This window comes from Amblyomma mixtum, chromosome 1 (assembly GCF_055824585.1).
Source record: "Amblyomma mixtum isolate Tamu chromosome 1, ASM5582458v1, whole genome shotgun sequence".
Taxonomy (NCBI): Eukaryota; Metazoa; Arthropoda; class Arachnida; order Ixodida; family Ixodidae; genus Amblyomma; species Amblyomma mixtum.
Genome location: NC_143012.1, coordinates 317762988 through 317896886, shown reverse-complemented (window position 1 = coordinate 317896886; position 133899 = coordinate 317762988). Strand labels below are relative to the sequence as shown.

Genomic DNA, 133899 nt, shown 5'->3' with positions numbered 1-133899 from the left:
TCAACCGTAACTACAAATTTCAAGAATATAGAGGCGTCTTTTGCTGCGAAAAAAACGTCAACTAATCCACTAAAGGACGTAATTTCGGATTTTGTAAAAAGCAAAAGCCAGACTGAGTTGCTTTCATTGCTCCTTTATGACGGCCCCTTCTGCTCTAGACCTACCCGTCTTCTACCCCATCTTTGTGTCGCTTCGGTGGTACCCAGAATGATTCAAAGCACGCCTCCGGTGGGGTGCTTATTAATAACATTATGAATTGAGCTTCTATCGACAGATTACTGCGTTCTAACGTCAAAGACGTCACTTTCACTGAAGGGTGAGTTTTTGCACGGTCCGTGCGCTGAAAGAAAGATAAATTCACACGATGGTTACGAGTCGGGGAGAAGTAGGGAGACTCTGCACAAACTTGAACTACCTAAGCCATTGGCAGTGCCTCCGGCTCACAGCCTCCCATCTGTGTCGAGGAGTTCATAAGTGTTCGGCTAACGTCCGGTGGTTATTACGTAGTTTTTGTGAGCCATATATTGGAAGGATAAATTTGGAGAGCTTCCAGAAGAGGGGGAGAGACGCTCTGTATACCTGGCGTAAGGCCCATGGACAACTAACGCTGTAAAAAACTGGATACGACTGATGGGCACATGGGATACAAGTGGTCTAGTTGTCTCAGAAAATGCCTGACTAGAAGCGGACCTGTTGTTTTTAGCGGCAGGCCATAGTAACTCGAATTAAACAGAGCTTCTTCCAATAAGACCGTGATATTTGGAGCAGTGCACTGCATAAATGAATTGTTCCACTGAATGATCTTAAGGACACAATAATGACTATTTCACCAAGCAAAGTAACCTCTAGGTCAAGGTATAAAGTCTTAAGGGTATACTTGCATACATTTGCGAAATACATCACCTACAAGGAATTAGAATCGATCAGTTCATAAAATTGTCCCAGGTTTTGTAGTGTTGAAAATTATATTTTTTTAAAAGTAACGCATGCAGCAGTTTAGGTCCCTCTCTTTCGCGAAGCCAATTGTCACGACTGTGTAACTGCTCTGCAAATGTTTTGTTGAAATCACTGAATGTGTATCAGTTTATTAAAATTAATAAATACATCATACAAGAATATTAATTCGAAGCAATTACCTATGCACGATGATCCGTCTCTATCAAGTTTGAACCCATCAGGGCAGCCGCAGCGGAAGTTTCCCGGTGTGTTGATGCAGAATTTTTGGCATCTGTTCACCTTAGTTTGACATTCGTCGACATCTGCGGGTGAAGAGGAAGAAGAAATTTGAAAGAAAAATAATAGAAAGCAGGAAGTATGCATGAAGCACGATTTTTTTACGCAGTGTCACACTCCACACACCGAGCATGCGCCGTGCAGCATTTGATTCCCTAGCATTCTGCTAGCGTCTTTTCAAATATTAGCACGATAGAGTTTTGTCGTTCTGTTAATTCTTTTTAGGGGGCAGGGATGTGGTTAATATATGACTTGTTTGCTTCAATTTTATGGGTTTGTTGTGTTGGGTGCTCGTCTTACATTATTTCGCTTGCTGTCGTTAACGTACTGTACATTACACTGTGAAGCAGCAGTGACGTGTTCGATCTTACCTATGCACTTTGTTCCATTGGACGTGTAGCCCCTCGTGCAGCCACAAAACTTGCGTTGTCCGCCGAAGTAGCAGAGCTGGTCGCACCCGCCAAAATCATCTTCGCAAGGATTCGCCGCCTGTGCCAGTTGTGGAGTGATGACAGCTGGCTTCCCTGGAATAAACATTGCGAGGGACATGCTGGTCATTTGCTCAGTCACACAAAATCTCAAGGCGCTTGTTCGCGGTAACAGTTGTCATCTGTAGCCCGTTCAAAGTCGATACACTTGATTAGGAAGTATTTTGATCCGAGAAATAAAAACATTTTTAGTGTCATCGAATTTGGTGTCTTGCGCTAACACTCAACGAAGAGTAGGCTCTTGAAGACGTGGATAGGCAATTGCCAGATAAGATATTCGTGACAGCCATGGAGAGTGCCCCACTGATTCAAGCGTCCCATTCAGATTGCAGAATTCGCTATCGCAAACTCACGTATAGTAAAAACACGGGTATAATACAGTGAAACTGCGCTCCCATCTCGCCTTCCATTAACGTCTATATAGTAAATTCGTGTTTTCGTTCGTAGTAAAACATCTTTAATAAAGAAATGCTCCGGTGTAGCGGTGGTCCTGGGTTCGAACCCCGGACCAGGACGAATTTTTCTTTAACTACGAAGTTTCTGAGAAAGCTGTACAGCTTTCCTTTGTAGCCGTATGGCTGCGCTCTGGTGGATGCCAATGAGTAATTACTCCCTTATTAATAAAGAAATGCTTGTAGTAAATAGCGGTTGGCGATGGCGATGTGCTTCCCGCGAAATGATGACACCGTGGCATGTGGGCATTCTGGGACATCTCAGTGCAACAGAAACATTACGGTGTAATCTCAAGGCCTACATGTCGCGGGAGAATGGATATCGAAAACGAAAAACTGCGTTCTTTGAGATGTCTTATACACTAGGTTGCTAGTTTTGATTCGAAGCCAACTATTGGAAGGCCTTGGGGTATAAGACAAAGCACGTGGCGCGCATGAAAAAAAAAGGATGAAAATCTGCTTATGAGAGTGGAAATAATATGGCGTGGTTTGATGAGAAGCAGAAGGCAGTAAATGTGCTGTGAGGAGCAGGGAAGGGAACAAAGGGCGAACGGTCTCAATACTGAGCAGCGCGAGAGAGAGAGAAAGGAATTTTAATGAGGGAAAGGTGGAGAGATGCACGAAACAGAGGCGCGGTGGCACTGCATAGGGTGTTTTGTCGCGCTGGATTGTGTCGCGCGCTTTTCTTTACCATTTTAAATGACACCGATACAGCAGAAGACGACACCGTGTTCATGCGACGCTGTCCTTTTCATGCGGAGTGACACTTCCCGCCCGCCTTACATCCGTAGCCGTGTCATAATTGGTAGTGGGCCTCTATTATCACCCTCGATAGCTGGCATTTTCCTTGTTCATAATCTGGTAGTCTCAGTATTTTCCGTCTTGAATTTTTTAAATAAACACATGAGTTGATAGTCACCGCAGTGTACGTCCGGATCTCGAGTTGGTGCTGTCCTTTTCGTGCTATGACCAACCTTAAAGGGCAACTGCACCACTTTTTGCGAATTCCGCGCTACACAAGGGTTGTTAAGATGGTTACGGTTTTCTCGCCCTCTCCTACACTCTCTCTCTCTCCAAAGAAAAGAAAAAAATATTTGAACCGACACTAGAACGTGAAAGTCTTTAAACCCAAGGATGAGGTAGAACTAGTGATCCGGACTGGACAAATGATCAAGAAGCGAAAGGTAAGAGGCATCCGAAGCGCATCGTGGAGACTGAGGAACGACTGAAACAACGAGGGGACATGGCAATAGAAGAAAAATTATATCCCGCATAAACCAGATGTGCATATTAGAAGGCGGAAGAGGCAATGTCCTTATCAGTTTTGATAGAATTATTCTTTTGGGGGCAAAATTTTTACTGAACCGTACCGCGCAGCCAGGTCAGCAAAAGAGCTGTTTATATAAAAACTGGGAGTGAAGAAACAGAAGAATTATTCGTCCGGATGTGAGAAATAAGGTGTCGAAAACCTTTATTGCTGTACAACCGTGACTTACATGTAAATAATGTATAATGGTGCCTTTTCAAATCTATTTTAGACTGCAGCATACTTGCTGTTTGTTTTGTAGAAAGGGGCTGGAACCCCGTCAAGTGGATGAATTTCTATTTTTTTTCGAGCCTCCACCGCCGCCACTGAAAAGACAGCTACAAAACTTGCAAACGGAGCTCTTTATTTGGGCGGACTTGTGCCCGCAAAAGAACTGAATCAGTCGGCGCCGAGGTAAGCAACAAACGTGTTCGTCAGTCGTCGAACTACGAATGCCCGCCGCTAGCGGCATCGCTCAATTTAAAGCCGAAGAGGAAACTTCAACGTAACAGGTCAAGATCATCTACAGTAATCTGGAAAAACTTCGATACAGCTCTTCATGGCTGTGATCAATCGAGATTAGTACGGTCGCTTCTCGCGTCACGAACAAAAATGATAACAGCCCTGTCCTGTGGCCTTGAGCGCGAACGAACAGAATTTACATTAATACGTGGCAATATGTAAGAATTATAACGTGACTCAAATTCCAGAAAAAAAAAATTGAAAGCCAGCCTCTTGAAAACAGAAATACACAGCTATTACTTCACCGTTCATCGTCTACAAGACATCAGCTCAGGTAATTCTGATTATATCTAGGACAGCGTTTGATTTAATGAACACAGGGTTAGTGTGGTCATGCTATTGAATTCCATAAGTAACCGCATAATATAAAACCTGTATATATATTATGAAAAAGAGTGCATTCGCGAATATGCTACAAGACATTGCAACGACTGCGCAGGGAACGTTACATTTCATGAGAGGTGCAAGAAAATTCAAATTGGAAGCCAGCTAAGGCAGGAAGACACATTTTCTCTGCTCCTAATCAGTGCAGAACTACATGAAATGTTCAGAGCGTTAAACTGGGAAGAATACCAATTACGAAGTAACGATAAATGCTTTGGAAACCTACAATTCGTGCAGGGTACTTCGATTCTGATTAACTCAGGGAATGGAATTGTCACTGAAGAATTGAAAATGCGAATTACCATGTAATGTTTAAAATTTCTCACGTAATTTAATCTCTATCATTATAACGCAAAGCGAGAATAAAATTTATTTCAGAACATAAATAAAAAATTTTGGACGACTGTACTGTGGTTAATGAGACCACGATGATGTTAAGGACGAATCGCTCAGCAGGTGGTTAAAACAGGAGTGCACAAAAGACTCATGATCAATGAAAGCGATGTCAGTTTCAGAACGTATTCGAGCTTAGCGAAATAAATGTTGCGCCATAACTAGAGGCTGCTAGGTTTAAACTGCAGGAGACTAAAATTTGCGTCGGCAAAGAAATGGTGCAGGTGATCGTGGAGGACTGGTTCGGGGCATGATACCTCACTCTGACCCCTTCTGCTTGCCCTCCTTCAACCTCACATTACCACCGGAGCTTTCCCTCGGCTTCGTTCTCACCGGCTTTTTGACATCAATCATCCTTCTCCCACACCTCACTGTGTGCGCCTGAAGAAAGGCGGGGGTCCGGAATCCCTCATGAAGGCCAGTCCTTGAGAGGAAAGGCTCGTCTGGTCAGGGGTTCCGCGGTCAGGTCCGCGGACGGTTCGAACTGACAGTTGCGTACGCGCATGCGCCAGAGTTAGAGAGTTTCTCTGAGATATCTGCAGTTTGGATGGTTCCAGTTAAGCGAGTTTGATTCGACGGGAGTCCTTTGTACTGTAAGCAGGTACTGTACTGTAAGCAGCTAAATAGACCGCCTACCTCTGTTGAATATAGTCTCAGGCGATCTGAACTGAGAAAAAGTAATGAGCAGAAGAATAAGAACTAATGAACAGCAGCTCAACGATGTTTCTTAAATAGGAAGCATAATGACGATGTAACTGACCAGCAGTCACTAATGTTGCCGGAAAAAAGAAAGCGAAAAATACACGTATATATACGATAAGAAGCGGGGGTTGGCTACACTCAAGTTGAAATTCCGACTAGGAAATGGCTCCCGCTGGGCACGTAATGCGCAGAAGAGGTAACAGGTGTTCCATTAGAGTGACAGTCCACATCAAAGGCGGAGAAACATTACTGAAGACCGCAAGGAGCTGAGCCGAAGGATCATGGAAACTACCCCTCCGTGAGGGGCAAGAAAGCGGTAATCTAATCACTGACAGGAACCTCAACTCGTGCAGGGGGCTCAACTCTGCAGATGACGATAATAATGACGCATGTGGAGAGTTTAGCCCACTGCGGCTCTCTACACTCGCGTATAAGATATGCAGCCAGCAGAAACTGATGGACGAGCAAGACGACTGACCGTGGGCGTCCAGGCAATGAGGGTGTTGCTTGCTCCACTTTCCTCTTTGGCAGTGCATTGTGACGTGTTTGGAGAAGCCGCGGCCATGTTTGCACGCGTACGCCACTTGGTCCGGATGTTGCCTCCATACGGCCATGTAAGATTCGCCTATCAACGGTGGAAGTCGACAGCTTCGGTCGGCGTAAGAACCTCGGGTCTGGCTCCGTGGCACTGATCTCCTTTGGACTTCGACGACGCCGTCACTGGCTTTGTTGTGGAAGGGACGAGGCGTGGTAGCCACTGCAGCAGGCAGTTCTGCTGGATGAGGCTGAAGCTGGGCGGCAGCTTCGGGCTCGCCTGCTTCAGGAAACCGAAAGAGAGGGAGAGAGAACAAATTGAGGTAGTCGTCTTTAGAAACAAGACGAAGGAAGATTATTTTGAGGATGTTATACTGGTTGAATTTTAAAGTATTACTTTAAATTACATAACATGCGCTGAAATGTATTCTGTCCTGTCGAAATAAAAAAAAAGCAAACGTATAGGCGTTGTCATGATCTAGTGACAATGCCGGAGACAACAGATGATCAGTGCGGGGTATCGTCGAAATAAACCCTTTTTTGGACTGCCTTATGCCCACAAAGAACCGAACAACTCGGTGGTGGCGATAGCGAAAAACGCCTCGGTGGTCGTTGAAGAACGGATGCACCGCGTCTCTCTTCCGCGCTGGACTGAAAGTGGACTGTATATGTTTTGATATTTGCAACTTTCACATAATTGTTTCGCAACCATGCGGCTGCTGGAACCACTCTACAGATTCCGCCGCCGCCTGCTGCCGTCCGTTCACGTGGCATGTTCGTGTTGTCTTTTCGCCCTTTCGTGACGTTGGAGCTTCTAATGATTGCTGAATGCGTCGACGATTGCAGGTTTGGGAGATGCAAAAAGAGACACCTAATGTGAGCAGAATGAACAAACATAAAAAGAAACCGCATTTGATGCGTGCCTCAGTACATAAATTATGCGGGGGATGACGTCAGCCTGTATTCGTTCCCGTCGCATGCGTCTTTGAAGAATCAATGGACAATTGAGCTGCGGGTCGACAAAGCTGTCACAGAAGCGATAAAGGTGTGCAATGTGCACTTCGCGCCGGAGGGCTTTTTCCGCGATACAATAGTTAAGTATGGACTTCGAACAACTGAAATCGCACAACCATAGACGCAGTCTGACCGCTAGAATGATGTGCTCGGGAACAAATAAAGCTAAACCTTAGCTCAGCAGTCGGGTCGGGGGATTGCTGCTCGTGCTTTTCTCACTCGTGTGTCTTTGCGGCTGCGCTCGAGAGCAAGCATTCTTTGAGAAACACAGGGCCTGCTTCAAAATTTTCCCTTGTACGTGCGCTCCGGACATACATCTGCTCGCTACATTTCCACGCTGCCTTGACAATCGTATCCGTACCTAACAAAGATGAATCCTTCATATCATCGATGTCTTGAGAGATTTGTTGCGGCCAGATACTGTGCATTTAAATCTAGATGTTAGCACGAATGAGAGACGGCCGAACATGGAGGGGACCAAAGCAAGGAAGGGAAAAAAAATGCAATTTCGGCACAAAAGTTGATTATGTGTCCTTTCATAGTAGTGTTTAGACCACTCTTCTCGCGGTCACAGATGTCTTGCGGTAGTCTGGAGAGTTAACGACTATACATCAAACACCGAAGCTCATTTTCACATCGCCGTTCAGGTCTTCAATTCTTCACGGACAAACGCGAATTTCCTCTGAGCTTCCGTTTTGCAATGGGATCGAAATGGACAAAACATCTCATGTCACTTCTGCAGGCATATTTTTTCATATTTTTTTATATTGAATTCTGTGGCCTTCTGTTAAGTTTTTGTTAACGGACTGATTGGCTTTCAAAAAAAAAAATACTGGACAGAACAACTGCAGCCGAGCACCTAATGCGTCTCTGTCAACTGATATTGATTGTCTATGCTTGCTCTTCTTTTTTTCGAAGGCTCAGCTGTCAGGACACCGCGTTGGAAGCGCGTAAAGAAGACAGCAACCGCGTCTAGACGTGTTCTTATCCGAAGCTTTGACACTGTGAATGAAGTTTCGCAGCTTGTATCCCCAGAGAGGGCTTTGCGGGAATCCTTTCCTCTCTCGTTCTCTTTCTTTTCAAGCTTCAACAGCCAAGTGATGGCTGTGACATCATGGCTAAGTATGAGAGAAGTAAAGTATAAAAAGAGTGCAATAAAGCTGCTGCTTTGTCCTTTGAATTTACTGCTACACTAAAGCTAACATGCCTTAGGAACCGGGACGAGAGAGAGTGAAGACGATTTATTATATTGCAGTTTTTGGCATGTTCACTCACACGACCTATACTGGACTTTGCCATCACAGCCACCATTCGGTTGTTCAAACCGAAATCGAAAAAGCATGCGAAAAATCCAATTCTAAATTATTTAGTGCTCACTAGCAAATGCCATGCGGTGATGTATGTTAAAAGATTTAATCGCATTTTCGAAATCTTAAACACTGACGTGGCTCTTACTAACAGTCGGCTACAGATCTTTAATTGCAACCAGGTGCCTATTTATTATAGTTAAAAAGTTAACTACTGTAATTTATTCAATCCCTTCACTAGTTAACATGATTCGCCCCGCCAACACTGGTATTGCTATGCAGCAAAAAGCTTCTCTTTAGCTCAAAAACTCTTTTTTCAAAAATTATTCGCGAGCTTCCCTGAAACACCCGGTGTAATGCGTAAAGTGCACTGGCTTTGAATACTCCTCAAACTTGTACTAATTATGGGAAACCAATGCTGTCGTGTTTACTTTCATAAGTTCTTAACTCTACCATTAACGTGTCTACGTTGTGTGCTTTCCAGTTCATGTGTAGTTACCAATCTGTTGACTACATGTGCAGTTGTTAACTTCGTAATCATTGACGCTTTGTACCTCAAAGCATTTTGAAAGTGCTATACATGTTTTAATTTGTCTAATGAGGCTTGTGTTTAGGCGTTCTTTTTCCCGTTTCCTGCTTGCCCTGTGAACGAGGTACCGGCCATTGTCAAGCCGTTAACGGCTTTTTTGTGAAGCATCCTGAAACATCAGATGAATTGTTTGGGGCTAAAATAAATAGAGCTGAATTCAAGCAGCAATACAATTCCTCGAACTTGGGCTCATAGGCTGAACCCCACTGCCACTGAGCCATCGTGGCGGGTGAACATGCTATAAGCGAGACGCTTAGCAAAAAGATCACCCCTGCAACCCTGCAAAAAAGAAAAAAAAAATGCTGAAAACTTTCTTGGGCACAAAGCGGAGACTCCAAGGAATAAGTCTCTGCTCCCCCTCCTCCTCCTTTTCACTTTCGTTTTAATGTCTCGATTCCTCCTGTCATGTTGAAAGAGGCTTAGAATTGTTGCACCAGCGCTACGAGACGAAGAGACAAAGAAAACACATACCACAGGACGGGCGGTGTCCTCTGGTATGTACCCTATACAGGTATTTCCTGCAGTGTCCTGTGGTATACCAGAGGACAGCCGCCCGTTCTGTCTCTTTCCCTCGTAGCGCTGGTTAAACATTTCTAAGCGATGAACCAACTAGCCCAGACAAGAATCCTCATTCAAAGAGGCTTTGGGTGAAATCTTTGTGATGATCTCCAGCTGGGCATGCAATGAACAAAGGAATGAGAGAGAGAGAGAGAGAGAGAGAAACAAAAACAAGAACGAGTAAACTGTGCAGTGTCGGAGGATTAGTCTTAGTTTTAGATAATTTTGGCGTTGGCTTTAAGCTGGCACGCGGTATATACCGCGAAACTTTCCTCTGACAGGAAAATGCGCGCATTGAAACAATAATTAAGCCGTTTCATGACGAAATTTCCCTATATCTCAATACGTGGATGGTTATGATTCTAAAAACCAAGCGCCAGAGGATGGCATGATGACTGCTGCGCGAAATGCTGCGCACTGTAAAGAACCATATAATGCAGCGTACTTCACGACAAGGTCAGAAAGAGAATTACAAGGTAGCACTAACCATGGAGTAGTAATGCGAGAAGCAAGGCTGATCGTGCGAAGAACGTTGTCAGATCCGTCGGCTTCATCACTTGACTGTTGATTATTCGGTGCTACGCAAAGGTATAGTTCTCTTGCCTCGAGTACTCGCAACCAAATCTACTAGAAAATAGTTAGCGCAGTAATTACAATTTTGTCCACTTGCATTCTGAATCTGCTGCTGCGACTGCTCTTGCGCGGCTACTTGCGACGCGAGCTTTGCCGCTAGTGCAGAGTGCAGTCAGCGAGGCAAATGGACGCGGGCAACGGTTATCCTCGTAGGGAACCTAACCCGTTTCTGACACTCATTATCAGACTTACTGAATCATCAAGAAATATATAAAGAGCAGACGCTCGGTGAAATCTGGCCTCAAGAACTGCGTAAGAGATTAGTTGGTAACCCCTCTTTTTAGTGGAGCCACTAGTGCGCATGCGCATGCGTGGTCGCGCAGACGACCTGCGACGGAGCAGACGGGGAAGAACGAAACCAGGAGACAGTCGTCTGCGCGGCTGCGCCTGCGAGCGTGCGGCGTCTTTGTTAACGCGCAGATTCCGTGTGTTTTAATGCGACACAAAAATAACTTTCTAGATACGCTTTGTGCCTCTTCGCAAATAATCCTTAACATGACAGAAAAAAAAAAAGGCTGTGTGATCGTCATGTTCTGCGATTGAAATGACATATGCGCAATTGCGTGCATTAAGGCGTACAGCGTGACCGAAACAAAATCATAGCCAGGCATTGAGACAGTAACGATGACGATTAGAAAAGGCAGCTAACCCATGGTACAGGTGCGAGTTAAAAAGGTTCGCACAAGTGACGTCACCGCAGCGGCGAAATCACACTACGCGGCGATTTTGTGAACAAACCGATCGGAACGTTTCCATGTTTGCAGCGGTAAGTCTCGGCGTCGCAGTGACGTTAACGCGCCTCCCGCGTTGGCCAGCCGGTCATCACTGTGCAAATGGCCTTCTTGACCACTGGTATGCGAGAGCAAGCCTAGGTAAAGAAAAAAAAGGGAACAGCGAGAAATCGTTGCAAGCGCGATGTCTGCTGAACCCCCTAATATGGAATAATGAAAACTGCCCGACACTTTTGTTATCGGCATGTTCGTCGACCGCAGCGCCACGCGTTGTCATCTGCCTCTCTGGTGGAGCGTCATTGTGATAAACATTGTTACTCGCACCTGTACCATTCAGAGTTTCTATCAGCAACGAATGAAACGCGAACAAGAGAACTGAGGTGGCAACAAAAAACACCAACTTATTAGCTCCTGGAGTTGAAACACAAGCGACGTTGATTGACACTTCTGGAGAAGAGTCTTCGCGCTTTTGAAGGTGAAATAACCTGAACTAGTATTGAGCTTCCTTTGGCTAAGAGCTTGTTATTTTCTTGTTCGTGTCTAAGTCGTCTTGTTCATGTTTCCTTTCTTGCTGGTAGTACGTATAGTCAAAGGGCTAGCAGGGTGTCATATGAGTACTACAGCCAAGGAATTAGCGCATCGGAGAAAATTCTTTTGTCGCTTAAGTTACAATTTTTTTAGATGCGTTTTTCACATTTGTTGCGAGAAAGTGGATTTAAAAATTACAAGAAAATCCAGAGTAAATTCAGTTAAAAAAAATTAGATCGTTTACTAGTGGAGACCGAACAAAGGCTCAACAAGTCGCGCGAAGTGGTCTTGTACGGGTTCCGGAAAAAGCGTCCCCGGAAGATACGCCACCAGAAAAAAGGTCCCTGAAAAAAAACGTCCCGATTTGTTAAGCTAGGAAAAAATGGCCACAAAGGGATGCCATCGAACGTCTCGCAAGCAACAGTGATTTGAGCATCCGGTCGCCTCGCACGCATGTACATGAGGCGAATTTAAGTTGTCTGACGGGGGAACCAATCACTAGGCCGTAAACGCAACGGTATGGTCAACGCAACGCAAGTGTGGCGGTGGTTGTTCTCTCAGGGCTCGGCAGATTTGCGACATAACACTAGACGAGAAGGAAATCTTGGTAAACATTTAAACTAGATGGGTAAACAGGCGGGTAAACAAAGCTAACATGGTAACCTTGCCGTGAACGCCTCACACTTATCCCCCTGCAGTGTGGAGCGTTCACACGGCAACTCTTGATGGAGGATACAGGACGCATTCTACCAACATTACTTCACCCTTTAGCCGTTTTTTTTTTGTTGGTATGCATTGGCATTTATTTTCATACCTTCAAATTGTTATTTCGTTACTCGATCTTATTTCACCCAGAAGCTTATTTTATTTTGCTGTCGTCACATTTAACTGATTTTAGCTTATATAATCTTTTATGGCTTTATCCTCGACGTTTTGTTCTTTTTGGTGTATTTCTTTGTTTCCCGCTGTATTTCTTCCCTGTGGTATCGAGGCTTAGATCGCGTTTCTTCTTAGCAGGCTGCAACAGTGTAAGCTACAGCTATTGCACCTGCCCGTGTGGAAACGACTAAACAACGAACAGATGCGGGGTGTGCTGTCCCGAGTCAAGTTCGAATTTCCCGCCGGGCGCCGGCTTCATCTGCGAACAGTGAACTTCTCTACTCCCCGCTCTTTCTCTTCCTGCTCTCCCTGCGCATTCACTCTCGCCCGCGAGCTGTCTGAATGTTTGCTTGCACATCCCTCCGGGGTTTCATCTTACGCAATTGCTATCTCTCTCTTTCCTTCTACCGCGCTGCACGACTGTGGCAGCACCGCGTTTTTACGAGTTGTAAATGCCTGGATAAAGTTCAATTTTCCTTGTGTTTCCGACCTGTCATCTATCTGAGGAGTGGCCGCAGCCCCAACGTGTGCCACGGAATCAGAATACGGGACGTCCATAAAGAAAATGACGGCGAAAAGCACTTCAACGAATTCACCAGCGGAAGGGTGTTTTCTTGATATGGCCTCAACGGCTTGGCCATGGTGCGATCTGGTACTGCACAATACTTCATGTTTGCATCTATTCTCAAATTAAAGGAGGAGTCTGATAAAGAGGGCGATTTTTTCGCATGTTGGTTCCGGATGCTTCCTCATGGGACATTTTTCTCACGCACCTTTTTCCAGGAACTTTTTTTCCGGGGACTTTTTTTCCTACACCCGTCTTGTGCTATTCACACTGAGCACAGTTCTAAGTCAAAATCAACCCCATGACTCTGAGCATGTTGATGTCTGTCCGGTAGCAAAATCCGGATTTATTGCTGCGAAATTTCCGGTGAGATTTGTGAAATTTGCCCGCCACTGGATTCATGCTTGGGATGTCTACAGCCTAAAGCGCTGCATGACCGACGTTTTGGAGTGAATGCCGATGTAGCATAACCTCTGGTATACGCGCCAAAAAAGCTGTACCGACGCATGCAGTTTACTTGCGAAATCGGAGGCCAATTTCAGTTTGTCACCAGTGTCCCTATGCGACTGTCGAACACTTCGAACTAAAGTAGTTGCAGACGCAGGTCATGGAATGTGGTGGAATGTGACAGGCAGCAAGCGCGCAAAACTCTTTCGAACAAAGAGGACCAAAGTTGGCAAAGTAGGAAACTTGCTCTAGATTACAAAAGTTCCGCAACCCTTGAGGGTTTGTCCGGCGAAAATGTTCCGCTTACACCAAGGACGGGATATGAAGCAAGCAGAGTGCAACAGGCAGTGTGAGATTGCAGCCTTTTCTGTCACCTGATAATGAGTGTCGGATGCTGGTAAGGCTCGCGGCCTCGACCTTACGCGTCCATTAGCTGCGCCGACAGCAGCCAAAGCACTGCCCGCGCTACAATGCAAGTACATGCCTGAAGATAAACATCTTCCGCTGAGCAGTGATTTCAATTTAACGAGTAATTTTTTTTTTTCACATTGCACACATTGAAGTCTACTCGAAGGATGACGACGCAGCTATGGCACAGCGAAATCAACAAGCAGGTGATGAAATGCATGAAGCTTGCAACTTTCTTTGCAAGATAAGGCTTGCTGCTTGCTCTGCTGCTCCACGGTTAGTGATGTCTTCTTCCTTCAAGTTTTCGTGAACCATGCTTTAAAGATATTGTTACGTTGTGGCCAGCCGAAGAATGGAACGCGATGAACGAGAGTTGGTTTAATGGCCGCTGGCCCAGCGCGAGCGCTCCGTCCCGCGCCACTGTCAGCTTCGTCCTCTTCGTCACAATATCATTGGCTGTGGTTCAGGACACTTCACGTTCTAACAACGATGTCACCCTTTAATGGTAGCTTTTTCTCATTGTGACTGTCGAGATAAATCGATATTGCTAAAGTCTATTACATAATAGTGTAATTAGACTTCCTCCTCCACTTTTCTTTCAGATGATATTGGCACAGTATTTAGCATGGCCCGGAACAATCTCGACGTCATATAACTTGTAAGTTGTGGAGCTTAACGTCCCGAAGCGAGACATGAGTTCTGGGGACGTCCTAGTAAATGGCTCCAGATAAATTTGGACAACCCTGGGTTCTCCAACGTGCGCTGATATCGCGCAATGCACGGTGGGTTTTGGTATTTCGAGCCTAATCTAAGCCCTACAGCCGCGGCTGAGATCGAACTCGCGAGTTTTTTAATACTACTTGTGGTGCTAAACCCCGGCACACGGCTTGCAGACAGCTTTTATTGTATATTTTTCTCAAAGCCACAGAAAGAATTCTTGGAGTCATAAGCTGGAGGCGTAGAAGTGCTATGATATTACCTATACAGCGTGGTAGGTGTCGAAATACTTATTACATGAAATCTTTCTGTTACCGTGCTGGAATTTTGTGAGGGTCACACCTATAATAATACTTCTCTGGAAGCTATAAGTGACAAGAGATACTTGCACCTGATGCACAGAATGTGGGCAGACTTTTCTTTTTAAAGCACAGGAATAATAATTCCAAGAACATTTGTGTGCGCAGTGGTCGATTCGTGTGCTGTTAAATATTACACAGGACAAGCACGCAAACTGCTGGTTCTTTCCGTCCTTTCACAAACTCCAGCATTGGCGCCCGCCTAGAAAGGCTCGTGGAGCATCACTAAGCCCCTGAGATGCACCATGGTCAGCTTTGAACCAGCATTCAGACTATGACGTACGCTTGAATAGCAACGTTGTCCTCACCTATAGCCTGTACAGTTACCAGCCGCACACCCTTCCAGGTTCTCATTAGAGCACACTTAAGCGTCGGGCGAATACAGACGGGGCTGAAACATAGAGTTTCTTACTATTACCTAGAGGGAAAGCTGGCAGCCCGTCTATGGGAGTTTGCATGGCGACCCCTCGAGACCACTTCAGCCACCATGGGCGCTCAAAGCATCATGGGGCGGTGAGCTACTTGTTGCGGAACTGCAACTTTTGGCCAAAAAATAATAGAAAAATAAAGCTGTTTGATAACTACAAACGTCCTAACATTCAATATCTTGTCTAATGATTGCAACAAACGAGCAGAAAAGCATTTAAGTGCAAAGTTTGCCCAAAATTAGAGACGACTCGCTCTCCTATTGGCCAAGTAAAGAACACTATAAAAACTAATATTGCGTAATTAAAAGTAGCACTTTTAAAAGTAAATATGTTTTCAAAAAGATTTTGTTGCTTAAATACTATAAAAGGTTTTTTAATGGCATTTCGGAAAAGTGAGACCTTTTATTGGCGTCGTGTGTCGTCGCGTTTTCACTACTATGGGTTTTGCCCACTGCGTTCGCGCGAAAGTCGTCTGCGCACACACGGACAGCGTTTTCGAAATGAAACGTCTTAGTAGTGCCACTCCGGGTTCCCGAAAAATTACGACTGTGCCGCAACAAGTAGCTCACCGTCCCATGATGCTTTGGGCGTCCATTATGGCTGAAGTGCAGCGCCGCCAGCTTTCCCTCTAGGTAATAGTAAGAAACTCTATGGGCTGAAAGGCCTGAGCAGCGGAATAGGAATGAGAAAAATCATAGGGTAGAGACAATGTTCTTAGATACGCTTCAGTTGGCAAACTGGCTGCGGCGAGGCGCACGCCCTTCTCTCACCGCTCCAAAATGGGTGCTCTTGTTTCTTCGAGATCAAACTCGAGATCTAAGGAACCGCCGTAGGCACGTTGGGCAGCGCGTGGCTTGTTTGTAAGTTGGTACGCGGTTTTCTTTGTCTGCGGCTATGTTTGCGGAGCAACTATCGCACAAATGCGTAGAACAGCGTGCATGTGTCGTGCGTGCGTTGTCAACTAGATGTTGTGAAGAGACAGTGGCGATTTTGAATATGACAACGTATATATCGCTCTGGGCTGCATGCGGGCTATGCTTTGGAGGGAAGATGCTCGGTGCGGCGCCATATTATAATTTGTAGCGTGGATAAATGTATTTCCGTCCAAGCTGCTAAGACCCACAAATCAAACCGCTAAGACCTACCTTTATTTAAGTGCACTTCATTATGAGTTTCAGGCCATAAATACTGCTACGCTGTGGGATACACGCGTGCCCCATTTCTTCCACCAGGCAGAGGCCAGCGTGCGAATCTTGCGTGCCACCCGGAAGTGGAAGGGGTCACACCTGCTTCACCTCCCGATTCTGGATGCCACCGCGCGCTGGCAGCTCAATCAAGCGAAAAGGGGACATACGCTGCCCAGAGGAGAGCGAACGATTGCCACCCCGAGCAGCAATCGGGAGGCATTAAATAGCGTCAGTTGCGCTGGGAGGGGCTGTCTCGCCACGGGCCACCGAGGCACACGTTTCGCTTGGCCCTGGTGCCCACCCCCATTCTGTGATTCGCGGGACGACAGGCAGCCACAGTACGTGTAGTGCGTTTTCTTTTATTTCTTTTATGCTGAGACTAATAAATAGTTTCTCACGAACACTGCCTTTGCCTGTTTCGTCCGAACCTTCTGCAACTTGTTGCTCCACGGGTTGGGTACACGCGGGTTGCGTACAAGTGACGCCTGTGTGTGGCGGACGCGGAAAATTTCGCTCCCCGCCGGCCACGAACAGTGCAAGCCCCATATCTTGGCGCCCAACGTGGGGGTCAGATGGCCGGGAGGACGGGTGTAAAATTGGGGGAGGAATATATTGTCACAGAACAAAGACACGAGGCAGGCTTCACAAGTCGCGTTCAGCTCCCAGATCACCTGAACCCTCAACTTCCTTGCCTTCAGGCGTAACCCGGGGACAACAGGTGGCATTACTCCGCCTCTAACTGGGAGGAGAAAAAAAAACAAACAACAAATGGAGGAGCCAAATGGCAGAAGGCAGAACGGCTCCGAGCTATAGGAATGCGGAAGCGCTGTCCACTACTGCTTGAAGTAGGGCTTCATATGGAATGCGTGCACTACTTCAGGCGGAGGTCGAAGGCGTGTACTGATCACAGTACCGTCGGGTAGTCCGCCACAGTCGAGACTGAAAAAAAAAAAAAAAACTCTGGCACTCTAGCGGGATAAAATAATCTCGGAGGAGAATCAAAGGACGAAGCTGCGTTGGCGATTGTGAGGAATGTCACCGGCTTCCTGTGCAGCTCTGTAGACAATTTAACTGTGCACTGCCGGAGATCGGTAATGGCCCCATTCGCACGGAGGAAGTCAGCAACAATAATCAGGCCACGAGAACGGTCATGCAGAACCAGGCAGCTGATAATGAACGTGGAGTTATGGATCCGGACCCTAGCTCTGCACTGGCCAAGTGGAGTGATGGTATGCCCTCTAGCCATGCGGATATGCGTGCCAGACCATGGTGTGATAACTTGTTTTGAAAGCGCCGAAAATTTGCCGTGCAAAATATAAAAATAGGACAGGTGTCAGCCATTGAGCGGATGCCGTTAACGTCGATAAGCACAGGTATGTACGGAGAACTGTCGACTAGAGGCTGCTGAACATAGCTAAATTTGGCTTCCCAAGATATACGGTTGGCACCTTCCCTCCAGTAGAAGTGAATTTGGAAACACACATCAAGCTCCGCTCCTTGCCATCTACTTCAGAGCAACTTGCTTACAAAAGCGTACAAATGTTTACCATTTTAATGTCAACCAAACTAATGAGCTTATGGCCTCAATGGCATCTAACAATAGTTTCTTGTTTTTTTTTCTTCTATGTGCATAAAATTTTATTAACGGTAAGAGAGCGACGGAGAATAATGTTTAATTTTCATATTTTGCATATATGCAGTTATATATCTTGACTGCAGCCGTTCATCCTTCATAATGTGGGCTCATCTTTCTCGTTATTTCAGATCAGTGTCAAGCTTAGTTTTAAGCACATTCTTTTAGAAAAATGAACTCTAATAGTTCCTGAGCTTCAGAGTATTTAAAAATATCACTGAAACCAGTCGTAGATGGTAAATTAATCTACGCCACATTTTCTGAATAACAAAAAAAGGAACATCTAAGGAAGTTCTTAAAACAGAAGTTTTTCAAGTCATCTACAACCGTAGTGTTAGCACAGCTGCTGGAGAGTTCGAAATCGCCTGTGATAAAAAGCAGCTGAATTGAAACTTCTGACGCCGAGGTCTTTTTTCTTAGACGCACTTTAGACGTCGCCCAAAATCTTTCTCTGTTTTGTGGGCAGTTATCCTGAACGACGAAAGGGTAGGCTAAAAAATGTTTGCCCGTTGGAGTTTGAATCTGTGCTGATGTTACTATTCACTTTGTGCTGATGTTACTATTCACTCTCATCTGGTTACAAGTACATGCTACAGAGTAAGTAAGTGGAACTAGATATAAACATACCAAAAGGAGCTTTCAAGAATGACAGTCTCGACGCACTCTCTTTTTTGCGTGCGTTTTTTAAGCGAAAAAGCCCTTCGTAAGGCGTGCGAAGTTTTATCCACTCCTGCGGCAACAGTGCATTCGCGCGTCTCTTCACTTGTTAACCTCCGAGTTCAGATTTGCCTCAGTCATATCATTATTTGTTTGCTGAACATAAATACCAGCGAAGTGTGTACCAGGATTGGCGTCTCCGGCCTCGCTAGGGAATTGCACGTTTGAACTATTCATGCAATTCTTGTCGATGTTCACATAAGTTTTGCTTGGTTTCCACACGCAACGATAACGGGCGCTGAGACACTCCTCACGCGTCCACACTTTAGATTGCCCAAGAAATAGACGCTTTGCTTGACGCAGGCTATGAGTTCTTACTAAAAAAAATGTAGAAAACGTCGTTTAAGCGAATCTTCAAGTCCCACAGTATGAGATTTTTCCTCCCGTACCGATGTTTGTAATTAATTCTGCGAAAGTTCCACAAAACCATCATGATGGGAATGTGTCTTATCAGCTCCCCGAGAACATACTTCAACGCAATATAAAATGAACAGAGGCTGGAGGGAAGTGTCAGTCCTGGTTGTTAAGAATTGCAATTTTCTTTCTCTTTATGCTGTGGATACTTCAAGGCGAGAAATATTTGGAAGCGAAAGTCACTGCAGTGCCCTTGTCGTTACATGGCCTCTGAAACGCTCCGAATTTTACATTTAAGTGCTGTCGCGATGGACCCGAGATGTGGCAAATACCCGAATAGCAAATCCGTTTAATGAACCAGTGCGTTTGACTAAGCAGTTAAATGACGAGATTTCTCACCGCTGTTATCTACATTAGTAGCCAAGATTGGCAAATGCAATCAAGCAAAGTACACCTAAATTACTGGTATGGCATGGGGGACTTAAGGTGACAACGCTGCACATGGATGCGTGATACGCAAAGACCTAAATTAATGGCACTTCACAAAATCTGATGAATCTTGATCAGCCTCCCATGCTTTATGAACACGTCAAAGAGATGCTTCAAGAAGAGCACTAACCGTGGAGCAGTAGCGTGAGAAACAAAGCTGATATTGCGAAGAAATTTCTCAACGGTGCAGGCTTCACGCTTGGCTGTTGACCCTTCCGTTTTGCGGTAACAAAGCAGTTTACTTTTTTTTTTTTCAGTATACTTCGACAAATGGGCAAAAAAGGAAATCTACGCGCTGCTCACAAATTAATACTGGCTTCGTTGCAGGACCGTAGCTCAGCGCGACCATTTTTTATTCTACTTGCTGCCAGGGCTGCGCTTTGGATGCAGCCAGCTTAGTAAATGGACGCTGGCAATGGTCGTCTGTGCAGCGAATCTAAGCCGCGTCTAACATTCGTTATCAGCTAGACAGACACCTCTAATCTTAACGCCGTTGGTCTTTTCTTGCATTGAGTTCCACATTGCCTCAGCGCATGCGCGGCCATTACCGGGGTGTGAACTCTTTAGAGGATCTCTTTTAGCGTTGCGGAGAGCTAGTGCTAGCCCGCAAACTGCCAGGAGACGATCTGCCTGACATGACTTCGCGCTGCTCGCGTGCTTCGAGCTAAATGCAGCATCGCCGTCGCAATCTTCGATTCGGAAGGTCGCTCTAAAGGCAGCCTTCTTAATTTCCATACTCTCACTCATATTTCAACGCATCAGTCATAAATATCTATGTTTCCCAGATAATTTTACTATTTTAGAGCTCTTATAACCAACCATATGTACATTGTCGTCCCAGCTTTGTGCCAACTTTAAAATTTTCCACGACTTTCATAGTTTTCTAACCTGAAAAAACAAAGCCTGGTGGTTCACTCACCACCATTATAGTAACCGCAGAAAAGAAGTTTCTTCAGACGAGAGTTGAAGTGCATTGGCTTATTGTCGTTAATTGGCGCCATCGTCTGTACGTCCCCACAAACCACACTGCGGTCAGAGCACTCTGATATTTCCAGCTGCGAAGCTTCCCACAAGGTCCATGTATCAAAAACGGCGGACCACAGGAGGCAAAATCCGGTTGTTTACGGACTGTCGCACCGCTCGCGGTCAATAACGTAAACTGTGTTTAAGTTGCAAACTTCTGTATTATTGATAAAGCACAATAAACTTTTCAGAAGACAATAGCGACTCATGACAGCAGGTTCCGTTGGCCGCTTCCAGATGGCGCCACCATCCGCAAACACCCGCTAAGTGGCTACTGGGACTTACAGTGGGAGGTCCGACTGACCAGCGCCTCTATTGTACTCCTTATCTCTACCAAGGGAAACAAGGCCCTTGAGGTCATCCTTCGCAAAATTGTTAAATGTGCCCTCGACCTCCCCATCACAACTTCCAACAACCGGCACCCTTAGGGTGGTGAATACTTTTTCCCGGGGTAGCTTCGGGAGGCGCACCTTACAAACCAGTTCACGCGCTTGTCGCTAACGGAGTCGAGTCGCCCCCTTCTTGCTGGACTCCATATCCAGCACGCCACTCGCATGGAAGACAGGTTTCACATCCCAGAACTGTGGAGACGCGCCCTCCATGTGCGGCCTCTTCCAGTCAACATGTCACACGAAGACCGTAATGGTCGGCGCATGGCACGAGCGGAAGCCCTAGCCCCACATTATGGCAACAAAACAGGTGTATTCTACGTGGACGCCTCCGGCCCTCACCTCGGGGGATGGTACAAGGTCGCGGTAGTTCACAACAGCAACACAGTCAACGGCCTCACCTTCAGAGCCCGCAGTGCAACACAAGCAGAAGAGGTCGCGATTGCTCTCGCGGCCTCACATTCCGATTCAAAATACATAATCACCGACTCGCGAGGGGCCTGTCGGAACGTCGAGCAAGGCTGCACTCCCTTCCTAGCCTATCGAATCTACCAAAATTGCATACGGGATACGAACCCCGCACACCGTTACCTTATATGGGCCCATGCTCATCAGGGGTTGGCAGGGAACGAGGCAGCAGACGCAGCCGCCCGCGCGCTCTCTCACCGGGCTGTTTTCTCCTCCCCACCCGATCAGAAACCGGATACTAATCCGGTCTATACCTTCAAAGATATTACAACCTACTACCAAGATAGTCATTGCCTTTGCCCTTGCCCATGTAAAGGCCTCAAGAAGGCGGATGAGCGGCTCCTTCTCCGCCTTCTCACCAGTTCATTACTATGCCCGGCAGCACTATAACATTTTGACCTCTCCTTTAGCGGCAGCTGCCCGCACTGTACTGCGGTGTCTTCGGACACCTATCACATGGTATGGGCCTGCCCCTCCAACCCGGCCATTCTCCCCATCCACAACCCAACCCGGGAGGACTGGTAGGCGACCCTGCTCGGCTGCCACGACTTACAGGCCCAACAAGCCTCAGTCGGGCGCGCCCGGGCGGCGGCCACCGCCACTGGGGTCCCAAACTAGGGACCTCCACCTAGCGCTTGTAATGATCGGTCCCTTACAAGCTGATCCAAACATACCTCCTGTTCTTCCAAATAAATGTTTTCACCACTACCGGCCTGGAAGAGCAGGGGGCGCTCATCGCCACCTCCATGGCGTCAGCCGGAGCCACTGGGGTCTTGGACTGAAGATTTCAACTGCTTTGCTTCAACCACCTTCTTCGCTCTGAATAAATGTCTATTCCTTCCCTCCTTCTCAGAGCTCCGAAGCAGGGCAAACTTAATTAGTGAGGGGTTTCCAAGGAGTCTGGAGCGTCGAAATGCGCTTGCGTAGAACAAAAGGCACGCCTTGCTCCTTAGGTTAACGTTAGCGGCGAACGCTATATATTTTTCGAAATAGCGCAACCTGCTCTCCAAGCCGTCTTGCGTTGCGGAAACATGACGTCGTCTGGCGAAGAAGCGGGGGTCGGTCGCCTCAGCACCAATCCATCTTTGCCTCTGCACTGTGTCTGACGTTCGCTACGAAAGAAAAGCGTACGAAGCTTTTAACGCAATAGAGTTAAGGCTCCCGTTGTGCACAAAATCCAGCGTAGCCGTCGACGGCGCTGCGAGCGAAAGTTAGCAAAAAGCGATTGGAGGATTGGTGGCTGAAAAGCAGAGATGTGGCATAAGGTTAGTATTGTAGGAAACCGTAGGTAAAGATGATGGCGAATCTTAATGAGAATTGCCAAGACAGTAAACAAAAAAATAATAAAGAAAGAAAAGCTGAGCACGGTGGCAATTGCCACCACCCCGTTTCAAAGGGGGCGCTCCTATCCATCCATACATCCATCCTCCAGAAAAGCAACCTATAGGTGGCAGGTGGGCCATATAGGTCACGTGAGCTTGTGACGTCATCACAACCTGCCTGTCGGATTGTGAACAAACTACCCATCATGGCATGCGGTAGTTAAATTAATGATTGGTCGCGAGAGGTTGCTCGGGAATAGCAACTGCACCACTGCGCCATGTGTGGTATGAGGACTCCCAGGGATCTTGGAATGTAAAGTAGAGAATAACCAGTACCGCATATATAGGCCTTAAACCATTAACGCTATCCCATCACACTCTTAAGGAGGAGCTTAAGTGTACCTTCCAGTTTTTGCTTTGTCTGAGGATGATTGCACCCCAAAATTTTAGGAACGCGCAAATTTTTCTTTTGCGAATATACCGTGACATACATCTTTATTGTGCGGCTTTTAAAAATCCCCCCTCCTCAACCGTTGGATAGTTTACGATGGAACTGCGCACAGAGCTTGAAGACTTGGTAACGTTTCTCTCGTACTAAGTTTGACAAGTTTGACTGGTTCGGCTGCCCGCGATCCAAGCCCGGAATTGTGTCTGCACCTCTGCAGACGACGTATGACGCCACCGCCGCCCTTCGGTGGAAACTGGAGGTTTGCGGCTTTCGGTCTCTCGATCTCGGCATGTAAACTTCTGTTGGATCTAACTTAACCTAACCTTGAGTGTTAAGCAGGTAAGGCAAGGGAAATGAACGGCTCGTGATGACGTACAGCCCCTGTCAAAAGTATACAACCCAAGGGGTTTGCTTACGGGGTCTGCAGCGCACCTAGTTGTGAATCCTAAACGACCGTAATCTCTCGAACCATAAATAGCTTCGCGTCCTCAAACCTCCCAAGCTTTGGACTGCTAGATGTGCTAGGGAGCCGCGCTAAACAGTTTAGAAGGAAACGCCTTGGGCTGTATACTTTTGACGGGGACTGTACATTTGAAGGAAGGCAACAGTCACCGAAACCAAGAAGTATAGATGAATGTTTGTATTTTTTTGTTTATGGTGTTGATCAGAGGGAAATAGTAGTATGATTTATCGCTGAAAGATAATTGATTAGAAAGTAAAAGAAAGAACAACCACATGCCGTCGGTGGCATCCGAACCGATGGCTTTCGTAATTCGCATTCGGTGCTCTACCAACTGACGGCGGCTAGCACTTCTTTATACTTCCAGGGATATTTATGTTGCCTGTAACCTAACCTTGAGAGTGTTGACCAGCGCCACCCTTGTTCATAGCGGCGGACATGGTGCGTCCTGAATTACCTCGAGTATAACGAGGAGCGTCATCTAACGGCGAGGGCGGAAGCTGTGCGAGAAATCTTGATGCTACGTATGGCATCAAGATTACCAGAACGAGACCCTTCTTAAGCTATTCGTCTGACAAAGGCAGAGAAATGAGGGACTCGTTATGACACACATGAAGAAAGCCAGAACTCAGCGAAGCCAAGAAAAACGTAGGGAATCCTTTTTTATTTTGTTTTGTTTATCGATGGAAAATTAGCAGTGCAATCATATTTTACTTGAAACACAATTGGCTAAAAAGTTGACAAGACGATTACCCCTCGTTAACGCGAGATTCAGCGACAGCTGTTAAGGTATTTGTACTTTACGTTATGTTGTGGCAGAGAATAGAGCGACCTCACATCTGTGTAGTTCAAGGGCGCTCTTTTTTATTTTCCACGCATAGTCGTTTTTCGTCTAGGCCTACTGTTCACTGCATCGCTCCAGAACCACAGCGCCGCCGATGATCCTCTCCTCGGGCGGCGCGTTTAGCAACAGTTGTCGCAGATTCCTCCGCTCTCGCCACACCCTTCCTCCTCCTTCCACGGTAACCACGTTACCGCGCATGGTTACCGCGCATGGTACGCCTTCCTACACTCTCGCCATTACCTCCTCCTCTCACCGTACCCTCCTTCCCGGGCAACCCTTTCTCCTTCTAGGGTAACTACCCTCCGGTTGGTTCCCATGGCAACCACGTACCAGGTGTGTCTTCTCCCCCTCTCACCGTACCCTTCTCCTCCCACGGTAACCACCTTTCGGACTTTTACCATTGTAACCATCCTCTGGGGCCGAATTCTGCAAGCTGTAAGTGGAGAGTTCCGGACAATTTCGGTCACATGGGGTTCTTTAATGGACACTCACATCGCACAGTACACAGGCCTCAATCATTTCACCTCCATCGAAATGCGACGCCGCGGCCGGGATCGAACCCGCTTCTTTCGGGTCAGCAGCCGAGCCCCATAACCACTGAGCCAGCGCGGCGGCTCTGCTTTAATTTGTAGTAAATATATTTCGATTATTACTTTGCGGTGGGTAGTATGTTGGAGGCGTAGCGTTCAGAAGCCGCACGTTATTGGCTATGAGACAAGCCGTAGTGGAGGGCTCCGGCGCCATTTCTACTCCCTCGGGGGTTCTCTTTACGCGTACTAACATCGCACAGCACAAGGGCAGCTCTTGAATTTCGCTCCATAAGTTGGCAAGGAGTGGGTACCAATCGCACAGCCTATGCATGTTGCGTGTGATGCGCCCTCTCATACAGCGGTTGCCTACCCTCTACGTTCCACTGCGCTGCACACTTGCCTTCGCATGCAAGTGCAACTCTGGCTAGCGCCGCTACGGTGAGAAACGACGCCAGCGCTGCTTCCCACCATAGTGGCGGATGCCGTGATCCTGTCAGACTGAAGGTGCCTTGCGGAACGGGGCTGAAGGTGGCAGCAGGCAAGCGTACACAACCTCTGTGCGGGGCTATCGCACAGTTGCCCCCACCTTCGTCCACAGTTGTACACTATACGCGTGTCGCGTTGCGATGATGGCTGAAGTCACGTGGTAAGCAAAAATTTTGTGTGTGTGTGTGGGGGGGGGGTACCTATAAAAAGCTGTACCCATACTTGGCGGTCGTAGGGAGAAGAATATAGGCGGCTGTGCGCCGCTCTCTGTTCGAATATTACGAAGAACTTTCCGGATGTCCCGTGTGCTCACCCTTCGAAAAATAACTAGTGGCGTTGATTAGCGCACACCAGATAAATAACCCTGTTTACGGAATGAAAAATTAAAGCTATGAGCTGGTGGCGCGAAGAAAGAACAGAGTTTTGAAAAAAGAAGTAGCACAGCTTCTCGACAAGACCTCCCAGATTGCCGAAATCGGAACGCTTCATTCGGCTTCAAATGCTGACACGAGAAAATTGCGAATTACATTTTAAAATACGAAGGCGACCGTATCATTCTGTGAAACCTTCGACCAACGAACTTCACTGAAAGGGGCCTGTTTAAACATCGGCGGCATTTGTCTTCGTGTTTTAAAGCATCCGCTTGTCACAATTTTGTCTCCACTTTCGACATAAATAGCAGCGTATCGATCTTAGCATATGAGCACACGGGGTCGCCTCACGCGACCAAATTCCACTCCCACCACGAAGCTTTTAAGCAACGTGCCTCGGCGACCAGTCCTGCCTCTGCGAACAAAACCTTAAAGCAGGGCAGTTTTGGATCAGTACAAATCGACGCACACCATGCAGCCCCTGACGTCTCGAGCTGGGCGTGAAATTCCCGAGACCGCAAGGCGGAACTTGAAGCAAGTAAAAAGCAGCAGGCGCCGAGATTGCAGCCTTCAGCGGGCCTGATAATGAGTGTCAGATGCGGTTTAGGTCCTCCACGCGGAGAGCCACTGCCCGCGTCCATTTGCCGCGCCGACAGCACCCGAGGCGCGGCCCGCGCCGCAAGCAGCCAGATAAAAAACGGTCGCTCTGAGCAACGCACTTGTGATGCACCAGCACTAATTTGTAGAGATCAAGTTAATTTTTTTCCTAGTGCGTTTAACGAAGTGCACTAGAGTAACTGAGACTACATCACTGCAGTAGCACCGAAAAAACGACAGCCAAGGAATGAAGCCCACGGCGTTTGCAACTTTCTTCACAGGATCAGCACTGATGCTCCTTTTGCTGCTACACGGTAAGTGCTTCTAGCCTATCTTTGACGTCGTCGTAAAGAATATTACGTAGGTGCGGTTGTTTACGATTCGAAACATTTTACATCGCACTCGTGATGTCATCGCGCTATGGAGCTTGGTTTTGCGAATCGTAAATGTTCAAGTAAGGATGTATAGTAATAGTTCTTAATAACAATGTTTAGTCACTGCTTCATTCTGCGCATTTCGAGGTAAGATGAGTTTCGCGGTATATGGCATGCCCGGCTTTATCGGAATGCCAAACTTATTAAACCGTCGCTGACTTCGAACAGGACGCGCACGACATTTTTTTAAAATTTCTTGATGCATTTCTATGTTCAAAGCTGGTCCAGGAGCTGATCAGAAAAAAAAAAATTATGTTGTCGCCTTTTGGAGTATACGATGAGTAATTGGAGCTTATCACGAGAGGGCTGGTGGAGAGGGGCGTGCAGAGACCTCTGCGGCGGGAATTTTTCTTTGGTTGCGGCAACGTTTTCTGCAAATTTTTGAGGAGGCTTGCATATAACTTACCTCCTTCCGAAGGGCCTCACTATTCTGCCCGATAGGGCAGCTTAGTGGCAACAGGGTGCGGCTGCTGAGCTTTAGGTCGCCGGACCGAATCTCCACAGCGGTGGCGGCATTTAGTTGGAGGCGAAAAGCAAAAAGGTGATTGCGTGCTGTGCAGTGACAGAGCGCGTAAAAAAGCTCCCGGCGTTTGTAATTATCCGGAAGTCCTCCATCCCCTATGGTGTCCTTTAGAGCCCACGTCGACATCCAAGTCTTATCGCATGCCATATCATACCTCGCATACTCTAGAATGCCATGAAGCTGTTTCTATGTAAATACACCCTACGTATTCTTTATGGTTGATGAAGCAACTGAGCAGATGAACAGGATGTAATAGGGCTGGGGACATTCTAGTGACTTCAATCTCTGTTTTATGCTATTCCTGTAAAGCATGCGAAAGCGAACGCGTGCCGCCGTAGTTCCAGCCTGCGCGTGGCTATATTTCGCAAAAACGTAAGGGCTCCATTATGCAGAAAAGCCGGCGTTGCTGTCGGCGTTAATCCTGATTGGTTGAAAAAATGGCTGTTACAAAAGGCTCCAATAGACGGCACCCGCCGCACCAGCGACGCATCGGATCTTGAGGGATGTGAGCAACCGCGAGCCACACGAAAAGCGCACGAGCCGTCGGCCGCCGTCTTTCTCCTCAACCGCACGTGAACACGCAGTAGACGACGACTCGCGTTACCAGCATTGCCTCTCAAGTTGCTAAGCATCAGGCCCATCGCTGAATCCCCTGACACTTGGGTTGCGAGGTTGCGAGCAACGCACGCTGCCGCTAGGCCACGCAAGCACGTTTGTATGGGTTGATTAAAGCGGGGTTTTGCATGTACGTATGTCGTGAAGTCTTTCACAAATGATTGTGGTTGTTAAAGCGGAAAGAGTGACTGTGTCCGCGTACAAGAGGAACCGCTGTCGCGTCATGCCCTTCAAGGCGGATCTTTAGTCTCCCCCCTATCCCCCTTCCGCAATTTTTTTTTTTCATGACTGGTCCGCTAAGGCTGCGTTTAGCAGTATAAATGTGTGTCAAAAGCTCGCTTATTTGTTATGTTATTCTGCTTCTATGCCACAGAATCTTTGTCTTGAGACGATTTTGAATTTTTGGCGCAGGTGCGCCAAACGCTTATTGCGCGAGTTTATAAGTCGGCGATGGGTGGCGCCACAAGTGCCATTTTTGTGAGCTCCTGAAAACGACGCGCGATATTTGAATATGAAATGCGGGTGGATGTGACACTAGTCGCGCAATTATTTCCTCCAAAATTTACGGTACACACGATTAGTGAACGACATCGATGAGCAATATAGTCGAGCCCAAATATTTCGAATTATTGGCTATATAAAAAGCAAAGATTATGCCCCGGAAAATCCTGTGTGAAAGTACAGATAAGTCGTGCTACACTGTATCGAACTCTAATTTCGAAGGTAGTTGGATGTACCAACAGCTAGCAGTGCTAGTGAAGTGGTGCTTCTCCCAGAAGCGTTCGTCGATAATCGTTTGCGCGTAAAGACAGGTCGGCTGCGCAAACCTGGGCAACTTCTGGCAGCGCCAGCGCCGTGAAGCCATGTCATAGGGTGAACGCGAGGGGTTCTTGAGGGTGGAGTTCGGTTCCGTGGACTCGTTTTTCGTGCCACATCGCTCTCTTGCGGGGAAGACAACCTAACTAAAGCCTAGCGGCTGCCCTTGCGCCGAGTGCTTCGCTGCCAAAAACGTTTCGAACACCAACTATACCGTAATTTTAAGAAGCTGTTATTCTATTTATATTGCACTCGTAACAGAATTAGACACCTTATGATAAACAGTGACAAGTTCCAAAGCACCAACCGTTCCGACTTCGAATGGGAAGCAAGGGTGCACAACTAGTACGCCAGATGGGGAAATTTCGCTGTAAGAAGACCGGACCCGGGTCAAAACGCCGACAATAAATGTACCTTTGAGAAATGCCTACTTTATTCAACCTTTCCGCAGCGAAACCCAACGGAACATACTTTAGTAACTGAATATGTATAGAACTCTTTCGCCTTCCTCTTCGATTTCGATATACTCGTATAATGTTCGACTGTACAAGCAAAGCGGTGTTAGTTTGTGCTGAGGGGTTTGTGTTGCATTAAGTGAACAATTCACTTTATGGGGGCAAGGCGAGGCATGTCTAACAATATAGCAGATGCGTGCTGCTACTCGGACGGATCGCACTTTAAAGGAGTCTCCCATCAGGCTTCTGACTTCACCCACATAATGAGTGCCGAAGGCTATGCTTACGCCTGTAGTGCCGTCTATATAGGCGCGGCTTCTTCGATACAGTTAGTGGCGGTAGAATAGGCTGCTGAGAAGGACGCACAGTTAGCACAAATGTAAGAAAATACTGTCGCATTTTGGTCTCATTAAGACCCCGCTAAGTGTAACCTGTATTTTTTTGTTTCACTGCTTCTTAACCCTTCGTGGGACAATGGGACAGTTACGCCCCATTTTTCTCTCCATACTATAGAGCTTGTAATAGGCAGTGGGACGCAGCAGTCCGATTTAAGCTGTGCTGCCACCTATCTTTAAGGTTTCAATGATTTGTTTAAAAACGTCCCCTAGATGAGGTAACGAGTGAAGACCTTGAAACTTCGTTCTTTTTTCGGGCGCGTTGCATCTTTTTGGATATATTTGATCTGGCAAAAAAAAAAAACGAGATTAAAATGCCCCATGAGTAATTCCCTTTTTCCGCATAGAGAGGAAGAACTCTACATCACAACATGTACTTCTTACGAAGATTTGAGATGACAAGTAATAAGAGGAAAGCACATTTTTCTCACCAAGCTTAAAATAATTGGACATTTATCGACTGAAAATTGATGGGTAATTTTCAAACATCATACATTTCCCCGAAATGTCCAAACTGCCACCTTAGTGGGCATAATAAGTAGAGTTTTTTCGTGGGTGCCAAATCAACAATAACCAAGCATTCAGAACTTCCAGCAGCAAGAAGCCCGTCCGAATGAACATGGAGGGTAAAAAAATAGCCAAAAATAGTTGGCGTCTCAGGTGAAGTTCGCCTCATCGGCAAAGAACACAACCCTGTAAAATTCGAACAAAGGCGTAGATGCTGTTGACGTTGCAGGACGGATGGAGTAGTGCAAAGAGGTTCATCAACAAGCCAACAAGTGCGAACAACTTCATAAAGTAGAAGAAACTCAGTGAGGAAACCCATTTAGTATGTGCCATATTTTAAGAGGAAGAAGAAGAAACCTATGTAGCTCAATGGGAGAAATACGTCCCATTTTTTTTTTATTCTCGTTTGGTGTCAAATATATGTCCTACCTTTTCCCACTTAACTGTTTGTACTAAAATTGTAAAATTTGTTGAGAACCATTTCTGTGCACCTCATCTGCTCGTGCAATGAAAATTTTTTCAAGGATTTTGCAAAAAAACATATGCTGGCCTATAGAGAGTTTAGGCTTCACTGGAATAAGAGAAAATAATTTTATGGTGATGCCTAGCCCGCATAACCACCGAATCAGGGCTTCTGGTAGAGACAGCTCCGTCACGCAGTAGAAATAGGAGCGTACAGGTCATTTAAGGAGCTCATTCTCTCGAGAAAATTATTATCGCAAATGAGGCGCCATAAGTTCAAATGTCTGATGCCTCTGTTACTCGCAGGCTGCCGATGTCGGATGAGCAGGTGCCCGGCACCGAGGCCTCCCAAGAATGGTCACGTGGTGTACCACAACGGCGAGTCAAGCTACGTGATGTACAAGTGCGATGCGGGGTACAAGATGCGGGGCTACCGCTCCTCGCTGTGCATGCTGGGAAGGTGGAACCCCGAGCCCCCCGAGTGTGTCCCCGTCAAGGAGTACGACGAAGGCAATGACGTCAGAGGTTTGTTTGCAAGTGCACCAACAGCAGTTCTTGCTGGGACGGCCTGTTACGTAGTTGGACGTGCAGCAAGTTGGCTGGAGATTCTATTTTCTGTTCAGATATTAGAACACGACATGTTGCTTCAGTTATGTTTTCAGATAGAACAGAATATACGTTCGTGCATCTTATGTGAGTTGAAGTAATGCTCCAAATTCAATCTTTACACCATTATCATCGGAATCGTTCCTCGACTGTTCTCAGAATACAACGACCTTACTTTGCGCGCTTTCTCTCTATCTCTTTCGGTTTCCTGAAGCAAACGAGCTCGAAGTTGCCACTCAGCTTGCGCCGCCTCCAACCGAACTGCCTGCTCCAGTGGCTACCACGCCTTGTCCCTTCCACAACAAAGCCAGTGACAGCGTCGTCGAAGTCCAAAGGAGGTCAGTGCCACGGAACCGGAAACGAGCCCCCTCCGCCGACCGAAGCTGTCGACTTCCACCGATGACAGGCGAAGCTTACATTGCCGTATGGAGGCAACATCCTGACCAACTGGCGTACGCGTGCAAACATGGCCGTGGCTCCTCCAGACACACCCCAATGTATTGCCGAAACGGAAAGTGGGACAAGCCAACCCCGCTCTGTCCGCACGCTGGCGGTGAGTCGTATTACTTGTCCATCAATTTCTGATGGCTGCATGTATCTTAAATTCCGGGTGCCGATGGTAGCAGAGGGCTTAACTCCTCACCTGGATCATTATCATCGTCATCTGCTTAGTGGAGCCCATTGCACGATAAAGGATACTATTAGTGATCTCAGATTACTGCAGCCTATCGCTCTACGAAGTGTCTCTCCATCATCCCTCGCTTCGGCCTCGGCGGCCTTCAGCTATGTTTGTATTCCTTTGATGGCTACCCTTTCACCCTAGTAGAATGCTTGGTGTCCGGCCTGAGTCATTTTCCTTGGAGTAATTTCATCATGAGTGAAGCCAAATCCTGTTTCTTCTGCAAACCACATGTGTATCTCTTTGCTTTGCTTTATGTTACATGCCTTCCCTTTACGTCGCTGACTGTACTGCATTTAGGTTCACTGAAGTCCTCTTCGTTAGCTGGATTGCGGTTACACAATTGTCTTTTGGCAAGATATATCGTGGTATGCTTCCTATTTGAGGAACATCAGTGAGCAATTGCACATCAGTCGAGAGTACTTGCCGAATACCTTCCAACGCGTTCTTTCTCTCAGATCAGATCTGCCAGACGTGCTATTTCACTGCTTCCAGTGCATATGACGTAGTGTGAAGGCTTTAAAATGTCTTTATTTTTGTCGTACAAAGGAAATCTTTTCCAGTCAAATTGCTTTAATTTTAACTGCCAGTTTATTTCCACTGACGCCTCGCTCCCATCAAAATCGCAAATATCTCAGCGATAGTGCCGCTAACTCGAATGCATGTGCGTACGCAAATGCTAATTTGAACAGGACGCAGAGCTGATGTACCACGATCAGACATAGGTGTACCTTCATGAGAGTGTCCTCACTCTCATCGTCATCAGTCTCACGCGGTAAGGTGAGGGTGAAGGAGGACCGAAATGTGGGGATGCGAGTTTGAGGTAGGGTGACCAGAAGGGGTCAAGGGGAGGCATAAAGAAAGAAGAAGAAGGAAAGTATTTATTTAGCATAAATCACGAAATACAAACACAAAACTTCAGGATCCCAACAAAATTTGCTTGAGGGTCCAGACCACTATAAGCTAATACATATGATGTAGACGACAGCAACAAATAACGCAACTATTTAGCAATAAGCATATTACAGCAGTAGCCACTGGGTACTAGTGAAAACATCAAGTAAACATGTTATTTTTAGTCAAAAAACTCAAACCAAAGCACTAAAGAATATAGACTAGGATGAATTCAGTAGAAAATGTTTTAATTGTTTTTGAAAGGCATGAAGAGTAGGTGAAATTTGAACGTTATAATCAAGACTATTCTACATATGAGGACCTGAACTAGCCCTCTATGTCACTTGTAGAATTTACTAGCCGGCGTATATTTTAGTCTTCTCTAGTTTAAACGTAGCAACGTCAAAAAACGGCGCAGCATTTATTTCTTCCAGCTCGAACTTGTTCTACAACTGACACTGTTTTTGTTGTACGTAAATCTTTCTTGAATTCTCGTGAGCCATTCGTCCTTTCGCATAGTTGCGCACCCACTGACCATAATAACCACCAGCAATTTTTATTTATATATTTCTGATAAATTTTGTCCCCTCTTTCCGTTTTATTGATTGAGGTCGAACTGCGTAATAAATTTTAAACCTACCGGGGCAGTTTGTCTCTTCAGTTTCCCAATGCAGTGTTAATCCCTGAGTTAATCAGCACGGAAACATCTTTGAAGAATTCCTCAGTATTGGCATTCTTCCGTGTTTAATGGTCTGAACATTTCATGTAGGCCTACAATGACTAGGAGCAGAGAGATTGTGTCTCTCTCACTAAGCCCTTTGCGATTTGCATTTTCTTGCACATCTCAGAGAATACAGTTGTCACTGCGACGTACTTGCATAGGTCCTTTCTGCTGAGCTAAATATGCCTGAGAAAGTGCTGACGATTACACCAAAATGCATAGACTTTTTTAGACCACATAAGGAAGTTATATTCTTCAGGTACTTCTGCAACTTGATTACACCACCAACTCTTTCTTTAGGCTGTTTAAACCTAATCATGTCCTAATTATATTCGAAATAACCTGACTTGACTTCTTGCAGACGATAAAAGGTAAACTAATGGCTGCTAACTTTCTTTCGAGTGATTAGCTAGCAGTTTGTGGAATTTGAATTATGTAATCATTCTTATCTGCCTCTGAGCACCCAAGGCCGTGAGGCATTCTGTACACAGTGTCGGCCTTGGCCATGCATAACATCCCACCGTAATTCGGTGGCACATCACAAGAAACTAACGGCTTTGCCTTTTTCTTTCCTGTAAGAAGAACACGTGGCAGTAGAGAAGGTTCTGAGAACCTCTCAATCTGTACGGTCTAGAGTTACACACTCAACCATGGCGCGATGTATCTAAGCGTGTGGACGCATTCGCTTGTAGCCCTGCAGCGTGAGATAGGGTAATCGTGTTTTGAAAATTTCAATTTATGTCAGTTTTTCTCTTTGTTTCGACAAACACGACATTAAACAATGGAAAGCCCAGTCCCTGTTGAATTTGAAACCACTGGCAGAAATACTTTGGAGCTGCATATTTTTCAAAAATGGTAGTTTTTCACCCAACAGGGATCTAATTTCGACGCCTTTTGTTTAAATTTTGAATGATTTTCGAAGAAACGGTAGGCAAGGGATCTCGATGCCGTTGCCTTTGCCCAGTGCTGAAGGTCACCTGGAGCCTAAATATTGCGAGAAAACCTACTCCGTTGTTTGCACGAAAAGTTATACTAAAAAAAGCTACCTCGCCCAGTGAAGCTCCATATGTCGCCAGGCTTAGCAGCGCTGACTAGGAGCTATTCGAAATTGCTGATAATGTGAGAATTATAAAATAAATCTGGAGCACCCTTAGCAGGACGTCCTTGTGTGCTAGTGTCGTATTTTTTCTTTACCTCCTCTACTCCTGATTTTGCGCAGTTTCTAACCTTCCTCGAAAATGAGCCAACTAGCCCACAAGAACGTCCTACTAAATGTAATTCCTTCTACCATGGGTGGCTCTGTACTGCACCCGTGGTGTCATATTCGTTTCTGTAGTTCCTGTCCTCGTCCTTTTGCACATCTTCCGACTTTCCTACTATAAACTATCCTACTTCCTATTTATCGCGTTCATTTCATCAATGGCTCTATTCCAACGCACTAGGATGCTCAGTGATACATCAAGTATTCTTCAATGGAATAGAAGGCCGCCAAGGGTGCGGCAGGCAGCGATACGCGCATTTGCCCTCTGCGTGCCTCACTCCGGCCATTGAACGGCACGTGCAAAAGGAAATCATAAAGAGAAAATGAGCCAGAATTCAGGGCAGCCACCAAGCGTTTGCTGCGACTAAAAGCTGCAGCTGCTGGTTTGTTGAAAGGTTTACCTTAGGAGATTTCTTCCTCGACATCAGTTTCCAAAGCTGCACTTGAGCAAGCAAGTGATTTAGTGAAATTATTTCAGCAGATGTGCACTAGCATGTTGTAACAAAGTACAGGGAAAAGAATTTATTGAATATTCGTTCTACATCCCGTGCCTTACATATGCATTCCAACTATACAGGGCGCTGGAAGCAGTGAGTCACTCTCCAAGGCTGCCGCGAATATATTACCTGACCGCTGCCTTTGCCTTTCCGCGTCAAAAGTCGACACTGCGAGGAGTGTTGAGTAATATTCCAGATTTGGCGATATCGAATTTTTTTTTTCTCGCGCGCATATGCTCCCAATTCAAGGGCATCGAGCTTGAACTGGTTGAAGGAAAACACCCGCAACTGCTACCCTGAACAAGCGCCGTGACATTTTATATGGTTGAGCAAAGAACCAGCTTGTCCCTCGTAATTTTGATCCCAGGGAATCCAGCTGTCGTCACTTCCGAACCGGCCCAGGCGATAAATCCGTGCGAAATTGATTTTGGCGGGTGCGACCAGTACTGCTACTTCGATGGACACCGAAAGTCATGTAGCTGCACCAGTGGCTACATTTCCAATGGAACAAACTGCATAGGTAAGACCGAGCAGGTAACTGACTTCACAGTATAGTGTAGAGCACCTTGTGAAAAACTTGTTTCGCCCTCCGTCTCGAGGCGGCCGACCTTCATTATTGTCATGCGCCGGGGCAGCACCGGCTGGGCGAGGGTAGCGAGGGGCAAGCTTGGGCACTAAAACTGCACTGGACGTCCGCGGGACGCTCCAAACGTCCCCAGGACGTCCTGAGGAGTGCAGGCGCCCATTCGGAGCTACCTCAGGAGGGAAGTGGAAGCAGCCATAACGAGACTGCAAATGAAATATTGTAACGCAAGCCCACAAAATAGTAAACCCGTAAACATTAAGCAAAAAAAGTCATATATACCCAAGAGAAGTAAAATGGAAAGAAAGAAACCTTATCTCGCCAGTTTTCCAAAACTATTCATATACGAATGTCTCATTAAAGAACATTCGCCGCGGAGGGCACCAAAGGCCGCATGGTGTATGCATGGTGTGTGGCTTATGGTTCAGCGTACTAATCATGCTTGTGTTCTGTGCTGCAATTTTGGAAGCACTTACAGCATGAAAGTGGACAATATAATGACGAAAATATGGGTGGTTTCACCGACTCTGGAAGGGGAAAAGAAGTGTTCCACTTTCATGCACAACATGGTGTTCACCTCATCCTGGACAGCTTCCAACTGTACAACGCACACCCAGTTATCGTGGTGAAGAGAATGATGAGAAAGAAAAATTGGTAGTATTCAAATGGTTCAGATCATTTACTACTGTGGGCTGAATTTATCATTTCAAACCCATGTGGTACGCTAGAGTGTCAGAAATGTAAAGAACGTGAGGCATTATGCTGTTCTCAACAACACTTGTATTTCTTGCCGACAACTTCTTATTTTCACTGAAAAAAAAAGAGTAGACAGGATAGTTACTACTCTGTAACATGATATTCAGTGACAGATGTTTTTGGTAATATTTCACGATATATTGACGCAGAGAATATAAGAGCGACTTCACATCTGTATAGTTATAGAGCGCTTTTTTTTAGCTTTTCCCACATAGTCGCTTTGCGATTAGCTTTGCTCTCCAGGCCGCCGCTCGAGGCGCGCGGCTCCACCGATGACTAGTGTTCCGGTATATGCTCCCGAAGGGAGCAAAGTTGCGCGAAGGTCCGCTATTATGTTCCGAGCTCTGCGGGAAAGCTGTTCCTCGTGTGGCAGTTGCAATGAATAGGGCTTCGCCGCCGGTGTCCAGCACTTTACTTGCTTTTTCATTGGTCATAAATTACGATGGATCCGAAACAGCGCGTTTTTCATGTACAGTTTAAATTCGCAGCCACTGATGCAACAGTCCAGCATTCTTGTGAACAAAAACCATACGTTGAAAACTCGATCTCTCACATAAGTCGTCCGCAAATCGTCGGTCATTCGCCCAGCTTTTCGCTGCATTATGGCATAAACAGGGTCGACATGAATAATAAGTTTGCGTAACCCAGTACACGCTATGCCAAACAGGGACGTTTAGCGTAGCGTGTAGCGCCACAGCTTTCCCGCAGCGCTAGCCGCCAGTGACAGCATCAGTATCAGAGCACACTGAGTGACGACTGACTTTACTGACACTACTATCACAGGAGGTTATGGTGAAAGCATAGAAAAATTTAACCGCTGGGTGGTTAGCATCGAAGGAGGAAAGTATCGCAAGAGCATTGGAATGCGTTACCGGACGGTGGTTAGCGCGGAAACCATCCGGAGGTTGGTTAACGTGGAAGACAGAGGGAGAGTAAGGCGAGAATCGAGGAATGTAGCACAGTCCATCTGACAGCTGCTGCGGAACTCGCCACACGAGGACAGAGTCATCGCTAGTGTTCCTATATTTGCTCCCGCGGGGAGCAGAGTTGCGAGGCTGCGAGGGTCTTCGGTCCTGCCGCACAAATACTAAGGGAAACAAAAGAATATCGTCTCTTGAGAGATACTGAACTCATATGGACCGCAGCTCACGTGGGAAATCGGGAAAATGATGCTGTCTACCAGCAAGCTCGAGAATTAGCCGGCCGAGCGGGGGCACAAAATCAGGAACCGGAACCCTTCTCTGAGGTACTCATATCCTACCACGTCTCAATGATATTACAAAGCAAAAATAAGAAAACTCCCACTACCCCATAAAACACTGACCAGACAACAGCAGGTATGTGGAAACAACTACCCTCCCCAACCCTAACTACATATATCTAAATTCATAAATAAGGATATGAATCCCTTCTGTCGCGTTTGTGGTGAGAACGATAACTTCTGTCATATGATCTGGGCATGCAAAGTCCATAAGCTTCCCCAGAACTCTTGTCTAATCGTGGAAAAAGCTAAGCTCCAGCGATGACCCGAACATTCAATCCAAGGCCGTCGAACGGGCCGATGTCGCCAAAGGTCTCCACCGCCTGCGGTACGCCAGCTAACTTGCCTCAATCCCCCCCCTACCCTTGTGCACAATAAAGTTTTGCAACCTTCCTCCTCCTACTTACATGGTAACTACCGTGCGGGTGGTTCTCGTGGCAACCACCCACCGGTAGCACCTTCTTACGATCTCACCGTACCCTCTTTTCACGGTAACTATCCTCCGATTGGGAATTCCCCTACTCTCGCCGCACCCTTCCTCTTCAACGGTAGCCACCTTCCGGCCGGTTCTCGTGGTAACCAACCTCCAGTTACGCCTTTCTATGCTCTCGCCATGTCCTCCTTCTACCACACCCTCCTCCTCCTCCCAGGATAACTACCCTCTGGCTTGTTGCCTTGGCAACCAGCTACCTGTTGCGCCTTCTTACGCTCTCTCCATAACCTCTACCTTCCAAGGCAGCCACCCTCCTCCTTCCACGGTAACCACTCGTAATGGTTATGGTAAAACCGACCCACAGGTTACGCATCCACCAACTCACGTAGTACCGTCCTACTTCTACTGTAATCACCCTCCGAGTGGTTCTCATGACAATGCACCCATCGGTTACGCCGATGACTACGACATACTACTACTACCATTACTACGACGACCACGACACGATACCCAGTGCCGCCGCGGTGGCTCAGTGGCTATGGTGCTCGGCTGCTGACCCGAAAGACGCGGGTTCGATCCCGGCCGCGGCGGCTAGAATTTCTTTGGGGGAGAAATTCTAGAGGCCCCTGTACTGTGCGATGTCAGTGCACGTTAAAGAAGCCCAGGTGGACGAAATTTCCGGAGCCTTCCACTACGGCGTCTCTCATAGCCTTAGTTGCTTTGGGACGTTAAACCCCATAAACCAAACCTAAACCAAACGATACCCAGTAACGAGCGCTTAACAGCTGCCGCTGTAAAAACACGAAGTGGCATTGAGCATGGCATAGTACGGTAGGGTACAGTGCGGTATGGTATAGCATGGCAGGTATTGTAGGTATGGTACCGTACTATACGGTACGCTATGGTATGGTACGGCTTGGTATAGGGATTTAACGTCCTGAAGATGCAAATGGCTCAGGGAGAAGCCATAATGGAGCGCTCCAGATATATTTCGAACCCTTGGGGTTGCTTAACGTGATGTGACACCAAGCAGCACACAGACATCTTTCATTTCGCTTCCATTGAAGTGCGGCCACCGCTGCCGACATTCTGTTCCGTGAATTTGGGCTCAACAGCTGAAGGCAATGGCCTCTAAGCCGCCATGGCGGTCTGGTGTAGAACAAAATCTCTGGACGAGCACATTATCTTCGAAACCATATGAGTAAGTCATCCTTCCACCTCTAAATTCTCGCCGCTTCACGTTGGTAATTGCGAAATAAGCTCTTAGAACTGAGAATACATGCATTTGTTAGAAAACATTGAAATAAAGTGATCCGGAGAAATAACTGTTCGCACGTCCGTACAAACGGCGACTAATCTTAGTCTTACTGGTTCGCTCTAAGTTCCATCTCAGAAACCCTGCTGTTATCATTTTTGGTTTCCTACCTTTAATATTACTTCTCTGGTTCCCATCGCGCTTGCTTTTATTTTTTCTGCCGAATTCTTTTTTTCTCTTCACTCGCAGATATCGATGAATGTAAAACTGAGAAGCACAGATGCCAAAAATTTTGCGTAAACACAGTGGGCAGCTTCCGCTGCGGCTGTCCTAATGGGTTCAAACTTGATGGAGATGGAAAATCGTGCGTAGGTAAGTACTACGAATTAATATTCTTCTGTAATGTATTCTTAATTCGTATTTTACTCTTAGACGTCGAGTACTTTCAGCAAGACAATTGTAAAACTGTGCTACAGTCGTCACCTTTTACTTCGCGAAACACAGGAAGATTGAACTGCGGCGTGCGCTACTTTAGACTGAAATAAACTATTTTCAGCATGATGAAACTAGCGCCACTTTTGTGAAGTAATCCTAATTCTCTGTAGTTTATGTGTTTTGTGAATGCATGCAATTAAACTCCTGTGACTTTACATCTTGACCGAGAGCGTATTACGCGCGCTGAAGTGGTCACAACTGTGCCCCTACGCTGGTTCAGTACAACAATCCATTTCTGTAGTGCGCTGTTCCAGTGGCCTCAGTCTTCTCGGGAAACTCTCCCTGATTCGCGTTCCTAATATGTGTTAAAAACAGTAGGTGTGTTTCTCAGTAGCCATGTCTAGATTTCCCCACTTTTTTCCCATGTGCCCCTGAACCATGTCCATTTTTGTATAGCATTTGCTGTTAATAGGTCTTGCTCCAGATAAACAGACCGTCCCTGCCCCCTTCTGAAAGCTTCCAAATTCACCTCCCCTACTAATAGCTCCCGAAATTATGTACAATCAACTAGACGGTAGCCGAGCAGTTGAGTTTCTCGACTTAGTTGTGAGGCAGTGTTCTGGAGCCACTGCTGATGGCTCAGGTAGCATAAGTTGCTGCAAAGAAAAAAGACGAAAAAGTAGAGGGAAAGCTTAAGCTTCGTCTTAAAGGGCTCATGACACGGCTTACAAAAATATAGTGCTTTTACGTTGCAGCTACCAGTGACGACGTTATTTGCGTACTTGAAAAAGTAGCAGGGCTGTTAGGACTGATGCTTGGGCGAGTTGGTATGCCATGTTCAAGAAGAACAGCGCGAAAAGACAAGGACCACAGGAAGATACACAAAGACACAAAGAACACAAAGTGTTGAAAGTCAGCGCTTGTCTGTGTGTATCTTCCTGTGGTCCTTGTCTTTTCGCGCTGTTCTTCTTGAACATGGCAGGGCTGACTGCGCACATTTGATCAGAAAATTGTAATTTGATGTTATCGGCTCTAAGCCCCAACCCCTGGTAGTGACGGCCATATTTAAGCAGCCTGGGTGACGTCACAACGTCACAAGAAATACATTCGAAAGTAGGGGTACAGTACTGCAATGGCATGCGGAGGTACGTAGTATGTTCAGACTACGTCCGTGCTATATGTTTGCCTTTTCTTTTACTTTTTGTAAATTTATTTTCTACTCGAAAATATTCCACAATTGTTTTTTTTTGCATCTAAGTAACACAGTTAATACTAATACTAAAATAATGGATGCCGAATGAAAGGAAAAATAAAAAAGGCGTTTCGGTTTTCGTAGGAGCCGTGTTCACAAAGGCTCCCGTACGGGAGCCGTAACGTCGTTTTTTTTTGTTTTGGTCGGTGTCTGTTTTTTAGTTTTGGTATGATTGTCCCCGATCAGATGAGATTTCATCCAGCTCTTGACTTCATAAAGACAACTAAGAAGCAGCATTTTGTGAAGCTTTTTCCTGGTTTTTAATGACGACTTTTTTCGCATGAATAGGTAATGTTGCAATGCGCGACAAAGATGGAAGGTAGCGAAACCTGTAACTCCAGTCGTAGAGGCGCCGGCAACTTCATGCACAGTGTAAAGAAAGCGCCAACCTTGCTATCGTTACACTCGTGCTTCTCCCCTTGCATATTTTCGCTCGCCTGAAAACGCAACTTTTATGATGTTTCGGATGTACGCACGAATTTCTTCTGAACAGATATAGACGAATGCGTGGCGAATAATGGAGGTTGCATGGAGAAATGCAGCAACACGGTCGGCTCCTTCTTTTGCGAATGCCAAACCTTCGGCTACGGCCTCGCTGCAGACGGAAAAGCCTGTACAGGTAAGTGAAGTGTTGTAAAGGTAAACTGAGCTCAGAAACTGGCATGCAAATTTTTTTTTTAATCTGTGAAGCAATTATGGCATTAAGATTTCACACACCAGGATGACATATGGTGAAATTATATGCAATAATTCGTAGGTAGGCTGCGCTTCTGCGTGATGCACTGTCAAGGAACACAGGATAAATTTTTCGTGAAAAGGAAGGGATTCTCAGAGTGTACACTTGTTCGAAAAGAACTCGAACTGAAGTGAAGCTAATGGCTTGCAACCTCGAAAGCAGGCACAGCCTCATGCGTGCTTGCCTATTGTCACAAAAAGAAAATGGCGTCCTTCACAAGGAGAGTGCCGAATTTTTGCAGTTTCATATCGTTGCCTGATTCGATGAATTTTAAAGCGAAAACTTTACTGGACTAGTCAAGCCGAGGTCATCGTTGCCGCAATTTGACCAAATTGAGGAGCGAGCGGTGGTGGTGTACCCGCCGCGGTGGCTCAGTGGTAAGGCGCTCGTCTACCGAGCCGGAGTACCCGGGTTAGAACCCGACAGCGGCGGCCGCGTTTTGATGGAGGCGAAACGCAAGAGGCGCCCGTGTGCTGTGTTGTTGTTGTTGTGACTGAGAGAAGGATGAAAAGGAAATTGCACGGGCCTGCTACTGGCTCGAGCCAAGACACCACCGCTGCCACGTGCAGATAGAGGAGAGTTAAAAGCGATGTCAGTGCACGTTAAATATCCCCAGGTGGTCGAAATTATTCCGGAGACCTCCACTACGGCACCCCTTTCTCTCTTTCTTTCACTCCTACCTTCCTCCCTTCCCTTACGGCGCGGTTCAGGTGTCCGCCGAGAGATTTGAGACAGATACTGCGCCATTTCCTTTCCTCAAAAACCAATTTACCAATTTAGCGGTGGTGGTGGTGTCGTAGCCACGTGACATAGCTTCTGTCGTTCCCTCCTTTATCCCTCCCCTTAAGGCGCGGTTCAGGTGTCCACCGAGATTAAGACATATAATGCGCCATTTCCTTTCCTCAAATGCCAATTTTAAGTTTCCAGTTTCCTCTTGCTTCCTTTCTTCTTTCACTCCCTCCTTTATCTCTTCCCTTACGGCGTGGTTCGGGTGTCCACCATGATGTGACAGTTACTGCGCCATTTCCTTCCTCACAAACCAAACCAAACAAAACAAGTGGGCCGCCGGCGTTCATTAGGTTCATTGGCGTTGGCGTTGAGAATGTCGTAGAGTCCGTTGATTTCGACGAAAGGAAAGGCGTCCAACTGGCTCCCTGGGTAAGTGGACACCTTATTCTCGCTTTCAGGAACGTGGCGTTGGTGTCCACCTGTAAAGAATTAGGTGCGGTTCAACTACTCTTGAACTTGGTTACAGAGCGAAAGCTATGGCGTATCGGGCAACTAAACGCGGCTTGGCGTCTGTAACGTTGAGTGAGTTCCGGACACTGGATAGGCAGCGTGCCCAACCTGGCAGGTGGAAGTTAACGGTTGATCGCGAGATGCTCACCCCTTCCCCTACCCGAGAGGACTGGGAGGCGGCCCTACTCAGCTGCCAGGAACTATCGGCCCAGCAGGCCCTGTTTCGGCGGACTTGTGTAGCGGTCTCGACCAACGGGATCCCGGAATGAGGGACTCCGACTAGTATTGTAAGGGGTGAGACCCACTAGGGGCCTCTCCCCGGGCACCTCTCTGTACATTACTAAATAAATGCTTTTCTCCTCCGCCTCCTCCTCCCCCAAAGAACGCTGCGGCCTTCTTTCAGCGCTATTCAGGCGTTCACTGACCCAGGGAGGCAGTTATGTGCCTAAAACGTTGTCAACGACAACGCCAATGACCACTATCAACTCCGACGGCCTATGGCTTCAACGCCGCGTTTCTGCCACACCGTTGTCAATGCCAACGCATGCAGCGCACATCTGTCACTACCGCCACGTAGCTTAAAGGGCAACTCACCAGGGTCAGGACATTTTAGAAAAACAAGCCCGCTGCATGGATGAGGCATCGAAGATAACCTCTGCAAAATACTAGAGTCATGCGCGCCCCGAAAAGCTGTAAGAATTCATATCAAAGCCCGCTCGTTCTTTCCTTCCACAAGCAAACGTCCTCGTCCTCTACTTTGGCTCGTTTGACGTCATACGGAAAGCTTTCGCTAAAGGCATTCCATTGGTGCGTCGTTCGACTGGCGGGCGAAGGGTGGGCGTAGCCGGGGCGTCGCGTCGTCTGCTCATCAGCGCCTTCCGTTTTGGCACATGCCTACCAGCCCGCATGAAGGAAAAAAAAAAAGCTAAGGAGGGAGCGTCCGGCAACAGCCTTGAACCTAGTAAAAAAAATAGTAAAACGGAGAGAGTCGGACCCCCCCCCCCCCCCCCCCCCCGCCGTGATCACGGCACGAGATAGCCCTCTGCGTGCGCTCCTCTTCCTCAGTTTTTTTTTATTGCGAAGAAAGCAATACTGCTCGCAGTTTGAGCCCTTCAGCGTCGTCCCGGCGGTGTAACCACGTTTGACCTTTAGCATGACCTCCGCTGTGACGTCACGCCAGACGGAGAGAGACAGAGCCCCAACTCATCTCGTCGCGGTCGTCCCAGTGTAACCAAGGTGCGGCGAGCAGCAGCTGCGCGCCGCTGCCGCGAGAAGGCGCTCGCTGTGATGACGTCACGCCAGACGGAGAGAGACAGAGCCCCAACTCGTCTCGTCGCGGTCGTCCTGGTCGTCCCAGCGTAACCACGGTGCGCCGAGCCGCAGATGCGCGGCGCTGCCGCGAGGAGGTGCTCGCTGTGATGACGTCACGCCAGACGGAGAGAGACAGAGCCCCAACTCGTCTCGTCGCGGTCGTCCCAGCGTAACCACGGTGCGCCGAGCAGCAGCTGCGCGCCGCTGCCGCGAGGAGGCGCTCGCTATGATGACGTCACGCCAGACGGAGATATATCGGGCTCCGACCCGGCTCGTCGCAGTCGTCCCGACGTAACCACGCTGGGCGTTTCAGCCAGGCCATGGCGTCCGACATGCACAAGGCAAGGCTGCAACGATTCGCTCAAGCTAGGAAACGACGGCGGGCTGTAGAAACGGATGAAGTTGCTTTCGCAATTTCCGGGCTTAACCAAGCTGAGCCTCTGCCAATTTTTTTCTTCCATGCAAGCCCCCCAAAACAAGATTTTAGTTAGTTGTGCCAGTTAATGTATGCCTTAGCGTGTTCTGTGCGTATGCCGTATCGTGTGTTGTAGACCCTTTTCCTCGCGCGCACACTCGACCGCTCCGCACGCACACCGCTTATCGTTCGCACATCTTTACACCTTGGCTCCGTTGAACGACATGAGCTTAGGAGAATAGAAAAGACCCAAACACACAGAACACATAAACATACACGGAGAAAAGCAAACGGGTGGTTGTCGGGTCCGCGCTTCGCCATGTGTTTGTAACAAAACCGACTCCCACCCCTCTGGTCGTGAAAAGATGAAGAGGCCTAAAAAAAAGTGATGAAAAGGTGGCTCGCTAACTGGGCTTGACAAAGAGATGTATGAAAGGATGCACTCGCTAACAAGTTTAGGTTGTCGAGCCGATCGTGCCTCTCTATCGTTCAGTGTGCGGAGAAAATGCAACGACGTTGTTTCGTCGTTGGATGCGCACGTAGCGACTGGAGTCGAACTATGATCTGGCACAGATTGCCAGGAGATTATGAGTCGAGTCGTGTCTGGCTCCAACGCATCGGCCTTCCTGACACAACGGTAAAGATTGTGGCGGTTAGCGGAAGACACTCCGCTCCGGACGACTACGTCCACGACCCAAGCAACTGGGGAGAGGAAGGACAAAGAAAGAAAACGCGACGAAACACCGCGAGGAGACCCAAAGAGCAAAATAGAGAGGGCTTTGGGAGACCCGCCGCTACCCTACCCCCCCCTCCCCTGGAGTAGACCGGGTAGCAAAAACCAAGAAAAGAATTCTATTCACAACGGTACCATGACGTAGACATGTGACGCACTCCACCAGACACCACGCCTCCCGCTAGCATCGGAGGGGCAAGGGTGCTTTTCCCTTGCGGAGTCTACTCGACGAGGCGCGAGAGAGAAAAATCTTGAGGAGGTTACGGAACGAGAGAAACCTCGCTACCAGAGAGGTAGAAAATATTTTCGACCAGAGGGTAGTCACTTGCCACTTGCCCTTTAAAGCGCGACTAAGGTGTCCGTTATCCCAAGGGGCCAGTTATGCGCCTTTGCTTCCGAAGCTGGCGCTCTTCATCGTTTTCGTAGCTTAAAGCGCGGCTAAGGTGACCACTGCCCCAGGGGGCCAGTCGACAAAGCATGGCTTTTCAGTCTCTCCGACTCACTCTCCATATCTGCCGATGAATCCCACCGAGCCATCCATTCTATATATACTGTCACGAAGTGGTGACTGCAGTCCGGTGAACAGGAAAACAGCGAGAATGGCTCCTAAACGAAACTCTTGATTTGGGCTGCCTTGCGCCCGCAAAGTACTGAATCACTCGGCGGCAGCGTAGCAACAGGCGTGCTCGGCGGTCGTCGAACAGAATCCCCGCCGCTATTGACCGTGCTTTTTAAAGCTGATAGCGAACGTTCGAGATAAAGCTTGGAAAGTTACTAGAACACTCTGGAACAATGTAGAATCGGCTCCGCCTGGATGCGATCAATCGAGATAAATGCAGGCGCGTCTTGCATCACAAAGAAAGTGATAAAGCGGCGTGCCGGCAGCTTTGAAGTGTGAACAAACAAACATTACAAAGATTCGTGGCAATGCGATGCAACGCCGGCTCCTCCTCTGTTGTTGCAACGCGGTTTCACCGGCTCCTTCTCTGAAGCCATGCCAGATGGCGCGGCGAGCGGCGCTGCCAGCTGCAGCGGTTGCTAGGCAACGGCTCATCTCGCGGTGTGGCCACCGGCCACAGCGAAACGGCGAGAATGCGGCCAATGTAGCTCTCGCTACAAAACCCACTTTCGCTCAATTTTTCTGTGCTTAGCAATGCTGAACCGCCAGCAATTTTTATGGTAGGCTACCGATAAAAACGTTAGAGGGCACTGCGGAAACCGCATTGGAGTAATGCGAAAGCATTGACGCCTCCTCGCCGCCTCTAATTGGTCCTATGTGCCTCTATTTGTTCCTCTTTGCCTCTACGTCGATTGTGACGTCGCGTCTGACAATCGAATCACATAATTCACCTTGAGCCACAGTTCATGCACCTTATTCTATAATTAATTCACATTTAATTTAGAATTATTTGTCACATTTCAGTAACAAGTAGTTCACAATTGATTTACTGTAATTCACCTTTAATTCATTCCAATGTATTGTGGAGACGAATCGTGGGCACCAGTCATCGTCGGGTCTCCACAAATATATTCGGCTGGACGCGCTCAGCCAGGCTGAGACGGAACAGCGCTGCGCCGGCCTTGCACTTAAGCAGCCATGCACGAAATCCAGTCTGCGCGTGCTTGGCAGGCGTATTGGGACAGTCGTCGTCTTCGGCTGCTGGACCACGGTGGCACGCTACAGTATCATTAAGTCACATTATACCCACGTGAATCCACCTTAATTTATAATTAACTCACATTAAATAACTCTAACGCACCTTAATTCAGCTTCATTTACTATTGCCGTTTCTATAATTTGTTATTATTGACTAGATTTTGGTTAACTCCAAAGTCCCCATCGTTTCACCTCGGTATTCATTTCGGACATTCAAATTTCGCGACGCGCGTTGGCTCCACCCGCCTTTCCGATCACGTGGGACAATCACGTGGTACATCACATGGTGTGTCACGGGGCACCACACTTCCGGCGATTCAAATTTCGCGCAATTCCCGGCCCGACCACGCCCACTTTTGGTCACTTTTTTGGCTCAGATTAATTAATTAATGATCCGATTGGCACCAAACTTTTTGCGCCGCATCCTCACATCTTCCTCCTCCGATTATAACTACCTTTGAGATGATATCTCTTTACAGTTTGCCACATTCGCTGCAGACATGGTTTTGATAACATAAAGCTGCCAGCAGCCTAGTAATGCCTTCGCATTAGTAATATAAATAATGGAAATGTTACACATCTGTGTGCATGAAGTTCTTCATTGCTTTACAGGTTACTATCGAGGCCGTCCTGATTACTGCAATGTGAACAACGGCGGATGCTCGCACATCTGCCGGTCAGGCGACGGAGCTCCTGTCTGCTCTTGTCCCAGCGGATTTAAACTATCTGCAAATCGGAGAAGCTGCCAAGGTATACACTTTACACCCCTCTACCTTTGGGTTAGCCCTGCGGAACGAGGAAATTCTATTGCCATGATTGAATTCTTACCCCAAGAGTTCCTATTTATCGCATCAAAACATACCTAGAATGTTGTTTCGAACTCTCGTACATCGCAAAAATCACTCCACTCCTGACAAACATAAACTGCATTTAACTTATTTCATTTCAAAGCGAAAAAAAAAAGGAATCGCATCTCTGTCTTCATCGGCGCCAACACTAACGCCGGTTTATGAAGAAATGTCTCTACTCTCTACAACTGCTTCAGAACCATGTACTGTGAAAGGAAAATAACTTTTTTTGACATACGTCATGCAGACGTACGGAGTATATTTTATGGTATAAATGTAATTAACATTTCTGCTACCCACAAAAACAACGGAGAGCACTTAAGGCTACTTGCCCTCTGAATGTGAAAGCATTTATTTTTGCATTTGTTTTCTTTTCATTTTTTGTTTACTTTTTCCCCTGCCTTTCTATGACACACCTACCCATTAGCATACAGTCTAAAGGCAACGCATATACTACGTTCGCCTCTGTTCGCCAAGAAGCAACGCGGTTTTGTGGCCTATGAGTGGCATGCTGGCTTGGCAGTTTCAAAATCCTGGGTGAAATTCCCGGCACCTTCGCAAGAAATTCTATTTTTCTTTCAAACCACGGTGACGTCGTTTCGGATTTTTGAGAACACTGCTGCTTGTCAGCGCCGACGCCAGGTTTCGTTGCGATGAGACTTGTAATGCTTTCTCGTGAAGATAGCCTCTCATCACCATTATCCAGTAGACGCATTTGTTTCTGAGCTAGTTGGTGCATGATCCAAGAGAACTGCAGCCTACAAATAGACGCCACACCGGGAAGATTGCACGTGCACTACCATTCTCCTATCCGAAGCTCCAGCCTTATTCTTCCGAAATTTGTGGAATGATAGACGAGCAGAGACGCACGGACGTGCAGCTGAGCCCATTATTTCTACGATAGCTTCGTGCATGTCATGTTCCATGTGAAAGATACCCATGCACGATGTTTTTTTCCGCTGGAATGGTTTCTGTTTTCGATTAGTTCATTAATCTTTCCTCATATTCCTGTTTACCGAGACCCTAAAGGGACCAAAGGAATGGCGTAACAAATACTTTTTTATGCAAATATTTTAAGAGCCCGTCTGGACGCACACTACTTTTCCTTCTTTGCGATAAACACAGTTGCCAAGAAGCTTCCTTATGGCTCGTTTCGCTTAGCACTATAGTCTAAGCTTCAACGTGTGTATGGTTCGGTTTTCGGCTTCACCAGCCTAGGCTAATTAGACTGGTCAGTTGAATTGTAGTATGAAGTGCTCATTTTGTTTTGGTAGTTATACCTAGATTTGTTGCAATTATTTGCTTGTGGCTCTGCAAATTTAAAGGGGCTCTGAAAGGGGCTGTAATAAAGTTGTGGAATGTCTGGATTGTTAAAGCACGCCGCTTCAAGAATATTGCCCAGCAATAATTTTTTTAATGCGCTTTGTTGAAGCTAAGTTATTTGTAGTCAAAATTTTCTATACGCAGATGCGAGTGACGGAGGAGGCCGCGAGCATGAAAAAGTAGCCGTGAAGGGCTCGCCACCTTTCGAGCGTTATTGTGGGTCCTCTGCTGCGAGTAGAAGTGTATTATTTGGCTGAGGGTTTCATGATAATACAGTGCAGTGATTGATATAGTTGATGAGCTCGCCTCGGAAGGTGTTTCAGAGCCCGTAAAATCTGCACCTAAACGCACATAAAGACATTCTTTTTTTCCTTTTTAAATCCACTAAAGAAGCGTCAGTAAGGACTGCGAAGGCGAATTGTACTGGGGACGTCATGTACGAGATAATTTGCAATTAAAAGACGATTAATTAATTCGGATTAAGTAATCACATTTTGAATTTTATTTCTTGGAGAGTGGGAGGGGTCGCAACACTATAGCTTGATACTTTGGCCCCAGCTTCCGTCAACATCGAAAAAGACCACAGCGTTTAACATCCCTGAATAGGCATCATGATTCGACAGGTCAAACATAAGAAAGACGCTTCTGAAAATTCTTGGAGTTGGCTTTCCCATGGTGGACATTGCTCAAGTGACGTCGCTGACGCTAAGTAAAACGAAGCCAAATCGCTGATTGCGCTTGCTAGCTTTTCGCAGCGGCGCGTGATGTCGTCACGAAAACCGTGCACGTCAGCGTCTTCTACAACATAAGACGCGTGAACTGCCTCCGATGTTTGTTTTCGAACCTTGTTTGTTTTTTTGGAATGAGTACAAGATGCATACAAACATTTCCATTGAGTTGTTTGGGAGTAAAACATGTACTTTTCGTCTACTTAGTGGGTATCTTTTGTTTTGCATTTTTTTCATGTATTGAGCAACTCGCACATCTTTATATCGCGCGTATACGGAGGCTGGGCTTCTGGTAGCACTCCTTGCGACTCTTTGGCCCCAGCTTCTATGCATACAAACATTTCCATTGAGTTGTTTGCGAGTCGGACATGTCCTTTTCGTCTACTTAGTGAGTGTCTTTTGTTTTGCATATTTTTCATGTATTGAGCAACTCGCACATCTTTATATCGCGCATATACGGGGGCTGGGCTTCTGGTAGCACTCTTTGCGACTCTTTTGCCCCAGCTTCTATGCATACAAACATTTCCATTGAGTTGTTTGGGAGTCGGACATGTCCTTTTCGTCTACTTAGTGAATGTCTTTTGTTTTGCATATTTTTCATGTATTGAGCAACTCGCACATCTTTATATCGCGCATATACGGGGGCTGGGCTTCTGGTAGCACTCTTTGCGACTCTTTGGCCCCAGCTTCTATGCTGGGGCAAAAGGAGCCGAATAAATGAAGGAACCAAGGAACCGAATGAAATCAGGTGATTCGCAGTTCTCGGTTCGTTTTTCTGGTTGCTAGTAGCGTGCTGTATTTGGGTGAGGCTAAAGTGAACTTTAAACCTTACTAGCCTGAGTGAAACTCTTAAATGTTGACGAGGGTTTCTCTGATAACGTCTTCGTTACGCCTCTTACCATATTCCGTGCTTGAGAGATAGGGCACTGACTGAGAATCAAACGAGACGCAATAACTGACCCACCGACCCACACATCAACTATTTCTATCGATCGGTAATTTGAAGGAGTGCCGAAATTATTAGAAACTGTGCGTGAAATCGCTGGCGTCCTCTTTCTATTTTCAGCGTTCGAAGTGCGCGGTCAACGAACGCGACTCGTAATGTTGGGTGTAGAACGCAATATATTTACAAGGAACTAATTGCTTGCTACCATGTACCCAAGCGTAACCAAATTCACTACACATTAGGCGGTTCCACGAAGGTCATTGGAGAAAATATTTATGAAAACACTGCGGTATACTCTGAGGCTTCAAATATTTGCCACAAGTAAACCTGTTTTATTGAGTCTGCACGATCATCCCGTTACTCCTGCAAAATTTGTCAAGTCTGTGTTCCATTCCCATGATTTCACTTACGTGGCTTTCATAATTTGTGAACATGTTTTTTCTTTTCTTTTTTTACAATGACGAAGTTTGTATGACCCTTTGTTCACTGCAGACATCGACGAGTGCTCTCTGGGGCAGAGAAAGTGCCAGCACCGTTGCATCAACCTCCCGGGATCCTACAGGTGCGGGTGTATCGCTGGATACACCCCTTACGGCCAGAAAGGCCAGTTTTGCAAAGGTGCTGACCAATGTATTTCGTAATGTCAATTATTGCAATTAGACATAAAAGTAGAGGCTAGTAAATACATATGCACGATACTTTGAAGATCTTTAAGAGCGATATCACCCGCAAAGCGACAATGGTCCATTTATTTGAGAGGCTTAGAAAGCTACTTTAGACGAAGCAGCGGCAGCAGCATCTTGCTCTAGGGATGGTCTAACGTTTTTTGCGGCTAGTGCTAGCGACCAGCTCATTTATTTCCATTAAGGCCTTCACCGGCCACGCGGGAATCTGTAGTTTTGTTGTTTCCTCGACTTGTTCTTTTCCTCAGCAAACTGATGGGTCGCAATGACCAACGAAAAATTGCAGACAATCACCCGAAGTGTGCTGAGAGTGATAGCAGCTGCTGTGTCCTGATGTGTGGTTCCTTGCGATGCTTTCAAAATAATGCGCTTGAAATGTGGTTTTTAGATGGGCTCTTAGGATGTGCCAAAGCCGCTTTAGCCTCCAGGAGGCAAACTCGACTCTGATGTTCTCGACTGCTGCACCACACTGCTGCAGAAATGCATGCACCTCTCCACTGCTCGTAACTCCCGCCTTTAGGCACCACCGAGCTCGAGTGCCAGAGTGCGCAGTTTCTTTGATGTTCCATTCGGGGAATCCCCTTTTCGGGGAGTGTGAGATGTAAAATTTGGCGAAGGGGGATCTTTAGGAATTTTACGACAAATTTAAGACGGGAATTGTTGCACTCTTTCCTAATTTACGGAGTTTTCAAGCTGCTGCAGAAAAAAATTGCCTTAAATTGAGCTTTTTTATTCCTAAATGAAAGAATTTTCGGTCATTGCATGGAACATCACTGAGAGTTTGCACTTGTCGCACCTTTGCTAACATCATAACCCACTCCTCTTCACCAGCAAAATAACAGCAAAACCAAATAATCGACAGGTTACAGAACAACTCTAAGCAAAGAACAGGAACAAAATCACTGAACGCGTCTAAACGAGCCATACAAGAACTTAAAAGGGAAAAGCCATGTCTTCCGCGGTCAGGGTACAAAACCACCACCAGGATACAGCCACATACAAGGCTGACTGGCACATCCGTGACAGTATGTGCGGAAACAAGGAGTACAACCATTAGAAACGTCCTCATATTACCTTAGAGACGCGCGGCTGTAGACCACTGACTGTTCTAACAGACGATGCTTTATAGCTCTTTTAACAACCAACGAAATGGCTGAAAGAAGCGCTCATAGCGGTTTTTTTCTTTCTTTCCTCAAGCAGATGTCGACGAGTGCCAGCGCCGCAAATTTGGCTGTGCACACAAGTGCGTAAACACACCTGGATCCGCTCACTGCGAATGTCGAAAGGGCTACATTCGTGGAAGTGACGGAAAAAGCTGCAAAGGTGAATGCGAACCTGTGTGGCTACTTGCTGGTAGACGTCTGTTCAGTTCAGCTTAATACGTTAAGGACCCACGCAGGGGTATGACATGAGGGGTAGAAAACTACCGAAAAATAGGGATCCGTGTTGTTCGTCTCTCGTCTCTTGTGTCTTCGTCTTTTGCTGCGCTACAGTATATTGTAACTATGTACCAACAAGCCCAAAAAGCCACGCTACCGAAAAATAGGTACCATGGTTGCTACGTGAGTTCAACATGTAGAATGATCTGTTACGGCTTTTACAAAGTCTGATGAGCGATAGATACCAGCGAGGTTGTGTGAAAGGTCGTTTCAATCTATTGCTGCGTGGAGAATGAATGAGACAACGAACGAGGTCGTATGAGCACGAGGTCGGGCATGTTGGAGAATGTGGCCAGTGCGATGAGATATGCGAGCTGTTGGCGTGCACGTTGTAGCCTGCGTAGTCGTGGGTGCTGTTAAAAAAAATCTTATATAAAAACGATAGGCTGACGATGTTAACTTCTGAAGCACTGCGTTTTTTAATCAGCAAGGTCTTGTTTAATTTCCACTGCATGTTGTCTACCAGACCCTCCTACCAGCGTATGTGTAGGCTTCTCTGTGAATCAGTGCCGTATTGCAACGAAGATGGTCATGAAATACATGTCTAGTGAGCGATAACGTAGCACAGCGGAGCGATTCTGGTTTGTACTACAGCGTGACTTTGAAAGGGCGGCCTAGACCTCGTGAAAGACAAAGAAACGTGCCAATATAGGCTGCGACACAGCACCCGGATGCTACTGCGCTGCGCATGATAGCGCACATTACTCGATACAACACCATCCTAGAGTTTTATAGCGCGAGATGTAATCGAAGTACGCCTTGGGCTGTTCTAACAACCCTAATGCTCGTATGAAGCGTAATGCTTCTTTCCTGCTAAGCATGCGCAAACAAGCCTCCCAGCCTCGCACAGCTTTCCACCTAATACCTCCCAACTCCTGCCAAAAGACATATGAAGAATGTAGCCTTCCGTCTACTTCTGTCTCCAACTTCGTGACACCACTGTCACTTTGCAATACGGAAAGAGGTGGCGGCTGCCACTGTTTGCCCGCGATAAGTAGATAGGCTTCTCATCCATTACTGTGGAATATACAATGGTGCGGCGAACAAATGCGGTAGGGGTTTCCACTGCCGTATCTTTATATCGGTGTTTGACGACCAACACTTATTTAAACTGAAAGCTCGACTTGTTTCAACAATGATTGCTTATGGACGATGTGCGTGTTGAGGAGAAAGTTGGCGTATCTGTCACAAGAATTCCTGCCGCATGAGAGATGTCCAAGTTTGGTGGAACGGCAGCCGAGAGTGTTCACCCTCTGATGGTAACACATCGCTAGTGTCCCTGAATCTAAGCCTTTGCTGCGTTCTATGAGGTTCGCCAGGAAAGCCTTGTGACGCAGGCCGGTTCTCAAAACTATATGTTTAAGGTTCGCAAAGTGTTTTGCATTCGACATGCTAACTGTTCCAGAAAGTAATGATTCCGCTGTGTATCTTGAGTTGTTTTATATCTGGTCTTTAGTATAGTTAGGGGACTTCAGCTGTGGCAAATTCTGGTTTTAGATTAAGATGCAGAACAAAGAAAAGTAAAAAAAAAGCATCACGCCGCGCCAGTTCCGCTCGGCATGGAGTGTTGGTGGCCAGCTTCACTGAGCCAACTTCACTGAAAAGCCCGTGCGTTGCACAAATCCTTCGATCGTGCTGCTAAATAAAGCGTGCAGAGTGAGATGGCCTGGTGCAAAATGTGTGCACTCGGGGACATTCCGGCAGGCGCTACGATTGCAGACTATCCTTGGAGATCGCGGAAAATTTGTTGCTATCGAAAAATGCTCCGAAAATGAGTGCCTTGTCGCTAACAGTGCTATCCGCGCCCTCCAGACATCGACGAATGCGCCAATCCGGAGGTTCGTAAGGAGTGCCCCGGTGGTTGTGTGAACACAGAAGGCAGTTACGAGTGCACCAAGAATAAGATGACCGAGGACGACTATTACACCGAGGCCGGGGAGGGTGGTATAGAAGGATCCGGCTACGAGGAAACGACGACCTTCCAGTACGACGGAGAAGTGTACGAAGTTCAAAACACAACGTGCCCGAAAGGCTTCGAATTCAGAGAAGACAGGTGCAAGGGTAAGGCTGATGAACGTTCTTGCGGGCTAATTGGTTCATTTCAATAAAAGGTGCTACTGCACGAATAAGACAAAACAGGAGACGCGCTTCTTTTGAATATGCGTGCGCTAGTTTTTTGAACCTTTTGCACGTTCGCAGGAGGTGTAAAAACGAACACATGAGCGTGTGCCGATGTGGGCTGGCGGAGCAGCCGTGAATAACAGAGGATTTTGGTTTAGTATTAACATTTATCGCTCCCGTATACCGCTATAGACAGAAGCAAATAGTGCATGCGCTCATGACGGCTGGCGGTAGCGGTGTACAGTAGCGGTACGTTGTAAAGAAATGCTAAAACGTTCTAGTGGAGATACGCACCGCTGCGCTCGCTATGGCGCATGTCTGCTATTTTATTTACAGTAAGAATTTCAGGAACAGGGCCTCCAATTTTAGAAACTGGAATGCGTGTATGAACGTGTACTTCGGCGTGCACTGCCGTCCCACTTCTTGTAGCACACTGGACATGCAAGCATGAAAAGGCGTGCCTCAAATTTTTAGAAGAGCCACACTGCCGCGACAGACTTGTGCAGCAGAGGTTCCGCTCAAGAGCACCTGTCCTGTTGCTTTTATCCTTGGATTGAGCTAAAATGTTCTTCACCCGATATTATCCTCCGAGCACTGCTGTCCTCTGAACTCCGTGATTGAAGCTTCACGATCAGTTCTTTCTCGCAATCACCTTATTGCACCACCATTTCACTTGCCTTTATTCTGGACAGTTCTCAGGATCATACTTCTTTGTAGTGTTAAGCGGACATAAAATTGCAGGGGTGCACTTAAGCCTGCTTAGGTGCAGTGATGCGGAAGCACTTCTATTACTGCTGCCGATTATGTTGCTGCGTCTTCCTTTCTTTATGGCTTTGCTGTTTCTAAGTCGTGTTTTCGCTCTAACTTCGCTTCACCACATCCGAAGACGTGGGTCTCGTTGCTAGAGCATCTAGTAACCACACCACAGTATTAAATGATTAATGAATTAACTGATTAATTGAATCACTGATTCATAATTCGTCAGTTCGATTACATACCGAGCAATGTGTGCAGTATTTGATTAATTGATCAAATTATCATGTCAATTAATTAGTTAATTTTGGCAGTTGGTTACATAATGCAATGTAATTGAATTTAACTCTTTATTTATTTGTTTCAAATATTAAATAATTTGTGTATTCTCTCTAATTACCAGTGAATTTGTTCAGTAATTGGCTAGCTCAACTAATTACTTCGTCCAATCAACTAATTACGAACTTAATTAATCATTTTGGTGACTTAATTATTTATTGCTGCTAATTAAATAATTAGTTATTTAACTATTCTGTTATTACCCCATAATGCATGATTGCCAGTTCGTGCCGACACGCTCTGATGACCGGTCCTGTACACGCCCCTCATGAGACAAGAAAAGCTTTCGCATTATTATTGATACACATGGATTCGCAATAGTGATCTGTCGCAGTTTGTTCGGATATTTCTCGTAATCTTTTTCATTACTGATTTTTTTCAGACATCGACGAGTGTGCCGTATGGCCTACGCCTTGCAGGTACAATTGCGAAAACACACCAGGCAGCTACAGGTGTTCATGTCCGGCTGGCTACAGGCTGCACGCCGACCAGAAAGACTGCATCGGTGAAGAACCTTGCCCATTCTCTTTTTTTATTATTATTTAAACTCCCTCATTTTGCCTAAGTTAACATGCACGGCTTGGAGGCGCGCGCCGTACGATATTGAATTCAGAGCAGCAGTCTGAGTGAAAGCTGATGAGCACATATTTTTTAGTGCGGAAGCATTATTAGGCTCCTACCCCGCAAAATCCAAAGGTGGACGTGAAGCCTCTGACACACCTGCAGAAATAAAATAAATACTGTGTGGTGGCACAAACAGACCAGCTTCGCTGGCCACTGCACGAGAGCACTATGCTGTCGCCCCAATTTTTTTCCTTTTTTTCCCTGTTCGCGTTCAGAAAAAGGTTACAGCAGTAGCAAAGCAAAATAAAAACAATACAATAAAAATTCAGGGGGCACTTTAGCTCTCTAAAGTGCTCTAAAGCGAAAGCCTTTCCTGACGCACTGTTTGGCGGACGCCTTACGCCGCCTGTCGGAGCAGACGACAACTATTTTTATTAGTTGTCTTTTGCTCTAAAACCGGGCGTCAGGCATCCGTGGGTAACCTTATTACTTCGAATCCGCGCATTCTGACGTCATAACCATTTCTACCAAGCGAAAAGCATGACACCTCTGCTGACAACCTTCTGTTGATAACGATGAGGCACTAAAGGCTTTCGACTTAATACTCAAACTGGCAGCCGCAACTGAGGCTGCGCTGTGGCTTAAAAACGTATCAAGTTTGCCAGATCACTCAGCACTGGCATCCATTCAGGCTGTTCGCTCTATTTTACATATCCTTTTGAAAAGCCACACTTTGGATAAAATTTTCCTCGCTGAGCGACTATTCACATCAGGTGTCTAAAAATTGAAAATTGAAAACTGAAAATTGGTTTATGAGAAAATGAAAAGCGCAGTATATTGCACAATGTCTCACGGCTAGACACCATAAGCCAAAGGAGCGCACATTCGCCTAATGTCCACCGTTTCTCGAAGCGTAGAACAATATGGTGCAAAATTTCGCCATACTGCATTTCTGCTGCGCGCTTTCCATTCCTAAAAAGAAAAAAAATCGTTAGCTTTCAATGTAATGAAGAGCCGCGCACTGTACTTATTAATTTACTGCACTCGTACTTTGGGATTTTTGTGAGGTTGTACTCAGGTAACGGCTATCTTACCGTTGTAGAAAAATGTTAAGGGAAAGGTGGAAGTCACATCTCTAATGCAATATCTGAAAAGAAAGCACCACTGACTGCTAGAGATACGGGCTGAGCAATGCAAAGGACGTCCCTAAGCGTATTTATTGAGAGGATTATCGTAACCATTTATACATCTCTAAGAAAAAAATATAGAGAGCTTGAAACAGTGAATACAGCAGAGTAGGGGGGAGGGGAAACGCACAGAAGAGTTTTATGCAAATGGTGACCCTCTGTAGAATGCAGCCATTGGACAAAAAAAAAAAAAACAGGTAAGAAAGAACGAAATTGGTTAAAGCAGATGCAGTCAAGAGCGCTTGACTCTGTAGTTGTCCAATCTGTCCTTGCACATTCGTTGTAACGTCTTTTGAACTGAGCCATGGGAATAATGAGCCAATATTAACAATCTTCATCTGCACGCATTTTGCCATTGTGCCTGCCAATCGTATTATTTTCTGTGCTCCAAAGCCACATTATTTGCATACTCAGCAAAATTTAAGGAGCACTGTGCGCGACCCTATGATTTTTTTTTTTTACATTTTGACCCGGTAAAGCCTCTTCCTCGCACCACACAGCTTCTCATTCAGCTTGTATGGAACTACTGCCAGGTTAATAACGAGATATTTCTGGAGCAGCTGTCCCTAGAAGACTGTTCAGAGTCTTCGTTTTTTTTTTCTTTTTCATCTCTAAGGGTAAGGCGTGCTATTCGAATCATACGCAGTACCACGATAATCGGCCTATAATGCGTTGTTGCGCCGCGTCTTATTCTTTTTGTCTCCTTCTGGGAGCACCCTCCTGCAGTTGTGCTCTCTTCTCCTCGGGAAACTACCGAAGGCGACATAGTATTTTTAGTTAACGATGCAAGCCAAGATAGATGGCGACAGTTTCCAAGGAGCGTAGAAACGAGCCGACTACCTAGAGCATTCCAGCAGCTCATTTATTGCGGAACTGACGTATTCGACGTCTCCGGCGATGAATATAGTGCACCGGTAGCTCTGCTCACATGAAGGTCAAGGTTTACGCTACGAATGGAGCACCATTTACCATTGCGGCCGCCGCAGAGGCCACGTAATCGTGACTGGAGTTCGGTTGCTAAGCATGAGGCCCCGGGATCAAATCCCGGACGCGGAGGTAGTATTTCTGTGGAGGCGAGATGCAATGCAAAAACGCTCGAGCACTGTGCGATGTCAGTGTAAGTTAAAGCTCAGATAGTCTAAAAGGACCCTTCGTTATCGAAAATAACCCAGGTTGGTCGAAAAGAATCCCAGGTGTTCGAAAAAAGCCCAAGGGGTTGAAAAAAAACCTAATGTGATCGAAACACTCTACTATGGTATATTCCACCTACTTCATTTTGCTCTCTTTCATCCCTTACCTCACGCCGTGGTTCAGAGGTCCATTGAGAGAGGAACAATTACTTAAAGCTTGCCTTTCCTTCGTAAACATTTGCATTTTCAACCCTCTCAATCTTGCACTACATGGTTCGTTTTCCAGACATCGATGAGTGCTCCAAGGGACTTGCAACTTGTTCTCACTGGTGCGAAAACACTCCCGGGAGCTACAGGTGCACCTGCCCTCCGGGCTACAAAGTACATGACTACAACCGTACACAGTGCATTGGTGAGATTCTTTCGAGTGACTGAGTTGCTAGTTTCGCAGTCCTTTTTTTCCTGCCTTGTAGCCACCTTGAAAACACAAGCTCGTCCTTGCCGTTGTACTCTGGACAAGAAGTTAACGTCGTCGCTGTTCTAAAACATCCTCTAAAGCCTCCTTCAACAGCCTCTAAGGCATCCTTCGCCGAAGTGACCACCACAGTCTCCAAGACATACCCTCCCGTCTTTCTGCATCAATCACATGACGGAAGCTGCACAGAAAAAAAGGTTTATCGCGAACATTACTCTCGATTACCGCTTAAGCACACACCGTCATGTTTCGTCATTCCTTCTACATACGTTTTCCGAGATGCGCCCATGAACACACTCTTTATCCTCTTCTGTAATATCATACAATATCAATAGGGACATTCTATTTTCATGACTCACCGAAAGGCGTCCGAGAGCAGGAGATACTGGTATGGAGAGTGCCCAGAGATTCAACCCTGTCGCGGTTCCGATCAGGGCGAGTTGGTAATTATCCACGGGAAAGGAGCACGAAAGGCAAGGTGCAGCACAGACGGGACAAGCGCTACACGTGTTCGGTCTCTGTTTTGAGCATTACTCGCGCTTTCGTCGCGTTTTCTCCTCCGCAAAATGCTAAAAAAAGGAACGCTCACTGAATTTCGCAAAACCATGCAATCGAAATATTTGCCGGAAAATATTATAGCGCTCCACAAGAATACATGTCAAAAAAGTTTCAAAGCAGTTTCATGATATCATAGTGCACCTATCATGTCGTCCGTACATGAAGGAAAGCATAGAACACTTTAGAGAAGCTTATGAAAGCCTGAAGCGTCATTACGAGTGCGCGTGTGTTATCCACGGATGGGGTACCGGCAGAGAGTGCGACCCTCAGAACCACACGTAAATAAAATTTGCAGAGCAATTTTTTTTTTACGTTTCACAGTCTACTCGTGGATGCAGCCACTTGTTGACGGTTGGTGAGTTCTTTGAAGAAGACTGTGACAAAGTATGCAACGTCATTTGGAAGGCAATCTATTTTTAAAATAGCGTGATAAATGTGCGTTGCGAAGCCTGACGTAGCCCCGAAAGGCCCATTATTTGCTGGGCGCTTTCCCAAAATCGCGCAAGCTTCTCGTGGAGTCCCTTACGCTGCCGCGTGGCTACATTTGCTCACTGATATCGTCGTTCAAACTGGACGGGCTAGATGGCTCTACATGAAAACAAGTTCTCAAACGGCACGATAAGCAGACGAAAGAAAACGCGTGCACCGTAACAGACGACGGCCCCGACGACACCCCCGGCCGCCTCCGGACTCCGCTAGCGTGTTTGTAAACGCAGCGGAGTTTCGGCCGGCCAATGGACTCGCACGTTTCTTTCGAAGTGGAAACTTGAATAGAGGCGTAAAGCTTTAAGAATCCGGCAATGTCCACGACGTAGGGGAACTTATGAAAGAAATTGGCAGAAAAGTAGCGCTGTCGACTGCCACAGGCCGGCGACAAAGAAGCCGCGGCAAAAGAAACAACGCGGGAGTTTTTACTCACGGTATTGTTTCACTCCAAATAGCACATATGCAACAAGAAAGTATTCTTTTACAGATCGTTTATAACAACAACAAACGCATGTGTGAAGAAAATAATCATGCAGAAAGATTGCAGCAAGTGCTTACTTCTGAAGACCAACGATTTGAATCCATGCAAAGTTTTCCCCGTTCGGGCTCCCAATGTCGAGGCGGAAAGCGGCAAAACTTACTACCCAGCGAATTCCGACAAGTGCTTTTCGAGTTGACAACACAGCAGTTGGCGTTACTCTTTTTAGGCGCCATAGTTGTCTGCAAAAATCTCTGCGACAAACCGCAGGATGCTACTCCATCGCCGTCGTCTTGTCCCTCTGGACGCTCGCGCCGCCGCTAGAAGCGCGCGCGTCGCTGCGGAGTTAAACGGGTGGGATGGCTATACCTATACGACAGTGCATAAGGTACCGTGTGTCGGTATCCGATTTTTATATCAGTTTTTGTAAATAGAGTACCGTGTGTGTGCCGTACCGCCAGTTGAGTCAAGTATCCTGCAATCCCCTTCCTCCTAAATTACTGGATCCTGGCTGAAAGTTGACACTGAAGTGTGGTGGTCCCGAATGCTCGACCACAATGCCACGATGTTTCCGGCGCTAATTTGCAGCACTTAATTAGGAGAACTTTCCCTGCCTTCAATCTGTTTCTACTTCTCCGCAGATATCGACGAGTGCAAACAACAACCTCGTGCTTGCTCTCATGGTTGCCAAAACACTCCAGGAAGCTACAAGTGCTCGTGCCCGGTGGGCTACGTGCTGCGGAGAGACCAGAGTCACTGTGACGGTGAGGTTTGCTTTACTTAGTCTAACGTATGTTCTTGCAAGTGACTGTTTCGCGACGTGAAAGGGATCATTGGGCGGAAGTTCAAGGCGAGACCGCAAAAATATTTCCGCAGGCATGGAACGAGCAGATCGGGAGGAATCAGGATGAATCATCTCCAATAAGTGTCTTCTTTCTTCAGATATTAAGAAATGTTTATATGAAAAGTTATCGCCTCCGTCAGATTTCCCCTAACGCAATGATTTGTTGCCTTCTGAAATAAAAAAGTGTTTTTATCGCTTAACTGAATACAAGAGACGCTGACATGTGTTTTACCATTTTTTCCGATTATGTCCTATAATTCATGTTGTATAAGCTTTAATCTAGACTGCACAGATAGAAATGTGTCTAAAAGATCGAAGTGAAGTACAAAAATTATGTCGGAAGCAGTCATCTTAATCGGTGCCTCGGTTTGAAGTACTCTGCTTCGCGTTCTGTGAAGTACTTATCTATGCACTCACCTTTCGCTATTTCGTACATACGGTGCATATGTCGTTTCTTTCCGTATACTATAATGTTAGGCACCATTTCTTTAATAATACAGTTCTGCACTAAGGGTTTTGTGAATGAGAAAAGAGTAAGCTAACAGAGTGAGCCAAGCGCGTTCGAAAATTTGAAATTATTTGTGATCTCCAGTTGTTCCGCCGAGAACCTTGTTATGCTTACTGTAATTTCCCCAGATTGCTCATTTCCTGGAACCACACAGTGATCTTATTCTCCGCTTGGTCCTTTGCCGAATCCATTTCCAGACATCGACGAATGTAAAACAGGGCAGCACAAGTGTCAACAAATGTGCTTCAACGAGCAGGGAAACTACCGCTGCGGCTGCCGTCGTGGGTTCCAACTTGATAAAGACGGTATATCCTGTGTTGGTAAGTGCTAATCCACAGTATTGGCCTATAATACCGAGAGTCTCACTTGTTCGAACAGAAATCTTGGAAAGGCATAGCTATACGGACCGAGTCTTGTGGCAAAATTTTCTGAAATGCTAGACTCTTGAACAGGGTGAGCTCACGGGCTAGTTGGTTATTCATAATAATTTTTTCAACAGCGCATGCTACACAAGGACACAAGACGAGGAAAGCGCTCGTGTGTGTCTTTCCTCGTCTTGTGTCCTTGTGTAGCATGCGCTGTTGAAAAAATTACTAGACTCTTGGTCAGCTTAGATCTTCAGGAAAATTTGTATTGAACTAATTGCCGGATGCGAATATTTTCGACAGTGTCCAGCGCCGTAATCGCTGGGAGGACGAGAAACGATCAAGCACTAAGTACTTTTTGCTGGCATTCTCGAAATTTACAACATCAGGATCAGCTAATGAGCTCAACAACGTAAATCACGATAATTTAAGTCATTAGAGCAGTAACGTGATTCTTGACGCAGTTTCTGGCTTCTGAGCATCAGAATACGGAACAGGAGCAGGCCCTTGTTCTTTTCTTCAGAGGTGTGGAACCTATTGTTGCGAACGAAGTACAGGGTCTGTTCTGAAAGTAGTAGGACTGATTATTTACTGGGTGAACGGGCGGACGAGAGGTGGTCTGCGCGTGCAGGATCGTTGAAGGGGGATATTGGGAATGCTGGGGAAAATCAACAGTCGGCTCTCGGCCGTTGAAGAGGGGAGGTCGCTTGTACTGTGAACCCCTGTCGAAACGTCTCGTCACGCAGAATCGTCGAGCGTTTACTGGATCAGCGATACGCGATCAAATTTTGAGTAAATCTTGGTAAAACGGGCAAAGAGACTCACAACATGATTAAGGAGGCCTACGGTGACGCTTCCATGGGTCGATCAGGTGTTTGTTGAGTGGCACAAGCTGTTCCGACAAGGTAAGGAAAGAGTGGAGGAAGACGACCGCTCCAGACGCCCTTCGACCAGCAAGACCAACGAAAATGTGTAGCGAGTAAAACATTTACTTAACAGTGATCGTAGAATGAGTATCAGAATGATTGCTGATGACTTGAGCATTCCTCAAACCGAAATTTTTGAGATCGTGACAGAAAACTTATCCATGAGGAAAGCGTGCGCGAAGTTGGTGCCGGGAGTGTTGTCAGAGGAGGAAAAGGCGAACCGGTAGGATCTCCTTCATCATGTGAATGAGGACCCCGATTTTTTCCCAGCACAATGCGGCAACGCTGCCTCAGCCCCCCTACAGCCTCGACTTGGCCCCACCAGACTTTTTTCTATGCCCGAGAATAAAATTGACGCTCGAGGGGAAACATCACGGATCGGTAGAGGTGGTTCAACAGGCCGTGACGAGGGAGCTAAACAGCATTCCGGTCCAGGCGTTCCTGGAGGCGTACGAAAACTGTAAAACTCATTGGCAGCAGCGTGTAGGTGCGGAAGGGGTCTACCTTGAAAAATTGTAATCGTTTGCACTATTCTCTTGAATAAATTTTGTTTAAAAAAATGAGTCCTACTACTTTCAGAACAGACCATGTAAGTGCCACACTAAACGTAAAAATGTCGAGTGGCGCGTCAGTGAGCTCATCGAGGATATACGGAGTACCGCAACGTTAATGGTTGACAAACATAAATGGGTGTCCTGTCTTCTACCTGGTATGCCTATTTATATGACATAGTGTTTTTAATTTTTGTCTTTATTTATTCAAGAAACACTACAAAAACAGCTGGTTGGACCCATAGCCTTTACGGCTAGTGAGGGGTTCAAATACAAAACAAACACAATATTACTGCAGACCGTGTAAATAAAAAACTTCAAGTTTAACACACACAATTCAATTCATTCCTACATTTCCATTGAAATTAAATAGTGTTTTAAAGATGCCGAAAAGTTATTTTTTTCTTTAACTTCATTTTTGATTTCATTCCACACATGGTCTCCGCTGTATTCTAATAGTCTCCGGCAGTACATATTGTAACAAGGTGGTAAATTAAATAGATTGTTAATTGTAGCTCTTGTTTGTTTCATTGGTAATCTAAATAAGCTAAGGGGCAGGGAGTTGTTAGACTTTATTACATTGTTTACTATTTCAGCTATCTTCAGTTTCAGTTGCATTTGATGATGAATTTTATATACTGCGACGTTTTCTACGAGTGTGTTTGGTCGTTTCGTGTCAACGCATTAAAAGAATAATTGCGATTACAACCATATTGGTTTATGGTTTATGGGGGTTTAACGTCCCAAAGCGACTCAGGCTATCAGTGACGCCACAGTGAAGGGCTCCGGAAGTTTCGACCACCTGGGGTTCTTATTGCAAATATAGCCCAAGCTGTTCCTCCTTGAGTGTTTGCAACTCTTTCTTCCTGCAAGCACGATTTGTGTGATTACTGTGTTTCTGTTGTTTAGAGAGTTACCTATGTAGAGGGTTTTCGGAGGCAAGAACTACGTGCACCTGGTGGTCACGTTAACCGTGGAGGTGTCCGTGCACAGTGCCACCTTTCCCCATGGCCACACTCGGAAACACGGACACTCTATGGTCATCACGACAACTATTACTACATTTTGGGCGACGACTTAGCCAACCACTTTGCGCTGTTAAACCGGCAGGCGGAATCTCGACGTTTCGAGGCGATGGAAAGCATTCACAGTATACCCACTGCATTTTATAGAATGGGCTGCAGCTACAAGGGCCTTGAATTGGCATTTAATATTTTGCATTGGAAGAGACTGTGCATGCGAAAATGGCGACCGCTGTGTGTCAACAGCCAGCAGCAGGTGGGTCACGTGGCACGGTGAGTAGGTGGCAACCTCCCAACTGGACTACGAACTTAGTGTACTACCTATACGTACTTAGTACACTACCTTGGATATAACGAACGCTAGTATGCCACCTTAGATATAAAAACTTTCATGTATTGACCTCAGATATTATGAACCTTATTACGCCTGCATTAAACTTAGCACAAGCGTAAGTAAAAGACAAAGACACAGAAGAGGCACACGGGAGAATCGCTGGTGTCTCTCTTCTGTGTCTTTGCGTTTTACTTACGCTGGTGCCAAGTTTAATAATGAATCACCAACTCGCCCAACTTCCTGCATTACTTATTGCGCCCCCCCGCATATAACGAATGTTAGTGTTAACCTCAGGTAAATACGCCCCATCGGATAAAACAAACTTTTGTGCGTCAGCCCTGACATAACAATCTAAACGAACTTTAGTGCCTGGACCTCAGATGTAATTAACTTAGTGTGTAGAACTCGGGTGTGACGAATGCTAACGCATTCAAGCTATCCACCTAGGATCGCCAAAAAGTTTTGTTGAAAGCGCTTGTTGGTAGCCAAATGGCCTACATTCTTCCTGTTCGCTCATAATAATGCTCAGGTACGATTAGGATGGGTGTGGTAGAGCGAAACCGGATGGAGGGGGTGACAGGGTGGACAGGGGGTGGGGAGGAAGTAGCGAGTAAATACCACAATTCAACCAGGTAATGAAGTTCCCCTCCACTCCTGCTCTCGTTGCAAAGAGTGCAACTGCGCTACTGAAAACCCCTCCGGTATAAATACTGTAAGACCTTATGTCAGCGCATCTGTTACGTTCATTTCCAGACATAGACGAATGCAAGACGGGACAAGCAACGTGTAGCGAGGTGTGCGTCAACACCGAAGGAAGCTACAAGTGCGAATGCCGGCCAGGCAGGGTTCCTGCTCGCTTATACGGTGGTTATGGAGGACATGGCGGATATGGCCGCTATAGTGGCGGAGCCGCCAACGACGGCTTTGGACGCAATGTACACTGCGAAGGTAAATATGGAAGCCCTCTCAGTGGAGCTGAAAAGGCGCCACGCGCGCACGGCTTTGAAATCGTTGGATGTTTGAGTATTTCGAATGTTTGATATTGTTTAATGTGCATCTACCGGCTGGATGGTGTGCACGTGCACATTCATGCATCCGTATTACAGCTTTATGATTGATTCATGATTGATTGACAGCTTCATGCCATGATTAAGCACCTGCCTCCGTACTGTCCTCGTGGTCCTCATATTCCATTGTCTGTAGGCTTAAGTCTGAGTATTATAACCCGACACACATTCCTCTTTCGTTAAAGTTCGGTGCAGGATGAAGTTTTGCATTTCAAGTACTTCTTCCTGGAAGCAGAGCCAATGGTAGAAAATTATATATTTCGTGAAAAGCTTGAGTTTATGACTTTCGGTTTAATATTTGCATGAGTTTCGCAATATGTTACCAATATTTCGGGACAGCACCTAGCCAGCGCTGCTAAGCCTACAGGCATATCATGCTTTGTATCACAGCCACTCGGTCATTCTCTTTCTTACGACACGGATCATCTCCGCGCGCTATTTGGAATGCTCAAAGCCATGCACCGCGTAGTGGCAGCGAAGGGAACTAGAAGCGCTTCCACCGTATTACTGGTAACGGAAGTTTTAAAACGTTCATTTAAATCTCAGCCGAGTGATGATGGGGTTAGCAAGCAAGCAAGCAGCTTTTGAGACAGAATTTTTGCGATGAATCATTCGGTAAAAAGAAGGAGAGAAAAAAAATCTCCTCCATGAAAAACAGAGGTTTTCTGTTGCTCGACCACACCGGGATCCGAAGCGTGGGATAAACTGCGAATGAACGGAACATCTCAGAATACAAGCTCCAATCAATCACCAACAACAAAAAGGAAATTTTTGGTGTAACGGGAGAGTTCCTTCACAAGAGTTTTTCTCATTATCTGCTGGTCACTTTGTTTTATGAAGGCTAAATTTACTTCAAAAGTTGAAGTACAATGTCACTGCATTCCTTTGCCCTCTGTGCGCGCATTTTGATAGCAAGTGAGATTATCTCATCTCCATTCAGACCAGGCGATTGCCTTCGGCCTCTGAATACTGCCACCCTTGACTGCCCTGCAGACTGTCCCGTGAACACGTACAAGGACGACGAGTTGGGCCAGTGTGAAAAGTGTCCGGCCAGGAGCCACACGAATGGCACTGGGAAGGCGTCGAAGGAGGACTGCATCTGCGACCAGGGATACCGCGGCAGTCTGGGAGACGGTGTCCGCTGTGAAGGTATACGAAGGGGCCCGTCTGAGGGTGCACAGGTTTGCTTGAAGGGTGATGCTTACGGACGCCTTTCCCAGGATTGTGTGCACTCGCAGGGCCGTATTATGCAGCAATTCATTTCGTTCTCATTTCACTGGGCCGTTGTCATCACTATGACCTCTGAAGCAGGCGGTTTAGAAATGAAAGAGGAGTAATAAACACGGCCCCTCTAGCCACGGCGGTGTCGCTAGCCGCCCTGCCTTCACTGCAACCAGTTTGGACGAGCCACATGGACCATGGGCCGCCAGTCGGTCGCCCAGCCAGAGCAAGCCCACTTTCTTTCCCGAGACGAGATTAGCGTCGATAGAAGGCATTCGTTAGCGTTGGTGCCGTTACACCAGTGTGGCGTAGGTAAATGGTGCGTTGTACGCATGAGTGGCATCTCAGACGTGTTGCCGCCACGACCGAGTGCCGTCAAGCGCCAGAGCCTACGTCACCAGGAGAAACGACCAATGACAGAGGGCCAAATGAAAGGCGGTGCTCCGCCTGGCGACGGTCATCATCTTATCTCTTTTCTTTTTGCTTGCCTTATCTTTCAACTTATCATTCAGGCCGGCTTTACTATATACATGTAGAAAATGACATAAAACATCGCCTCTTCGTCCTCTGTGTAAGAGCAAATAACACTACTAACAATATCTTCTCGACATGCGAGCGCAATGTTTCCACGTTGCGTGCTCCACTTCTGGTGATCCTGTGACGCTACAACTTCATGTGGCTGTATAAGAAGGTGCGAGATCATGGTGCTGCGTGAAAGGTACTCTAGGTCTGTGTAGTAGCCTGTCAAATTATGTCTTTGCAGCATCATGTGGTTGCAGGTGGTTTTGATGTCACATGACATGCGTTCATGATTGGCGGCCTTCTCTGGGCCACATGCGGATGTGAAGACGTTTCCCTGATGCGTCATTTCATTTTATGCTAGGCTAGTCGTTATCGTCCGCCCCATAAGCTTTCTTGTTACTGCTATCTATAAAATCCGAAAGCTAGCCATTCGAGGGAAAGGTAATGTAAAGAGAGGGTTCACTGCTCATTTTGTTAGTGTAACTCCGTAGACATACTGCCGCTGCCGGTGCGAGTGCCTGCATTTAACACGGAAAAATAAAGCTCTTAATAAGGCATCATATATGCATACATAGGAAATAAAAAACTCTGTCTCAGTAACTAATGAACTTGCAGTTTGGATCCCAGCTTAGAAGATTTTTTGCGATTTGGCTGAGATCCCAGCGAAGTGGGAAATTTGACACATGGCCAACTGCTAATGAGAGAGGGGCCACTTTTTCAGCGGGCGAACAATTATTTTATTTTTAATAAATGATTTTCTTTAAACTAGACCCCGAAGAAGCTGAATCGCGGACTTTATAGTCATGATTTGGCTAATTTTGACGAACCTTGTCTTTTGCCTTATGGAGTGCGTGTTTGTTTCAGATGTCGACGAATGCAAAGAGAATTTGCTCCACTGTTCTCACGACTGCATCAATGTTGAAGGAAGCGCTTTTTGCAGCTGTCCATTCGGAATGAGGCTCCGGCCCGACAACCTCACCTGCGATGGTGAGTCAAAGACTAAGATGCACTCACTGTAGTCAGTGTAGGAAGGGCACATAAGCAAAAGCAAAACGCTCGCTACGCCGTGCTCGTGTTGAGATTCGGTTTCACGGTGGCGTTTTCAGCCCTCTGCTTTCACGAAGAAATGGTCAAAAAGTGCAGAGAAAGATGGAACATAGAGTTAAACCGCAAGCGCCTGAATTGTTTCAGGCGCCATTTATCATTTCGGTTCGAAACAAATATTTTTCCGCTTGAATAGGTATCCCGGCCTCAAGAAGACCAATAATTTCTAAAAGAACACACCAATAGTTAATTTTGCACGCACATCCACACAATGTATCATACAAAGTATCCATATATTTGAAAACAGTGATATTAAAATACCTGGATTTGTTAAATTAACACCCCTAGGATTTTTGAATCATTCTCGATTTTCACGGTGCATATGACGCTAAAAAATCGTGGGAAAAGAAAGGTCGCGATTAGAATTTGGGGCAAAACCTGTGTAAGAAAATGGCGGCAAGATGCTACTATGCTTACAGTTTTGCTATTACTTACAGTTGCTTACAGTTATGATATTATTTCAATAGCATTGTTTGCTTCGTTTGATCATTATTAGCTGCTTTGTTTTGCTATATGAAGAATGTGGAATTCGCTTCAAACAAAAAATCAATGCTAGGTAGAAAAATATTTAGTTCTAAATGCGGCCAATTTTATGCAAAACGCCCTAAAGGGCTAAGAATTCTCTACGCGCACGTTAGAAACGTGACAATGCAGCAGTGACATGTTGTTTGGCTCAAGTTTACATTAGGAAACAAATTGCAGCAGTTTAAAAGTGATGTTGGCCGAAGATGATAAATAAACGTTTCTACACATTGTGGGAACAAAAATCACCAAATTTGGACATTCTTATCAACGCAGAAGTGAGATTACGGGAGGGGATATTTTATTTTATATTTAATTACAGGATAGGATCTCGTATAAAGTAAAGAGCACCTTGTTTTAGCACATGAATACCTTCTAAAAAGAATACTGAACATTCGGTCGTCTGCTCCTTGTTCAACACAGCATGCCTCCGGCCTTTTTTTCTTCCAAAACAAAATATATTTGAAACGAAACCAAAAAAATGTGTCGGTAGGAATATACGAAGCCTCGAATTGAACTCCAAGGGCATACCCCTATCTTGCTGCCGGGAAAAGGGCATTCTTTTTTCTCGTGGGAACACGGAAGAGCCGTTTTTTTTTTTTTTGACGCCAGAAACCATTTCTTCCTTTTTCGCGAGCAGACGTGGACGAGTGCGTGGAGAATCCGCGCGTTTGCAGCCAGCTGTGCACCAACACTTTTGGAAGCTACGTGTGCTCCTGCAAGGAGGGATACACGCTGTCTGTCAACGACAGCTTCCAGTGCGTCGGTACGACAGGGTTTATGTTTATCTCACAAATGCACGCACGCACGCACAAACGCGCGCGCGCACACACACACCGCACACACACACACACACACACCGCACACACACACTCACTCACACACACACACACACGCACACACCACACACACACGCGCGCGCACGCACGCACACACACACACACACGCACGCACGCGCACACACACACACACACACACACACACACACACACGCACACACACACACACACACCGGCTCGAATTGTGATGTGTATTTTGGAGCGACGTCCCTTACAAAAATTTCCTTATACAGTCTGCAGACTGTCCATGGGCATCAGTCTATAAAGTCTATAGACTCTCTATATACAAATCCTAGAGAGCAGTCTATTCGCACTTTTCAGCAACGGTGGCGCCCCCACGCGGTTATTTTCCGAAGCGCTCGCCCGGTGATCAGCGTTCGCAGTGCAAGCAGCTACGCTTCGCGCAGTGCATGTGCCGACGCGAAAAGTGCGATGCAATCATTTGCGCAGTGTCCCCCAGGGCATAAATCGTGCAGCGTGACATGAATTGAGCCTGCACAGTTCCTCTAGGTACAAAAAACTGAAATCACTTTGTAGCTTCCTGCTGTGGATCGGGAATAAAGTGACTGATCCAAAATTAGTGGTCGTGTACTGTGAGCCCGTCTAGAAAGATTTGTTCTTGCGTTATCTTGTTGAGTTGGGCGCCACAGCGTGAGTGGTTAGGGCGCTCCTCGGTCCGAAGTTTTATGACTTCAATCAAGGATCTTAACCCTCTGCGACCACGGCTGAAAGCCGGCACCGTGTCGCCGCTGCAGATTACAGAGTACTCTCGCGACATGGCGTCAAGAATAAAAAGAAAAAGCACAGGCCGGTTAGAGAGTTTACCTATACGTGTTTTAAAGGTGTGGTTTGAATGTTGACTGTTAATGTTTTGACCGTGGTGCTCATGAAACATCTAAATGTAGCGGACCCCTGTGCACAGTAATGTTTTGCGAAACGTTCTGTATTTTCCGCTCGTTGTCGTGTTCACGGGTTCTGTAGTTAGGGCGAGGTTAAAGCAATACATTAGTGGCGGAATTGGCGGATTACTGTAATTTACAATATGCAGTTCACACCTGTCAGCAGGGCTCAATTTCTTCTGAAAAAAAAATTTGTTCACTAGACTGTCTGCGTCCAATACATGTAGCCCAGAGGAGCAACGTGTGCGACAGGCGCATAAAATTTGTCTGCAAACACTCCAGAACGATAACATTCTAATAAAGTAAGCGTACAGAATGTCATTGCATATCCGCCGATATTGAAAGATACTGTACTGTCCGCGCCTATAGTTAGTGCGCAAAGCGCGAAATTTCAGCTTTTGGGCATTACAGCCCGCGGATTGCATACCTGAAATTACGGTACATTGAAGCCAGTTACTTAGCGTTTCATGCTAAAAAGTTGCAGCGCAAAGTAATGCAACAGAGGACCGAAAAGAGGCGCTTGAAGGGCTTATTTCTTCTCCTGCCTTTCTTTGCGTTGTATGGTTTCAAGCGGTTAGTGGATCATATGGCTGGCATTAAAAGGTGGCTCATCCTCTACGACGCACCTCTGCGTTGGTTTAGCGAGCGACATAACCGTTCCGACAAACACAACAAGGCCGAGAGCTGCATGCTCCTTCATACGCGAGCGCTTCCGTGGCACCTCCATCACCGCTCCGTTCTCCATGACGCTGGTGCCGCCGCGCCACCTATAGGCGCTGAAAAGTGCGAATAGGCATTACCACTGCTATAGACAGTCTATAGACAATGCATATATTTATGGCCACACACTTCTAGTAGACTTTTGTCTATAGACAGTCTATAGACTGAATCGACAAAAATAAATATCTTTAGGAAGGCAATAGAGTCTATACGAAGTCTATAGACTATCTATAGACCATTTATGTAAGGTACGACTCCTCTTTGCATAAAGTCGCCTACGCCCTGCTATAGTCTGCTATAATGTACGATGTCGCAAGGAATCAATCCGCGGGGTGAAAGGAACAAAATCCAAACATTATTTCCACCAGAAAAACCATTTACTGAGCAGGCGTTCGGTGGAATAATTAGACACTGAATAAAAAGAAAAAGATCATGCGCAAAGAGCAAAATCTCATCTAAAATCACCGGGTCAACGTCAGAGCTGCCAAGAGCATTGTCTGTGGCAGGCCACGGTCCATCGGCCTCGAGTAAACCGTCTGCAGGCCAGATATTTGCATCCCATGGCGAAATGAACATCGCTAAAGTACGCGGGACTCGTTTAGCCCCAAGTTCTTGATAGCACTTCTTTCAGAATGGGCCAGTACTAGGTCGTCCAGCCTCTCTAGTGTCCTATGCGCAAGACCGATTTCAAAGTAAGCGATTTTTTTATAGAAATCAAATATCTTTTTCAGTATACTTAAAAATTCGTGTCATTGTTAGCGTGATGAACGAACGCCATATAGTTCTGTACTCGTGATGTTGGACGGGGCCATATCATTAGGAGTGAGTTGTTCCGGGCCTTTGAAGTGTCGAGCTTCTTACCCAGTCCTCTCTAATGGGTCAAACCATGAGTCCACAGATATGTGCCTAATAAAGGGTTCAGTCAATCGGTCATGTGGTGTTTAAAGTGCAATTCTAGCTCACTGGAAATTCATCGTCTTTTTCTCATGGCGCTCAGATAACGACGAATGCGCTACGGGAAACCACAGCTGTAGTGACACCTGCGTCAACTATGACGGCGGCTACTACTGCCAGTGTCCCAAGGGCTTCAGGATCACTGCCGACCTCAGAACATGCTCCGGTTAGTATCTACCCGCACACAAGAGATCGAAAGTATTGTTTGAAAGTGTTCATCTGGTCGCCATTTACAGCACGCGATATAACTGTGCACCAACTTGAAGTGCAGAGCGCTTGCATTGTACTGATCGGGTATTGTTGTTCGGGAAGTAAGTTACTACGATCTACAGTAAAACTGCACCGCAAGCGGCAATTTTGTCTGAACCGGTCCTTACAAGATTGGGAATTCGCAAGCGTTCTCAGGTGTAGTATGCTGAAGCGCAGCAAAAAATAGCATATTGAACTATAGCTCACGCCAGCCGTTTACTTGCAAAGGCTGTGGAGTCGGTTCCAATCCCCAATGGGCTATCCAGCCGCAGGCTCTAATTCCTCTAAAATCTTCTAATTTGCTTGGTACAGAGATAAACTGGGGCCGGTCTTCTAGGCTAGCCACATATCGGTACTCCTGAGCATGTCCGCTAAGCCTATATTTCCTGCTTTACTTTTTTGGCATGCGATGATCCCTCGCCGCAATGTTCTCCGTTGCCAGAGGTCACATGCCCTATGTTCATCGACGCGGCCAACAGCGAGACAAAGTGCGAGCCGGAGATAGTGGACAGCTCTGCGGCGATAGGCACAAGGTGCAGCATAAAATGCAACGCAGGCTTTGAGCTGCAAGGCGCCAGTGTCACCAAGTGCACCAAGAACGCTACTTGGAGCAACAAGCTACCCACATGCAAAGGTAAGCTTCTGCACCGTGTGCTCGGACCATGTGTGCCGACGTTTGCGCGATATTCCAGAGAGGTCTGTCCAGTACGCAGTGATGCTCTCAGTGCGTTTCGGTCGTGCGTAATGGAGAGATTTCGCACAACGCCATCCGCGGCCGCTATCACGATCACGCTGCGCGCGGAGCCACTCCGTTCGCGCGTATCGCCCTAAGAGCGCGAGATGGCGCCAGGTGCTGGCCAGCTGAGCGCGCTCCTGCCGCTTGGGGAGCAATCAGCACGTGCGGACTGGCAGCGCGAGAAGGGCGTCCGCAGAATTTTTTGCAGGGGGGGGGGCCCGTTGGTGCCCCGGCGGGGGGGGGGGGGGGGGGGGGGGTATGTTCGTAGCAGAAAGGCGCTATTTGCGGAGTAAATTTATTTATTTATATATAAATAAAAATTAAACAAAATGCACACATGAAAGAAAAATTACAAACAGCAAATTAAAGCGCGGCTAGGAGAGGTACATTGGAGTTTATCAACGAAGAAACAACTAAAATTAATAAAAATGCAAAAAGATTCTATATCACTTCGTGGAGAAGAGTGCTCAGTCTTGCTGCATACGGGTTCTCGACTCACCCGGATTGATGACCAGCACACAGCACAATATGTTCACAAACACGCAACTACAGTCACTCAGTCAGTCTTCCTTGAACAGCAACTGTAGGCGCCTCGGATTTTTCTGGGCGAATTGCGTAATTACACGTGTGATAAATTCACTTCTGTGCTTCATTACACGCTCTCGGTGCACACTCATCATACACATTGATTGGAAAAACTGTTGAACGCGTACGTTGAAAACAAAAGATGACTATATATACAACGAAAACTTATTTACAAGATAAATGCACGCTCGCAGCTTCATACACCTCGCTCCATCTTGCTTGCGCATCCGCACAGTCGAGCAACCGCACACACACTGCTCTCCGCTCGTCGTTTTCTCGTCCGCTGTCTTGGTTGTTCTCAGCTTCGCTGACAACCGGCCACTAAAAACACCCAAGCACAAACACAGAGGCGCGCACACGTGCAAGGGCTTACTTGCCGCAGTATCCCCGAATGCGCACTTTGGGGGTGAAAGGAACGCCGCGCAACTTCCGAGGGGAAGGGACACTCGCCACTCCAGTCGGAAAATTTGTTTTTGTGTTTTTATGGGGTTCAGAGCCCCAAAACGACTCAGGCTATGAGGGATGGAGTAGTACAGAGTTCCGGGTAATGTCGACCACCTGGGTCTCTTTACCATGCACTGACACGCACAGTACATGGGCGCTGTTGTGATTTGAGGCCCAGCCAGAGGTGACAGGCGAGCCAGGCAGGCGCCATCGGGCTGCGTTGACCAAAGGCGCTGGTTTTCGCAGAAGACGCAAAGAACGCTGGTGTGGGGGCGCCTCGGGAGACTGCGTCGCCGTGAACAAAAGCAGCTAATCCCCTTTGCCGGAGATTCTGAAAGCGGCGCTTCTACCGAACTGCGCTACCCGTGGATCGGAGGAGACAGCGAGCGGCGGCGGCGCCAACTCATCGCCCGCTTGCCCCTGAGCAGCCCGACAAAGCGGGGGTGGACACGGCTGATTTTACCTTCCCTCCTTAAGAATTCATCGGTGACCGGCGTAACGATAGGCGAAAACAAGATGCCCCGTGCACTGTCTGCCTCCGTGTCGCTATCTCTCTAGAGATCAAAGAAACAGACACCCATCTCAAGGCGGCTCGAAACACATGCTCGCCGGTGCCGCTGTATGTCTGGAACAGGTCGGCCTTCAGTAGAGCTAACGATGGCGTGGTTTGAAAACGGCGGAACGACGCACGCCCGGACGCGGCATTTCGCAGATGTGACCATGCGGGGCTGCTTTTACCCTTTTGACTGAGCGCACCACCGCCCCTGGCGTGCGGCCATCACTCACGGTTCGAGTGAGTGATTTTCCAGGGGGGTGCAGCCGCCCCCCCTTGCCCCCCCCTCCGGACGCCCATGATATCGGATCATGCTACGCTAAATTTCTGTAATGTCTATAGGCATAGCCAGTATCAACCGTGGTACCAGTAGCCTGGAAAGGCTTGAGGGCTGTCTTTTATAGCCAGCTGTGCTTCGCATGAGAACTGCGTTAGCTCTTTGCGAACTCCGCTAGAGTTTAGTCTCACCGGCGCTTTCGCTCGCATGTTTTTCTGTGTCAATTGTCCATTAAGTACCGAGTTCAGTATTATAGCGCGAACTAAGACGGGAACTTGAGAAAGAAAGACACGCGGGCGCTAGTGTTTCTCCTGTCCTTCAGATCTCCTCGTCTTGGGCTGCGCTATAATTTCGAGGTCACGACACAACAAATCACCCTAACTGCCATATTAGTCGTAGAAATCAGTCCCGCCATTCCTCCCTTACCCCGACAACTCCCCCCTCCCCCCCCCCCTCCTCCTCCTCCTCCTCCTCCCCGCCGTGTTTTCCTTTCGCGTGTGCTGACATGCATACGTGAGCGTAGACTTCCGGGAAGCGCAAACTTTCGACACTGTTCGGGCGTGCGGACCAAGTTTGCGATATCTGCTTGCTACAGTGGTTTTAAGTTTGCCCTCGTCCTCATGAAACTGAACAGGAAATGTTGCGTAGTTTCATCCTAGCCGCACTGTTGTGACCGTACTTCGGACCACGTGGGCCCGATCAAGCAGCTACCGTGAACATTCATCGAGGCCGACAACCCCGCGACGGCGGTGGGAAGTGGGATGCTTGGAATGCCCCTCCGAGCCTCAGCGGATTAGTGTAGCAAGAATGTCAAGGGCCATTGTCAGCAGTAACCCCAGCGAAATTCCTTGAGCGGAGGTGACCACTATAGCGGCGAAGGCCGGGGACGCGCCGGAGGTATTGTCCGAGCGACCACAGCGGAGGCGACGTGCCGGCGCCGGTCACGCTGGCGGATAATTGAAGAATTCTGTGTCCCCGACTCGCGTTCTGGGCAATCGGCGGGGAAGCAAGTTCATTCACCTGCTGGAGGACTTCGGGAGATTCCTTTCCCGCAGGGCTGGATGAATCAGCATCTCCCCCTCTCATCGACCCAGCTTCGAGAGAGTGGAAAAACCCGCACCTGCCCAGCCGTGGGTGGTAACAAGAACGTCCCCTTCGGTCCATCCGATTGGACAGTGCTCGTCGACCATTATTCCCCAGCCAGGGATCTGGGGAAACCGAACGATATTTAACTCGGCCGTGAGTGTGGCCGAGGGAAGCCTGCTAGCTCCTGTCGACTACGGTTGACGAAGACGTTCCCCTTCCACGGAGAGCCATTCTCAGTCCCGCTCTATGTAAATAATGCATATAATCATGTAATAATGTAAATACAGTTTTTCCTTCACTTCCCCTACTCCCCGTCTCCGGCCCACGTTCCTTCCTCCTTCGGCAATGCGGCGGCGTTCCTGGACGCGATGCCTGGTGGGACACGCTACAAGTACGGCAAAATATATCAGCACTCACGGTGCGTTCCCGACGTGGCAAAACAGCGTCAATGTTTCCAATATGCACCGGCAAGCGAAGACGCTGCGCAAGCTAAGTCTAGCTTTGACAGATTACATGCTGCTCCCTCCCGACGACAGGTTGTCCGGCTGTACAGAAGCGCTGGTCGCTGTTGCCTTGACTATTGCGTTGGTTAAAAGCCAAACCACGGCGGTCCGAGCACTGATCTGTAGACATCTTTACTGCTCAGAGTAAAGCACGAACTGAGAATGCCTGTACACTCTTCTCTTCGCTCTTAGTTCACTCGCGACAGTCAACTTCTTTAATATTGAATATATATATATATATATATATATATATATATATATATATATATATATATATATATATATATATATATATATATATATATATATATATATATATATATATATATATATACGATATGGTCGAGAAATAGAAGGCAGAAGCAAAGATTTTCCCAGTTGTCATTCGGTGGGTGCTTTATTTTTTCTGTTTTCCCGTCAAATTTTCATTTCCCTGGATTAATTCGGGCCACCCTTCCTGCCTGCTTTAATTTCCACATTTACACATTCTCTTCCTAACAATTTCTCTCCGTTTGTTTTTGCGCTCTCACTTGAAAATCCTGTCACTACTAGCACATTCAACCCCTATTACACAGCTATAGGTATGTTGTTGGAACTGTGCTGTGCGTACCTTCTGCGCCTCTCCGTTAACTCATTTCTTCTATATCCACTCTCCATACGAGGTTTGTTATGTCAAGCAAGCCGCCATGTTTGTTACTGTGTTCCTTCGTCACCAGCTTTGTCCTGCCCTGCACTGGAGCACCCCGAGAACGGTCGGGTGATGCCGGAGCGCTGCCTCCAGGGACTCGAAAACCATTTCAAGTCCAAGTGCTACTACCAGTGTGACCAGGGCTACGTGACTGTCGGCAAGCTTGTAAACACGTGCAAAATGAAGGGCCACGTGCCTGTGAAGACGATGGAGTGGACGCATCCCCCTGCCACATGTAAGAAAGGTACGTCAGTTTTCGGCCCATGCGGTGCCGCTTAAGCCAACCAGACCCTTTCCACCGTGAGAACTCGTTGCATATAGTTGTGCAGGCGGCATGTTCCTTGCAACTTGAAGCCGCTTACCAAATTCTTTTTTTTTATCATTTAAATGACTGCACCTGTACTCCTAACCACGTGGAAGAACAGAGAGCCATTTCGGCAGCTGCCATATCGCAACCCTCTTTAGTCCTCACTTAATAATTCGAAGATTTTCATACCGATGCTATTGCTGGCTGGGATAATGAATTACACAAGAATAGGATAATAAAAGCAACGACATAATAAGCCGGACACGACGCAAAAAGGCATCACAAGCTTAGCCCACTCCCGTTAGACAGCGGTTTCTTTCTGTTGTCATGCGCAAACTTCAGCGGTCAGGACTTCTCTTGAGTTTATATACTGTTAAAATGGATGCCGGGATAACTTATGACCATTAAGATAAATACCTAATGCCAGTAAAGCAGCCAGAGTGTGGCTGACTTGTTTAATCTGGTGCTGATAAGGTTGTACCTTCATCGGGCACCAAATTCAGAGCTAAGCTCACAGCGACACGTAAAGCTACCAAGCAGGTCAGTTGGCAAGAAAAAGCCAACAAAGTGATCGGCACACAGACCTCCGAAGCTCTTACTGCGCTCTTGTTATCATATGACCCGCCGCGATGGCTCAGTTCTTAGTACACTGTTCGTCGTCTGCACACGAAGCCGTAATGGCGGCGGCCGCGTATTTCGAAGGCATAATGCAAAAATTCTCCTGTACTTACTTTGGTGAACGTTTTTCCAGGTGGCTGAAACCAGTTCGGAGCTATTCACGACGCTCCGCCTTATAACAGCTCCGACAGCTTTAGCGAGTACAAGTCCTTTCGTAAAAATACGAAGAGCAAAAAGACAGCACACAGGAAAGAGAGACGAGGCATGCGCATGCCTCTTCTCTCTTCCTTGTGGGCTGTCTTATTTTCGTTTAGAATTTTTACGAAACCATGCACCAAATCTTCCAGAGTGGAAGCTTGGGCGAGTTGGTGACGGTTCACTTGCCACATAGCGCTAAACATACACGGACACACGGACATAGCGCCCGTCCTGCGTGTCTCCCTGTGTTCGTTTCTGTTTAGCGCTATGTGGCAAGTGGACATGTACCAAATAGTCCATTTATGGGTCTACACCGTGGGCTAAGCAGATAACGCACACCAAGCACACTGAAAATCGCAACCAAAAGTACATAATTGCTGCTAAACAGTTGTCAAAATGATCGGCTTCAGTGCTGCGATGGGTTGGCGGGGACAGTTCAAAGATGCATGCACTGTCAGGCTTTCCGAAGACCTGCACTATTCATGAAGCGCATTTCACTAAAGAATGGTGGCCGCGCATGCATCTGTTTATTTAGACACATAAGAACGGAGACCCACCGCCTGTCATCGCACAACGTTCATCTCGAACGATTCAGTTTTCAAATCAACTTCTGCCCCCCTCTTTTTTTTTTCTTCCTCCAGAAGCTGCTCCCGTTCGCATTGCGTGTCCTCCGAGTACGGCGTTCATCCTCCCGCCAGGACAAGGATCCATGACGCCTGATCTGCCACAGCCAGTCACCAACGTTGATCCCAACGACGTCGAAATGTTCATCGATGGAATTCCCGGTTTTCCCGGACCTATGGAGTACGGGGACTTACAGGTGGAGTACGTGGCCACAAATCCCGAGACCAATTCCACCGCCAGGTGCTCGTTTCAAGTCACAATTGAAGGTAAGGTTGGTCTTGTGCCTTAGCATGAGCACCCTGAAGGAATGCCCGGTGGATCACTGGATCGCGGTGTGCGGGGTCGGAGCGCTGTGCTTCGAGCTCAACAAAGCCGGATACGCGATCAAGCGACAGTGAAGATCACTCACGAAGCAGCACTCCAAAAGTAAAAGACATTTTGTATACATCAACAGGACACTGAAGCGAGTTTTTCACTTTTTTTTTCTCTCGCTGCGCTGGTTGTATGCTGACAGCTACAGCAGCTTACCCCTGTAGCTGTGTTTTCGCGCCGGACAGCTCACGGTCAGAAACCTTCTAAAAGTTCTGCGAAAGGTATTCCTCTACTTGAAACCGCGAGACCAGCTTGCAAAAGGCTTTCTTAGGAACATGGCTCCTACCTCGCCTGAGGGCCTACCTCCTCATCATCATCATCAGCCTGACTATGCCCACTGCAGGGTAAAGGCCTCTCCCATGTCTCTACAATTAACCCTGTCCTTTGCCAGCTGCGGCCACCGTATACCCGCAAACTTCTTAATCTCATCCGCCCAGCTAGCCTACCTCAGCTCAGGACCTAAAGTTATAAACTCGTACTCAAAGGCTGGCAGCGGGAAATGAATGAATGAATGAATAAATGAATGAGTCAATCAATCAATCAATTAGTCAATGAGTCAATCAATCATTCTTCTTCACTATGCGCCTCTTTTGGGGACATTCTCTTCTTCCATAAAGGAGCTACCCCTTCAGTATTCCCACGGCCATACCGATGGCCAAAAAAAAAAAGTAGGAGAAATGAAAGCAGACGGATTGGGAACAGAGCCAGGAACACTTTGAGTGCTCATTCTAGTCTACGAATTTTTCTTTATCACAGACAAAGAGCCCCCGAAGGTGCTTCGCTGTCCCAGAAACGTGTCGGCGATATCCACTTCGCTGGAAGGCGTTGCGGTGACCTGGGAGGAGCCTCAGTTTTCGGACAACGTCCAAGTGCAGTACGTCAAAGAGACTAAGGTGCGGCCACTGTCGGCACTGTTTGACCCATCTTAAAATCGGGCAGTGCTGAAGTCGTTGCCCTTGCATCCTTGGCTGCGACAAATGGCACAGGCGTGCATTTTATCAGCTGCTTGGATGAAATGCCACCCCGGAGAAATGAATACGTATCCGCCGTTTAACCGCGAGAACCTATCGCTCCGGTTTCCGCTTGTATTGGCAAAAAAATAGGGCTGCCTGTGACATTTCAAAACCGAACTCTATGATGGAAAAAATAAGTAGAGCGTCTGTTTCATTCGAGTACGTGAGCGCGTGGTCACGTGAACAAACGGTGTACGCGGGATGATTTGCGGAAGAACGTCCCGTCTGACATCTAGGAGATGTTACCTGAGCCATGGGAAGCCATCTTTGCTCTGAACTGTCGGGTGCTGACTGTAATATGTGGAACGTTGGGAACGATTTTGTTTCCATGCATATGCGATAAAACCTCTTTATCTTCTCTTCATTCCTCTCTTATTTCTTTCTCTCTCTCACGCACAGTACACACAAATAGTGTGGCATATTCATTATTGGCTGTTTCAGGCGATTTCCGAGCATGGCTGTCAGTTCAGGGCCCTGTATCTGTCTCAAATCATTCCGTGCGTCTAAGGCTCTTTTAAGGTCACTGCGTGTAATCGCGCTTTGGTCGCAATAAAGAACTCGCGCATTGTTGTGCCAGTTTTGGCGTAATTTGCCGTTGAGCAAATTATATTGTTACGTTGCCCAAGGTGAGGAAGGCGCAGGAAAAACCAGGGCACAGCGTGCAGGCCACCAAAGGAACACGTGGCCGAGGATCTCTTGTCCGCAAGTCACGCTTGGAATATCAGCCATTGCTTTCCAAACATTTTGTAGCGAAAGCTACATTGGCCACGAACTTGCAATTTCGCTGTGGCGGTGTTCCGAGGAGGCACAGAGACCGACCTTGAGCCGTTGCCTAGCAACCGCAGCAGCTGGCGGACGCCGCTAGGGTGCCTCGATGCCAGCGCTAGCATCGAGGCACCCTAGACGCCGCGCCATCTGGCATGACGTCACACCACGCGCCTCGCCGCGGGGCCGTCGTCAGGTATGACGTCACACCACGCGCCTCGTCGTTGCGCTCGCCTCCGCTCGTTTCGCCAGCTGTGTCGCATGCCTGTGAACATGTCGGAGGATTGAAAAGGATAGCTGGCGTGCACCGCAACCGTAATTGAGGCGGCAGTATGGACGGCGACAAGTCTTCTAAGCAGGAGGAGGCCTGAAATCCACATCGGAACTAGATGAAGAGGAAACGAATCGCCCAGGAAACCGAGGAACAGCGAGCCGAACGACTGGCTAAACGCTTTTGCTACGTATATCCTGGCATAGCCGAGCTAAGCCACTGGCATTTTTTTTTTCCTGCTTCTTTCTAGGCTTAGATTTGGAGATTACATCAATCTAGATTGCCGCCAGAGCTCGCAGTGCTATTTTTTTCTGCTCATGAGTTCGTGATATCGAATTCCTGACGCGGCAGCTGCATTTCGCCTCCAGCGAAATGCAAAAACCGCCCGCCTGTACCACGACTCCGATGTTTGTAAAGAACTCTGTGTAATCGGGCCTAATCCCCTGTGACTTTCCTCACAGAAAAGGTGCATATTTGTCTTATTGAGACAAACCTTTGCTTCATTCTAAATATCTGCCCACCGACGTAATCTAGGGTTGCACTCATAGGCATTATTTTTTTCTGATCCGTTCCTTTTCCACTTTGCCATTGACCAGCGCAACAATTAGTAGAACACATTGTCTGCAGTCACGTACGTCGCAGACTCTATTGACTTTGACGTCACAGACGCCAGCTGCTAACTTTAAAGGCGCAGAGAAAATGAATCGGACAATGAATCCTTAGAAATTACGGCTCCTGCATAGTTCTTTAGGACCCTTTAATGATTGTCACGCCGCAGCTAGCGTGCGTCGTGGTAAAGTGCGAGGAGTGTCGCCGAAAGGGAGCAGGGGAATGCGCAGACAAAAGGAGAAGGACTTAAAACGGCGTAGCGTGCGAGGGTCGCGCTTCTGGGCCCCAGCGAGTGGGGAATGGTTTCTTCTAGGAAGTCGGTCCGAAACCCAAGACGACGACAGGACGGCTGGGGTGGACTAGCGCTGTTCTTGTTTTCGTTCTTGCTAGCTGGCCAGAGCGGCTAACAGTGGAGCGTGTGTTTTGAATTGCGTTTGTTTCCTTTTGTTGTAATAGCTTCTAGTTAGCCATGGCTGCTTACAGCGAGGTGTGTGTTTTATATTGTTTACTTGTCTTTTGCCTTGTGACTTCTTACTTCTAAACGACGGCGGGAAAGTCGTCGATTGGCTAAAAAGTAAGTTTTGGCCGGAGGATTGTTTATTGGCGGAGGAGGGAGTGTTTGGCGCGAATGTGACGAGATGGGTGCGCGCGAAGGAGAGCGCCGAGGTTGGGTGTGTGGCAGCCGGACAGATCGGTCGTGTGTGGCCGGTGGTGGTCCCGGGGCCGTGAGCGTAGAGTTGGAGAGGCGAGTTAGTTGAGCGGCGGCCGGACGGGTTGGCCGTGTGGTGGCCAGCGGTGGTCCGGAGTCGTGGAAGTTTTGAGGTTTTACTTTTAGTCAAAGTGGAGAGGCCGAAATCATTCGGCATATGTAAATAAGTTGTGTATACATTTGTAATAAATAATTTCTTGAAGAAAGCCTTCCAAGTGCCTCACCATCCGAAGACCTGCACACCTGTCTAAACTCACCAGTCGCGAAGTACGTCCCCCGGGTCACTCACGAGACCCGCCCTCTACGACTCCGCATCAACATCAAGGAGAACAACATCAACAACGACAGAGCAGAGAGGGAGAAAATTCGTGACTATGATGATTACGCAAGAACTGATTGAATTTTTTTAGCATTTCACTGTTCTTTTTTGTGGGCCTGCTAAATTTGTGCACTTCATGGATGTCGTTCACCGATTTTCAGTGGGAAGCCTCCTTTGATATATACGCCTACGTTTTGTGGAACATGGTGAATTCGCCATTCATGTTGTGGTTTAGATGTTTGTTTGTATTTAGTTTATCCCTAAATATTATCAGCTACTATCAGCTCCTTCGAAAAAAATATAGTTGTTTAGTAATGCTGAATTTTAAACTAGAATCTAAGTCCTCAATGCTCTTGCAAGAGTCGATGGAAGAAACGTGAATTAGGCTGGATTATTACAACTATTTTATTCTAATTCTATTCTACACTGCCCGAAGTGGCAACGCCTGTTTCTTGCTGCAGTGAGTGTGGGCTGAAAGCTGATCAAATACTGGAAGCCGATTAATCACTCAAATGGCAAGCTGGGAAAGCACAACACGTGCAGCACGAATTTGCTTCTAACGTACCAACAAGCCCAGATCAGAGCTTGACTGAAAGCATGCCCAGAAGCCGAACGCTGTGGATGCTGAGCCGTCGCTGTGTGTTCATGTCTTCAGTGCTGTACTGCTTCTACGTCACGTAAGGTGTTGACCGTCGATTAATCCCGCCTCTCTTGCCTTCCAGACGCCTGGATCCGAGTTCAACTTCGGCCTTCACGCAGTGCACTACACTGCCAGAGACATCGCTGGAAATGAGGCTGTTTGCAAATTTTACGTTCACGTCACACGTACGTATGTCTGACGCTATTTTTTTTGTTTGTTTTTGTTCAACAACTGCGCAATACCACTGCAATTTGTAAATTCCACTTGATATCACGGCGATGAAATGCACTTGCCTCAACTACCAAACTAAATAGCTAAAGGCTTTCGACATTTACAAAAGATAAGAAACTACTGTTGCTCCTGTGGCGTAACAAATTTTGAGCGGCTTTAAAATGCAGTTAAAAAGTAACCTGATTTCTAACAACTTTATGCCCGTGCATGTCTGTAACTAAGTCCTGAATGAGCGTTTTATCTTAACATTGCCAACAAGCTTAACCTTACCCCACTCTCTATTTCCAATTTGGCTCCGAGATGAGGGGAAAATTTCAAGAAGGGGATCTTAGTTCGGGCCGGCACCAACATTCAAGGAGGCAAGCTCACAAATCCAATATCAGCGAAGACTAATCATGTCGAAAATCCATGGTGGAGGCCCGTTGAGCGCGTTAAAGATCCCACTCACGAAGCTCTACTAGAGCGACGTTTCGTACAGCTCCCCGACTCGACGTCCATCTTGAAGCAATGAAAAGATAAACGCACTGTTCTTCTGGCTCGTTCAGATCAGACTCACGACTCAGCACGGTCTGTGTTTTCGCGTCGATAGTGCGCGGTTGCTTTTTTTTCTTTCCTTGTTTGCTGACAACCTAGGGGAGGAAAGTTTTACTGCCGCGACCAAAGGAGCTTTGGGGCGAAGTGGCTTGCCAACGTGTGTATACGACCGACGGAGAGGATTCCGCGGAAGCAAGGAAAGCGGAGTTGCGCCCCTTCACTTTTGTTATTTTACGCGAGTGCCGTAATGAGCTGCGTGGGGATGCGTCGGAAGCTTTGACCGAGTAGACCGAATTGAGTGAGCGAGCCAAATTAATCGTGATTCGAAATTAGTGAGTGAGGCCGGATGGGTCTTCATTCGATGTGAGTCGCGGCGAGGGGCTGGCCAAAGTTGAGTAGTGAGTGGGAGTGAGTCCAAAATATTTGCGAACCTAAATTTGCGAGTTCATGACTATGGGTCAGCCCAGGCCTGTGTGAGTCTGCTTTTGAGTGAGCCCATAGGATAGCCAAAATTTTGTGGGTGAGTCTGAGCGGGCACTCCTGATTTTGTCGAGGTATGCATATGACTCACCTAACAACAAGCAAACAGAAAGCGACGCTGGCTCCGTTGTGAGCTTGTTCTTGTGGTGACAATTCAGACTGACTAAATAACCAACTCAGATCCAACACATGCTACAGCTATTCAGCGCTGAACGCTTTGCATACATTTCAATGCATTTAAGTAAAATTTGTTTTCTTTTTGACTGCACTTGCTGCATTCTTGGTTTGCATTCTTTTCGCCCTTTTTTCGACGTCCACAACGGATGAAATTTGACAGCACTAGCATGTAGTCATCGGTAGATGTACATGTTTAAATGCTGCACAGCTAACGTACTAAGTATCTCGACCACGCATTAATCATCCCACCTTTCAACGTAAACTTCCATTCGTGGAGAGTTTTTTTCTTTTTCAGCGCATTACTGCTGTGCGCAGGATATATTCACACGGGCATAGTAAAGGAAACATTTATTTCGTGTTGATATTCAAACTTAATTTAGGCTGCGCGTTAGGCTTGAAGCCAAACATTAAGGTTACATCGTGCGTGGGGAGAACAACTGCTTAAAAAGAAAAAAAAATACTTACCACTCGTATACTTTCGATAAAATTTCACGCTAATGAACTCATCCCTCTAACACGTATATTGCTTCGTCTTGTACCAAATGGCGTTACCGCTTTTTCGCGCCTCGTTCATTGCCGATAGGCGTGCTTCTAATCTAATAGAAGTAGCAGATTTCACATGCCGCATGCGAGCATGGCGCACCGTGTGACAGCGGCCGCGTTTGCACGGCTTCGCACGGCTTCGCACGCTGCGGCTGCCGCAGGCAAGGAATGCCGCTACCCGGATGAAATCGAGCACGGCAGCACCGGCTGCGCGGAGTGGCTGAAGGGTGTCACGTGCGAGCCGACCTGCGACGACGGCTACGCGCTCCCCAGTAACGTGTCTCTCTTCTACACCTGCGACCTGGCCGGCGTCTGGGAACCAAGGCCCTGGATACCGAACTGTCAGGGTGAGTGACTCTGCTGCCAGATGAGCTGGTTGGTCCTGCAGGCACTATACAGTAGTTCGACGGGAAGTGGTCAGTGACCTACGTGAATTTGAGGATGTGTACAGTCTTAGTCAAAAAATTAGGCAGTGGCTTAGCTCAGGTTAAGCCTGGATATACAAGCGAAAAGCTTCAGTAGAGGCGTTCGGCCGTCCACACACTGCCTGTACGGAGGCGGAGGAGGAGACGGAAATCGGCGCGGTCAAAACTGCGCGCAGGAATGCGGAGAGCAGGGTTACCGGCTGCGACGCGGGCAACACTAGTTCTAGGTGGCATTGGCAACACGCGGCTGCAACCAAAGGTCAAACGGGGGGCGAGGAGGCGAAGCGCGCAGTTGTAGCGACAGCGAGGAGGCGACGCACATGCGCAGTAGCGCGCGGCTGCGCGGAAAGTTCAGGCGACGGCTGCGGCAGAGGGGAGGAGCGACCACTTGCGGGGCGCGTGACGTCACTCGGTTTCGCGCATGCGCATAACTCACCAGTTCGGCTCACGCGAAGCTCTGCTCTGACCCGCGTAGTGAAGCTTTTCGCTTCAAAAATTGGCAGTGGCTTAGCTCTGCTATGCCAGGATATACGTAGCGTGAGACGAGGGCGAGGTGTCCACATTTCGGTGGACACCTGAACCAGAGGGAATGCGCATAACTGCCCTCTTGGAATAGTGGACACCTCAACCATGTTTTAAGCTGTGTTGGTAGTGGCAGATGTGCGCTGCATCCGTTGGCACTGACAACGTTGTGCCGGAAACGCGGCGCTGAAGCCATAGGCCGCGGCGTTCGTTGTGTTCATTGGCGTTGGCGTTGCCAACGTTTTACACTCCGATCATTTTAAGGAAAGCAAGGCGAGCCCGCGCAGCGACCCACGCCAGCTGTGCGTAGTGACGTCACTTGCTCCTCGCGCATGCGCAGTATGGTCGTGCAAAAGAGCACGCGGAACGGCGAGACTGTGGGCAATGTAGCTCACGCTACAAAATATACAGCTCAAGGGGTTTGCTTGGGAGGGTTGAGGACTTAAGCTCCTTCCGCCTCCGTGACATCATAGGCTCTCTGATTATGCAAATTATGCAAGAGGAGCCGCGCTGCAGGGCTCAGAATCAAGCCTCTTGGGCTGTGTACTCGAGACAAAAAATGCACATTTTTGCGGACCACCTACGAAGCAGTAGATCTCGATCACGCTGCTTCGTTACCTCAGGGTATTAAAAATTTCGAAACCTCGATTTCTTTTTTACCTTTTCTACAGGTAACGCGTACAGGAAAATTATTACCCTTGGCTTCTTTGTTACAGGATTGCAAGGCGCACTTAAAACAGATCCTGCTAATGTGCGGCGTTCATTAACGCCTTACGGCTACAGTCGTTCAAATCTCGGGGGGTTGTTTTTATGCTGCTGGCATCGATGCGTGCCTGCCCTTTCCTCTACCTCCCCCTCCCCTTATTTTTATTACTCTCCTCCACTCGAAGTACTGTAAAGCGCAAGGCTGTTTCTTCTCTCTCTCTCGAGGTCCGTTGATGAAGCAAGCGAACAACTATGTCCGCAGCGCTCCATTGTCTCGAGAGCCCATCCTTCACCCGCTGCCTTTGTTTCAGAAAGCTGTCTTCCCTGCGCTTATCGCCCGCGACATCCATCCACCTTGACTCCGTGCGTAGGTTGAAACAATGAACGACACAAATAAACGCGCACCAAATATCCGCAGCTCACAAACACTGCTCGGCTTCCTTGTTGTTGCACCGGCAGCGGTCCTTCCTCCACCTGGCCCGAGTCTATACAGGACAGCCTACACGAGAGCCCATGCAAGCCGTTATGCACGATCCCCTACGTGATCCATTAGCCTCGTTCGGCCCTTATCTCCTGAACTTTCTTCCAACCCGAAGGCCTCGTTGCTCGCGTGGCGGCGGTCAGTGGCTAGCGAGCTGCCCTGCCCTCGCCTCTCGCCGCCGCGGCAACCTTGCGAGTAACTGCGCGATTTGTATGGGACGTATACTCGGTGGCGAGCCATTAGGCTAACCATTAAGCGCGGAACAGCTGAGCCTGTTTCAACTCACTTATAGGTTCAGGCCATGCTTATCGTTGTGGAAACCGGGACGTTGTAACGTAAGCGTGACAGTGTTGCCGCTGATGCACAGCATAGCATTTTTATTGATTTCTTTTTGCTTGCAACGGTCCTGCGTATTTTCCGCAGCACTGCTTATTTTCCACGGCACTGATGTAAGACGAGCTCCGACGCTAACGGAAGTTACTTGTTTTCGCAGCCAGCAGTGGCCCCTTTCTGGGCGTCCTATTTCTGAGCTCTTCTCAAGCTATTCGTCTTATTATGCCGAGCCATTACTTTTCGGGGTTAAGCGTCTCCTAAAAGAAGCTCGGGCGCGCATGCCTTCGAAAGAACCCGCCCACCTTACAAAATTCCGGATCCTGAAGAGAGCATGTGTTTACGCGGAAGCGTAGACAAAGCATTCTTGAGTTTCCATTAGTCTCTAACTCCCTAGCCAATTGTTTTGAGTACTCTGCCTGTCTCCAGATATGCTCAGCAGCGCAGAGTTGGGTCGTTAATTACTCGTACCTGAAAACTATACACGAACACGCAAGATTAGAGTGCGGTGACGCCGCTCGGCGCATGAGAGACAGCAATGCCGTGCAACGCAGGCTAGCAGTTCCTTATCGTTCGCCGTATCATGGAGACCACGGCCTGGTTGATGTTGTCGCTGTTCAGGCACATTTTTTGGTTGAAAGCACTGGTGAAGCATAAACGAATTGCACAGCAAAGTTATTTAATCCAACCTGTTAAGAACTTCCGAATCAAAACCCGGTCATGACTGGCGACCAGTTTCTGAATGAGTTAGCAGACTGAGGCGCCACCTCTGAGTGAGGCAGTCAGCTGTCTGTCGTGGCCTGCATCTTTCCTTTCTCCTCTATAACCGTATTGTAAGCTCCTCTGAGCAGTTCTTTCGAACTCCACAGGTGGCTCGGCAGTCTGTTAATATCTTAGTTTTCTCCGTATAGTAAGAGTGTCGGATTTTTAAACATTAGCCCCATGTGGACTTTTGAAACTGGTGTGATCAAAAAGCTGCACTGCATAAGGCTTAAAAAGAACCACTGACATCAGATAGAATGCCTACCTTTCGCAAGGGCAACTAGCAGCTCTGTTCAGAACGGCCTCTCTCGGCGACCTTAGAGCCCCGAGGGCGACCCCGGCCTTCCCTGCTTTGGGCGGGCCGCTCCTAGAATCGATCCCGTGTAATGTTTGCGCACGCCGCGTGCGCTACTGCGGCTCCGTTCTTAACCAGTTCGTCACGGATGCCGGTTAAGGCGGCGGTGGGATCTGATTATCCTCTCGAAGCAGCAGCCGCCGGCGATGCACGACTTTGGTGCTCGCCCGAACCGGTGCAGAGCAAAGTGCTGTTGTCGGCGCCATCACACGGGGGAAATGGCCAAGACAGTCATATTGTCGTTAAACGCCGAACAAACTGCACTGCCATGTTTATCTGCCATGCTGTACGCGATTTCCGCGGACAAAAAGCTACCGCTTTCTTTTGCTGATGTAAAGCATAAAATGATAACTGAAACGTCTTTAGATGTATTAGTGCAATAGTCATTAACGTGTAATACATAGGAAAACAACAGAATTGAACAAACATCTTTTCTATTGCTTTGAAACGTTTGAGCATCTCGGTAGACTGTCTACAGATATTTTTGTGAGGGATGCACTGTGCTCTGAAAAAAAACTTTTCTTCGAAAACATAGAGCAAAAAAAGGAGTCCAGTTCAGTGTCGTCCGCGTCCTTTTTTTGCGCTGTGTTTTCGAAGAATTGTTACCAACTAGCCGAAACCAAGCTACTGTTACAAAAAGCATGTCACACGACAAAGCTGTCTTTTCTGATCTCCACATAAGCTTAGGTCAGCTTCTACGGAGAACGACCTTTCGTGCCTGTGATTTGTCAAACTCAATTCTCTAAGAGGACATGTGCGCTTCTTCAGTGGCCGCAGAAATCGATACCGAAGCCGTTACGGAATACAGCGACTGCTTTAAAAGCCTTCCGCTGGGACTAAATTACCGCTCGAATAACGCTCCAGCAGCGGGCGCAAGTTACTTTAACGGCGGTTACTATTAGCAACGAAGAATTAATTGGTAAAAATGACCCAGGCGTAAAGTTCAAGGTGCTGTGCGGCAAGTGCAGTGGTTTAGGTGTGTGAGGATAGCTGCTTTAGCTTTTTAAAAGATGCGTGCATAGAAACAAACTGTCGCAATATTAAGATGTCTCAGACACGGGACCTCACAAGCTACAGCCGTAGGCAACACCTTTCCTGACCATGTGTTTGGCGCCTGATAGCCTCTTACGGACCACTAAACCACGCATGACTAAGTGCACGAATTATAACTGCCACTACGCCAGCTGCCCTGGTGTTCGTACTTCAGAGACAACTGTGGCACCATCTTGCAATGGCCAACTCCGCCTACCCCCTCAGCAGAAGTAGAAACCAAGGCGGAATGTCAGGTATCAGTGCAGCAAAACTCAAGAGGGCAGCAAGGTTGGCTCTCATTTACACCTACCGTCGGTGAGAAGAAATGCCGAAGGAGAGGGGGGGGTGCGGTGTGGAATCTTTTCCTGCATGTTTCAGATTCCTCATTCGCGATAAGATCGCGTACTACACTGCGAACTGCACTGCCGAGTACCATCACACCGAGCGCGCCGTCCCTGACCTGCGAAAATAAAATAACAAGGAACGTCACCGCGCTTTTGCTTGTGAAGTCTTGACGTTGTTGTTTATGCTGGCTGTCGTTAAAACGGTCCGCGCGACCCAATTCGCAAGCGTGCCCTTTGAGTGAGACAGCTTGCTGTCTCTCGGCGTTCCTTTTTTCTTTGCTGGTTTGTTCCCGGGCTCCTCCCTCCGCTTTTCTTTCTCCCCCCCACCTCCCACCAGCGTCCGAAAGCAACCGGTTACGCACTCGGGCATTACTTCCTTGAAAAACCACAAAAACATAAACAAACAAACAACAACGATGAAGACGACAGAAAGAAGAGACTCTGTCCTCCCGACTACGGGCCCCACACGGGGTAAGCAATTACTACGGCGTCGGAAGCGGAACCGGTCATCCGGGCAGTTCATTTAGGAGATTATCTATCGCCGGAGCCAGCCGCCGGATCGTGCCCCACCGTAGATCAGCGGTGGCCCGAGTCGCGCCGCCGCCGTCGTAGCCGCAGAAGAAGCAGCAGCAGAGGCTGCACCGCCACTCTGCCTAATGCCTCACGGTCACGGCCGAACCCTCGTGCGCGGTCGGTGCGCTCCGGTGGACGGCGGGAGAACGCACGGCGCCGGAACGGCTGGCTGCCGTTTCGATGCCGGAAGCGAGTCACGTACCGAGTTTGCAAGCGTGCTGCTATGGAGGCTGGGGGACGCAGTAAATCCGCGCGCGGTTAACGAGACGGCAATAAACCACTTAGAGATGTTTAAAGTGGCGAAGCTGGGTGAGTCCTCCGACAACCGTTTGCCGATTGCGCAGGTCGCGTGGCAAACGGGTGGAGAGAGGCTGAGGTTGTGTTAGCTTGCCAGAAAACAATCTTTCATTAGAGCTATTAGGGGCGGAAAGCGACAGTCCTCCATCTGTCTCTAGGACGGTGATTATATTTGCTACTTCTTTTGTTGCTCTCGTTTATTTTACTTTTTGCGCTATGAATAATTTGCTTTAGATGTGTGTGTACGCATTGCTAATAAAAAAAACCCTCGTTAATATCAATACTCCTAACCAAGACGCGCGTGCGTGCGTGCGTGCGTGCGTCCGTGCGTGCGCGCCGCAGTTATTAACTCCTGTGGCGGTGTAATTCGGTTAAATCGTCCCCGCAGACGAAAACCCGCGCATCCGACAAGCGCGCAGTTAGAAGAGCGCTTCCGAGCCTCCTTGACACTGGCTCTCGGAAACAATGTGGGGGAAAATGCAATAGGAAAGGTGAGATATTGCCGGCAAAACGGTACAGTCTTACCAAATGGCGCCGTCAAATTCGCATGCTCTTCAAAGGCGACACCTGGACTGGTGGAAGGCACCGCACACCTACACGATAACTTGCTTCTGCGCACGAGGATGAACGTCGCGACCGGCGGCTGTCTTTCGTCATCAGCAAGTCTAGCAAAATGTGACACTTTAGCAGGCACCGTCTACTGCCTCAACGAAGGCGGGAGCGGGCGCGGTGCCGAGCGGCGGCGCTGCCGTCACCGACGCTTACCGCTGCTTCCCGGCTGCGAGTGTAAATTCGCTGACGTAAGCCTGCGCCCTCGCTCACCTTCCTTCGATGATAAGAAGAGGGCAGTATGTGCGTCCAGCGATTTCGCGCGTTCGGAGCGCTCTACTGTGCTGCCCGTTGTACATTTCTTTGTGTGTACTTTCGTGCCGTGAGTCACTAGTCTTAGTGCACCGCAACTCAAACTTACTCGCGCTCCCGGCAACAGGGAGTCTACTCTACTGTGTTGCGTGCCTTCTCACGTGCACACCCTTTCCCCGTGCCTTGTCCCCTTTTATCAACCTGACCCGCTTCCACTCCACTATACTTCTTTACCCCTACTTAACGCAGCCCAGTTGAGGTCACCCCTAAAAACAAAGGAGGCAGTTGCCGGGCCCCGCTCTACCTTATTATTTCATATACCTCCCCCCATAAAATCAAGAATCATGTACCTTCGAAGCGCTGTCACTGAGCGAGCGCGCAGACTTACGTCAGCCAGTTTACACTCGCAGCAGGGCAACAGCCAGGAGCAGCAGCCGTAGTGGAGACTGCGGCGCAGCCACTTGGCATCGAGCCCACGACTGCTCGGTGACTTTTGGCGAAGACGGTACGTTTTCGTACGCTACAGGTCGAACGCTAAGTCCTGAATAATGCGTCACTTTTATTGTTATACGAAGATCGTGCAACCAGGATTAAGTTTCATTAGAGGGCGGTGAACGATTTTCTCGTCTAATGACTTGTGTATTTCAATGATATGACAAAAAAAGAAGTACCTCCTGCTCGTGCTTGACAGCTTTACGACGGACCTCGTGTTGCGTTCTCTGACCGTGGTGGCAATGCTTTTCTCGCCATGCCATCGAATGAAGAGTACAAGATTCAGCCACCAGAAATGGGCGTCAATCACGCGCTCAAGATTTCCAAGCTGCGGGGCTACATACAGCGGAACTGTATGTATGCCACACACCAGCGTCGCCACGCTCCAGGTGTCGACGTTTCGGTTCAGATGTCTTTGTTCACCGCGGTGCAAATGATTAAGGCCGTGTAGATGGATAGATGGCGAGTGCATCGGGAATTGCTTCCCTGAAGCATGGTGTTTGGGCCAAGAAACGACTGCTGAAGACGCTGTTCAACATCCGCGTGATTAGACACATGTGGATTTGTAACATTTTGTGGATTAGACACATGCGGATTTAAGGCCGGACATGATTTCACCTGTGATGACTTCGTGAGGTGCGGATCATGACGCCAGCATATCAAAGTCATACTCTGGCGAAGCCTTTGTACGCGAATCGCGCGTACATAGAAACCTGCCACCGATTGCCATGAACGCTTTATTAACCGCGTTTAGTTAAATCGTGTTCTTAAAGCAGCTTGTAGCTGGGCCTCAGCGAAAAAATTGGCATTTAGCTCTGGTTAAACCTGGAGGATTGCGAAAGCAACGAGGAGAGAGGGACGATGGAGAGCGCGCGGCAGCGGCAGCAGCGGCGGCGGCCTCGGCACGTTAGCTATGCGCCGCTACAGCGCATGCGGAACTGGCGAGCGCGGTGGCGGCACCTCTGAGTCACCCGCGCAGTGACGGCGGCGGCGCGCCAGCTGTGCGCCGTGTGACGTCACTGCTTCTCGCGCATGCGCAATATGGCCTCTCCTCGGCTGCGCGAAATGGCTCGGCGACTCGCGTAGTGTTGCTTTCGCAACAAAAACATACGTATGACCGCTCTCGATAGCATGAAAAACGCTGTGATATGGTCTGCAATGATATCGATAACAAGTCGCTTCCTTTGAATGCGCTCACGTTTCTGCTCCCCATCCCCTCCTCATCTCTCTCTCGCAGCGTACAACCATTCCACGACGGCGAATTGCCTGCCGGGGTCCGAGTACTTTGACGAACTCAACGGGGAGACCGACATATGCGGTGAGCACGGCATTACCCATTTTTGGAACTCCCTAAATCCACCTTACATATCCTGCAGCATATATCCTGTCTGCGCTTCTATTTCCTCAAAGCCTTGTTAACGTTTCACACTTATTTAAGGCTTTATAGCACAACATGAAGAAAACGTTATTAGGTAGCTGGCGTTATGAGAGACGCTGGCGTTATGAAGACAGCTGGCGTTATGAAGGTGTCCTGCCCGTAGTTTTGGTCTTGGTGTAAGTGCAATTCTGGTTTATATGTTTGTGCTGCACGATAAAGGCCCATGTCGTCTCACTTAAGTTCCGTGCCACGCGGCGAACCATCGTGCCGACACGTCGCTGCAACGACCCGATGACACGCAAAGGAACCCTGAGGATGTTTCCAGCCTTGAGTAAGCACGGGTGTAAACACAATGCCGGTGTCGTTTCGAGCTCCCTCCTTCGTCACAGCAGAGTGTTAGTTAAGGAAGCTTCCAGCCCTGGGCTCAGTAGCCATGCTCGGACAAACTACAGGCACTGAGCGTCAAAAAGTAACCCTAGGCATATAAAAAAGAAATCCTGTTGCAAATAGCTGCGTTGTAAGTATGCCTGTTCTCCTCTTTTCTCGAGTGGACAGAATTCTGTGTAAACTGGTTTTAGCAAGTGTTCCGGCAAACAGGAACTCGAGATTCGCCGTTCAGTGCGATATTCATGAACAGTATGCCTGTATTCGGCCAGTATAGACTGTTGGACGTGAACACACGGTGCAATCAAAGGCAAACCATGGTGTCAGTGAAGCGCCGTTCTGTTGTAATGTTGTTCTCACTGTGCTTCGTCTTTTCAGTTATTTGCTTATTTATTTATTTAGCGTATACTTATGGCCCCTTGGGTTTTTTCACATAAAACCCCGATCACGCCAATTAGTCACAATGTCGACTTAGTTGCGTAGCCTGACCGCAGCCTTTTCATAGAAATATTGATCTCATGCTTTATTTTTTGTTTTCTCACTTTACCTTCCACAGTGGAGTGCCCTCCGGGGATGTACTGGTCCAAGGACGTGGAACAGTGCTTCCTCTGCGAGCAGGGATTCTATCAGGACCAACCTGGACAACTCTCTTGCAAGCCATGTCCCGCGAAACCACAGGACTCCGCGCTACTATCGCCGTTTCTGGAGCAGCAATGCTTTTTATGAGGGGCGCCGAATGCATCGAACGGAGCAGAAAGTTTAGCCTCGCCTGGAGGGTCTTCGCTTTTTACACTGAATGCTTGTTTTCGGCAGCGGCAAGCCGACCGCTGGGAGTGATTTGCCGCGCACTGTCGCTCGCGCTTACATGGGAGACGCTTGTGAATTTGAAAGGCGACAGAAAGATGCTAATAAACGCGCAAAACCGGAAAAACATGGCGTCTTTTGTGTCCTGCTCGTCTCTCACTATGACTTCCTGCATGTGTTGACTAACGAGCGGCCTTTTAACTAATAGAAAACCTTTGATGAAACTCGTCTCTGCTGCGTTCTTATGGTATGGCTGTCTACTTAAAAGAAACAATAAGGAAGCATCACCTAGATGTCTTAATGTTGTTCAGTGCTTGAGTCGTTTCCGGACTGAAGGAAACTAAGGGAATGACTTTGCTTCATTTTTCTGCCGGCGAGTGAGTGAGAGAGGAAGGTATGGGTCGATAGTTGATTACTTACTAAGCTCTTGTTGAGGTCCTTGATCTACCGATTATCTTCGCCTATACAGATCAAGCTCTAGTCTCGATGATAGAGCGTATATGGCGCATGTGCAGCCGTTTGAAAAGGTCTTGTTCATTCAAGGCACTCGTCAAGCTGTAAGAAGAGAACCACCCTTGCCCCAGCCTTTCAAGCCCCTTTCGGCTTTAAAGGTACAGTGAGCGCTCCATTATGCTGCACAAAGGGATACCGCGCGGCCCGAAGAGTTTTGGCGGGGGGTGTACGTGTCTGCACAATACCGACGAACTGGAATATTTGAAATTCGCGCGCGTCTGTGGATTTTCACAGACGCACGTAGCTGCGTCGGAAACGCTTTCTTTTTCTAAGCACCTTCGCTTTTTTTTTTCTGTCGGATCAGAGCTGCGCATAAAGCACGATTAGTGGAATGCATTAATTCCGAAACAGTACGAATCATGCGATGTCTTGAAGCTTCGCAGCATCAAAGACAGTATAAATATCTTTGTAAAGCAGTTTCTCTTTAGGCCGTTGTGTCTACGTTATTCACAGCTTACATTTGCGCTGATGGAAGAGACTCAGACCAAAAGGCTTCGTTGTCTTAAAGAACTACAAGCTTTTTTATTTTCTCGCATGGTGTCGCGAGACATTTTATACATATTTTGCGTGTAAATAAATACAAATTCTTGCAACGGTTGGCACGTTTATACAATGGCTCGACAGGCACTTTCAATTCGAAGAATAAAGAGTGAAACAAGTGGCTGTAAAGCTCGTCAGAATGGCAGCACGTTAACAAACAAAAAAAGTGAAGAAACACATAATCAAGAAGTGACTCAGCGACTTGTTTATATACATGGAAGACGAGGACCCCGCATAAATAAGGACACTATTGCACTAATGAAACAATGGCGAAGTCTATGAACACAGGCTATATAGAACGAACATACATCCTATAAAGCATGCAATGGCCGAGTATGCGTGAGAATGAGAGCACTTGGGTAGGAGGCCATCACACAAGGCACTAGAACAAATGTAACTGCATAGAGATGAGGAATGGCGCAATTGTCGGGCGCAGGTCACACGTAATGCACAATCTCGTGTTCGGTATTTGTTCGACGGCACGTCTTCCATTCTCTTCTATATACTCTCCTAGTATGCAATCCGCGTAAAAAAGCACACGCACACATACGCACACAAGCGTAAAGTTTGTAGGGTTGCAAGATGCTCTCTCGGTGGCAGTTTGCGCATCGCTAATGGTCAACACACAAATAAAGATAAGACACACAAAAAAAGAAACAAAACTAACAACACCAACGTCACAATAGCTCTGAAAAGTATTGTTCTCGTGTCGTCACAGCAACTCTCCTTGTCATTGTACGCGTACGCGCTAAACACTTTTTTTTTTAATTTTCAACCCCAGCAGTATAAAAAGAGCCTTGAAAGTTTGTACACGAGGTTGTTTTTTGTACCAAGGCACCAGATGGCTTTCCGTAGAGTCTGCAGTCGTTATTAGGTCTCAAAGGAGTTCATCTGACATGTACGACTCCTGATTAAGGCCGCGTAGTTGCCAGACTCTTTATTTAAAAACAACTATTGTACTCGCTTTCCTCGCTAAGTATAAAAGGAGCTAAGTTTCTAAAAGTGCTCGCACGTTCGTTGAATATAGCCACGTAAATTCGTTAAAAAAATTATGAAGCCCTGAAAGACAAACGGAAAAAAAGAGCCCATTTTTTATTACATCAGCTCTTAACTGTTGAATTTGTTTTGGCACGTGACTTGTCTCTATGCGTCTTTCTGGTATAGATGGGCGAGAAATAAAGGGTCTTGACTTCCACTGCTTTGAGCTTGGTATAACAAGTCCCAGCTATATTCAGAAAAATAAAGCTATTTCGTCTTTTCACGCTGCTTGACCGACAGGTGCGATCAAGGAGTCTTATTCATCGGCTGTTGTTCTCTTATTTGCACAGCTTTGCGTCATCGTCGGTTTTGTGTGTGTGAGCCAGGATTAACTCAGAAACGTGGCCGGCACGCATAGCAGCACCAAATCGCTCAACAAAGAAGGCAGAGTTCGGTAAGCGGGAAATAATAAAAAAAAAAACGCCCGAGCGCTCACTAGAGTTACGACATGGCACGCGTCGTACTGTACGGGGCAGTGAAGCCTTATCCCAACAAAGCAACCTACAATCAAATTGTGGATGTAGCAAAAAAAAAAAACAAAAAAAAAACAAAATGGCAACCTTCTCGGATGAGTTCTACACCTAACGTTTAGGGCATGCACAAAAGGGTGGTGCCAGCTACAACGACAGTAGCAAAACAATTTAAAAGAAAACACGCTCGCTTTCTCGCTTCGTTGTGACAAGATTTCTTGCTTCCCGCACACGCGACAACGTCGTAAAAAATTTTAAAAACTTTCAGTGCACCTTTTGCTGCGCACACGAAATATGCGGCAGGTATACCTTTCACGGCATGATGTGTCCCACTGCTCCGACGAGAGTACCATACGGTATATTTTAGCGGGCGTGATTTCGAATTCTGTTCAGTCGGACTCAATTCATCAATCTTGATTGAACTCGTTTCGATCCAGTTCAGTTCAATCGACTGGATCCGACCGAATTGTTCAATTCCAGAATTCCTGTTTCTGTTGAATGGAATATGCACATAATCTGCCGCAGAGAATTCCGCGAACAAAAAAATATGCGTCACGGCAGCAGTTAAGGACATACCCGCCATAAGAAAAAAAAAAGACATCCTAGAACTCGACGGAGTCTCGTCGTGACGCGTGGTCATGTGACATGCCCGTTTGAGGAAAGCAAGCTGGGACAGAGAGTCTTAACTCTCGTCCCTGACGCACACGGGGTGTTCGCCTATCCACTGGCGCTGGCGGCAGTAGAGCGCATCCGACTTGGCGTACTTGAGCCGGTATCCCAGCAGGCACTTGTAGCGCGCCAGCACGTAGTGGCTGTGCGGCGGCTTGCTCAGCACCTTGCGCTCGTACTTGTACACGTAGCCGTGCTTCACCTTGGGCGCGCCGTGGAAGGTGCGGCCCAGCCGGCGGTCCTGCAAGCAGCTCTGGTCGTAGGTGGCCTTGTTCGACGAGTGCTTGGTCGAGTTCTTCTTCCCCTCGGACGACTCGGAGGACGTGTCCTCGGTGCTCACTGTGGTCAGCGGGATGCTGTCCTCGGAGGGCTGGTCACCCTGCATCTCCTCCTCGTCGTCGTCGTAGTCGTCCTCGTCGTCAGTGGCGTCGTCGCTGGCTCCAGTGGTGTCGTCCTCTGTGGACAGGGCTGCGGGTGGGAAAGAGAACAAACGAAAATGTACACCTGTCTTCAACACTCTTTTCCCTGGAGCAATGATAAGGCCTGGTTAGGTAAGACATTGTGAAGTATTGTATTGGAGTGGCACGGTATAGATGGTGTAGGACAATAAAGAAAAAAAAAGTATAGATGGTGTAGGGTATGGTACGGTATTGAATGTCATGCTAAAGTACTTATGACGTGCATATTAAGGAAGCTAACTGTCATCGAAACCAAGGAAAGTATGGGGGAATGTTTTCTTTTTACATATAACTGCCGGTGTTGATGAATGAGAAATTAATAGTAATATAATTTTTTGGTGGATAGACAATTGATAAAAAAGCATAGAAAACACCACATGCCGCCAGTGGGATATAAAACCCACGACCTCCGTACCTCGCGTACGGTGTTCTCGTACGGCATCCAAAGGTTATGGTACGTACAGTATGGTATGTCTTTCTGTTTGAGGTTCAGAGTGCAAATGTTACTCTTGAGACGCAATCTCGCCTCCATCGAAACGTGGCGCCACGGCCGCCTACATCACGTCGTTCAGAACTTACGTAACTACGATGCACCAACTTGCGCGAGACACTATGCCCTATACGTACCCTAAAATCGCCCTTGGGCATGTAAGTGCTACAGATCATGATAAAGCGACCGCGTAGTTGAGGTAACGCGATTGTCCACTGGCAAATAAGGGATAAAACTCAAGAACGAAACAGCAGATGCCCTCAAAGGAGACTACAGCCAATGGCGTCGACCTACTGTCGTGACGTTGTTGTCATCCGCCTTGCCCCTCTCCCCCCAAGGCGCACAAGACGTCATTGGTTGGAGGGTCTCCTTTGATAGACAGCAGGGGCGTAGCCGTGGGGGGGGGGGGGGGGGTGCTTATGGGGCTTCAGCACCCCCCCCCCCCCCCCCCCCCACCGAAATTTTTTCGAACTGTCACGACCACAGCATGGCCCAAGTACATATCGCGACTTCTGCTATCATAGTTTTGTTTTTGCCTGGATCGTCTGTCTTTCCGTGTGCAAAGTTTACTAGATGTGATTGCGCGAGATGTTTAGTTGCCTTGTTTGACGCATTATATAGAGTGACTTTTGCTTAGATACGTAGATTTAATGGAGACGTAGATTTAATGGAGACATACGTGTATTTAAATATCATGTTGCGAGATTTTGTGTATACATACGGTGGGTTCGTTTCCAGTGACACTCTTTTGTCTTTTATCAGGTTGTATCTTCGCATTTCTAATACTCCATTTTATCTTCGCACTTCGATCTAATGTATATTTTGCAGAACTCCTCGTTTATGCATCTACTCGCTGGTGCGACTAAAATTTCGGTGCAATTACTCGCAAGACATGGCCGGTGACAGCTGCTGCTGCGCAGAACATAGGAACGAAGGACAACGTCATTCAGATTTTTCCCTGGACGTTGCATATGTACAAAAATAAAAGGTTCTTGAACGACAAAGATTCAATAAAATATTTGTCCTCTACTTGCTCATTTCATGGCCTTTACAATTTTCATATCAGCGGCATGCACTGCTTTGCTGGTTTCGGACGGATATAGTTCTAGACTTCGTGTGATATTTTCCTTACTTAATAAATACGCAAAAACATGGAAGTATTGGCATCAGTTATGTCTGCCATGATTTATAAGACATACGAATACGTTCTTTCATTTAAAAAAATAAACATTTCACTTGTCTACACAGTGCGTAGCGTTATCTAATACACAATGGCATTGTCAATGGCAATGCAGTTATTATTCTTGCGTTTGATCCCTCCACAAATTCTATGAGGAGGCCACGCTGCAGCCCCCCCGAACAAAATTTCTGGCTACGCCATTGATGGACACCTGCCGCTTTGGTCTTGAGTTGCGTCCGACTACAGTTTGTTGGGCGTTGCTTGCCGAGGAGGGACGCTTCACGAGCGTGCCGTCCTTCTCACTGTGTGTCGCTATACTCTGTGACCATGTCCACTTCAATGAACACTCCTCCAGAAGAATTGGACCGTAACTTGGAAGTAGAACGGTCGATAATTTGCCAAGTTGAAAACCATCCATACTGAACCGAAACGCATAACACAGGACGTGACGGAAGTAGGGCGCCTGCCAAAGCGCTTTCTCGTGTTTCATATATTAAAAAAAAAAACTGCCTTAACATCAGACGGGACGTAAACACAGCAAAAAAAGCGCGTTATTTTCTGCACGGGCTGCTCAAGTAAGTAAATTCTTTTCCGATCAGCGGAATCGGTGCCTGGCATACACACGAGTCGTAACATGTGATTTCGCGCTTTGACTTGTCCTCCGCCCTGCCTTGCCAAAGGAAGGAAGGGGCCGCATTCACACATCATAGTATAGATTGCGAGACTGCGGTAGACCGTGTACTTCCCCGTCCTTGTCTTTCATCGCGAAGTTGCGCTCAGTATGAGTATAAAGAAGCCCTACACGGAGGCTCTAGTTGTCATCTACGCCACGTGGGACCTGAATGAGCATCCACTAAGCTCAAAGCGTAAAAAAGTGTCTCGATGCCAGTTGGCCGGCTGCTACGAGCAGAAGTAATGGTATCGTCTTTCAAGACGTACTAACTCATGAGGAAAACAGATGAAAGAGACTATAAAATTAATGCTTAATTCTTCCGCCTCCGCAGAGCGAGCGAACAGATTTGTAAGAGAAGAGCTGCACAGAATTATTCGGTTTCTCCGAAATACAGCTTCACTATTCGCAGCCTGACTAATGGTCAACTAGTTGCGTCTTCAAGGCTTTCATTTTTTACCGACTACTCGGCGAATCACGAAGCGGACGTGATTACTCTGACTGACGACGTCTGTCGAAAGCCTTCCCATCTAAGTCATCTGCGCCGAATTCCATTTCGTCATCATTCATTCGAATAAACTACACTGCACGAATATTTTCCTAAATCTTCAGCTCGGCAGAGTTAGGAATCTGTGTTCAACCTTAAGGCTTAGGTGTCGCCCCACAGTGTGTACGAAATTAAGATTCAACCGCATCGGCGTGTCACATCACGCGAGACCTGCGTCGACACATGGCAGCGCGGTTTCCGAACCCTCGCGCTGCTCCAACAAGGCGGAGTCTTTCAGCGCGTCCGCATCCGCTGTGATAGGGTGCAGGCTTTCGAGGCCAGAAAGGGGGGGCCTTGTCAAACAGGCACTCACAAAGTGTTTTCTTTCTTCGCCTCGGCTACCGAAGGTAAGCGAATGCGTAGACGGGTCGATAAGCGAGATGATGACGAACAAGAAGAGCCTGCTGCGAGTATCAAGTTTTGCAGTCGCTGTGGCTTCAGAAGAGGATAATAAGACGCTACTGTACACAGCTGAATCTCTATGCGGACGCCGCGTTCATCAGCCCGTTTCGTAACGTCTTCTATTCTAAACTCTCCGCGGGAACTCGATCTCATAACGCTCTTGCTTGTTCTGCACGCATCTACGCAGTCGGCGCGTGATGTTTTATGGCGAGAGTGACTGCCATCTTTGTTCTTTATTACAATGAGCGGGAAATGTCACTGACCTTGGAACTGAAGCTGTCGCTGGCTCGCTCACGTATAACCACGAATGTGCTTTTCGTTTCCGTGTTTGCAAAGATCAGGAATGCCTCACTTATGTGCAAACGGTGAGAATTCTTAGAAGACGTTAGCGTGGTCGCTAATAATACTGATAGCTTTTGCTTTTTACCGCGTTTGCTATGTCTGTGTAAACGAAACGGTAAAGCCTTTGGAGTCGCAGGCAACACTCCCATTACGTTTTTATATGATGCGGTGATAGCTTCGACCAATCCGATGTGTCTACCGAGAGCTTCTTCACTTATCGTTTTAAAACTAAACCCCAATCCTGAACTGACAAAAAAAAAATAAAAAAAATAAAGGAAACCGCCAGTGTGCCGCGCGATGTCATTGCGGGTTGAAGAACCCGTGGGACCTAAATTCATCCGGAGTGCTCCACTATGGCAGCCCATTCTCTCTGTCACCTTTCATGCCCTCCTACGTCCCCAATATAACCGTACGGTCCGGCGAGAGTGCCTAATTACGGTCCCTTTATTTTCCTTAAAACCATTATTTCCATTTTTCAATCGTTTGAACCGCATAGTCTGCAAAGGACGCGTACCTTCCTTGCATTCTGTATATTTTCATTCCAAACGCATCATTTCTGTCGGATGTCATGGGTGCGGATCCCACCGACGGCATGTGGTTGTTTTTTCTTCTACCGTCTAATCAGTTATCTTTGAGCCGTAAAATGATTACACTATTAACTTCCAAATGATTAACACCACAAATTTAAACAAGAAATAGAAACATTCTCCTACTCGCTCCTTGGTTTCCGTGACTTTTGGCTTCCTTCATTTCCCTACTCTTGCCTGTCAGCTGTAGTGACGTTGTGGTATGTTTGTTTATTAGTTGTATTAAAGTGACATTTCCGTTGTTGTACTAGTTCAATCAAAACGCACCGACAGAGAGCTCACAAAACCTGAGCAAGTTTGTGCTGAAATGATCACAAAAGTAACGCTAGCACGAGGGGGGACAAGCAAATGCGCACTCACACTTGGTGTGGTGTGAGGCTGGCCTACGGTACAGGTCCCTGTACCGGCTGAGGAACTGGTTGGCCCTTTCGGGGTCTGTCTCCTCCTTGACTCGTGCTTGGCGCAGGTCCTTCAGGAAACTGGCACGCAGCTCTGGCGACAGCCGGCTCATTAGCTCCAGGTCCTCACGGCTCAGCCTGAGCGCGCCGCTCGTTCCCTCGGTGCCGTGCTCGCGCCACTGAGAGTGCTGATGCTGGTGATGATGGTGATGGTGGTGCTGCTCCTGACCGTGGTGATGTCTGTGTCTGTGCTCGTGAGCCTGAGGGTGATGGACCTCTTCAGTAGCCCTTTGCCTGGCTTCCTGCAGGGAACCGGTGCGCTGAGCCAGCTCGTACTGCTGTCTCAGAAGTTCGGTCTGCTGGCCCGCCTTCTCTCCCGAAAGGACCTGGACGGGCCGGCCGAAGTGGTCGAACGGTGGGGACGTGGACGGACCGGGCTGCACGGGCCTCCGGTCGAACTCTACTGGTCTCCCTTCGGCGTATTCCTCGCCGGGCCTCTTGCTCAGCCGCGCTTGGTACTCCTCGTACTGTCTCCGCAGCATGGCTTCGGCCTGGGCGGCCTTGTCGCCAGTCAGAACCTGGACTGGGCGTCCGAAGTAGTCAATGGGCCTCGACGTGACCAGGTTCCTTGGAGGCTGCGGAGTGGGGTACAGCGGTGATGTATCTCCCCTGGGGGGTCGAATGTCACCCCTACGGTCGTCTTCGCTGAGGCGTTGTCGCGGGAAGTACTCGTCATCGGGACGCTTGCGGGCCTCCTGGAAATCACGCTGGTTGTCCCGCATTCTTTGCTGGACCATCTCGTATTGCCTCTTGAGCAGGGCCTCTGCTTGAGCAGCCTTCTCGCCGGTGTGGACCTGCACAGGCCTGCCGAAGTAGTCGATCGGTCGCGACGTCACCGGTGGGGGGTTGGAGGGAGGAGGGTCGAATCGAACCGTCGACTCCTTTTGGCCTACGAATTCTTCCAGTCTGCTCACCTGGGCACGTCTGTGCTGTTCGGCCTGCTCGTACTGCCGCCGCAGGAGGGCGTCCTGTTGGTGGGCCTTTTCACCAGTAAGAACCTGCACAGGGCGGCCGAAGTAGTCAACCGCAGAGGACTGCGCACGACGCTGACCGTCAGAGGCGCCGGCATCGTGGTCGTACGTTTCCCGGTCGCCCTTAGGTCCTCGTGCAGGGGGCTCCTCTCCCCTATCGAAAGTCACGGTGCGAGGAGGAAATCTGTTGCGATTACGTTCTTCCTCGCGGAGTCGTTCTTCTTCGCGGCGAAGTTCTTCAACACGGCGTCGCTCTTCTTCACGACGTCGCTCTTCCTCGCGACGTCGCTCGTGTTCACGGCGTCGCTCGTCCTCGCGGCGTCGCTCATCCTCGCGGCGTCGCTCTTCCTCGCGGCGTCGATCCTCCTCGGAGTCCTCGTCGTCGTAAGGGCTAAGGTCTCCTCTGTGCGTCGACCTGTATTGAGTGGTGTCGTGCCGGTCGTCGGCACTGGGCTCGTCGTCTTCGTCGTCATCGTTGTCCTCATCATCGAGGTCGTAATCGTCGTCGGAGTGAAGGTAACTCCTCTTAAAAGCGCGGCTGACCGTCTTGTGGGTCGTCGTCTCCTCTCCGTCGGGGCCGTGAGAGGTCGTGTGACCACGTCCCCGCGCCCTTCTCTCCGAGCTGTAGCCGCCAGAAAGGCTCCTCCAGTAGTCCGATATATCCGACTGCTTCCTCCAAGCTTCCCTAGGAGCGGACTCTGTGACTCCCGACGCAGTGTCCGAGGCCGGAGACTCAACGGTCGTCTTGACGCCGTCCTCGTTATCATCGACGCGGTCGTCTCGCTCCCTGGACGCAGTTGGTGAGACAGCTTCTCCCGAGGAGTGGCGACCATGCGCCAGCCGCGACGCGGAGTACTTAGTGCTATGATGCTTGGGGCTGTCCTCCTTCCACTTGTAGTACTTCTTCAAATGTGGAAGGCTGTCGGCATCGACTGAGTGGGACGTCGCCACGCTGTGGTGCGAAGAGCCATGCCTCGCGGCTTCCACCGAGTCAGGTGATGGCGTCGGCACTTCGTTGTCTTCGCTTGCGGCCGACACCAGCGGGTCCTGTTCTCTGGAGCCTCGACGGTTGTCCTCCTCGAGCCTGTTCCTTCGCACGTCTTGTTCCTGGTGGTGCCGCATCTCGGCGATCTTGACCTCGTCGTCGATGAGCTGCTGCTCAGTGGCCGTTCTCTCGGTCGCTTCCTTCGAGGATCCGCTCACAGAGAAGACATGGCTGGCCCTGTGGTGCGGCTTCCTCCACTGGCCGTTGATGAGCGGCAGCTTGTCCTCCTTGTACATGGAGTCCCACTCGAAGGGCTGCCGACCGGCCTGGTTGTGCTCGTGCTTGCCGTCACCGTGGTGCGACAGCACCGTACCGCGTCTCGTCCCTGTTGCAAAAAAACAAAATAGAGTGTCCCTATTAGGTATCATCCGGCATTAAAGTACGTTGAACGTGCCGCTATTGAAGCGACGTTGAAGACAAGCATGAAGTCAAATACACTTCAAGTGTTGCTTATGTCCTGCGTAAATGTGCAAAAGATGCATAGAGTTCTCGCTTATTTATTATGGGATCCATTGGAGAGTATGCCTTTCACACTTGATTATCAGGCAAATTGTGTCACGATTCCTTTTTTTTTTTATGTGCTGTGAGGAACAACGTTTTGTGTACGGCCGTTCGGGCACGACTGCCACGAGCATTGGCAGAATTTATTGTCATCGCTTGCGATGCTCTGAGTCACAGTGCGACCTGCTACTTTCGTGAAGAGGTACTCTTTCGGAATGCTGTGTGTCCGCTTCTCATTGCATTGGTTGTGCTCAGAGAGGAAGAAATAGTTGTATGCGGAATTTAGTAGACAATATGTTGCCTACCCCAGTGTACATGTCCATTAACTGTGATGGCCCAAGAACCGATGCACTAAAGTGAGCTAAAAGGATGTCTGTAAGACCCTCCAAGAAAATAATTTTCTTTAAGCCACATACTAACACTATAACCGTTAAAAAAGGGCTTGAACAAAAAAGTACATTTGTTCAGCGGATAACTAATTGTTTACTGTGCAACAAACAAAAAAGGGAAGCGGAAACCACAAGGCACGTTTTCACTGAGTGCTGGGATCTGATCTTTCAGTGCAATATTTTCCCGCGCACCCTGAAGAAAGAAGTCCCCATAAGACTTCACTGGTCAGGTTTCTGTTATTAGAAAGTGAAGGAGGTATACCGTTTTGATATGTTTATGCTCATAGGCCTCCACAGTTTGCGGAAAACAAGAATGTATGTGTGTCATGCAGATGTGAATGTATGTACAGACAGACGGAATTGCGTTGACAGTACTTCATTTTTCAGAGAAGAGAACCTGATACGAAATGAACCTTCTGTGTGGATAACCATTATTGACTACTTAATGTATTTAAAAAAAAATCAGTTTTTGCGTGCCAGGAATAGTTTGATGTTTTTTCAGTGTTTGTGCACTGTCCTCTTGTCTAAAGAGGAAACGAAGAAACAAGAAAGCGGAGACGGCCAAGTGGTCTAAAGCAGCGGTAAGCTAAGCTGATCTGTTTGGGCTACCGGCAGTCAGGATTTCACTCTAGGATAATGCTGTGGTAAGTACTTCCCTCGCATACGGATCTAGGAAAAGTTCGGAGTGCTTCGGATATGTTCAAAATCATGTTCTTTTTGGGTTCGGCGTCATGTTCTCCTTCCGGTTCGGACGATATGCAGCTGAGCTTGCAAAAAAAAGTGTGAGCTAAAAGCTTTTCATGCTTAAAAGCCCTGAGACAGTACACCTCTAGGACAATCGAGTAGAGGCCTGGTAGTTTTATTTTTCTCTTTCTTTGCCAGAAATATGTCATACATGCAGCCCCTTCCCCCCCCCCCCCCCTTGCCCCTTCCCTTTTATACTCGTGAGGCCCTAAAAAAATTCTGAATCTTCGTGGTGTGTCCGAAAGTCATATCACCGATTCTACATCCCCCCCTGCTTTGCTTTGCTTTCGGTAATTTTTATTCTACGAATGTACCCTAACACATAGGCTTAAAAAAGGCGCTGGGGATGTAGGAGAACGTTAGATGGTGCGCAAGCGAGCTTCTCTAAGACACCCACACAACGAATCAATATAAAAGTTGCTTTGCTTTCTTTGCGGTTGGTTTGGTTTCTGCTGTGGCAGCGCGAAAAGTTCTCTAGCCCTACGTTTTTTCAGCACGTTGACACTCTGGCTTCAATGCTGCATGGCTGCCACCATGGCTCACCATCCTGGGCACCGGTCTTCCCTAGCTCTGCCATTCGAAAATAGCGGTCTGTCAGGACGAAGAACTTTTCCTACCAGCAACATCACCACGTTCGTGGAAAGCCAACAAATACCTTCAACATTACTTTCCTATTTACGAACCGGATGTGCGCGAATCCGAATCTGAAATAGTCAGCGAACGTATATAGATACCGTTCTTGGCGAGGCAGAGGGGCACAGGTCTGTTCCAGCTGTTGTGGTGGCAGACCGCTTGACTGTGACCCCGCAGCGTGAAGCCCGGATGGCACCGGTAGCGCACCAGGCGGCCTCGGTTGAAGATGAAGCTGAGGCCGTTCTCGGGTGAGCGGGGCGCAGGACATCCTAAGTACACCTCCTCGCTTCGGGAGGACGAAGACGGGCTCGCCTGCAGCGCTGCAGAGAAGAGAGAGGTGGTGATGATTAGAACGGGAAGCTAACACCAAAAACCACAATTCTTCCGTGCCACTCCACAAACAAGAGGAAAACAGCAGCTCCGTCTCTTTCTCTGCGTAGTGATCACGCGCACTGAGATGCACACTTTCTGTACGATTACTGTCAGCGCAAATGCCAGCGGACGTGATTACTAGTTGGCTACGGCAAATCCCTTGGGCAGGGGCCCGCAGACGGTCACGTGGTGTGACCGCCAGAAGGGTTGCCACCAGAAGGGTTGGCACCTGAGTTTGAAGACGCCACAGAGTATTCGGCTACCGACGCCAGCAGCCAAGATGCTTCCACCTCCAGAAAGCCTTCTTTGCGGAGCTACCATTGTGAAAAAAAGAGGAATGTCCTTTACAGCGTATAACAATGTCAGCAGAAACTCTATATTTGTATGAGCGTTATAATACAAGAGTACTGGTGTACCGTTAATCTCCTGCTGCGGTGTCCGCGAGAGCATGTGCTAAAAGGCGGGGGTCGTTCTTTGGGGCAGATGGGTCCCACGACGCCCGTACATCAGACGGCTTCATTTGTTCAAAGCTGGCGGGATTCCAAAGCCCCACGCGTTACACCCAACACGAAAAGTACGTGGGGTGTCTGGACCAGAGCGAGAAACAGACGTCACGCGAAAAGGCTGCTTGCTGGTAAAGAAGCGAACTCGAAGCGACCATAAATGGCTCAGTGTGTACCAATTACCCTCTCGAACTCCTGGCCCAGCCGACGCAGATATTTAACGCGCTTGCTACTCGAACGACTTCTTGCAGCCGTCTCTGCTACAAGAAGTGTATCGCCCAAGTACTGACACTCCAGACAGCTTACACGGCTGCTGTTTCCATCTAAAATGTAACTTTCTTTAGTCATGCATGGAGTAATATGCGCCTGCTTTGCTACTAAGGAGTGCGCTCTGACATCACGCTATGGTAGCATATTTGCAAGGAGGAAGTAATCGTAATACAGTGAGATCGGTAAGAAGAACAAGCAGTTGTTTATTCCAGAGAAAGCTATCAATCTAGTCAAAGCATCAATGCCTTTTGATGGCGAAAATGCCGGATGTCCCAGTTTCATGACCTCCACTCTCCAAGAGCTCGTATCTTTTAGAATACAAAAATTGTTATCAAAGAAACAAACAAATTCATGCCAGCGTCACAAGACAAGGCGAGATGAAAAATTAAGTACACACTATGTCTTTCCTTTAAAGTTTGACCGCAATGCGTCTAATAGTGCGCAGCGTATGCTTCGTTAACGCAGCTATCCCAGTCTGGATCAGAGCGAATGTTGTCCTAAGTCTGAAACGAGACGTTACCGCATTGATTGCATTGCGGGCGAGATGGAACGACCGCCTTGGGGGCGTGGCTTCTAGTGTGCACATGTATCCGGTGCCGCGCAATCAATGATGCTAGAAACGTCTCGACGAGTGGCAAGAATCGTGGTCGTTGCCTTTATTTGCGAAGCCTTGAAGACAATTACCACACACTGGCTACATCGAGGTGAGATCATCGGCTGCAATATACATCGGCCCACTACTGGACATTTGTCTTTGTTGCCTAACTTGCCACGCCTCCTGCCGACAAGAAACCCTAACGTCGTGCAGGGCTGTGGTCTCGGGCTGCTTTTTCATGCCACCTAAGAACGGAAACAGACGACACCGAAGGCACTGATGGTTGTGATTCACCGACTCTGCGAGCCAAAACGAGTGCGTTATTACGCACAAGGGACCCGCAGCTTCTCATTTTTCTCTTTCTTTATCGAGTGCTTAATACGTTGCTTCGAGTGCATCACGCGCACTCGGGAGCCGCGAGCGTGTGCTACCCCCGCAAAGTTGCAGCATCGCGCCGAGGTCTGACCCTGACATTGTGTCTGCCCGCGGCAGATTTGGGCTTCTCCGAGCGCGGAGCTGCTCCTCGAAGCGAGGGCTGCCCGAATGCCTCCGATGTCGCCTCCATATGAAGACGCCGCCGTCGCAGGCTGTTGCGCCACGCCGGAGGGGTCTGTCGGCCCCGAAGAAGGTGACAGTGGGTCCCTCCCCGCACGCCCCCAACCGTGGTCGACGATGTCTGCGCAGCTTCTTACTATGTAGTGTGTGGGTTTCTGGATTCGCCCGGCGGGCAGCGCTGATGTAAGTTCGCGAGTTGTGGGATGACGTGTGCTGACCTGTGGACAGCTCACACCTCTGCAGCAATATATTAGTGACGAAATTCCTCTCCGCAGCTCATGCCTCACCGTACAACTCCTTCAACGGTAGCTCACACATCTTTGACCAAAGCAGGATTGAAATTCACCAGGAAATTCATGACTCACAACAGAGCTCGTTTATGCATCGAAAAAGATCGTTGCGCCGCCGGTGAAATTTAGGTGAACTGTTCAGGACTGCTGAAAGTAACAGAACAGTGCTGATAGCTCTTTATAAATATCACAGGTGTCGCCTCCTGCTAGCTCTAGGTTAGCTTCTTAATTGGTACCAGGAGATCTGTCCCTAAAAAAGTGACGTCATGAGCTCTCTATTGATTTACAACGCGAAATATTAATTGACTTCCTTGGAACAAGCGCCCTAAACGGGCGTCCAGCTTTCCGCGCGCCTTATTATTCACACTCACGAAGACGTCGATGACGTGGACGAAAGCCATCTGCATGCGAGAAGCGCAGAGTCGACCTCGTCGTTGTCGTCGTCCAGCTGTCTAGTATCCCTGCTTTTGTGCACGACGTTCCGCACACCTTCCGCGAAGTTGTCGCTGCTGCGCAGCACGTGCATAATGATGCCAATTACGCCGTCCACCGGCGATCAGAATGCGCCGACGCCCAAACGCATGCATCCGAGGCGCTCGCGCATTACGGGGAGAGAGTCGGCGACGGTACGTGTCAGTGAAGGCCCGTATTGAATCGAACTCGCCAAGAGCGTTCGGATTGGAATGCCGGACTTGTCAACCGACGAAGAGGAGGAGGGGATGGCCGAAGGATAAAAAAAAAGTAAACAGAAAACACAGTGGCTACATCTACCACTACTACTCTGCACGCTTACAGTTTTGGTCGAACACACAGGCAAACTGGCGACGCCTTCCAAGAGGCAGTAATTGAAGCTCATGCAAGTGAAGCAGAGGAGTATCTGTGTCCATGACTCATATCCGGACGCGAACCAGAAAGATTCGCGGCGCCGGAGACAAGTTCCAGGAATGAAACTTTTTCGTCGCTTCCTGCACGAAGTTTTGGTTCGAATTTTATAGTACGCGGCAGACTGGAAGTGTACTTACAGAAAGAAAAAAAGTCCCTGAGTGGTTTTCAAGAAAGGTGTGTCTTTCCGTTCATTTCGCAATGCGGCACACGCAGCTGCTGTTTTGCATTACTAATGGAGTCAACTGGTTACTGTTTGCACTACAAACGCACATTTTCCATAGCTGTATACGACTATGTGGCTTGGACTACTTTGGCTTGTGTCCCTTACAATATACACACCCTATCGCATGCTGTAAGCCCCACACATTGCTCTCTATCGGTTTGGTTTATGGGGTTTAACGTCCGAAAGCGACTGAGGCTATGAGAGACGCCGTAGTGTAGGGCTCCGGAAATTTCGACCACCTGGGGTTCTTTAACGTGCGCTGACATCGCACAGTACACGGGCCTCTAGAATTTCTCCTCCAAAGAAATTCAACCGCCGCGGCCGGGATCGAACCCGCGTCTTTCGGGTCAGCAGCCGAGCACCATAACCACTGGGCCACCGCGGCGGTGCCCTCTATCGGATCAACCTGTCCCGTAGCGGATATAGCAGCAATCGTTAAATCGCTTGCTTCTCTCTCTCGATCGCAACGTAAAATTGCGAAAGTGAACCGGCAGCTCCATCTGCGGCTGGAATCTCTGTTAGTTTACTGAACTACCATGTTACTGTCCCAGTGTTACTGTACCAGTGTTACTGTACCAGTGTTACTGTCCAGCTGTCTAGTCACACAATTTTAGCGACATCAGGTTAACGACACGACTTTCTCCGTGCTAAACAAGAGGGCTAGCAGAGACGCTCGGCTCGCCGAGCAATTGGTCGCCTGCGGCGATCCGAAGCCCGAGGCGCTTTCTCCGAAGGCGTGCCGCCCCACCTAGTGTACAACGAGGCCGCACCACCACTACAACCTAGATGGCCGGGCCGGACTTTCTCTGGCGCGTTCGCCAGACAGCCGGGCCTCCCCTCATTCCAGCCCACCCATCGGGTGCGAGCGGTTTGACCAACGCGGCCGCCAAAAGGCAGACCCGTGAAGAACACCAGCGCAGAAAGGAAGGGTTGAATGGTGAGGAGGGCCGTAGTGGTTGCGAGGTGAGGAGAGATTGTGCCGGCGTGCGGCTGCCACGGAGGGAGCGGCGCTGCGCACGCCGTCACGGATCGTGGGAAAAGATGTGGGTATGCGGGCCTCGCTTGTGCGTCGCAACGCGCTCGTGCATATGAGCGTGCGTTCGAGACATTGCAGGTTAAGCCATCGACGCGGACGGACGGACCCGTCACCCTTTCCACGCCAGCTGAAGAGAGTTCTGTGCTCTACTTTTATTCTGAAAGGCAAAAGAGTAAGATAGTTTGTACGAATATCACTGAAACCCCCTGATGGCAAAGCTGAAGATTCTCTTGAAATACGTGCAGATCAGGAAGGTCAAAGGCAAAAGGACAGAACAATACGCACACGAAAGCTGTCAAAAGTATTCGCTGCCTGGCTAGTTGTTTCATTCTAAGGAATTGTCCCAGTATCCAATACTTCTGACTGCGCTCGTGTCTCTCGCATGCTCCCTTTCGATGACTGTTCTCGTTCCATGCTACGAGTATTTCGAAGCTTACTATAGCCGCTCCTTGTAAGCACCTAAGAAGATTGCCGTCGTTCTGGGGTGCACCCTATGTCCCCACAGTTACTCATGTGTAAATTTAGAGGCAATCAATCGGTCACACTCTCTTCTCCGTTTTGCGTAGACTGCGTACGATTCAGCTGCAGAGTCTGGAGGTTCTGTCAGCGCATTTTGGGTTTGCTTCACTGTCTAATGACACTTCACCATATTAACTTAACCATACAAAAGTCGCCTCCTCTTTAAACTCTGCTTTAAAGCTGCTGCTATAGAGAGACATCTAGTTCTCAGATCGGCGTCGTATCTGTCGTTCGAATACCCCCCCCCCCCCCCCCCACCCTCTTTAACTTGACCTTCGTTCTAGCCTTCCAGCCCCATTTTAATAAAGACCACTCACACATGTCTCATTCTGATATCGTCCACGGCATAAGAAATACATCGATCACGGTGAATAAATAGCATCGTGTACTCTCCGCGTAGCCGATCGGTCTCCCATACGCCCAGAGATATGAACCGAAAATGGCGCCCCGCATGTCTTCTTCCAGCGCGAATTTAGATGGGCACGCTGCCTGCGCAGCGTCTGCGCGGCGGCAGCACCACGGGCGGCAGCGGCGGCCGACCCACGCCCTTGGCAAAGAGGCGCGCGCACTGAGCCCGTCAACAAACAGTGCGTGCGCTGTGCGTGTTGGCCGCCGGCCGCGCGGCGGGGTCGGAGAGGAACGGCGAGTGTCGAGGCAGGCGCACGTGCTCCCGAAGCAGCGCTGCGCCTTTCGCCGAGAACGACGACCCCTCCTGGGATGGGACGCTCCACACCGACGCATTTCGCGGTCTCTCCCCGCTTCGGTCGGCTCCGCTGCTTGATGTTCGCGGCTGCGCGAGGGAGTATGGTACTGAGGGGGGGATAGAGAGTAGTTGTGGCGCCCGACGGGGCCAGGCGCTGATTGAAAGAGAGGAGAGGAAATGAAACGGCAGAGGAGGAGTGGGCATGAAGGAGAAAATGCCCGCAGCACCATCTAAGCATGCTGAGTCAGACGCTATCCCCATCCCCACCACTGAAGAGCAGATACCCAGTTGCCGCCTCCAGGACTGGCCCTTCTTTGTGGACTAACCAATTATCATGAAGCCAGTCATGCGGTACTCTTGATAGTGACGAAGAACATTCATTGAAACCCAGTATTTGGGAACGAAGAGAAATCCGCTACGTAGCCGTATTTGCAGATTCCTTCGCGCATACAACTGGCTCATTTATAGGCAGGCATCGTGGTCAGCTGCTATTGCGAGGCAAGGCGACCGTCGATGCACACTTTTCTAGTCTGCGTAAAACTTGCGAACCTCCTCCTCACACGCACGTAGCTCTCGTCGACTGTAGCGTCTCCTGCGCTGCACGGTTCTTGTGCGCGAAGGTCTAATAGAGGGCGCTAGACGGAACGAGGCGAGCGCCTCTTCCGCGAAAGAATGGGGGAAACAAAAATGCCGCCGCCGAGGAGGGCGATCAACTTCCGGTGCGGCGTGTTTACGTTGTAAAGGAGGCTGCCGCAAAGTGTGTGAGCGCCGTATGCGTTCCCATGCGGTGTCGGCGGCACTCTCGAGCGCATCTCAAGCGGCGGCGACTGGAGCGCCGAGGCGTTGGATTGGAACGAAACGATCCACTAGCCAGGCTTCCTTCCCATCTCTCTCTCTCTCTCTCTCTTTCTCTCTGTGTCGAGGAAGAAGGAGCTCGTCGCGTAGGGGTCGTCCGACGAAAATGAGAATGACGAAGACGAGCTAGCTCTTTCTTCGCAAAGCAGCATCCGCGCGGCGCTCTTTGAGCGAAGCTGGGGAAAGGGTAATACCATAGCCGGACGGTAGACACAAGGAGGGAGCTAGAGTCGGATGAGGATTCGCGAGATTCGTGCGAACTCTAGCGACAGCTGGCGTATGAAGTGGGGGAGAGAAACCCGTTTCTAGGGATCAACATCGTGTCAAATTAAACGCTTCTCTAATTGTTGTTGGTCAGCTAGGAACGTCATTAAAGGGTTCCTCGAATATGTAAGAGCCATAAGAGTCACAGCGCCAGTCTGTTGACATAATGTGGGTGTCCTTTAACTTTATAGACCAAAGGACGACGCGCACACGTTCCATATTTCTTCTTTCATTTCCTACGCCCCCTTTATCCCCTTCCACAAGTGCAGGGTAGCAAAACTGGTCAGGCCTGTTGTCCTCCCTGCCTTTTCTATCCTCCCTCTGTCTCTCTAAAGGTGGTCATGATTTTCTGTGTGTCACAGTGCACATAGAATTATCGCACGAGCTGTGTGTTGAACGCGGCAAAGGTATTGAAAGGGGGGCTGGCGACTACTGACTGTTGTGACGATAAAAAATTAAAAATAAAGCAAGCAAAAGAACGCATGAGCGACGACTGTTGCAGTACCTGGACGAAAATGCTTCGAGTTCTCCACATAACGATTCATGTGGGTGGCAAGCTCAAAAACATGACAACGTTTACGAATAACGTTAACTCAGTCGTTCGGCCCGAAAGCAGACTAAGAGAAGATACCTCTTTCACTTGAACCTGTTTTCAGCGATCGTACTGAAATTTAGCATATTTTCTCACCTACTTTTGACTAGCAAGTAGCTATAGAGCCTTGACATATTTTTACCCACTCCTATTTATGTTTTTGTCCTCCTTTCCAAACGGTCTCGGTAAAGTTGGCCGAGAAGTGCATGCACTGCCACGTGAGTCCAACAATAACAAGTAGCACTTAGAACTTGTCCGTCTAAATTTAGAAGGAACACAGGAAAAGGTGGGTAAAAGCATTATACAAAACCAAGCCCCAGATAAAAAAAAAAACAGGGGTGCAGAATGCTTTGCCAGGAACCTTGAGCTGCGGCTGTCACGGTTAAATACAAGCGCCGGTGCCGCCAGCTTTGCAGCGACAGCCACTTCTCGACGCCCCCCTTTGACTCCGTGGCGCCTTCTTCACTACTGCCGCGGCTGCCGCGCCCTCTCTATTTCCAGCCCCTGTCACACCACTGGGCGCAAGGGCAAAGCTGGGTCGGACACCTAAATCACGTCACAGCTCACGTTTTCTGCGCTTCCGTGGCTAGAGTCAGCTCTGAAAGCAAGCGCTACAAGTTCGGGCGTGCTATTCACCACCCTGTTGCCCAGCTGTTACTCATGGATGTAGGGCACGCAACACGAGATGAATCACAATGAATTTAGTTAGTATTACGCGGCATATAAACGCATGCGGGGTTGAACGTCGCGAACAACAAGTGCGCTAAGAGCACTCAGTAGTGGAAAACTGTGGGCTAATTTCGACCCCTTATAGGTCGAAATGCGGCCGCCGCCAGCGATCTAGGCGAAATGCAAACAAACAAACAAACAAACAATCAAACAAACAAACAAAACGCCCGTGCGGGGTGCGATGTAAGGGCATGGTGAGCAACCCCAGGTGGTTGAAAATAACCCAGATCCTTCCCCTATATATGATGTTCCGCCCGTTGACCAAGTGTCCCTTCGGGACGTTAAGCCTAACATACCAAATTCCGAATATACATTCGGATGGCCAATACAAAAGTTTGTTTCGGCAACGGTTGATCTTCGTGCACGTGTGTGTGTATAGTTATCGAAAACTGAGTGTGACCTTGGATTGATTTCCGTGAGACCTTCTCGACCTTACGAACTTGATATGATCCGCACTTCGTTATGTGACAGGACTGCATGCTCCCTGTGCGCAACGTCGGCGACAAGCGCATTTGTGCGCGGAGACATTGAGGATACCTAAGGACTAAATTACTCCTCTCGGAGGTTTAATGCCATTTTCTTTTATCTAGGCTTATTTTTTGTTACCCATTCATTATGCAACGAGAGAATGAGTAGCCAGCTCCGACAGAGGAGTTAACTTCTGTCGAATAGTTGCATGAACGACGTTTCTACAATAGAAAAATGGGTAGGAGTGTGTGGATTCTCTTCCAGATTTTTATATCCTACATGAAGGCATCATCGTGGCTCAGATGAGAGCGACAAAAACTCTTCAATAGCTTCAACGTCTTGATGCCCCTTAGGTTAGTACTCATTGGCACACCTCGAATAATAATCCTTAAATACGCCCTTATATAAAGGCACTCTTTAGAGTAAAAAAAAAAAATTCGGGACAGAACTGAACGAAATCTTCTTTAATGCTAGCTTACTGAAGGACACTACTAGAAATAAAAAACGAAGTGCGACGATACTCCGACAACACTCCTTGAACGCTCTTTTATTGAAGGGAACTTGTCACACGAAAAAAAAAAATAACGACGGGACAATATTTCCTGAACTCTACCTAATAGTCAACGCGGATTGAAGGGCACTCCAGTATATGCGGAAGCAAGGGCAGAACACGGCGCGCCTTCCTCCCCTTCACTCACGACTCCGCCACTCGAGTAGAGCCCCCGACTTTTCTTCTTCGAGTTCAAATGCCATTCAAGCGGGTCGGTCCCTGGCCCTGCAACTGGTTTAGCGTCCGAGAGTACGCAAGCGGAAGGCGGAAGTCTGCAAATCGTGTCGTCGACCGCGCCGGCGCCACGATCTGTCCCCATGCGCACTTCTTCGGCGTCGAACGCCACTCGTCGGCTAATCGTTGCTTAATAAACGAGGTCATCCCGAGCGGCACGCGTACGCCTGGCCGACGGTCGAGTATAACCGCCTCTTCTTGTCTCTGCTGTATCGTCGACAGGCAGGCGATCTTATCTGCTTTTAGCCGTCAGCGTAGCGTGGAGACTGCATTCACCCGAAATATTGGCGCTTTCTCAATTTCCGCGTGTAGCGATGGAGCAGGCTGAGCGCAGGCTCTCGTCACAGCACGGACAACACTTCTCTTTCATATCGCCAAGAGTACTATAGGCCTGACGTCACAGCTTATTATCACAGCACCTAAAGCGTTGGATACCACCGCTCAATTACAAGGCATCATTACATATCATAAGCTCTGTATAACTAACCTCTGGTTTATAGACGGCAGGTCTACTTCCCGCAACGCTTTATAATTTCAGGTAGCAGGAGAAGGAGGGAAAAACTTCTTTATTTACACACTGCTAGGCTGGTAAAGAGAGTTGATATGCAGCGCGTTTCTGCTCTATAGCCGGCACCGTTAAAAAAGGTCGGGCAAGAGAAATGAATAAGTGTGAGCGGACTTATTCTCCACACCGCGCAATATGCGGCGAATGCAGCAGATATGCGTTACGTGTCTATGGCAGCGGACATACATTGCTCTTGTTTCTTCTATTACGCAAAGCGAAACTTTTGCCGTCTTCTTTCGATGTTTCAGCCGAATGGAGCGAGTCGTGTCCTTTATTCACACAAGCGTATATACCTTCGATGTAACGTCTCACCCGCATTTAGTTCTCGTAATCGTACTGAGCAGCATTTAAAAAGAAAAAAAAATAAATATTCAGAGTCCCCAACCGCGCAGAAGCGACTGCGTGCCACTTGCGTATAGCGCCTCACACCAGAAGTCTCCAGCGCGAGCTCTCGGATGCTCGAAGCTGCGACGCATCGCTCCGTTCATCTTTGCAAATAGGGCGCAGCGACCTCGAGAGTCAAAATCCCGCTCTCGCGTTTAGCCTCATGCATATATACAGGTGCACGCGCGCGAGGCTGCACTCTCCGATAGAGGACGCTCTACCGTGCACTGCGCGAAAGCAGCGCGCGAGTGTACAGGGAAAGCGAGTCATCTCTCTATTCAGCGAGAAAGACTTTGGTACAACGCAGAAGTGGCATGGGGCGGTATAATACAACGATTCTTTTATTTCGATTCTATTGTGTGCTTACTCTCTGCTTTGCCCAGTGTACACTCCTGGCGATACTTGGGGAGGGGGGGAACGGCTGCGCCACAGGCAATGACAAAGGAATAAAAAGATCAAACTCAAATAGAATGGAAATAGAAGCCCAGGTCAAACAAATCAAAGGGCCCCGGAATGCAGCCATGCACACTGAGTCAGTGTCTGTGTGCTCAAACCGGACCAGCGTCTGTTCGCAGGCTGTCTCCACTTCCTTCACAAACCCTGCAGGCAGGCCATGAACCGTAGGACGCGGGTCAATGCAGTTAGCGAATTAATAAGCGAGCGAACCTGTTAATCGAAAAGAAGGCGCGTAGGCGGCACTGACTACGAGACGCGGAGCACGCATACCGGCAGAACTAGTCCAGCGCTTGTGTATATATATGTATACATGAACGCACGACCGGCCATAATTAGATACGCGCAGCCAGTAAAACATCCGCGTAGCGAAGCTAAGGTGAGCGGCGATCTTTTCGTCGCAGTCATTACTTCTAGGAAGCGCGTCGGTTTGCATCACAGAGCTGCAACCGAGGATGGCAGCGCAATTAGTTAGGTCCGTTACTTAGTCGCACGCCGTTTATAACTGTGATGCGTGTGATGTTCGATCGTCTGGCCCATGAGAGGTACGTGCGTATTTTTTATTCCCCTCCATATTTGCTGTTGTATTCTAAATTAAACTAAATTAGATTTAGAAATAAACTAGTACTAATAATCATGTGGTGACTTTGGAAGGACAGGAAAATGAAAATGACGGTTAATTAATAATAGACAAAAAAGATGGTGACCTCAATATAGTAAGTACGTGAGCTTCTATGAGCAACCGGTAAAGAATACATATCTGCAGCAGTTGGCACTCAACGTTCGGAGCGCACATCCGCAATTTTTTTTCTTTTACAACCCCGTCTTACAGCACAGCTAATGCAAGGGTGATATGCGATACATGTGCCACGTGATATAGTAGGACCGTCATCGTCGTTAAAACGTCAGCCCAAAGAGGAGTTGAGCGACGTCCGGTGTTGAGTTACTTGGCGACGGACGTCACTGAAGTATAGAGCTAATTTGTGCAGCGTATACGACGGCGCGTTTTGCCCGTTTTCTACCGCCTTTCGTCACAATGCACGGAACTAAATCCACTACGAATCTCAGTGTCAGGGGCTCGCGTTCGCTCTCGTCTCTTTTCGGGACCACGCGTGCCAGCGACGGCGAGAAGCAGTTCAGAGACCGGATCCGATATCGGGGCCATCGGCAGAAGCGTCCTTCTCTTCATTTTCTTTTGTCTCCCGTTTTAAACTCACGCCCCATCGGAATGCAGCGCTTATGGAGGCAACGGGTTCTTCTTGCGCACTGCACGCAAATCGAGGGCCCGGTTTCTGTGCCAAGCGTGCTCCACCGCCATCCCTCCAGAAATGTGCAGCGTAGCAGAGGACAGAGCTATTCTGGACCGCTTAAATCGGGCTCCAACTTATAGCCGCTGTTGGCTGGTCAGAGGCTTGATTTGTGAAACGCTCGTTACCCTGACCGGCGAGCCGTCAGGCCAAACATATAGCCGTTACTGGTGGTTGTATAGATGTCTGAATTTGGGGGGGTCGAGCCGTATGACTGGATTTATTAGCGCATATTATAGATCTGTTCGGCAGAGCCAGCGAGGATAACATGGGACGCGGCAATGGTGCGCAGTAGGCGTGCACAGGTAAACAAGGCAATCCCGTTACTTTGGCCGCGTATTGTGTACGGAAAGCCAAGTTCAACAAACGCCCATATGTAGAGTTTTCCGGTTTAACGAATAAATTACGACTTCCCGGCTGGCAGCCGTATACACACTATTGCTGCCTCGATTCAACTCAAGAAATTCGATTCAACGAACGAAATTCAACGAACGAAAGATTCTGCCGTTTCGTGAAACTTCGTTCAGTACACATTTCCTTGCCCATAGAGGACAATTTTCCTTTTTTGTTCAGCACGAAAGACGCTCCTCACTGATCAAATTACTGCTGGTAACTATCATACTGCTGTGTTTGTTTTTTCTGAACTCTTAATCATAGGATGAGTATCAGAAGTTCCTCCGGAGTAGCCGCCGAGTCATTTCACACAGCTCTCCTGTCCTGACCCTCGCGCTTGAAAACAGTGGAGAGCCTTAAGACAGCGAGAAGTATTTTCCCTCTCACTCTCTATAGCGTATAGTGCCCAGACTTAGAATATAACGAATGTACTGCCATATTTCTTAACGTGAGACGTCACTTCACTGAAACGCGAGCGGACGTCGCCGGCGTCAGACACGAGCGGAGGTCACGGTCCCAGTCAGCAGCGCAAGTGTCCCTGTCCCTGACAAACGACGTGTCTTCTCTCACCATCTGGCACCCGGAAACCGGGCGCGCGCGAACGAGGCCCGCTGACAAACTTCGTCCGCCTTCCGTCGACCTTGAATGTGCGCCGGCCGTTCAGTGAGCGACGCTATATCAGTGCGCCATTCGGGGGGTCCCACGGGCTGGTGGTGGGGGTTAAGGGCACACAAGCGCATTCAGAAGAGTCCAATCAGGGGCCTGATTAATGGCGCGAGGCGATAACGCACGAGGAAGCTGGCACGCGTACTCCGTTCTTCCTCTCTCCCCATTTCGTTGGCGTCAAGCGCGCGCTGCTCGAGGGCGTTCCCTCCTCTTCAATGGCAAACCGTGGGTGGTGCACTACCCGTCTCTCCTTTTGGCGTCGACCTCGCTCTGTACGCGCCGGCGGAAAGCACTCGCGGCTCGCTTGGCTACCTTGCCAGAAACGCCGTGTGCGCGGAGAGCTCCAAAGCCGAACGTCATCGCGTTCTTTTGCGGAGATGCCTACGAGGAGGAAAACGGTATAACGAAGCATGCCGCTAGGCAAAGCAGCAATAAACATCTTGGCAAAGAGAACAGGGGGAGGGGAAAGGGACATTATTTTGCCACACTCAGACCGAAGTCCGTGATAACGTTCGCTATAGACCCACAGAGCTCCTGACTGCCGTACTATCACCCGGTATGCAACTACGCCAAGGGTTTTAAGTGTTATTGTTAAGGAGACTTGCAATGAACATCATCGTTGCCATATCATAAAATGTCTTGCGACGTTTACAACGATGTCATGTCTTGAAAGAGGCAAGATGGCTGGTGTCGTCGTGACAAACACCGGCTCAGTAATGACCACTGCAGGATAAGGCTTCATCCGAATCTCTCCACCTGAGCGCCTCCTCTCAGGCTACTCGCAGTCAGTCCCGGCTGTCGGCAACTGTTCCTCGAGGCTATGCTAACCGGAACTATACGGTGCGCAAATAACAGTTAAAAGGCATTCAGCGCAGACTCTCGCTACGGCGCGATTCTTTCGGCACATCGTATATTGCAGCAATCGCATTCCAGAGGCCCATCTGGGAGCAGTCTAACGACCCGGGATGGATTGCGAAGCGGCTTCTGCGAAGGGCAACTTTGTGATCGATGCGTAAGAAACGGCGCAGTCTGTCCGATAGGCCCGGCTGATTTGCGGTGACGTAATTTCCGGTGGCTCATTTTCTCGTCTCAGCGATGGCAATGAACGGTGTTGCATATCTCCGCTCAGTTTGCGTGCAATTCGCAGAGCGACAAATGGAAGACCTCTACAGGCGGCGACGTTGGAAGGCCCCGTGGATGGAAACAGCATCCCCTCTATCGCTTAGATGTACGGTAGCGTAAAATAATTATGCGACATGCTGGTTCGCGGGGGAAAAAAAGAAATATGTCTGCACTTTGAGGCAAACCAGCTCACTGTAAAGGCTGTAAGCATGAATGAACATGCGTGCTTCATCTTCCGATCCCGCTGACTCGGTATCGAGGAGATGTCGCGCTATTTTTTTTTTTCCCTCTATTAACTACTTCCCGTAAAAATTTTCCGGGACTGCGCGAACCACCATCTAGAATGCAAACTCCTCATTACAAGCTGCTTCTGTTTTTAACCCAAACTGAGCAAACACCCCGACGCAAAGTTCTCAACAAAAAGTTATTTGCACAGAGAGTAGATATTGTTGCGCGAGAACCCAACCCAATTAAACACGGAGCAATAGTTGGCGGAACACAAATCGGGAGTCCCCGTGCCATCGAACCCCCCTCCCCCCCCCCCCCCCTCCCTTCCCCTTCCCCCTCACGCTTCAAACTCTCTGCTGATCGTCATGTTTGGCTGGAAAAAAAGGCTCAGCACTAGGCGCCCTTTCTTTCGCGACTGCTTAAAATGGAAGTTAGCGCAATAGACGTCGGATCCGCCGGTGCTGCATCGCGCAAACCTCCATGAGGCAGCCGGCGGGAGCCGCAGACAGAAGTTTTGACCGCGCGGTTCTTTGATCCCGTCGAGAGAGGGGCAGGATGCCGGACGTCCCGGCCGCCCACGCAACGTGCGCGCCCCCCTGCCGCTGAGCGATAATCGTACTCCTCGGCAACCAACCCTACACCACACCCGCGCCAACACTGGCGCCTTCGGAGTTGCTCTCGCGCCCAGCACCAAAGGCTGCCTCGCGGTCGGCTGCGCGTTGGTGCGATCGCGCGGGAACCGATAGGCGCCACTGGTGTACTAAGCCAGCTTGCTCTAATTGGACGGCTGAGAGGCTTGAACGATCTGGGGAAGCCTGTCCGAGATTTGGGACCGAGCCTTTCTACCGTTTCAGTTGTACCGTGAGCTTTTAGTTTTCTGTTTCTGTAGCTCAGGCTGACTACCAAGATAAAAACAAAACTTGCTTGAAAACAATGACCAGAAACGCTGCATCAACTCATATTACATTGATATGGCAGACCGTGGACTTTCTTCTACGTGTAGGAGTATCTATAAAAAAATCGCGACAATAACAGACTATCAAAAAATCACGACAATAGCAGAAGATTGGGCCGTATAAAAATGGTCTATAGACAGTCTATAGACTTCTTATTGACTCTATTGACTTCCTATAGATATTGCTTTTTGTCTATTCATAGTCCACAGACTGCCTATAGACAAAAGTCAACTAAATGTGCATGGCCATAAATCTATGGATTGTCTATAGACTGTCTGTGCCATTTGTATTGCCTATAGACTGTTCCCAAGTCTTTGTCTATAGACAGTCTATAGACTTTATAGACAGAAGTCTATAGACACTCCATAGACGGTCTAAAACTTTTTTTGTAAGGGGGGGGGGGTTCAGTTTGAGCTTTTTAATGTCCCGTTTGGTACACTAATAGTTTTTCGTGAGCCGAAGCAACATGTGAGCTGAGGCGTACCGCACAGTAGATAGCACAGGAATTATTTCGGCCTCCTGAACTTTGTTACATAAAAGGTGACACTAAGCAAGTTACATACGAAGCAGAGAAATAGTATTAATGGGGACATGTTCCGATTTTTGCCTCGTTTTGGCCACTGTACTCAGTGAATGCGAAGGCAGCGGCAGACAGTCCACTACGTTCACCGCAATCAATGCTGGTGAGTATACTTCGATTTATAAGGCCTTCAAAGTCATCATCATCCACTGAAGCGAAACCACTTATTCAAGTGCAGTAGGAAGCAGCCTCCCAGCATTCTCCAACTCCTTTCCATCAACAGACTACCCATCAACCATCAGCCGATCGAGTAAGATTCTACCGACATCAGGTAGTCATGCCGTGCACTTAAAGGCTGACTAATAGCACGAAAAGCCCCCACCTTCATCGCTTTCACTATGCAACAATTTTCAAACGCATGCTAAATTCCTTCGTGTATTCAGAGAGTCCGCTCTGAAAGTATAGGACGGCTTGTTTTTCCGAAGTACACAGTTCAGTAACGATCGCAATAGTGACAGCACTGCACCCATTTCACACTATTCTCCGGCGTCCAATAGTGTCTGCCAAGAACAGCACTGGAGCGACTTTAGCTCGCGGCATTCAGAAACAAGCAAAAGGCGAAGATTTGTGTCCTTAAAAACCTGCACCCCCCCCCCCCCCCCCCAGTTGCACACCCCCTCAGAAAACAAAACAAAACAGGGTTACATCCCAAACCACAACCCGGCTGGCACTTCGAGCACTGAAGGACGGTGCATGCAGCTCATTCGAAAAAGCCAGTGCACAATACGGACGGTGACGACCCGTGTGCAGCCTGGCGCGCCGCGAGCCAAAATTTCAGCAAGAGTCGAGCCCTCAACTTTCGAGACTTCAAGGTCCACACTGCGATCCGTCTCTTGTGCGCGGCGGGCTTGTCACGGGCGACGGGGCCGCTCCGCTGTCGCGCGTAGCGTTTTTGCTTTCAGGCCAGTGGGACGACAGTCGGCCTGAGCCTCACAACACGCAGTCTTATTCGCCGGTCTCGGAAGAAATCTACGGGGCACCGGGAGCGACACGCGCCTCAGCATAATGCCGAACCTCGAGCGCACAGAAAAAAAAAATAAAAGAAAAACAGTCACTCTTTCGAACGCCACGAAGGTCGTCGTCTGCTAACGGCGCCGGGGGACGCCATTGTCTGTCTGTTCCACATCTCTCTTCCCTGGCTGCAGTCGGTCGGCGTAGACACACACGACGACCACACGCCGAGTCGTTTTAATGCGCCCGCTAATTACGAGCAGGCGCGTTGGACATTGCGGTGGGCGGATGCGAGGCTCGTGTCCCTCAACGAGCGTGCACAATGGTTCTCTGCTTTCTCTCTCTACCCCCGTTCTCTCTTTCGGCGCGCCGAGCGTGCGGCTGCGCGGATGAAAGTGCATTAATTGAGAGTCGGCTCATTAAACATGCCGCTCTCTCGCCCTGCCTTTGGCTTGTTCCCCGCTGGCGCCTGGGCTGACCTAACTTGAATGTGTTGCCCACACGCACTATAGCTGCGCCGTCTCTTTGCTTACTAGTCGTAACTGTGATGCAGTTGGGCCTCGAGGAGAATTATAAAGTCGGAACTTGCAGTCTCAGAGCTTTGGTTCCCAGACTGTCACGATGTGTGCTGCTGACAGGATTCCACACACTATGTGATGCCGCAAAGAACGCGTGCGCGCATGACGCTTGAACTGACTGTCACATGGCGCTACCGCTTAGCGGCTTAGTCGTGTTTATACTTTGCGCATTCCATTTGAGGTTGCTGTTTCCTGCGAAGTAAACGTTTTATTGTTGTTTTCTTAAAGCAAGCGTGTCGCAGCCTCCCCCTACGCCGTTCTTTGGCGATCATCACAGGAAGAAGCCGGGGCGGAAGTGCGGTACGTCATGGCAGTTAGGCGTTCAAGTATCAAGAAAAGCTATTGAGTACTGAACGTCGTGCACTAGTCTTCCAGATTAAGGGCGACAACTAACACCTGACGAAGCCTTTCTCTTTTTTTACACCGCCAGGTATACATGATACATGAATTCCTCATTGCAGTCCAGAAGCGACTGTTCACCGTTTGCTCGTCCCGTAAATAATCTGAAGTAAGGTGCGATACGTTTACTGTCTCGTGCGAGACCAGATCCCCAAGCCTTTCATTCCTTGACGGTGCTAGAAGGAAGGTGTGGCACGAAGATTATTATGCTACAAAAAAAAAGGGGGGGGGGGGAGCTTGATCGGCGGAAAAACAGCACAGCGCTGTTTGGCCGTTTTCCGTTCTTCACCGGATGTTAGGTGAGGAGAAGAGAGCCGGCACAGTAGCCGGAAAACAAAGCGAGCTCCCTGTTTCCGGTCCTTCCTACCGAATCACGTTTCTTCGCGGCATGCAACCAGGGGGGCCGTATACCAAAGCGCTCGCTCACCCCCCCTGCCGCAGCAGCGCCGCCGCGTGACGGTGCCCCTACAAACACTCGCGCGAAACACACGCACACAGACACACGGGCACAGCACTGCGGGATTCCCGTCTCCGTTCGTCAGCGGCCTGCAGCTATGGCTGCTCTGAGCCGCTAGGCGGCACGCTCGGGTTATAGAAACAGGCAGTGTTATTGTTGAGGCGCGCGCCGCCCGAAATAGCGAGCGTGCGAAAGCAGCAGCAGAGCCCGCGTGGTTGTTCGTCGTACAGCGCGACCTCGGCCGCTACAGCTCAAGCCGGACCGGCGGCCGTGGCGACCGCAGAGGCCTCCACACCACGCCTAGCACACGCCAGACGGGGCGGCGGCTAATTGCGACTCGCTCGCCGCGGTGTAGTAGATGGAATGTTGCCTCCGCGGTCTCGTGTGTGTGCGTTCGATACGCGCCGTTGAAAGAGTGCCAGATGAACGCCGCTGATAATTACTAGCGCCCTCTACTTCCCTCCACAACCCCCCTTCCAGCTATTCCTTCACCCTCACCACCACTCCCTCTTTTTTCCTTCTTCTCCGCTACTCTATCCACCTTTCTTTTTCTTCCCCGCAAAGCTTCAACGCCGACCGTCGAATACCTTCCTGCTCGGTTCCATTTGGGAACCAACCGGTGTTTACAGTGACCGTCTGCGACGGTCCCGGGCCGCCGCCATATCGCTTAGGCTTAGCCTTAATGGCACTCGCTGCTGCCCCCTAGGGGGCAAGATCGTAGAGACAGACGAAGCAGACGAGCCGGAGTCGCGGACAGCGCAAAGAGAAGAAAAAAAACAAACTCTCGAGCTGTTACAAATACACTGCCGAACCTTGTTTCTTCAGCCTGTTGCGTGGCGAGGCACGCAGGAACAACAACAAAAACAGCAAATAAAGGAAGTAAGCCCAGACGTGAACGAGCGAACGCGGTAATGTGTGCGAAGTAAGAGTTACAAGACGCTATATATTCCGAGGCGCCGGAACGGACCCGTGATTGGTGGAGCGCACTGTAAGCTCTGGCCGCGTGCGAAGGCAATTAAGAGTCGTTTTCGAGCTGTACGTTTCTTTTGCTCTTGTCCTTTCCTTACGGGTTTTCTTGCATCGCTCGGCAGTCTAATGAGGTAAGATTAGCTTAAACGCCGCCTCGTTTTCATGTTGTGATTTGGACTCGCTCCGGGGGCCCCTACGCCGGTGAGAAAGGGGAGCGCTGTTTTCCCATTAGGCGACGTGAGAAAACACGCGCGTTTTTATTTTCACCGCGTGTTTACACCGCCGTTACAGCTTCTGATAAGTAGTTTTACGACCAATTAAAACAATGATTTAAAGTTTTTTTTCTCTTCAGTGCAACATGGTGATAATTTGTAAACACACAAGCGACAAACAGCACTCTTGCCATGAATGTGGTACGAAATCGGTAAATCGGGACTGGAAACACTTATTTGCTTAGAAACAAGAAAGAACTGCTCTACAGCACACGATACAGAGGACGGGAGAGTGCGCGTCGAGGAACTAGAAGTAGTCACGAAGCAAGAATAACTGTTCGTCAATGAGTAAAACATTTTCAAAGCTTACGGATGAAACGCTAAATACATTGTAATTCCCTACAGACTTGTGACCCGAACAGAAGACGATAGGAAGAAATATCAATTCACCTCCATCTGCCATGCGACATAATGTCCTTGCTTAATCAACTACGAGCGTGTTGTCTATGCAGTTTTTTTGAGAAATGCTCAGCAAAATGAAAAAAGAAGCCTGACAAGTCGAATGTAATGAACCCCTTGTTACATGTTTTGCTGATCGAATGAGTTCAACAGCAGCACGATAGCGCGAGACAGATGTACGAGACGGGTTAATTGTGCGCCTGCAATTTTTTTTTTTTGCAGGAATTGCCTAGGTTCTTTCTTGAAGACCGCCTTCTCTTGTTCAGTGATTAGAAAATTAGTATAAAACGCATTAAATTGATATTGGGCAGAAACGAACGACCACGAGTAAAATTTTACAAAGACTCCGCCGATGTTTCGCAGCCATTTCAGAGTCCAGAGCATCCGGAGAGGGGTTTTGCGCAGTCTTGGCACAAACTGCAGGCACGTCACTCAACACAAAACGAACTGGCCCATGACCTCTAGCGCCCGTTTTGTAGCTTTCGTCAAGCTAATTTAGGAACGAGAATGAAAGAAAATGGGCCTCGATACAACTGTTTGTAAAGGCTGAAACAAAGATCCGGCAAGACCCGAAACGACGGTGTAATCTCAACGACATCCCTACATTTTAACCTTATGATGGTACGGAGTCCTCACTTTTGTTCATTTCATTCAAATATCGCAGCCTTCTGTATGCTGATACTGTATATCGCCGCATAAGGCCGGACTCTACTACCACATGCACCTATTTATGCCACTTTAGGCCCCCATTAGATAATGCAACAAGTTATTGTACTACCACAACACTTGAGAACCTTTAGCATTAATAACCAACGCAGACATTAGTGTACCTCATTCCGACGTCTAAAAAACACATACCCAGTAATCTGATATGCCGATATACCTAAAACGGTTTTCGCTCGTAATATCGAAACTATACAGCGCCAGTCTGCCATCAGTGTGTTTTTAAATACAACGCCATTCCTCTCCTACAGACATCATCCGAGAATTGTTTTACGAACAGATTGCAGGTTTGTTCTCTTATTTTGTTTACGTAGTAACCACTACCCGAGTGCTTACAACGTTTATACTCATGACCGCTGTTATCTTCACCATGTCTTGCCTTGAGATTATCTTAATTTGGTTCTGTTCTGTTCAAAGGGCTGAGTAGAAAGACAGTCCGTTGCTTTTCCACCCATAAAACACTGCCCACGAATTACAGGTGATTAACTGATGAATCAACATACTGGTTGACCAATTGAGGGTTAACCAGGACAGCGGCGTGGCAAGTGCAGGAACACGATCACATCGACAGTCATCGACGGCATATCACACGTCGCAGCACGCTGCTAAAAATCACTAGTGTAGAGGAGGCAGAGGATCCACCGCAGTCGCCGTTCTCAGCAAAGGATAGTTAAACAGATCACACTTGAGAAACACATTCCCGAAATATTGCTCTCAAGTGGCGTGTACACTCACGCAAACCATACCATAGTTCCCTTTTCAACCTGACCGATACTGTCTCACATTCAAGGATGCACCCCATTTATTCTTCGTTGCTTTTGTTTTACAGAGTTTGAAGCAACGATTTCTCGGTTCAAGGCATAAAAAAGAAAGCACCTTAGCTTTGTTACACACCAGCGTGCCGAAAAGGACGCACCTTCATTTCTTTCCCTTTACTCACTTTTCATGAAGAGCAATTTAAAGCTGGAAAGAGAGTCTGAGACGATCGCCCTTTTCATGTTGCAACTTCATTTTCTTGAAACATAACCTCTGGCGTCAAATAAAATGCACCACCGGGCTCATTACAGTAACTTCTTCGCACTGGACGAAATCGGAGTCACCTTATGTGAACTCTACTTGGAAACCACACGAAACATACAGCTGATGAAGAGTGGCTGCAAAAGCGCCGTCATCAGCGTGCGAAAAGTACAACGCCCAAGTCCGCATCGTGTCATCGAACGACCACGGCGGGGGCGCCGAGTGCTTCCAGGAGCCTTCCTGAAAGCGAACGAGAGAAGCGCGCGCGCAGCACTCATCCCATTGCTCTCGCAGGAAGTGTTTTCTCGAAAACGCCGTGCGTACACTCTGACCCCGGAGATAAACGCCCACATACACCGTGGGTGACTCTCGACTAACCGGACTCTACAGCCCGTCTCTCTGTTCAGAAAGGAAGGTAGGGCGAACACATTAATGCGTAACCTACACCTGTTGCTTGTACGTCAGAAAAAGCGATTCAATTGCTATTAAACTGCCGGCGGAACACCGGTCCTATGCGAAGACAGGAGGAGAGAACGCCGAGATCACTCACCTCCAAAGAGCGCGCAGAGGAGCGTTAGCCACGGCACGATTCCCATGCCGCCGCGCCGGCGAGGATCGAGGCACCACTGAACAACTTCGGAGCGGTGCGCTCGACGAGGATGCTTCGGAGCAGCCGCTAGGGCCGACGAAGAGAAGGCGGCGTCGTCGAGCGCCTCGCGAACGCGCCGCTATCGTCGATGGAGGGAGAACTCGCTGCTGCCGCCGCTTTCAGCTGCCGCACGCTGTCCCGTCCCAACCTACGACCGTCGTCCACCGCAATCTCCTGCACGCACACTGCCGCGTGGGCTTCCTACCAACGCCCTAGTGATCCATTTGCTCCGCAAGTGCGTTTATAAGCGACGGCTCCTGTTTTTCTTCGACGCCGGTGGAAAGAGAGCATCGCCACGCGCTCTCCCTCTACGCGCGCGCAGCGCGCCAAACACTCCAGCGACATCGTCATCCCAGTCCAAAGGCGCGCGTGACGTCACCGTGACGTTCCCGCCGCTCAGACGGCGGGCGCGCGCTGAAGCGCGCGCCGTGCGTGTGTGCGTGCGTGCGTACTTCCGAAGCGCATTCCGAAAGTTGCGCGCCGTCTACCCCTCCTCCTCGCGAAGAAGACGACAACGACGGGGCCTGAGGACCAGTTCCGCTTGGGCGTCTGCGCCGTTCCCCCTCTCGTGATCCTTCAGTCCCGCGCAGATGCTCTGCGAAGCGAAGGGGTCTAGATAACGAAAAAGAACAAACGCAGTGCAATTTATTTTTTCCTATTGTTGCTTTTAGAGTACCGGGGCCCCGGCTTCTCTCTCCCTTGTTCTCTCATACTCTTGCATCAACCTCGTTGAGAGTGAGAGAGGGTCCCGTCCGGCCGCCCGCCGGCCGTTTGACGGATCTTGCATCGCGCGCGAAAACGAGTGCCCGGCAGCTCACGGCGGCCCCAAAGGATGTCGTGGGCGGCGAGCGAGGCTTTCTACTGGCTGCTCGCCTTTTGTGCCGCACTCTGTGCACGCTGTTCGTTTCTTCTTCTTCTCTCTCCATCTTCCTCTGCTCTGATTTACGGCGGCCGCCTAATGAAGCGAGCATCTGCGCCGGCTTCGGTGGACGCATCGTCGTGTCGAAAGAAAGAACTGCGTGAAAGAGGAGGACCCCTTCCCGCCCTGTATGTGATAGCAGGGGCGGCCGCGTTCCATTCTTTTCGGCGCCAGGCGCGGTTATTGTTGGAGCGTTGCGTACTGCTGCTGCGCCGGCGGGTCGGTGCGAGAAAGCTTTGCGTGCGGGCACCGAGCAAGACTGAAAGGGTCGCACGTTTTCTTTATAGCACCCCGCGTAGCACGCGCTCCCGGCAAGCGGCAGTGTGTGGAAGGAAGGCCGCTGTGAGTCACGGCTGTGGGTGTGCGCCGTCTTTGACTCGTGGCACGCGCCAAGCGCCGTCACCTCTGGCCAAGTTCAATGTCGGCCGAGGCGAGAAAGTGCCCGTGTCGGTATACATAAACGC

General features: G+C 48.3%; 2 protein-coding genes across 5 annotated transcripts; one reads left to right on the top strand and one right to left on the bottom strand.

Annotated features, from left to right (window-relative positions):
- The first annotated feature begins 26505 nt into the window (after positions 1-26505).
- LOC149372607 (uncharacterized) lies at positions 26506-98767 on the top strand. 4 transcript variants are annotated; one of them, XM_089567112.1, is made up of 26 exons: positions 26506-26809; positions 31009-31227; positions 31523-31861; positions 35728-35880; positions 39898-40020; positions 41829-41954; positions 48039-48176; positions 51764-51889; positions 53152-53277; positions 55206-55454; positions 56989-57111; positions 62126-62248; positions 63034-63156; positions 66788-66982; positions 68095-68250; positions 69709-69831; positions 71111-71236; positions 73926-74048; positions 74574-74765; positions 79032-79247; positions 80768-81016; positions 81879-82015; positions 85531-85633; positions 87575-87760; positions 95830-95910; positions 96911-97432. In XM_089567112.1, exons 1-26 carry the CDS (start codon positions 26743-26745, stop codon positions 97078-97080), a joined length of 4092 nt encoding a protein of 1363 aa, XP_089423238.1. In that variant the 5' UTR covers positions 26506-26742; the 3' UTR covers positions 97081-97432. The 4 variants fall into 4 exon arrangements, with proteins under 4 accessions (XP_089423238.1, XP_089423239.1, XP_089423240.1 ...); XM_089567113.1 differs by having other exon boundaries at positions 53155-53277; positions 96911-97431; XM_089567114.1 differs by lacking the exon at positions 35728-35880 and having other exon boundaries at positions 96911-97430.
- Positions 98177-132763, bottom strand: LOC149372606 (uncharacterized). The gene is made up of 4 exons (XM_089567117.1): positions 132418-132763; positions 109907-110125; positions 105425-107863; positions 98177-100856 (listed from the first exon to the last, which is right to left on the bottom strand). The coding sequence occupies exons 1-4, from the start codon at positions 132461-132463 to the stop codon at positions 100402-100404; spliced, it is 3159 nt and encodes a 1052-aa protein (XP_089423243.1). The 5' UTR covers positions 132464-132763; the 3' UTR covers positions 98177-100401.
- Between the last annotated feature and the right edge of the window lie 1136 nt (positions 132764-133899).

Excerpts from the sequence above, each read along its gene's own strand:
- LOC149372606 (XM_089567117.1), bottom strand. The coding sequence starts at position 132,463 with ATGGGAATCGTGCCGTGGCTAACGCTCCTCTGCGCGCTCTTTGGAG. Across the intron at positions 110,126-132,417 it reads CCTCTGCGCGCTCTTTGGAG|CGCTGCAGGCGAGCCCGTCT; the intron begins GTGAGTGATCTC and ends TCTTCTCTGCAG. Across the intron at positions 100,857-105,424 it reads AGCCTCACACCACACCAAGT|CCCTGTCCACAGAGGACGAC; the intron begins GTGAGTGCGCAT and ends TCCCACCCGCAG.
- LOC149372607 (XM_089567112.1), top strand. The coding sequence starts at position 26,743 with ATGAAGCCCACGGCGTTTGCAACTTTCTTCACAGGATCAGCACTGATG. Across the intron at positions 26,810-31,008 it reads GCTCCTTTTGCTGCTACACG|GCTGCCGATGTCGGATGAGC; the intron begins GTAAGTGCTTCT and ends TGTTACTCGCAG. Across the intron at positions 68,251-69,708 it reads AGACGGTGTCCGCTGTGAAG|ATGTCGACGAATGCAAAGAG; the intron begins GTATACGAAGGG and ends TGTTTGTTTCAG.